Raw genomic sequence first — 133085 nt, forward strand, 5'->3', positions numbered from 1 at the left:
GGGGCGCTTTCACTATAAGGTCATTAATTAGTCATATTTCGTTGCACAATACCAGGTCTGTTATAGCCTGCTCTCTGGTTGTTAGAACAGAACGTGCTGTTCTAAGAAACTATCCTGAAAACGTTCTATGAACTCCTCATCTAGACTACTTTTGCCCATCTGATTTTTCCAATCTATATGTAGATTAAAATCCCCCATGATTATTGGCGTACCTTTCTGATGAGCACCCATTATTTCTTCCTTTATACCCCGTCCTACCCTGTGCTTGCTGTTGGTGGGCCTGTACACCACGCCCACAAGTGACATCTTGCCATTATCATTTCGCATCTCTACCCAAACCGCTTCTACATTCTTTTTTTCTTGAACTTAGGTCATCCCTCTCTATTGTGCTTATACCATCATTAATGAACAGAGCCACACCTCCACCTTTTCCTAGCTTCCTATCTTTCCTAAATGGCTATCAGATGGTACTTCCTTATTTTTATTTTCTATCAGTTCATCTGTTTTGTTTTGACTGCTGTGTGCATTCAGATACAGAGCCTTTAGTTTTGTCCTTTTTATTATTTTTGTAACCGTGAGCCTTGTCTGATGATTTACTCTTTAAATATCTAAATTGTGCAGTGATGTTGGCGTGGAAATCCTCACACCCGATGTTTATTACAACGTGCTAAATTTGAAAACAAACTAAGTCCAATTCTGATACAAGGTTATTTGTGGCATTGTCCTAATACATGGAGATTGTTCCCTAGTCTTAATTAATGGTGAATTCAGTTCTGTTACACAGACAATGCAGTATTTTTGTTTATCCCAACTGACTGCATGGAATTTTACTTTGTTTTATACATCCGTAAAATATTGATTTACTAAGCTGTTCCTAAAGATTTTTTTGTGGAGAGGATTAGCGATGTTTCTCAGCACATGCTAATTTTGAGCTTAAATTTCAGATCCTTAGTTTCAGAGTAAGATCCTACAGGTGATCACTACAGGTTTTAGCTTATGTCGTGATGGCTAAGCCAGTCATTATTATTGAGACTATAATTGATAAAATTTAGAATGACAAATACTGTATAGCCAAAAGTAATTCGGATATTCTATTCACCTTGCAACAAGAAAACTGTCTGACCCAACCTATTTTGGTAATTAGGCCCCAGCTGGAGTATTGCGTCCAGTTCTGGTCACCACACTTTAGGAAGGATGTGAGAGTTCTTGAGGGGGTGCAGAGGAGATTTACCAGATTGGTTCCAGGGATGGAAGATTTTAGTTGCAAGGTTAGGTTGGAAAATCTGGGGTTCTTCTGGAACAAAGGAGATTGAAGGGAGATTTGATAGAGGTGTACAATTTATGACAGGCTTAGATAAGTTAGACAAGGAAAAACAGTTCCCATTAACTAATAGTACAAGGACTAAGGGATACAGATTGAAGGTTTTGAGCAAAAGATGCAGAGGGAATATGAGGAAGCACTTTTTTACACAACGAGGTAATAACCTGGAACTTGCTTCCCATGAGGGCGGTGGAAGTGAAGGCGATCAATGATTTTTAAAGGAAGTTGGATGGCCACTTGAGAGAAACAGACTTTCAGGACTACGGGCATCGTACCAGGGAGTGGGACAGACTGCATAGCTCCGTGGAGAGCTGGCATGGACTCAATGGGGCGAATAGCCACCTTCTGTGCCATATATGACTCTGACCCTATTATGGTAGCTTTGTGTGATGCTTTCAGAAAATAAGTTTCCTGGAATGATATAAGTATGTGCATTTTATTGCTGGGATGCTGGAAATACTCAGCAGGTCTGGCAGCATCAGTGGAGAGAGAAACCGAGTTAATATTTCAGGTTGATGACCTTTCAGTATTTTATACCTTGTTTCAACTCTGAGAGAAAGCTGAAATCGTGGTCTGAGCAATATGATGCATTGTCTGCACTAATGAAACCACTGCACTTATACGTTGGAGTGGTTCTGTGAATCAAGCAGGAAAAATGCAGTGCCATTCCCGAGACTCCTTCCTGCCCTCACAGTGGTTTTCCTGGAATTTAACTGGGCTGTTTCCAGTGTCAAATAAAGTATTCAAGTATTGATGATTTTACCATGGGGGCCGATAGATAATCTAAAGTTTCCTCTTGCAACACTGTTGAATGTTTTTTGCCGATAACGCAATCTGTCAGACGTTCAGCATATCAGGATTGTTGTAGGCATTCTCATTTATTCACTGATTTTAACACACAGCATCCTTGTGCATATTGCAGCTTTTAGCTCTTGCCTACCTCAGTAACAACTCAAATACTTTTTAATTGTAGAAGTATACTGCTTACCCAGCGAGCAGCACTTGTAGAGTTAACATGAAATGATAAACATAGAATTATTGCCCATTGGGAGGAATATGTGCTTCTAACCGGAGAGTATATGTGCATCAGTCATTGAAGGTGGTAGGGCAAGTTGAGAGAGCATTTAATAAAACCTAGGATACTGTATGCTTTATTAACAGGAGTATAGAGTACAAGAACAAGGAGGTTATGTTGAACTTGTTGAAGACACTAGTTCGGCCTCAGCTGGAGTATTGCGTCCAGTTCTGGGTGCCGCACTTCAAGAAAGATGTGAAGGCATTGGAGAGAGAGTACAGAAAAGATTCACGAGAATGGTTCCAGGGATGAGGAACTTCAGTTATGAATATAGATTGGAGAAGTTGGGAATGTTTTCCTTGGAAAAGAGAAAGCTGTGTGGAGATTTGATAGAGGTATTCAAAATCATGAGGGGTCTGGACAGAGTGGATAGGGAAAAACTGTTCCCACTCATGAAAGGACCGAGAACGAGAGGACTCAGATTTAAGGTAATTGGCAAAAGCAACATGAGGAAAAACTTTTTCACACAGCGAGTGGTTAAGATCTGGAATGCACTGCCTGAGAGTGTGGTGGAGACAGGTTTAATCAAGACATTCAAAAGAGTGTTAGACTGTTATCTAAATAGGAAGAATGTGCAGGGTGACAGGGAAAAAGTGGGGGAATGGCATTTGGTGAATTGCTCATTTGGAGAGCTGGTGCAAACGCGATGGGCCAAATGGCCTCCTCCTGTGCTGTAACAATTCTGTGATTCAAAGGGTTGCATCTCCGAATCCTGTACGGTTAGTTCCTGATTTCAGCTGTTCCCAATATGGACAAGTAGGAGCGAATCACTTCATCAGAGGGGCACAAAGAAAGTCATAGGGCCTGTCGCTGTAGGCTACTGTCATGTAGCTGCCAGCAATAGCAACGTTGATGTGGTAGCCTTATTTTCCAGGAAAGCTACACAGAAAGGTACAATGGGTAGTTGTGTGAGGGGGGTGGGGTGCGGCACTTAGCGAAACAGCAATCCTCTTCCTGCATTCAAATTTTTACATATTGTAGATATCCGCCTCCGCTTATTACTAGCACTTCCACGTCAGAGACGGACAGTTGCGGTTCAAGCCCTATTCCAGACACTTGACCACATAATCGTGACTGGCATTGTCTTTTGGATGAAACTTTAAACTGAGGCCCTGTTTGCCAGTTTAGGTGGATGTAAAAGATCCCATTGCACTACCTGAAGAACAACAGGGGAGTTCACCCAGTACTTTGGCCAACATTTATCCCTCAACCATCACCTTAAACAGGTGTTCTAGTCATTTATTTTATTGCTGTTTGTAGGAGATTTCTGTGTGCAAATTGGCTTCATGTTTCCCACATTACAACAGTGAGTACACTTTATAAGTACATTATTGTCTGTAAAGTGCTTTGGGACGTCCTGAAGTTGAGAAGTGCTATAAGTACGAGTCTTTTTTTTTCCTTTTTTGTTTTAGTTGTGATATGCTCAGCCCACAACAGCTAAAGTATGTGGAGTGAAAACTGCTGTGACGGTGTGGAGCATTCACATTTTGCCCTATTTTTCCCTCTTTCAATTCATCATCTTCAATTTGGAGTTTGGGACATTGCCAATTTAAGTTTACCTCCTCATTTTGTCTAAATGATTTTGATGCTCTTCCTGTAAAAAGAGCAAGATGAATAGTAAATCTCCATTGGTCCTACTGTTCTGTTTTATTTTTGATGAGAAATTTATATTGCCATATTTCTACAGTTACTGTATGCTATTTGGACTTACAGAAGATTAAAATAGTTTTTATCCTTTGAAACAGAAATGTACAAAAGAAGGTGATAGACTTCACATCCCTGCATGACTGGAAAGAGAGCAAAGCTGTACTGTATACCGTATGTACATACAGTCTCGAAAGGGGGAGAGGTTTCATTGCTATTCTGTTCTATAAGTGATTCAAAAATAAAACATGAAAACTATGTTTTTATGTTTAGCTTTGTTAATAGTTTTAAAAAATCGAAGCTAACTGCAGAGATTTATAGTTTTTTTTAAAAAGTAGTATCTAGTAGTTTTCATCTAATCACTGTTGAAGTGTAATCATGTCTACATAAGGAAATATATTTCTGGATTACTTCAATTAAATTAAGGGAATCAGTTAGGCATATCTCAAAATGGTTCCCTCAGGAATAATCTAAAATTGTAAAATGGTATTAAATATCTAGTTGAATGCTAATAAGTAACATAGTGGGTGAAATTTCTCTTTTGCCTCTATTTCCATAATTAACAATCCACAAACATAATTGCATTATCAGGAAATTTCAAAGCCAGGAATTCCAGAGAATTTGTTAGTCGGGGAGATAGAATCATAGAATTTTGCAGCACATATAGAGACCGTTCATCAATCATGCCTACACTGGCTCTCAAACAGATTTCCACTTAATCCCCTTTCTCCCATGCTCTTTTTAAATGTTTATTTTTTCACATTTATCCACTTCACTTTTAAAGATCATTATGGATTCTGTTTTCCTTACTCTTTGTATTAAGGCAACTTTATGCATTTTTTAAAAAAGCTTCTGACTTCTTAGTTCGTTTATTGATCTTAATTTCCCATCCAATAATTTTTCCCTTATCAAAACCCCTCATAATTTTGAACAACTCTTTTAAATCTCCTCTAACCCTGGTCTGTTCTAATGAAAAAAGCCCTAATTTCTCTAGTCTCTCTTCATAACTAAAGAAATTTAATTTTGAAATCAACCTCCATTCTGCAATTTTTAAGAAGAATTTCACTCCATAAGTTTGACAAGAATGTATTGACTTGTAAAACAGATTTTAAAATTAGCATATTTAATTTAAATATACAACTTCCTATTTAAATATTCACCAAAGTATGGAATGTTGGAGCTGTAGCATATGATGTTGCAAAATGTTAGGATACCTTCAGGAATTCTTAATATCAACCTTGTAGAAATGGGCAAATGCCAGATGGAAACCAGGTGCTTTCCTACAACGAGACAAACTCAGATGCCAGTCACCGCAACCCACTCTTAAACACCTTTGTAGCAATCAACAGCAGGAAGGACATAGCATGGAAAAATTGAAAAGAAAAAAGCGCTATCATATATTCAGTGTGTGGGAACTGCTTTTCATTGAAAACGTCCAAGTGCTTGCAGTACCCATTACTCCTATATGTGGCGATGTGATGGGCCTTTTCAATGTTAATTGTTTCACATTGTCTGACAAACATTAGATTTGATTTATGTTGGAGCTGATCACCCTGTGGTTGTCCAAACTGGCCAGTGAATTTTCTCAAATTACTCCATGCTTTCTGAATTTTTTTGATCAGTAATGAAATTTCTAACGCTTTTGTTTAAACAAAGTATGAAACTATATTTCAGAATAACATGATTAAATTTATCCACTGAATTTTCCTTTAATGCCTTCCATAAAGTTTTTATTTGAAGACCACAGAATTTCCCAGGTGGGAGGGAGAAACCAAGTAACTTTAAACCCATCAATTTAATATCAGTTGTGGAGAAATTACTGGAATCTATCATCAGAGACAGAATGGCTGAGCATTTGGACAAGTATGAGCTGATCAGAGAGTCAGCATGGATTTGTGAAGGGTAGGTTATGTTTGATTAATCTAGTTACATTTTATGAAGAAGCCACTACCGTTGTGGATAGGGGAGTGTCTATGAATGTTGTCTGTATGGACCTCAGATTACCTTTGATAAGAATACAAAAGCCAAATACGTCGAATGCTGGAAATCTGAAATGAAAAAAAAATGCTGGAAATGCTCAGCAGATCAGGGAACAACATAGAGGGAGAAACAAAGTTAACATTTCAGGTCGATGACCTTCTGACAAAAGATCATCGGTCTGAGACATTAACTCTGTTTATGTTTTTATTTGGCATTTAATAAGGTTCTATAGAAGAAATCAGCAAAATCAAAAAAAAAATCATCAAAAATAGTGCACTGAATTGGAGGTAAGATTGTGACATGATTTGGTAATTGGTTGGGATGGTATGAGACAGAGTAAAGATAAAGGGTTTGTTCTCTGTCACGTCCTGCCAATCAATGTGACAGGGTGTTCTCCAGGGATCTGCATGAGAGCCATTTATTTTCACCATATATGGCCAAAGGAATAGAGAGTTACAGGTGAGACCAAGTTTTTTTTTAATTCATTCGTTGGATATGAGCGTCGCTGGCTAGGACAGCATATATTGCCCATCCCTAATTGTCCTCAAGAAGGTGATAGTGAGCTGCCTTCTTGAACTGCTGCAGTCCTTGGGGTGTAGGTACACCAATAGTGCTGTTAGGAAGGCAGTTCCAGGATTTTGACCCAGCAACAGTGAAGGAACGGCAATATAGTACCAGGTCAGAATGGTGGAGAGGAACTTGCAGGTGGTGGTGTTCCCATGCATCTGCTGCTTTTATCCTTCTAGATGGTAGAGGTCACAGGTTTGGAAGGTGCTGTTGAAGGAGCCTTGATGTGTCACTGTAGTGCATCTTCTGGATGGTACACACTGCTGCCACTGTGTCAGTGGTGGAGGAAGTGGATGTTTGAGGTGGTGGATGGGGTACTGTTCAAGTGGGCTGCTTTGTCGTGGATGGTGTTGAGCTTCTTGAGTGTTGTTGGAGCTGCAGTCATCCAGGCAAGGGGAAAGTATTCCATCACACTCCTGACTTGTGCCTTGTAGATGGTGGACAGGCTTTGGGGAGTCAGGAGGTGAGTTACTCGCCTCAGGATTCCTAGCCTTTGACCTGCTCTTGTCGCCACAGCATTTATGTGGCTGGTCCAGTCCAGTTTCTAGTCAATGGTGCCCCCCACCCCCTCAAATGTTGATAGTAGGGGATTCGGCGATGGCAATGCCATTGAATGTCAAGGGGAGATGGTTAGCTTCTCTCTTGTTTGAGACGGTCATCGCCTGACACTTGTGTGGCGCAAATGTTACTTGCCACTTATCAACTCAAGCCTCAATGTTGTCCAGGTCTTGCTGCATATGGATATGGGCTGCTTCAGTATCTAAGGAGATGCCAATGGTGTTGAACATTGTTCAGTCGTCAGTGATCATCCCCCACGTCCGAACTTATGAAGGAGGGAAGGTCATTGATGAAGCAGCTGAAGATGGTTGGGCCTAGGACACTACCCTGAGGAACTCCTGCAGTGATGTCCTAGGACTGAGATGATTGACCTCCAACAACCACAATCATCTTCCTTTGTGCTAAGAATGACTCTAACCAGCGGGGTGTTTTCCCCCTGATTCCCATTGACTCGAGCTTTGCTAGGGCTCCTTGATGCCATCCTCGGTTAAATGCTGTCTTGATGTCAAGGGCAGTCACTCTCACCTCACCTCTTGAGTTCAGCTCTTTTGTCCATGTTTGGACCAAGGCCAGGTCAGGAGCTGAGTGACCTTGGCGGAACCCAAACTGAGCATCAGTGAGCAGGTTATTGCTGAGCAAGTGCCGCTTGATAGCATTGTCGATGATCCCTTCCATCACATTTGCTGATGATCAGGAGTAGACTGATAGGGTGGGTTGAATTTGTCCTGCTTTTTGTGCACAGGACAAACCTGGGCAATTTTCCACATGAGGGGTTTACCGATTATGGTCAAATACAGTTCTGCTGCTGATGGCCCACAGCGCCTCATGGGCACCCAGTTTTGAGTTGCTAGATCTATTCAAAATCTATCCCATTTAGCATGTTGGTCGTGCCACTCAACATGATGGGTACCCTCAATGTGAAGACAGGACTTGGTCTCCACAAGGAGAGCTGGCCACTCCTACCAATACTGTCATGGATAGATGCATCTGCAGCAGGTCGATTGGTGAGAACGAGGTCAAGTGGGCTTTTCCCCCTTGTTGGTTCCCTCACCACCTGCCGCAAACCCAGTCTAGCAGCTATGTCCTTTAGGGCTCTGTCAGTAGTGGTGCTACCGAGCTACTATTGGTAAAGGTTTTTGACGACCCAGAGTACATTTTGTGCCCTTTTGCACACCACCTCTGCTGGGTCTGCCGTGCAGGTGGGGCATGACATACCCAGGGATGGCGATGGTGGTGTCTGGGATATTGTCTGCAAGATATGATTCTGTGAGTATGACTATGTCAGGGTGTTGCTTGACCCATCTGTGGGACAGCTCTCCCAGTTTTGGCACAAGTCCCCAGATATCAATAAGGAGGACTTTGTAGGGTCGACAGGGCTGGGGTTTGCCTTTGTCATTTCTAGTGCCTAGGTCGTTACCGGGTGGCTTGTCTGGTTTCATTCTAGTTAGGTGGTACAGTAGGTTAAGTAGATATGAGTAGTAAGTTAAAAAGTTATGTAGATGGAATTAGGTCAGCTCAAATGATTGAGCAAAACTATGGCAGTTGGAGGTCAATGTGAGGAAGTATGAGGTTATCCACTTAAGAGAGAAACAAATTGAATAATTATGGTGAATCTTTATAAAATACTGATTCGGCCTCAACTGGAGTAGTGAGTCCAATTCTGGGCACCACACTTCAGAATGGATGTGAAGGGATTAGAGAGGGTGCAGAAAAGATTTGCAAGAATGGTGTTATGGAAGTGCTTCCATTTTTAAATATTTTTTGAGGACTCATGTTTAAAAAATTGTGGAAATTGATTCTTTTGAAAGACTGAATATATTCCATGGGTGCTGGACTTTGGTTATTTTTTTTAAAAGGTCACTAGAAGGACTTGGGACATTGTGTAAAAACAAACCCTTACTGGAAGTCCTGTGTCTTCCCACGGGAGAGCTGTCCCACAGACGGGTCAAGCAACACCCTGACATAGTCATACTCACAGAATCATATCTTGCAGAGAATATCCCAGACACCACCATCGCCATCCCTGGGTATGTCATGTCTCACCTGCACGGCAGACCCAGCAGAGGTGGTGGCAGAGTGGTATAAGTAAACGGCAGGAAGCTTGATGACTTGGGGAGTTGTTTACAGAGAAGTGACATGTCCAGATTTATGGTGGTCATGAGTTGGTTTCATTTTTGGATATTGTTTTGGTTCAGTTGGGGGTAAACCTGCTTAGAGAGAAGCCACCAGCTCATCCTTTTCCACGTCTTTGAGAAACCCCAAGAATCCAGTGTGATAGCTGAAACCCCTGATGCAGTGATTCTCCTGGAAAGCCTGCCAGACTAATCCTCGACATTGCCTGAAAAGAACTGCTCTGAAAGATCCCAGTGACAGCTGTGTATACGTATTTGGACACCAGAATAAAGGGCCAGCTGGGACATCCCATATCTTATCCTTTCTTCTTCAAGAATTAACAAGTATTTGGTCACAGTATGTTTTTGTCCTTTTTGTAAAGAGATCTCTTTTGTAAAGAGAAAACTTCTTTATTTTTTCTTTAACCATTGTGTGTGTGTGTTGGGTTAATTTAGAAGGGAATTTTCATATTTCAACCTGTGTGTTAAGCTTTGCATCTTTATTGAATAAGTCTTGTTTTATAATCAATAATTTTGTTTATTAAAGAAACCTGGTTGGTGAATTTTATTCTGAAACTGAAATAAAGTATAGATTGGCCGTATCGGTAACTGGATAAAACATTTAAATATATGTTGTGACCGTGGAGAAGTGAAACTAGAGAAAGACAGTGCACTCCTCCAGCCTCGGTCGTAACAATAGTTCCAGGGTTGAGGGATTTCAGTTACAAGGATAGTTTAGAGGAGAAGGTTATGAGGAGATTTGACAGAGCAGCTCAAAATTATGAGGGGGCTGGACAGTGTAAATCAGGAGAAACTGTTGCCATTGGCAGAAGGGTTGCGATCCAGAGGTCACTGATTTTAGGGTGAATAGTAAAAAACCAAAGGCAACTGAACTAGTAATCCAGAGGCCCAGGTAATGCCCTGGGTACTGGGTTCAAATCCCACCATGGCAGCTGGTCGAATTTAAATTCAATAAATTATAAAATTCAATTAAATAAAAAAAAATCTGGAATTGAAAGTCTGCCTCAGTTTCTTGGCACCATTACTATTATCGATTGTCATTAAAAACCCATCTGGTTCACTGATTTCCTTTAGGAAATCTGCTGTCCTCACCTGGTCTGGCTTACATGTGACTCCAGACTCTCAGCAATCAACTGCCCTCTGAAATGACCTAGCAAGCCACTCAGTTGTCAAGGGCAATTAGGGATGGGCAACAACCTTGTCAGCGATGCCCACATCCTGCGAAAAAATTAAAAAAGGAAATGCTTTTTACGCAGCGAGTGGTTAGGATCTGGTATGCACTGCCTGAGTGTGTGGTGGCTTTCAAAAAGGTATTGAATAATTATCTGAAGAGAAATTTGCAGGGCTACGAGGAAAAGGCAGGGAAATGGGACTAGTTGAGTTGCTCTTGGAGACCTGGCACAGACTTCTGTGCTGTAACCATTCCCTATTCTATTCTGTTCTATAAATTTAGTTTATATCCCTTTGAGTTTAGAACATTGGGGGATGATCTAATTGAAGTATTTAAAATGATTAATGGATTCAATAGTGTAGATACAGAAAACTATTTCTTTTTGGTGGGGAAATCCAAAACAAAAGGGCAAAACCTTAAAATTAGAGCTAGGCCATTTAGGAGGAAAATCAGGCAGCAATGTTGACACAAGGGTATTGGAAATCTGGAACCCAAAAAGATGTGGGTCAATTGAAATTTTAAAGACTGAGATTGTTAGATAGGGATATTGTGGCATATGGAGCAAATGCAGGTAAATTGAGTTGCGGTACAGATGATCCGTGATCTGATTGAATGGCAAAACAGGTTTGACCTTCATGAGTGATTAGGGGATGAGGTGGGAATGGGGGTGCTGAGGACTACATTTTTTTTCACAACTGCCACCGTAACATGCAACCTTTAGCTGTTTGTGACTTCCTCTCCTTGCCATACCATTCCACGTGAAAGGAAGGAAGAAAAGGAGAGAAGGTGATAATCACAGAAAAGCAAGAGCAAAATTTAAGGGGGAGAAAAGCAGAAGAAAAATGAAAGAGAGTGAGTGAAACAGCTACACAAAGACTTGAAGCCAACAAGAGTATGACCATGTTATCTGACTTACCATGTACAATGCCGTGGGAAATTGAATGGTTACTCAAAAAGAAAACAAAGACTTTGTGGATTAGCACACAGCTTTTTTTTAACCACTTGAGTTATAAAAAAATATTTTATTTGAATCTAGGAAGTCTAATTTTGTTGACAGATTTCGTGGTGGCCGATTATAGCGTAGGCCCATTATAGGCTTGGTTTTCTCTGGTTACCTTTTTCTTTAGGTACTTTGCGTAATCACAAAGGGATTAGCAGTAAACCGGAGGAGTTCTTATGTCTGGAAGTATATTAAGAGTGGCAGCTAAAGGAAAGAGTATCAAAAGATCAGTGGTTCATGATAGCAAGAGAGGAGTGGTTGGGATCTGCAGGGAGGCTTGTTTCATGCTGAGGATTGCAATTAGAGTAATGTAGTAGAGAACAAAATGTCTCGGATCATTTTGGGATTTAAATTAGCAGGTGTAAACAAATGTTTTAGCTTTTTGGGTGGCGCAGTGGTTAGCACCGCAGACTCACAGCTCCAGCGACCCGGGTTCGATTCTGGGTACTGCCTGTGTGGAGTTTGCAAGTTCTCCCTGTGTCTGCGTGGGTTTCCTCCGGGTGCTCCGGTTTCCTCCCACCTCCAAAAGACTTGCAGGTTGATGGGTAAATTGGCCATTGTAAATTGCCCCTAGTGTAGGTAGGTGGTAGGAGAATAGTGGGGATGTGGTAGAGAATATGGGGGTTGTATAAATGGGTGGTTGTTGGTCGGCACAGACTCGGTGGGCCGAAGGGCCTGTTTCAGTGCTGTATCTCTAAATAAAATAAATAAATAAAGTACAGATTCTCCATTTACATAAGTTGGACTAAATGTTTTACATTTTTTGAAAATAATTTTGTGTTATTTTTGTTTATGACTGGTTTGTTTTTCATGCCATTAGGTGACGTGTAGGAAGCTGTGAAAAGTAGCCTCAAAAGGGATGTTAATGTACAAAAGAGCCCATTTATATCATGATTCTGGGTTAAAATCTGCAATTAAGGTCGTACAATCCTACAATAGCCAAGTAACATTTGTTTTGACGATCATACTGTGGACACTTTAAGTAATAAATGCTTACAGATGAGAGGGTTACAATAGTAAGGTTGAATTCTAAAATTATTTTTCACAGTGGTTTTCCCTGGAAGATGTTGCTAATATTCCCAATTGAGTAACAAATGGCAGTGGATACATCTGAGGTGATGGAGAATATAGTGGTCAGCGATGAAATGGTCGATGAGGTATTGGAATATTTGAAGATTCACTGGAACCAGCTATAATTTTTTTTTTATTACTTGGTGTAACAGGATATGTTAAAGGAGGTCCGTTATCTCATAAATGATGATTAAAGCCTTTAGTGTGTTCCAACAACTCTGGATTCTAAATACATTTTGTTTAAAGCAAATGTAAGGGATACTATAGTGGAAAATTACAAAGCTCAAACAATGCAACTGTGCTGAATGATTTGGAAAAACCCATTCATGCCAAAATATTCTAATTATATAGCACGAGTGTAAACCATGGATTTATGAAAGATAATTGTGCACATTGGACACTTTTTGAGGTCATTATATTACAAAATGTGTAACATGTTTGCTAGTCTATATTTTGGCATTTAGCAAACATTTGATAAAGTTGCTCAAGTCACTTAGCTGAACTGAAAGCTTTTGAGGTTTTGGGAAAAGTTGTGAATTCGATAAGCATTTAACCAGGCAAAAGGGGACAAAGAGAAGGTATTAGCAATAGATTTCTAGATATTAAAGAAATCAAGGGATATGGGGATAGTGTGGGAAAATGACGTTGAGGTAGAAGATCAGCCATGATCTAGTTGAATGGCTGACCAGGCTCGAGGGGCTGAATGGCCTACTCCTATTTCCTATGTTCCTATTAATGGTAATGAAAATCTGGTGTCCCATCCAACCATGTGCAAGTTTGTGATGTGCATGCCTAAAATGCTAGTTACTACTCAATGCAGTAATTTTCTAGCTAACCTGTCGAGTTGTATTATTGCAGTGCAGTCGAGACTAGAATTTGTAGTGTTTCTTCCTGAAATGACAGAGTCTCGTAAGAATGAGTTTGGGGCATCTGTTGCAGTTCATAATACTTATCTGAGCTTTCAGAATATTTTTAAGTTGAAAGTCTGCATTTCCAAATGATAAGTGTCTCCAAGTTAAATATTCCAAAGAAGGGAGATATTCTTCAGGACAATATGCAAAGGCTTAGTAACCGGGCAGAGAGAATTTAACGTTGGGCAATATAGGGTAGTGACAATTGGTTCTGACATGGCTGAGTATGCTAACATAAACTGTGTGTTCAGTCTGGAACCTTGGACTTTGTTCCTGCACCGCAGAAAAATGCCAATTCCTTCAGAAGCGGAGGGTTTGACCACTGGCTGCTTTTCCCCTTCTGACTGGGGGGGGAGGGCAGAGTTTTTCGGGCCATTTGTTGAATTGCATCCCTATGGTGCTCCTTTCCCAGACTGAGATGAGCTAATTCGATACAAACTAAGGATGTAACTTGGATCATTCCTGGATAAATTTGCTTTATCACCAGGGAAGCCCAGTGATTGCAGTCTAAGCCAAACAAATTTGGCTGCATTCATTCTCTGCATATATTAGGCTTAGTTATACATTAAATAGGGTGAAAATTGCATGGTAGACCCACCATTAGCATTGCTCATTGTAACCTTGTATGCTTATGTATGCAGTCTGGAACCTTGGACTTCATTCCTTTTCTCCAGTTGCACCTAGCAGCATCTCCATTGCTTTCTAATAGGAAAAGTCCTTTCACTGACTCTGCCTGATTTATCAATTCAGCTTACCAACAACAGCATATGTTCTGTCATTTACCACAGCTAACAAAGCAACAAGGCTCGATGGGCCAAATGGCTTTCTGCTGTTCCTATATGTCCTATATGTTCCATTCTGGACTTCTTTTTTTCTTATGATTTTCAGTTTTGGTCACTTTTTAATGCTAATTTCCTGCTCTTTCTCTAGTTGAGTTTCTGTGCACCATGCATGGTGTTTGACCAAAGAGGTAGGCAAGCTGGCCCCAGCTGTCTCCCTCGAACCAGTTTCGAAAGGGTGTACAATTTTAGTTCTGTTTCCTCGTGGATGAGGTTGCAGTTTTATTTTGCTGCAACTTTCTAATTACAAAATTGAGTTGGTCTTATCAGAACTTTGCCAGAATGGATATGCTGGTGCGCAAATCCATTCCAGGGAGTCTACTTGTTACTGTATGAAGTTTGACAAACAACGTTATATAGGCAATGACAATATGAAGTGTTTTGTAACAGAACTCTAATCGTTGTTCATCTAAATTTGTTTTCCATTCAGTTGTTTCAGAACTGGCAAAGAAAGGTATAGCGAAGATCACATTAGATTTATAGTTTAGAAAGTGGATTGAAAGATCAAGCAATGCGTGTTAATGAGTTATATTAATTAGATTAATTATTGTCATCAGAGGAGGGTATTCAGTGATCTGGTTGGCATGCTGATATAAGCAACAGGTGCCAGAGGGAGGTGAAAATGATCCGAAATAACAGGGTAAGTCTGAATGGCTAAGCCTTGTTTCACATTTCTATAGCTATTTAATTACTTTGTCATGAACGCAGAACAGACTATCTTGACCTGACTCCAGAAATTATACAAATGATCGGAGAACAAAATGCAAATGCTGAAATTGTGAAATACAAATAGAAAATGCTGAAAATGCATGGCAGATTCATCAGCATCTTAAAAGAGACAAGAAAAGTTAACATTTCATATGAAGGCCTTTTTAATGGAACGATTTATTAATCAATAGAATAACCATCAACATTACTTTGCAGCCATCTCTAGGTAAATTGGAGTTTCCATGTAGAACAAATCATGGAAATGAATGGAATTACAACAAAAAATTAGACTGTATGTAGAAATGGTCTGGCTTTTGTATTCCACAGCAATAAGTGGATTTTGCCTTTAAAGTGTATTAATCAGGCGTTCCACTGAGTTGAGATTTTCCCCACTTAAAACTGGACATTTCCCAAATGTGACACCCGTACTTGTGTTAATGCCTCATTTTTGAACGTATGTTTATTTCCCCAACTGTCTTATGTGGATTCCAATGTACTTGTTTCATTGTTGTACACACAAGTAATTTGTTGAAAATTACATTTTTAAATTCCTTGATTGCTCATTCGGTAACTGCCATGTAGTGTGCTACTTAACTTCACAGACCAAGAAGGTTCCAGTTTTAATCTCTCACTTAATTACCTGATCTGAGCTGGGGCAGCAGTTAATTGCTGAAATAGGCCTCTGAGCTAGGAAGGAGGGAAAACAATCAGTTTGCAATCCAGTCACCCCTTCTGGAAGTGCATGTGTATGAATATTGATTGAGTAGAGGTTTAGATTTGACTGTGATGCTCCACACACATTTGACACTTTCTGTCAAGCTTGTGCATGAATATTGGGTTCAGCCACTGCCTATAGGAAAGAAGGGTAAAAAGGGAAGGTGGAATGTATCTTTTTGTACACTGACTAGCAAAGATAATCTTCGTCATAAAAAAACTTAAAATAAGAACACTGCCGCTCCATGCAAATCTAGACACCATCTATATCCTGATTGCAAAATCCTGTTTTTTCATCATTACATTCACTTAAATTATAATTTTAACCATCAATAATTAGATGCAAAAGTATCAGGAGGCTAGTATGACCACTGAGGCTCCTAATCTGGATTGTTGTTGTCTTTTCAGCAAAGCACTGTGCCATACAGTGTTAAGCTTTGTCCCATAATTTCCAACATGGCAAATTCCCATATATGACGAATGGATGTTAAGCGCAATACTTTTTCTTCGAAAGGGGAAGAGTATTTATATCTGCGCACCCAATCATTTCATGATAATGACAAAAGTGTTGACATAAGTCACTTACCCGCCCTTTCCCATTAGGAATACTGCAGAGGGACCGAAAGATGTACAGAACAGCTTAAATGAAATTGAATACAATCAATATAATGGGAAGAAAATATAACATTTTTGTAGGTTTGGTTGATCCTCATTATGTCACAATTGAAATATATTTGGTTTTATGCTATTTTAATAATGTAATCTTATTAATGAATCTCTTAGGTTTTGGACAAGGGACAGAAAATTCAGAAGTGACCTCATCGCAGAATGATGTTGCGCAATCTTCAAGGACAAATCAAACTGAACCTCCCACAGCAGAGGAACTACGAAGACATAGACAAGCATACTTTGAGAGGCAAGCTGACCACAGATCTGCACTGCTACTACAGTTGGTTTAATCTCCATGATAGAATGTGTGATTTTGACCCTTTGAGGAACAAATTTCTTTGCACTTTCACAGTATTGATATTTGTTATTGCCAGTTTTTCTGAAGTTTTTTTTTATTCATTTTTAAAATCAACTTAGCAAATATTTTTCTTTTGATTAACTTTTGTGCTCACCGCAAGAGATATTGAAGTCAGCGGGAAGTGGAGGAGTATATATGTAGGGAAATCACAGATAGGTGTAGGAATTATAGGGTTGTAATAGTAGGTGATTTTAACTTCCCTTGACTGGGACTGCCTTAGTACTAAGGGATCAGATGGGGAAGAATTTGTTAAGTATGTCCAGGATAGTTTTCTGAAGCAGTATGTGGATGGCCCTACTAGAGAAGGGGCTACACTCGACCTCCTCTTAGGAAATGAGGATGGGCAGGTGGTTGATGTGTCAGTAAAGGAGCACTTTGGGACCAGTGACCATAACTCTATGAGCTTCAAGATAGTTATGGAAAAGGATAGGACTGGTCCTCAGCTTGAAGTCCTAAATTGGGGGAAGGCTAATTTCGATGGCATCAGACAGGAGCTCTCAAAAGTTGAATGGGAGAGGCTGTTTATAGGTAAAGGGACGTCTGGCAAGTGGGAGGCTTTTAAAAGTGAGATAGGAAGAGTTCAGGGCCGGCATGTTCCTGTTAGGTGGAAGGGCAAAGCTGGCAAGTTTAGGGAACCTTGGTTGACGAGGGATATTGAGGGTCTGGTCAGGACAAAGAAGGAGGCATATGTCAGGTATAGGCAGCTGGGATCGAGCAAGTCCCTCGAGGAGTATAGGGGATGTAGGACTACATTTAAGAAGGAAATTAGGAGGGCGAAAAGGGGCCATGAGATTTCCCTGGCAGATAAGATAAAGGAGAATCCTAGAAGATTCGATAAGTATATTAAGAGTAAAAGGGTAGCTAGGGAAAGAGTAGGTCCCCTTAAGGATCAGTGTGGCAATCTATGTGTGGAGCCACAGGAAATGGGTGAGGTCTTAAATGAATATTTCTTGTCCATATTTACTGTGGAGAAGGTCATGGAAGCTAGTGAGTTCAAGGGAGGGAACATCGATATCCTGGAGCATATCAACATTTACAAGGGAGGAGGTGTTGGAGGTTTTGAAGCACATTAAGGTGGATAAATCCCCAGGGCCTGACCAGGTGTACCCTAGGATGCTATGGGAAGCAAGGGAGGAGATTGCTGGGGCCCTGGCAGAGATTTTTGTATCATTGTTAGCCATGGGTGAGGTACGGGAAGACTGGAGGATAGCTAATGTTGTGCCTTTATTTAAGAAGGGCAGCAGGGATAAGCCAGGGAACTACAGGCTGGTGAGCCTTACATCAGTGGTGGGAAAGTTATTGGAAGGGATTCTGAGAGACAGAATTTATATGCAGCTGGAAAGGCATGGTCTGATTAGGGATAGTCAGCATGGCTTTGTATGTGGGAAATCATGTCTCACGAAGTTGATTGAGTTTTTCGAGGAGGTGACCAAGAGGATTGACGAGGGCAGGCAATGGACGTTGTCTACATGGACTGTAGCAAGGCGTTTGACAAGGTCCCACATGGTAGGCTGGTCCAAAAGGTTCGAACACATGGGATCCAGGGTGAGCTAGCAAACTGGATACAAAATTGGCTTGGTGACAGGAGGCAGAGGGTGGTAGTGGAGGGTTGTTTTTCAGATTGGAGGCCGGTGACCAGTTGTGTGCTGCAGGGATCGTTGCTGAGCCCTCTGTTGTTTGTCATGTATATTAATGACTTGGATGTGAATGTAAGGGGGCATGATTAATAAGTTTGCAGATGACACCAAAATTGGTGGTATAGTGGACAGCGAAGAAGGTTGTCTGAGGTTACAATAGGATATAGATCAACTGGGAAAGTGGGCAAGGGAGTGGCAAATGGAATTTAACGCAGACAAATGTGAAGTGATGCATTTTGGGAAGTTAAACCAGGGCAGGACATATACAGTGAATGGCAGGGCCCTGGGGAGTGTTGTTGAGCAGAGAGACCTTGGGGTGCAAGTACATAATTCCCTGAAAGTGGCAACACAGGTAGACAGGGTGGTGAAGAAGGCATATGGCATGCTTGTCTTCATCGGCCGAGGCATTGAGTACAAGATTTGGGACATCATGTTACAGTTGTACATAACGTTGGTTAGGCCACATTTGGAGTACTGTGTGCAGTTCTAGTCGCTGCATTACAGGAAAGATGTGATTAAGCTAGAGAGAGTGCAGAAAAGATTCACAAGGATGTTGCCTGGTGTGGAGGGCTTGAGTTATAAAGAGAGATTGGATAGGCTGGGTCTGTTTTCCCTCTGGAGAAGGAGGCTGAGAGGGGACGTGATAGAGGTATAGAAAATTATGAGAGGCATGGATAGGGTAGATAGCCAGAGTCTGTTTCCCATGGTAAGGATGAGTAAAACTAGAGGGCATAGATTTAAGGTGAGAAGGAGGAGGTTTAAAGGGGATCAAAGGGGTAAATTTTTCACACAAAGAATAGTGGGTATCTGGAATGAGCTGCCTGAGGAGCTGGTGGAGGCAGGAACAGTAGTGACATTTAAGAGGCATCTGGACAGGTACTTGAATGAGCAAGGCATAGAGGGATATGGAATTAATGCAGGCAGGTGGGATTAGTATAGATAGGCATTATGGTCAGCATGGACGCGGTGGGCCGAAGGGCCTGTTTCTATGCTGTACGATTCTATGACTCTATAACAGAGGCTGCTGATCTCTGCTTGTTCCAGGTCCCGTTTACCGGATTGTGGTGGCACCCCTCCACCGCCTTTGTTCGGCGGAGAGTTTCACCTGTTGACTTTTTTTTATTAAAATAAAACCACCCAGTTTGTATATTTTTGTTTGAGTCACTGCTGTTAGTACTGAGCACTTCCAAATCGGATATATGCCAGTCAGTTACAGTGTGAAGAAGCTTGCTTGCTCCCTGTCTCTCTAGTCTCAGCCATTTCTTAGCCTCAGCCTCAAAAGGATAGACCATATTTTTACAAGTTTGATTTGTTTCAATTTCCTCTACTCGTCATCTGAATGAAATTACTCATGATCCAGTGTAGGTCATTGTGCCTGTTCTGACATATTGTTAGCTGTGGTAGCTCCACCATTTCATTCCCAATTCCCTGCCCTCCATATTCCTTAATACTTCATCTTCCAATATAATTACCCACCTCCATTTTCAATTCTGAATCGATTCTGCATCTATGGCCACCTTCAGCTTCACATTCACACACTTCCTCTGTCTGAAGAAATGTTTCCTGCATTCGCTTTCAGTCAACTTAGTTTGAATTCTGAGATTATGTCTCATTACAAATTCCCTTTACTATTTTAAATTCTTCAGTTAGATAACCCCCTAGTGAACCTTATCCATTATGGGGTTTCTCATAATTAGGTCCCTTCATCCCAGTTATCATCCTGTGAATTGTTGCTGGGTTCCTTTCAAGGTCAGTTTATTGTAAGGTGGGGTGCCTAAAACTGACTCCACTATTCCAGATGAAGTCTGACGAATGCAGTAATACTTCATACCACATTTTGTACCCCTTGTGATGAAACCTGGCATTCTGTTAGTCCTTTTCATCACTTCTGCCCTTGTCAGCCTGCTTTATACCGATATCCCTAAATATCTTTATCCATCTATGTTTGCCTCCCCCCCACCCCCCCCCCCCCCCCCCCGCCCACAGCATTTCACCATTTGGATTGCATTCCTGTCTGCCATCCTTGTGTCCAAAGTTTACTGCCTCACAATTTGTTGCATTACCATCATTCAGTTTACTTGCATAAATTATCTGTCCTTTTACAATTTTCTGCTTACTTTACAATTCACTATTCTTCGTAGTCCATACGGCAAAGGCTTTGGGCCCTGACAAAATCCTGGCTGTAGTACTGCGGACTTGTGTTCCAGAACTAGCAACACCCCTAGCCAAGCTGTTCCTGTACAGCTGCAACACTGGCATATATCTAACAATGTGAAAAATTGCCCAGGTAAGACCAGTCCACAAAAAGCAGGACAAATCAAATCCGGCCTTTTACCGTCCTATCAGTCTACTTTCAATTATCAACAGAGTGATGAGGTGTCATCGACAGTGCTATCAAGCAGCACTTACTCATAAATAACAAGCTCATTAATGCTCAGTTTGGGTTCCACCAGGGCCTCTCGGCTCCAGACCTCATTACAGCCTTGGTCCAAATATGGACAGAAGAGCTGAATTCTAGAGGTGAAGTGAGAGTGACTGCCCTTGATATCAATGCAGCAGTTGAACAAGTGTGGCATCAAGGAGCCCTATCAAAATTGAAGTCAATGGGAATGGGGGGGTTGGGTGAAGGCTCACCACCACCTTCTCAAGAGCTGTACTCAAGAGGTGAGAGTGTTTACCCTTGACATCAAGGCAGCATTTAGCCGAGTATGGCATCAAGGAGCCCTAGCAAAACTGAAGTCACTGGGAATCAGGGGGAAAACTCTCTGCTGGTTGGAGTCATACCTAGCGCAAAGGAAGATGGTTGTGGTTGTTGGAGGTCAATCATCCCCGCTCCAGGACATCACTGCAGGAGTTTCTCAGGGTAGTATTCCAGACCCAACCTGCTTCAGCAATGACCTTCCTTCAATAAGAAGGTCAGAAGTGGGGTTGTTTGCTGCTGATTGTGCAATGTTCACCATTCACAACTCCTCAGATACTGAAGCAGTCCATATAGAAATGCAGTAAGACCTGGACAATATCCAGGCTTGGGTTGAGAAGCGGAAAATATCATTTGTGCCAGGCAGTGTCCATCTCCAACAAGAGAGAATCTAACCATCTCTCCTTGACATTCAATGGCATTACAATTGCTGAATCCCCCACTATCAACATCCTGGGGCTTACCATTGACCTGAAACTGAACTGGAGTCGCCATATAAATACCGTGGCGACAAGAGCAGGTCAGAGGCTTGGAGTCCTGTGGCGCATAACTCGCCTCCCGACTCCCCAAAACCTGTCCACCATCTACAAGGCACAAGTCAGGACTCTTCACTTGCAGCTCCAACAACACTCGAAGCTCGACACCATCCAGGACAAAGCAGCCCACTTGATTGGCACCCTATCCACAAACATTCACTCCCTCTACCACCGAAGCACAGTGGCAGCAGTGTGTACCATCTACAAGATGCACTGCAGCAACACACCAAGGCTCCTTAGACAGCACTTTCCAAACCCTCGACCTCTACCAACTAGAAGGACAAGGGCAGCAAATGCATGGGAACACCACCACCTGCAAGTTCCCCTCAAGGCATACACCATCGTGACTTGGAACTATATCGCAGTTCCTTCACTGTCGCTGGGCCAAAATCCTGGAACTCCCTTCCTAACAACAGGGTGTACCTGACTCACATGGACTGCAGCAGTTCAAGAAGGCAGTTCACCACCACCACCTCAAGGGCAATTAGGGATGGGCAATAAATACCTCGCCTCGTCAGCAATGCCCACATCCCATGAATGAATAAAAAAAAAAATTAGGGATGGGTATAAAATGCTAGCCTTGCCAACAACACCCTCATCCCATGAATGAATATTTTTTTTAAAAAGTAACATCTGTGAAAGTTGCCAATTAATGCCAGCTTAGGAGCATTTTTCCTCAACTGTTTGGAACAGAGATCATGACCGGCAACGGCGGGGTTAGTGGGGGGAGAGATGGCGATTTCATCAATCTGGCTTGAATAGAATCCATGCCCCATAAATAAATTGACAGTGACCATCTAATGCACCCAATAGATTAAAACCCCATGCGAAAAGAGTAAGAAGTTATTCCAGTATCTTGATCACAAGACAAAACTCTCCCAACAGCCTACTTATGCAGGGGTCTGATGTAAAAGAGATAAATATCTTCACATAATTCATGACACTCTCCAAGAGTTAAAAGTCATCATTTTAAACTTTTTTTTTGGTGTTCAACATTTCCACATACTACTTCAACAGCAGCAAATGCTGGAAATGCTCTGGTCAGGCGGCATCTGTGGAGAGTAAAACGGAGTTGACATTTCAGGTCAATGACCTTTCATCAGAACCGCATCTGCAGTATTTTGCTTTTGTACACCTACTAAAAATATTAATTGGTGTTCATAATTAATATAACCCTGTAAAGAATGCCTGGCTACATAGAGAAGCATTGAAATTTTACACTGTAAGTACTGTTAGGCATATTATATAATGCATACATTTTGTTCCCACCAGAAAGCAACAAGTACAACCAGTAAGTTCACATCAACCAGAAAAACAATGCTGTGCAGCACTGAAGACAAATTCAGGTATGTTAACTAATCTGTTAGTTAATCCTATTGAATAAACAGTACTATCGAAAATACATATTCATTTCCTTATATGCTGTCTAACTATTAAGCTTTGCTTTTTGTGATGTTTGTAATCCTCATTAATAAAATCCTGCATACAAGAATGAGATCAGCTGAACTTTATTTTTTTATTTCTTGTGAGGGTGGTGTGATTGTAGCATTATCTTCTTTCCGACGAGTTTTTCATCTGTGGAATATTGCAGTGCTTTCTGCATAAAACCTGATCACACAACCGAGAGAAATTTGCTATGGCTTTTGTTGAATTTCAGTTTGCATGCATGCAAGTGTGAAAATCTTAATATTTTCATTGAATACAGTATGCTCATAAGGAATTCTGGAGGAGCCAAGATGTAGGTTTATAATTTCCGGTTTTCTGTGAAGCACTATGGAGTTGATATTGATATGTGCCATATATAACAACAACAATTTGTATTTTTATAGTGCCTTTAACCTTAAAAAAAAAGTCTTGAAGCGCTTCACAGGAGCATAAAATAAAATTTGACACTGAGCCATATAACAAGATACTAAGGTAGAGAACCAAAAGCTTGGTCTAAGAGGCACTTTCTAAGCATCTTAAAGGAGGAAAGAGAGACAGAGAGGCTTAGACAGGGAATTCCAGAGCTTAGGATCTTGACAGTGGGCGGCACAGTGGCGCAGTGGTTAGCACCGCAGCCTCACAGCTCCAGCGACCCGGGTTCAATTCTGGGTACTGCCTGTGTGGAGTTTGCAAGTTCTCCCTGTGTCTGCGTGGGTTTCCTCCGGGTTCTCCGGTTTCCTCCCACATGCCAAAGACTTGCAGGTTGATAGGTTAATTGGCCATTATAAATTGCCCCTAGTATAGGTAGGTGGTAGGAAATATAGGGACAGGTGGGGATGTGGTAGGAATATGGGATTAATGTAGGATTAGTATAAATGGGTGGTTGATGGTCGGCACAGACTCGGTGGGCCGAAGGGCCTGTTTCAGTGCTGTATCTCTAAACTAAACAGCTGAAGGCACGACCAGCAATGGCAGAGTGATTAAAATTGGGGATGCTCAAGAGGGCAGAATTAGAAAGGAGTGCAACTATCTCTGGGTTGTGGGGCAGGAGGAGATTACAGAGATGGGGAGGGGAGAGGCCATGGAAGGATTTGAAAACATGGATGAGAATTTTAAAATCGAGGGGTTGCTTAATCGGGAACCAATGTAGATCAGCAAGCACAGGGGCTATAGGTGAATGGGATTTGATGTGTGTTAGGACACTGACAACAGATCTTTGGATGACCTCAAGTTTATGGAGTGTAGAACATGAGAGGCCAGCCAGGAGAGCCTTGGAATAGTCAAATCTAAAGGTAACGAAGGCATGAATGAGGGTTTCTGTGCCAGATGACCTGAAGCAGGGGCAAAGTCGGGTGATATTACAGAGGTGGGACTAGGCGGTCTTTGTTATGGCGTGGATATGTGGTTGGAAACTCATCTTGGGGTCAAATATGATACTAAGGTTGCAAACAGTCTGGTTCAGCCTCTTATAGTTACCAGGGAGAGCAATGGAGTCAGTAGCTATGGAATGAAGTTTGTGGTGGGGATCCAAGATGATGGTTTTGGTCTTCCCAATATTTCGTTGGAGGAAATTTTTGTTTAACCAGTCCTGGATGTCAAGCAAGTAGTCTGACAGTGACAGGGTCAAGACAGGTGGTGGTGAGCTAGAGCTGAGTGTTATCAGTGTACATATGGAAACTGATGCTGTGTTATCGGATGATGTCGCCAAAGGGCAGCATGTAGATGATAGTTTTTTCGGTACTATGACAGAGGCAAAATTCAAACGTGGAGTTTTAGGAAAGGTGGGCATTGATTTGGAAGGCAACAACACATTCAAGGACTTTGGGAAGAAAAGGGAGGTTGGAGATGGGACAGTAGTTTGCAAGGATGAAGGGAGTCGAGGTTTTTTTGAGGAGAGGGGTGATGCCGTCAGATATGAAGGAGAGGGAGCTAGTACCTGAGGAAAATGGACCGCTAACAACAGGAGATCCAGGAAGGTAAGTTGGGTGGTCAGTTTAGGGTCAAGGGTGTAGGAGGTGTATCTCATGGACTAGATAAGCTCGGAGAGGGCATGAGGGGAGAGGAGATAGGAGAGAAACTAGGGAAAGCTGCAAGTTTAGAGCTAAAGCACGGGGGAGCCTTAGAGGAATTTTGGTCTGGTGGGCTATGTGAGGGGAGGGAAGGGGGGGGTGGAGCAGCTGATCGGATGGTCTCAGTCTTTGTGACAAAAAAGTCCATGAGCTCCTTCTTCAGGTGAAGGGTTTCAGAAGTAGAGAAATAAAGTAAGGGGACATTTTTGCATTCTAGGATGATCCTGGAATAGTCAGCCGTTTTGGCAGACAAGCGCAGGACCCAGTAGTGTTTCATGTGGTGAAATCAATTGTTTGCCTTATCTGTTAATTCTGCATCCCTTGGACTTGAGAGTGGAGATGAGAGCCCTACCAGAGGGACTGGCCAGGGTGAGAGAGTAAATGTTTTAATGGGGACTAGGACATCGAAGATGGAGGTGAGGGTATGATTGAGCAGATTGGTTGCTGCAGAAATGTTGTGGTGAATGGACAGCCAAGGCTAGACAGTTGGGATTTTGAAAGTGCAGTTGTAAGTGATGGAGAGAGTTTTTTGCCGGGTGTGGACACAGAAAGAAATGGGATTGGGAAGCAGAAGGAGGATATGGATGGAGAACGATACAAGGATGTGATCATATTGGTCTTATCTGTGACGAACGTGATGAGGCCACGTGAGGTGGCAGCCATGAATATGGGTTGCAAATTCACAGAGGGCAGTGAACTCAGGAGAAACAGCACATTGAATTGAGATGGGGGTTGAAATCATTGAGGATGAGAAGTTGCTCAGCGCAGGAGTTGAGGGAGGAAAGCAGTAACAATATCCGAGAGAAACCTGGCATGGTACTTGGACTTTCCCCCACTTACCTCACCCAGACTGTCGTGGTGGCGAATCATACCTTGATCTGTTCCCTTACTCCTCTGGCACTTTCTTCTCTTTGTTGTACCCCTCACCTCTCATTTACAATCCTTTTGAGGGTAGGGATGAGGGCAACCTTTCTACATTGATTTATAAAAGTTGTGGAATTTAGAACGAATAAGCTTTCTTTTTTTCCCCCTATTTATAGCTAGTATGACTGAGCAAGAACTGCCTCAAGCAGATTTGTCGAAACTGCCAGAAGCTGCTGCCAATGATGATTCAAAAGGGGAAGGAAGTTAATATGAAAACTAATGTACCAGCAATAACTGTACTCCCATTGCTGATTTGCATGTACTGCACTCCCCTTGTACTTCAGCCATAAAGAGAAATATGATGAAAGGTCACAGACCTGAAAGGTTAACTCTGCTTCTCTCCACAGATGCTGCCAGACCTGCTGAATATTTCCAGCACTTTCTGTTTTTATTTAAGAGAAATATTGTTTTCCGAGAGATAAAGGATTATGTTCACTCTTGATGCAAAGAGCATTTGTGGCTATCTTACGGGATCATTTGTGGTATAAACCTACAAGATTTCCAGTTTCTGGTCTTCAATTGTAGCACCTTACCTTCTGAAAAGCCCTCTTCATGCACAACCTATTTGAGTAAATTACAGGGAAGCGTTGAAAGATTTTGCACCCATAAAAGCTTGTGTTTTTGGCATTTCGTGGTTTAATTGTATAACCAATGATGGGACCTAAGAAGACAAAAATACTGAAGTGTTTACTTTTTAAAAATATACTTGTTTTAAATCCCTTAACTTGTTGCCTATGTGAAAATCAGGTTAATTTTAAATTTTGGACGCGTCAATGGCGATGATATGCAACAAGCACTTGAGCTTTTTGAGGTTTTATGACACTTGAAAGTTTGCAGAACTTTTTTGACCTTGTCTTGGTATTTAAATGCTGTTTAATTGCTCTAAAACAAAGTTCCTATATGTTTAATGTGTAGTACAGAACTATGCAGATTCTGTTTTTTGAGTCATTGAATCTGCACTTTAACCTGTTAATTTCACTTTAAGTAGATCATACCAGGGAACATAAATGTATAAAATGAAATTTACATGAAATAAAGCAAACTGCATTTGAATAATCAATGTGAGGTCAGCTCTATCTTTTTTTAAAAAAATGTGGTTTCATATCGAGATTTTCACTGGGAAATAAAAAGGAGTAGATCTGTGTATTTACTGATTGCTGTATTTCTGATTGAATAATATAAACACAGTCAAAATTGCTGTGTATTGAGATTTTTGTTGCCTACACTACATATTAATGTCTGTATAAAGTTCTTGTGTTTCACTGAATGGACCAAGATAAAATAGTATAACCTGTTGCAGTCTGTATCCTTTCTTCTGCATGCTCTAAACTTAACCTTTGGCAAATGAGAGTGGCTATTTGTTCCTAGCTCACATTTAGGCTTTCTGTAGCTACAGTAGCTTAGTGGTTATAGTACTGGACCTAGAGGTCAGGAGTTCAATCCCATTATGACAGGTTTTGAAATTGAATTCAATAAATCATATAATAAGTGGGATTCTACCAGGAAGACTTGACCATGAAAGTTGTTGCATTGTCAAAAAAACCCAACTAGTTCATTTAATGCCCTTCAAGGAAGGGAGTCTACCTCCAGTGCTGGACTCTTAATGCCCTCAGGGCAACTAGAATGAGTAATAAATACTGCCTTACATTTGTTACCCATATCCCAAGAACAATTTTTTTATTTGTAAAATGCATTTTTAAAAAAAAACTTGTGTAAATTTGAGGACAGAATGAGCATTTTTATTGCATTCCCTCATTGCTCTGCCTTTTCCCAAAGGTTTTGACTTAACCTGGAAGTACAGTTTTGCCACTGCCAGCAACCCTCCACACCATAATGTAAGTGATATTCTTCACACACTGATCTAAACAGTGCATGTCAGCAGATTATTCCAACGAGGGAGGCAGGGAATTGGAATCATGGCTGAGCTGAATTATCTGCATAGAACATGGTTGTCCAACATATGGCCTGCGGGACTAGCCAAAAGTTTCCATCAGGCCCACGGATGTATTTCAGAGATGAGAAATTTTCCATTGTTGCCTTCTTTCTAATCCGCTTTTTAAAAAATCGCACTGTCGGTTTCACAGCTGACAGGTGCTGCTTGAGAATGGTAACAGCAGTTTCCCAACTTCGGACAGATTTGGGGTTTTCTGACTTTTTTTTAATAAAAAGGCTGCCGGAATCCAAATCTGCCCGAAGTTGGGAAACTGCTATTCCCAATGTCAGCATCTGTCAGCTGTGAAACCCAGCGCGTTTCTTTTTTTTAAAAAAAACTAACTAACCAACCACAAAGCTGCTGTGCTGTGCGCTCCCACTCCCTGCAACTATCAGAGGGGGACAGAGAGAAAGGGGGGGAACAAAGAGAGGGACACAGAAAAAGGGGGGGGGCAAAGAGAGTGAGGATAACATGGGGATGGGGACAACAGAGAGGGGAACACTGGGGGGGTGGGGGGGGGAAGAGGGAGAGTGATCAAGATCACTTCTGACAGATGGACATCTATCTGGAATACTCTGCAGCACTACAAGTGTGCAAACAAACGTTGACTACTTGTGCAAGCAAAAAAATCATGTTGTCCAGCATAGTGATGAGCAAGTAAGTCAATAAATTAATCTTCTCATTTCAAGCTTCTTCACAAAAATGCACATTTGTTGTTTTGATAAATTTTTAATGCCTTTATCTTTCCGAAATTGTCTCACTGGTCCCCTATGTAAGACAAAAGTAGTAATGTGCACCCCCCCCCCCCCCCCGCCCCCCACCACCAAAAAGGTTGGAAAACCCTGGCATAGAAAGAAGCGCATATCTTTGACCAGAAGCATATGATAGTGGTCAGGAGTGATGATTGATTGTTTTCACCTCCTCCCCTTTCTGCCATCATCTTTCACCGAGCCTGGGAACACTGAGGCCAATTAGAGCAGGCACTTTGCCATCCTTATTGAAATGAATCAACTGATCAAAGGCCAGGAATTGAACATGAGAGATTCCTGCAATGTGGTCTAGTGCTATACCATGCACTACATTTAATCATTGACACCAGGAAGCTTAGTCCTTCTAGCAAGAGACACAAATTTGTCAGAGAAAATTCTATAAAATAGCGTCTTGGCTAGATTCAATCCTTAGACTGGGAAAAATTAATCTGATCTCAGTTGGATTGACAGCAGTCACAATCATTGGCCTCGAAGTACCTAGAGTAACAGAAGGGAAAATTGAGCCAAGTCCTTCTTGGTAACTGTGGGGGAACTACCTGTTGGCACTCAAGTGTTCAGGTTTATGGGAACAAGCCTCTTATGCAAGGAATATGAGGGTGACTGATGCCTGTAGAATCTTACCTCAGTTCCAGTCAATGCTTTCAAGAGAGGAAGGCATTGAGTAGGAAATGAAAACCAAAACTTGTCTCTTTTTTCAACCTTCATTGTGTTCTTAATAGAGTTTCCTCCAAACTATAACATAATTTGAAACTACTATAATCTCTGACTACTTTTTTTTTTACATATAGCAACAATGTATTGCATTACTTTAAGTGTTTTCTGAACCTGTTGGCAATAATTTTATGTTGGTTGTATTTACTGAAATTTGGATTTTAATCTGTGTATAAGGAGTTGCCTGCAGAAATAAATATCACAATTTGAACTCAGCTGCTTTTAAGTTAAAAGAAAACAAAATAGTAAAGAATGTTGGAAAAAAACAAGAGTCCCTTACTATCTTTGTTTCACTTTGCCAAGGAGGCAGATGACGTAAAGTATGATTAATTGTGTTTTGCAATGCATTTTGTGTGTGCACACTGAGATAAGATATGTTGGTCTCTAAAATAGTATCCATGTCCATATGTATCAAATAAAGTTGCATATTTGGAGTTGAACGTATGTGTTTTATTTGATACTACAGGGTGAACTACTGAATGAGTCATTTTCTGTTCAGTCAGGAGATGAGATGACTTTGTGAGCTGATAAGCACTTCCAGCATGTGTACATGCTTTTACTGGTTAACATGCAGTTCTGTCTCGTAGAGATAAAGTCGTCTGAAACGGAACTGTCTGGCGTACTGAGACAGTTTTCAGATTAGCTGTAAAAAGAATTTGGTCACAGAAAACCGGGAAATCCAGATTTTTAAAAAAATCATTGAAACACAAGATGCTGTATGTGCTGCAAACCAGCTAATTATTTCAACCAATAAGCAAGCCAAAAAATATTGAGTTAAGATGGAAGTGTTTGAAAAACATTTTCTCACATTAACAACTTTCTTCTAATGAACCATGGTAATCAAATCCAAAAGTTTACTAGACATTCTTAATCTAAACATTTTAGTGTTTTATTAACACTTAATATTTTAGTGCTGAGCTCACAATCATGGCCTTCGTGATGGTCTCACTTTGTACAGATATTGTGTTTCTACATGTTTGTACATGGCATATGTTTGTCTTATATCCTCCTGTTGCATGATAAATCATACAACTAAGATGATCTTTTAGAATCTCTTGCTGCCTTTTCCTTGTCCAACTGCTGTTTTCACACTCCTAAACCTTCTATTTGTGCCAGTGAAGTAACTGACATTCTAGTTAGCATGCTAGGTTACTTACCTGCTTTTCTACTTCTGTTGGATCTGGTCACTGCATTTGGTTCATCATGTTTGTTTTGTCTGCCTTAAAAATTCTGCCTGTTGCATAGAATCATTGAACGATACAGCACAGAGGGAGGCCATGCGGCCTATTGTGCCTGTGCCAGCTCTTTGGTAGAGTTAACCAATTAATCCCATCCTCCTCCTCTTTCCCCATAGCCATGTACATTTTTCCCTTCAAGCAATTATCCAATTCTCTTTTGGATGTTTCTGTTGAATCTGCTTCCACAACCCTTTCAGACAATGCATTCCAGATCACAACTTGCTGCTTTTTTTAAAAAATTAGTTCTTCCCTCATGTTGTCTTTGGTTCTTTTGCTAATTGACATAAATCTATATTTTCCAGTTCTGATGAAGGGTCACAGACCTGACACATTAACTCTGTTTCTCTCTCCACAGATGCTGACTGGTCGTAATATTTCTAGCATTTTCTTTTTATGTATACCATTATGGACAGATGGTGTAGGTGGCTTCCACTTTTCACCTCCCAACTGACCACAGAGTGCTTTGTTAAAAAATGATATGCCAGTCCCCGAGTTCTTTTAGGGTCAAATAAACAGACAAATTATAGGTTCTCCTCATAGGTTTTTAAAAAAGGAAGGTTAATTTTTTTTTATTTGAACAGCATAATTTGAACAGAATTGTTTGCAACCTTCACGGACTCGCGCATTCACACACAAAGATAGATAGAAGGGAAAGTGTAAGATGCAATTAAAGCTCCAAATGATGTAAGAGTTCATGGTTCACAGAAACCTGTTGAATCTTCTCAGGAGGAAAGTCCTTTCAAAGGTGCAGGCCTAGATTTTTGCAGTCATGAATCTGCTGACATGTTGTCGATTTCTGTGGGTAAAACTTCAGTCCGAAGACGGTGGTCACATTTTAAGTTCTGTGCTGCAGCAAGTTGAAGTATAGCATCAGCAGCAGGGCTTCTTCCTTAACTGGACCAATCTCGCAGCCTTTGGCAGGAACTAGCTTTCTGTGATCTTTGCTTGATTTCCCCTCTCCGCAGAGGGCTACCTTTTGAGGTAAAAATCCATCACATTTGAGTCCGTCAGGTGACACAGCGCCCTCTCCCCTGGTGTGACCACACATTGGCCCAGGATATGGAATCCATTGCTATCTGTTGGTGTCTGAATAGGCACAATTCTGTTACAATGGTGCTATTTCACATCTATTCATCTTGGTTTGGGCTGTGAAGGCAGTCTCTTTACAGAACCTTTGTTAGTTCATTCCTGTAGATAGGAATCATCAACATGTAATGGGCTCCTTTCAATTGCAATGGGTTTCCCCCAGAGTTAGTTCAGCTGCAGATAATAAGTTTAACCTTTGCAGATAGGCTTGTTTATTGACAGTACAGTAGGGCTCACCTGACCTCTAATATATTTTGTCTGTGGTACAAATGTGCCCATTTTCTTGTAGTTAAGTTTAACAGTTGATTTTTTTTTTTTATAATTTCTCCAGTTCATTGTTCATTTCAACACGGGTCCTTCCGAGCATGACAATACCTTAAATCAGTCCTTTGGTTCCCAACCTTTCTGCCACTGGAAAGTTTCTCTTTATTTACCCTATCAAAACCACTCATGATTTTGAACATCTCTATTAAACCTCCTCTTAACCTTCCCTGTTCTAAGAACAGCCCCAGCTTCTCCCGTGTCTCTACATTACTGAGGTTTGTCATCCCTGGGTACCATTCTCTTCTGCACTGTCTCCTAGGCCATGACATCCTTTCTAAAGTGTAGAACCCAGAATTGAATACAATACTCCACCTAAGACCTAACCAGTGTTTCAGAAAGGTTTAGCATAACTACCTTACTTTTTTACACTCTTCTCTATTACTAACGCCTAGCATCCCACATGCTTATTTAACAGTCTTTTCAACCTGTCCAACCACCTTCAAAGATTTGTGTATATACATCCACAGATCTCTGTTCCTGCATCCCCTTTAAAATGGTACCATTCAGTTCATGTTGCATCTCATCATTCTTCCTACCAAAATGAATCACTTCCCATTTTCTGCATTAAATTTCAAATGCCATGTGTCCATTTTACCAGACTATCTCCTCCTGAAGTCTGTTACTAGCCTCCTCAACATTTATTACATTACAGTTTTGTATCATCTGCAAACTTAAAGTCCAGAGCATAACTGCAAAAAGAGCGGTGGTCTTGATACCAACCTGTGGGAAACACCATTATATATTTCCTTCCAGTCTGAATAACAACCATTCACTACTACTTCATGCTTTCTAGCCCTTAGCCAATTTTATATCTATGCTGTCATTGTCCCTTTAATCCCATGGGCTTCAATTTTGCTAACAAATCTATTATGTGGTACTCTCTCAAATGCTTTTTGAAAGACACTACCCTCATCAACTTCTGTTACTTCATCAAAGAACTCAATCAAGTTGGTCAAACACAATTTTGCCTTTAACAAATTTGTGCTGACTTTCATTTATTAGCCCATATTTATCCCAATGCCAATTAATTTATCCCGGATTATTGTCTCTAAACGTTGCCTCACATTGGGCTGACTGGACTAGAGTAGCCAGCTTTATCCCTTTCCCTTTTTTAAATGCATGTAACATTTGCAATCTCTCAGTCCTCTAGCCCCACCCCAATGTCCAGGGATGCTTGGAAGTTTGTGGCCAGAGTTTATGCAATTTCCGCCCTTAGTTCCTTCAGTAACCTCGGGTGCATCCTATCCAGATTGGGTGACTTTTCTACTTTGAGAACTGCCAAATTTGCATCTGGTATATCAACAACAACAACTTGTATAGCACCTTTAACGTAATAAAATGTCCCAAGGTGCTTCACGGGAACATTATAAAACAAAATATGCTACCGAGCCACATGAGATATTAGGTCAGATGACCAAAGGCGTGGCCAAAGAGGTAGGTTTTAACAAGTGTCTTGAATGAGGAAAGTGAGATAGAGAAGCGCAGAGGTGTAGGGAAGGAATTCCAGAGCATAGGTCCAAGGCAACTGAAGGTGAAGCCACCAATGGTGAACCATTTAAATTTGGGATATTCAAGAGGCCAGAATTAGATGAATGCAAATATCTTGGAGTGTTCTGGGGCTGCAGGAGATTACAGAGATAGGGAGGGGTGACGCCATGGAGGGATTTGAAAACAAGAATAAGAATTCTAAAATCAAGACATTGCTTGATTGGGAGCCAATGTAGATCAGTGTGCACAGGGGTGATGGGCGAATGGGACTTGGTGCAATCAACCAGTCTAAAACATCTCCAGACACTTTATCTCTGCTTGGAACTTTGCAAAAGCACCATTAAGCTTGCTAAATACAACTTTATTTGAGAAAAAATCTTGACTGCTGTGCTCCTGCTCTTGGTTCCTTCTGGTCCCTTGCCAAAGGAAATTTTAGTGAATCCTCTTTTCTACCTAATCATGCATAAAAGTGAATTTCCTTTGTCTCAAGTTTTTCTCCTCCAATATTACTTTCCATGATCTTTGTAAAGAATCCCCCCCCCCACCACTGCCCCCATTGCTCCATTCAGTTCAACCAATGCACATTTTTTATCTCCATCAAATCTGTCATCGAATAACAGACCCATCAAATAAGAACTTTGATTCTGATGGTATTTATCAACCGCAAGATATATGCCTTTGTATCAATATGACTGCTGTACCTTCAATCTCTCTTACTCCCAATCCACCTTTACTTTTCATTGGAAATTTGTTAGTGTTCATCCTATCATTCTTGCTCTTCATTCATTGGCCTGTTATCGTCTTTCTATGCTTACTTTCTATGGAGCTTTTAACTCTTAATATTTCAAAATATATGGCCTAATCCATAATTGCCACTATCATTTTTGGTATAGCCTTTCCACTGGTGATCTTGTTTGTTAATCAACTTAAGCATTTTCATAAATTGTGTGTTATGGCCTTTGTCATCTCTAATGAGCCTTTGACAGAGTTCTGAAAATGTTCACTTTTCAGGAACCAAACTTTGACTCTTTTCAATCCTTATTTATTCAAGGCTTCTTCAAGGATCTGTACCTTCTTCCATTCTATTTCCACTTCATCTGACTCCCATCTGCTCTTTTTTTTGATGACTTGATGGTTGATAGCTAAATTGGCCATTGTAAATTGCTCCTAGGGTAGGTGGTAGGAGAATGGTGGGGATGTGGTAGGGAATATGGGATTAAATTAGGATTAGTATAAATGGGTAGTTGTTGGTCGGCACAGACTCGGTGGACCGAAGGGCCTGTTTCAGTGCTGTATCACTCTGACTTCCCATGTTCATGAATTTCCTTCAGATCATATGCCCTTCTGTTCATGACCTTCAGACCTCCTGCAGCACAATGGCTAAATCACTATACCTTGATCTATTTCATATCCTGCAATAGTGCCCTTAAATGCTTGTTTATTTCAGTTGTTCAAAGACACTTTTATCATATTTCTTGTGATTCAAACCAACAGTTACACCTGCTATCTTTGCTCCATCCTTAATCTTTCTTCATATATGTAAATTTTTGCTGTCTCTAACTTCTGTAAGATACACCAATCTCTTCCAAACTTCATTTGTGTCCTCTTTCATGTCAAAAATTATTTTCTCTTAACTCCCTGTAACAGCCCAAATACTACTCAAATATGTAGCACTTGTTTAACACTTTTGGACATGATATAAAGAACATCTCGCCATCTAATAAGTAATCCAACCCCCCTTGCCTCCATCGCCTCTCATCCTTGCCTATGTATCTTATAAACACTACTATGGTCAGTATTCCTCTGAACGCGTCCTCTTTAAGCTCCAAATATGCCATTGTTTTACTTCCTATGCCATCAATGCGCTGAATTAAATTTATGACCGTCTTCTACAGTGATTAATTATTTTCCAAAGCCTCAAAATTAAAATTACTTAAAACATTGGAGGTGAAGAATCTATCTTGGAGCAGGATTGGTGTGTGTGAGGGCTGGGGGTGAGAGATAATCCAGCTCCCCTCTGCAGCATGAGGGCTGGCAGTATTTATTTTCCTGGGTTCATTTAAATGGCATTTGTTGGACTTCTGCCCAAATCTGGTCAGATCCATTACCTGGCAGGCAAGTGGGTGAGCGTAAGAAGCTGTCGCCACTCAAGATCCAAAGGGAAAGATCCCTGGCATTAAGGTAAGTCCTTTTGAGGGTGCTCTGATGGGGATCACAGTGAGGGGGTGGAGAAAAGGGGAGGCCTAAAGCTTCCTTGTGGGGTTGAGAGCAGTACTTCAGCTTCTCCTGGCTCACAAGGAATCTTTTTTTTTAAAAAAAGGTAAATTACCTCATTGGGTCTCTTCTGGCGCTCTATGCAACTTCCAGTAGGTTTGGCCGAGCAGGTAAGGACTACTGCTCACCTGTCAGGCCTCAGATTAAAATTGCAGTTGGGTCCCGATGGCGTCGATTTTGTGGAGTTAAAATTTCCCACATTTTCTTTCTCTCTCCACACATCCAATAATCTTCAAGCTTTTAAAACCTCAAGCTTAGTTCATCAGTCATTACTTCCTAATTTACCCCGGTTCTCTTTTATTCTTTTCAAACTTGATGTCCTGCATTATGGAACTTGTCCAACTCCGAGAGGAATTTTACTGCTGAGTTGAATACCAGAAATGGTGGTAACTTTATTCAAGAGTTCCAGGTATCTAATTGCTGCTTTGCTTCCATTTGTTTACATTCTTTTTTTAAAAAAAAATAACATTTATTTTTAATATTAAAATAAGTTATAAATTGAATATGTTGGCAGAATTTGACCAAAATAGTTTGTGAGTCTGCAGCCATTTTATATGTGGTATTCTATATGTGTCACTTTCAGAATTGGATCTTTATCATTAATGCAAGTTACTCGACTACTATAATGTCTGACCACTTTTTTCATTTTTTCTCATATAACAGCAATGCATTGCAATACTTAAGAGTTTTCTGAAATTGTTGGGAATAATTTTATGTTGGTCGTATTTACTGAAGTTTGGATTTTAATTTCTCTATATTAGAAGTTGCCTACAGAACTGAATATCACAATTTGAACTCAGCTTCTTTGAAGTTTAAAAAATAAAGTAAAGAATGTTGGAAGAAACAAGATTCCCTTACTATCTTTGTTTCACTTTGCCAAGGAGGCAGATGACGTAAAGTATGATTAATTGTGCTTTGCAATGCTTTTTGTGTATGCACACTGGTGATAAGACGTGTTGGTCTCTAAAATAGTATCCATGTCCTTATGTTGCGTATTTGGAGTTGAATGTATGTGTTTTCTTTGACACTGCAGAGTGAGCTCATGAATGAGTGATTTCTGTTCAGTCAGGAGGTGAGATGACGTAGTGAGCTGATAAACACTTCTGGTATGTGTACATGCTTTTACTGGTTAAATGTGCAATCCTGTCTTTTAGAGATTGTCTGAAACTGTCAGGCTTACTGAGACAGTTTTCAGTGCAGCTGCAAATAGGATAGGTAACAGAAAATTGGGAAATACATATTTAAAAAAAATACTTATTGGCAACACAAATGCTCAATATACAGCAAACCAACTAGTTATTTCAAGCAGTAAGCAGGCCAAAGAAATATAAATTTTCTCACACAAATGTCTTTAAAAAAAAAAAAGATTAGCAATCTTTCAATAAATGCCAATATTTTTCAGATCTTAAATCCTAGTATAATGTTTAATTTCATTATCAGTACATTATTCAAAACCAATATAGTTTGTGAATTCAGTTACTTAACACCTGGTTGCAGTTGACCTCTGCTTATTTCTTGTGTAATGCTGATGATTTTGCAATTATAGAAAACACTGAAGGCTATGGTAATTTGCTTTTGCAAGGCCTTATTTTTATAATACTCCATATTGTCATTTTTTCTCTTTCCATGCCTGTGGAAACTTTCTGCTAATCATCGTAATCCAATCCAATGGTTTACTAGAAGTTAACACCAAACATTTTTAATATTTTAGTAACACTTAAAATATTTAGTGCTGAGCTCCCAATCATACAGAATACCCTGCAGGAAATGACACACTCTAAGTCAGTTTGGCACAATAGATCATACAACTAAGATGTTTTTTAGAATTTCTTGCTTCCTTTTCCTGATCTAATTGTTTCACACTCTTGAATCTTCTATTTATGCCAAATGAAGTAACTGATATTACAGCTGTCATTCAAGGTTTCTTACCTGCTCTTCCACTTCTGTCTGATTTTTAAACTACATTTTGGTTCAACCATACCTGTTTTGTCTGTCAGAGAATTTTTTGGTATGGCCACTCCACCGGTGATCTTGTTGCCTGTTATCCAACTTTACAGTTCCAGTCTTGAGCATTTTCATGAATTATATGTCATTGCCCTTGTTATGTCTAAAGCCTTTGACAGAGTTCCAGTTGAAATGATTGGGATAGCTGGCATTAATAGAACTGCAAACTGTTCTTCATGATTCACCTGGAAATAATTGATTAGTTTCACAGGAAGCAAAGAAAAAAATGAATTCACATTGCTTCCCATTTTAACGTGAAGACAAAGGATTTTAGAAAAAGACCAGAAATAAAGGAGGACAAGCAGAGAAACAAACAATCTAGTTTTCAACACCCCGTAGCAATGATGCATAAGCATCCATGCATGTTCTCCAACCACTTGGTGGCACCATTTGTTTATACACCAATGAACTGTACCATCATGCTATCCAACAGTCTTCCCTTTTAGTGATTATTGTCTTCATTGCATCAGTGAAGATTGCAAATGAAATGTAATCCAACATTAAATGTTTTTTTTACAAACCTGTGTTAATTCAACTGCATCGTGAATTTTGCAGCCCTCTTAATAAATCTGCAAGCAGCTGGCATCATAAATCTCTTTCTTTAATCCAATAAGGAGAGGAACACTAACTGATGTGAAATGGGATCTGGCAAATTGAAATGAGTTTCAATTCAACATTAATGTTTCCTTAAATATGCCTGAGAAGCATTCTGAGCCCAGGCAGCTGTTCCTACTGTCTGTGTATACATGTGTTCTTGTCCATCTCTGACAACTGATCCTCCAAGTTAGATTTAACTGAAAGAGTCCAATATCATATGTCTTTGTAAAGGGATCTAATATTGATACAAGATATTCTTTTCCTCCAAGGTAAAAAAAAACGTTGCTTTTTTACAACTTTTGTACAATGTTGTAGGACAGGATTTTCTCTGAAACTTGGTTTGTGACAATAGAGAGGTATTGATGCGGCAGCTGATACAACATGGTCTAAGTTTGGACGGGACTGAGAACTTAACATTTCTAGTTATCACATTTTCAAAAGAGATAAAGATAAACAGGGTTGTTAGGGTGAGTTACTGTAATTCCGAGAGATATGTAACAACAGGGCAATAATATTGAGTGATTTTAATTATCACAAGATAGACTGAAGTAAAGATATTGTATCCGGTCATAATGGAGAATGCTTTTGAGAATGTATCTAACTCTGCTTCCTGTAGCAGACTGGAGCTCATCCGACAAGGAAAGAAGTATTTCTTCATTCGGTCCTGGGAAATGAAGTGGGACAAATAACTGACACGACAGTAGCAGACCAATTGGGTAATAGTGAGAACAAGTAATTAAGCTCAATGTGAAAATAGAAAAGGATAATGAGGAGTCAAAGGTACAGAAAGTAGACTGCCAAAGATCAAAATTCAGTGAGATAAGGATCTGGCCCAAATTAACTGCTTAGAATCGTAGTAAACATTTGGATTAACAGTGGAAAATCCTCAAATATGAGATGGATAGACTACAAAGTAGATAGTATTTTTATTTGTTCTCAGGATAGGGACAAGCCTGGCAAGACTTCATTTATTGCCCTGCCCTGAGATGGTAATGGTTATTCCTTCCTCTAGTGATTCTTTTTTGTTAGTCTATGTCAGAGGACATTAAGACTCAACCATGTAGTGGGACTGGAGTCATGTGTAGGCCAGACTAGCTACAGACATTAATAAACCACTTGGGTTTACTAATAACAATCTGGCAACTTTCATGGTCATAATCATATTTTACCAGGCCACAAATTACCTAATTTATTGAAATCGGTTTCTCAACTTATGAAGGAATAGTGAACTTATGACCAGTACCACTGCAAAAATTCCTATATAGTGAAAAAGGAGTGCATCAAAGGATAGAGTTCAATGGATAAATAGAGAGATGAAAACTAAACTGAAAATTAAAAGACAGACATATTTTAGACTAATTTTAGGGCAAGGAACACTAAAGTGTAGAGAACTAGGTGGTATATTAACATGGTGAAAGGGAATATAGGGAAATGGTGGGGGGAAGCCATCAGATAAAATAAGGGGAAATAGTAAGCGTTTTTATAAGCATATTAAAAGGAGTAATTAAAGAAGTAGGAATCTAATTGTAGAACATGAAAGAATGGCAAAGATGTTTGTATCAGTTTTTACATTGATGTTTGAAGTGAAAAGGTAAGTGTACCAGAGGAAGACAAAGAATAATTGTTAAAAGGTAACTGTACAAAAAGGAATTGGTTCTGAAAAAAATAGTAGTACTTAAAGTGATTGTTACTAGATCCCGACATGCACGCTACGATTCTGATTTGCATCTATGATTCAAAGGTACTGAGATTCAGACCTCTGTTGGACTGTCAATTGGAGGTAAGTTACTCGCTGACAATCCAGTTTATATTCATCTGTCAGCATTTTAAGATGCATGAGTTTTCATCACATTTCCATGTCCATGGAATCTTTGTTGAATATAATTAATGTTCATTGTTTGCAAAACATTTATTTAAAAATCTCCAGGCCTTCATAAAGGCAGAATTGGCCAATTAACTAACTTGCTGATTACATTTATATGGGATCTGTGCTTCAAGAATTTTCACCACATAAACAAAATGCAGAGAAATAATTTTCACAATTTTGCATGAAGTACTTCTACAGAGTCATTAGGAGTAGCATTTTGATGCCAATGGCATAAAGGTATCCAATGACAAAGGTGCAACGATCTGCCAGGAAAATCCTCAGCTAGAAAAATAAATGTTGTATGCTATTTACATAATTCTGTTGCCGCTTTCCCGCCCCTTTACCCTGTATAACCCTTAACCCCCCCCCACCCAGTAGCCTCTAGTGGTGCCAGCTTTGGCTCCAGCATTGTTCAGTAAAGTTCATCATGTTTTTACTTAAATTATAGAGGGAGCGTGGAACATTAACAACAAAAAAAGGTGCTATTATTTGAGACTATCTAAATAATTCTGCTAACTCCTTTGTATGTTTTTAATTTTTCTTTTAGCAACAGTATATATGTTTACCTGAGACAGATGAGTTCAGAAGCACAAGGTCAAAACACAGGGCAAGAAACAAGGAGCACAACATGAGATCTGGGTTTGTACACCCCTGCAACCCATGCAAAATAAATTTGTACAGCATAATAAATGTGGGATATCCCTAGTTATGTCCAGGGACAGTGTCAATCAGTGCCTTCAAGAAGCATCAACCCAATCATAACTCACTGGGTGTTCTTTCATAACAGTTTGGATTTAAATTTGAAGTAGTCATCACATGCCCCTATTTTTCATATTGGTATACCTGATTGTGTCAAGTTTTCTCTATTTTTCAGCAGAGACAATGGCCTGGATTTTATTGTAGCAGGACATCTAACAGCATATATTGTTAGTTAGACTTGCTTTTCCACCTTTAGGTTCTTCCAATTTTTTGTGTGTGAAGGTGGTGAAAATGAGAGCTGAAAACATCGCAGTTAGAGAAACTGGACATCTGGAACCTGAATCAACAAGCAAGTATTAGTGTATCTCCATAACTAATCAAATTGAAAGACTTGATTTCATAGAAGCACAAGGACTGAGAAGGAAATGTAAATTACAGTGGGTGAATTAAATGTCAAATCAGGTACAGAAAAAGAAATAAAGATTCGGAAAGTAAGATTGGATTGAGAGAGGGGAAAAAAAGATGGAAAGGAAAGGTATTACAAAATTACATTTTAAATTTGACATTTTTAAAATTGCCAACAACTGAACCTGAAGGAATGAGAATGCACACTTGCAGTAGTAAATTTTCAGTGGCAGAGAGATTGATTGAGGATAATTAACACTTACCACATTGTTAAAAGAGTAATTAGACTTGAAATGACAAGACTTAACTTTCAGTAGCAAGTTTAGTTCATACCTACCACACAAGTATGGGAACTTCACACTGTTGAATGCATTTCAATGGTAAGGCAGACAACAAGATGCCCTTTTCATGAAGCCAATGGCAAAGCGGCACAACTCGGACAGCAACGTTTGGGTATTGATATTTAACTATACATGGCTCCCTTGCCTGAAGTTGCTGTATCATTTGCGTGTAAATAATAGAAAATATGATTGGCCTGGCTGTAATTTTGAGAACAATGCTTAGCCCAATGCCCTATTTAATTTAAAAGTTGACAAGTCCTAAAAGGAAGAACATGGGAAAGGAAGGAAACAATGACAGTTACAGACATCTTTCATTGTACTCATCCATGCCTTTTGCACTGAAAGCAGCATTTAAGAGTCTAGTCAGTCTCAGTGTATGCTGCCAAAGTTCATCACAGACACTGCTCAATGCCACTTCTACCCAAGTCCTATCACCAATGAAAGTGATTGCACCTACTGCATACTATAGGTGGGAATTCTTGCAAGAACAGTTTCCACCTACACTATGCAGAGGTCAAGTTACCTTCTGTTACATTAGAACTTAGGAGCAGGAGTAGGCTATTCAGCCCCTCAAGCCCCGGTTCTGTCATTCAATTAGATCATGGCTGATCTGTATCTAAGCTCCATCTACCCCTCTAAGTTCCATAACCCTTAATAGACTTAGCTAACAAAAATAGATTAGCAGTAACAGTCAGGTAGAAGTGCGAATGCAGGGAGAGTGCAGAAGGAAAGGATAGCCAGGAGCAGTACCAGGCATACCTCAAAATGAGGTGTCAAGCTGGTGAAGCTACAACACAGGACTACTTGCATGCCAAACTGCGTAAGCAGCATGCAATAGACAAAGCTAAGCGATCCCATAACCAACGGATCAGATCTAAGCTCTGCAGTCCTGCCACATCCAGCCGTGAATAGTGGTGGACAATTAAACAACTAACTGGATAAGGTGGCTCCACAAATATCCCCATGCTCAATAATGGGGGAGCCCAGCACGTCAGTGCAAAAGATAAGGCTGAAGTAGTTGCAAAACCTTCAGCCAGAAGTGCCGAGTTGCTGATCCATCTCGGCCTCCTCCTGAAGTTCCCAGTATCGCAGATGCCAGACTTCAAACAATTCGATTTACTCCATGTGATATCAAGAAACGACTGAAGTCACTGGGTACTGCAAAGGTTATGGGCCCTGCCAATATGCCAGCAATAGTACTGAAGACCTGTGCTGCAGAACTTGCGGCGCCCCTAGCCAAGCTGTTCCAGTACAGCTACAACACTGGCATCTACCCGACAATGTGGAAAATTGCCTAGGTATGTCCTGTACACAAAATTCAGGTCAAGTCCAACCCGGCCAATTACTGCCCCATCAGGCTACTCTCAATCATCAGTAAAGTGATGGACAGTGTCATCGACAGTGCTATCAAGCGGCACTTGCTCAGTGACGCTCAGTTTGGGTTCCGCCAGGGCCACTCAGCTCCTGACAGCATCACAGCCTTGGTTCAAACATGGAGAGAACAGCTGAACTCAATAAGTGAGGTGAGAGTGACTGCCCTTGACATCAAGGCAGCATTTGACAGAATATGGCATCAAGGAGCCCTAGCAAAACTGGAATCAGGGGGAAAACTCTCCGCTGGTTGGAGTCATACCTAGCACAAAGGAAGATGGCTGTGATTGTTGGACGTCAAACATCTGAGCTCCAGGACATCGCTGCAGGAGCTCCTTAGGGTAGTGTCCTAGGCCCAACCAGCTTCAGCTGCTTTGTCAATGACCTTCCTTCAATCATAAGGTCAGAAGTAGGGATGTTTGCTGATGATTGCACAATGTTCAGCACTATTCGCGACTCCTTAGTTACTGAAGCAGTCCGTGTAGAAATGCAGCATGACTTGGACAACATCCAGGTTTGGGCTGATAAATGGCAAGTAACATTCACGCCACACAAGTGCCAGGCAATGACCATCTCCAACAAGAGGGAATCTAACCATCTCCCCTTGACATTCAATGCATTATAATCGCTGAATCCCCGACTATCAACATCTTGGGGGTTACCATTGACCAGAAACTGAACTGGAGTAGCCATATAAATACCATGGCTACAAGAGCAGGTCAAAGGCTAGGAATCCTGTGGCGAATAACTCACCTCCTGACTCCCCAAAGCCGTCCACCATCTAAAAGGCACAAGTCAGGAGTGTGATGGAATACTCTCTACTTGCCTGAATGGTACAGCTCCAACAACACTCAAGAAGCTCAACACCATCCAGGACAAAACAGCCCGCTTGATTGGCACACCATCTACAAACATTCACTCCCTCCACCGCCGAAGCACAGTGACAGCAGTGTGTACCACCTACAAGATACACTGCAGCAACGCACCAAGGCTCCTTAGGCAGTACCTTCTAAACTCGTAACCTCTACCAACCAGGAGGAAAGGGCAGCAAATGCATGGGAACACCACCACCTGCAAGTTCCCTTCGGGTCACACATCATCCTGACTTGGAACTATATCGCCATTCCTTCACTGTCGCTGGGTCAAATTCCTGGAACTCCCTTCCTCACAGCACTGTGCATGTACCTACCTCACATGGACTGCAGCGGTTCAAGAAGGCAGCTCACCACCACCTTCTCAAGGGCAATTAGGGATGGGCAATAAATGCTGGCCTAGTCAGCGACACCCAAATCCAATGAATGAATTTTTTTTTAAATGAAAGGGAGAGGAAGAAGGGAAAATGGATAACAATGAACAGGAGAGGGAGGAGGAGCAACAAATGGCAGTGAAGGGGAAAATGGATGGGAATGAGGATAGAGGGAAGACAGAAAATTGAGAAGCAAGGAGACTTAGATCTCCCTACACACAAATCACTAAAAGCTATGCACATGCACAAAAAGTAGTCACAAAAAGCTAGTGGAATGTTGACCTTTATCTCAAGGGGGCTGAAATACAAAACTGAAGAAGTGATGCTTCAGTTGTACAAAGCCTTGGTCAGATCCCATCTGGAATTCAATTTTTGGCACTGCAACTCGGGAAGAATATATTGGCCTTAGAGGGGGTGCAAACCAGATTGAAGAAATGATACCAAGGTTAAAAGGGTTAAATTAAGAGGACATGTTGCATAGACTTGGCTTGTATTCCCTTGTGTATAGAAGATTAAGGGGTGATCTAAGAGATGTTTTAGATGAATAAAGGATTTGACAGGGGCCATAGAGAAACTATATCACCTGGTGGGGGAGTCCAGAACAAGGAGGTATAACTTTAAAATTAGAGCTTGGCTGTTCAGGGGTGATATTAGGAGACATTTCTTCACACAAATGACTGAAATCTGGAACTCTCTGTCCCCAAAAAAGCTGTTGAGGTGAGATCAATTGGAAATTTCAAAACTGAAACTGATAGATTTTTGTCAGATAGGGATATTAAGGAATATGGAACCAAGCCAGGTAGATGTTGAGATATGGATCTGCCATGATCTAATTGAATGGTTTAATGGTTAAATTAGGAGGACATGTTGCATAGACTTAGTTCGTATTCCTTTGTGTATAGAAGATTAAGGGGTGATCTAATTGAGATGACAGGCTTAGGGGCTGACTGGCCTACTCCTGTTGTGATGTTCCTGAGGTTGAGCAGTGAACTAATCAGGGTCTTTAAAATAATAAAGGGATTTGATAGGATAAATACAGAGAAACTATTACCTCTTATGTGGGAATTCAGAACAAGAGGGCATAATCTTCAAAGTAGATGTCGGAAAGTTAGAAGTAAAATTAAGCATCTCTTTTTCACATAAAGGATAGTGGAAATCTGGAACACTCTCCCAAACAGCTGTGGGTGCTGAGTTAATTCACATTTTGCAGATGGAGATTGATAGATTTGTGGAGCAATGGCACAGTTGAGGTACAGATCAGCCATGATCTAATTGAACATGCTCAAGAGGATGAATGGACTACTTCTGTTCTTATGCCAGTGAAGGAGAGGGTAAAGATTTGAAATGGATGGCAATGAATGGGAGAGAGAATGGGGAAATGGATGAAAATGAAGTGGAGAATATGAGGAAATGCATAACAATAGAAGAGAAGATGAAAGAGGCAGGACCTGAGAACAGTGCTTTGGGGTGGGAAGAAAGAAAAGTGCCCATATTACTGAAAGGGAGCAGAGAGGGAAAGTTCCAACATTGACTGAGGGAAGGAACACATGGACTCTAGGAAAAGAGTGCCAGATTGAAGGGGGTAGCATGAAAGAAGAGTGCTATTATAAAATGGATTGAGGGAGAAGTACCTGATTGATTAAGTGGGCAGATAGAAAAGGGCTGGTATGAACTGGGCTGGTTGGAGGCAAACATTCCTTGTGAAAAGGTTGGGCTCGTATCTTTGTGAATTGAGGGTGATAGTTAACTCAGGTTTTTCTCTCAACAGATGCTGCCTGACCCGCTGAGGATTTCCAGCGTTTTCTGTTTTTGTTCCAGATTTCTAGCATCCACAGTATTTAGCTTTTGTGTTGTTGTAATGATACTTAAGTAAGCATTTCGGGAAGTAATTGACAAGACTGTTGAAAATTCAAGCGTCACTGAGTTTTAATCTAAAAAATGGAAAAACAATCAATTGTGAAGTGTAAGTGTTTAAAATTAACCAGAATGCATCAATTTAAGCTGAAGATCCAACATTTACCAGCAGAGGGATTCCCTTAAAATGTTCCATCAATTTTCTGCCCTCAATAATTGAGTTCCACTTTCCGGTTTTCATACACCTATGTTTTCTGCCCTCTAATGCAAATATAGCAATGTTGAGCATGCTGGCTGTTTATTTTACTACCTGTAATTGTTTTCATTTGCCAGCTTTATTTATCCCTCAATCAATATCACGAAGACAGATTATCTGGTCATTATCACATTGCTGTCTGTGGGTGTTTGCAGTTTGCAAAGTGACTGCTGTATTTCCTATATTACAACAGTGACTACATTTCTACAATACTTCATTGGCTGGGAAGCACTTTGACACATCCGCCGGTCGTGAAAAGCCCTATATAAATGCAAGCCTTTCTTTTCTCTTGGCTGCTTTTCGGCTAATAGTTTAATCAGCCGCTTTGTATCATTCAAACAATAAAGTTATTAATTCCTCAAGCCCCGCAAGACTTGTGTCACAGCTGGCAATGACCTGTGCGCGCTCCACCGGGCGACAAAGAGGGGAGGGAGGGGGTGCGCCAGCGGACGCGCGCTGTTGCCCGTTATGTGCGCGCCCCCGGAGGCGGCGTGGGCGCCGCCGAGAGCAGCGCGGGAACGGTCGACGCGGGCACGTTGAAGTTTCGTCCCTCTCTCCCCGCCCCTCTTCCCTCAAACGCACATCATTCCTCAGCTCGGATGGAGTCAGGGGAGAAGTAGACGGAGAAGGAAAGGCGAGCGGCAGCTGAAGCGATAATAAATCAAAGAGCTTTCCAGAACCACTAGCTGGGAGAAAGCGGCCCTCTCTGGACACTGAACGAGCGAGCGACGGTTAAAATGGGGTTGAAAGCGGGCGGCTGGCGGCAGCTCATCCGCTACCTCAACCACCCCGAACAAGTGGCCCGATTTCAGCAGCTCTGCGGTGTGGTTGCCGTCGGCTCCACCCAGCAACTCGCTAACGGTGACTGCCGCCATCCCAACGGTGGCGGGGAGGAGGAGGAGGAGGGGGGGGCCGGGCTCAAGCGTCGGGGAGATGCGCCTCCCGTCCCGGACACCGACTGTGGGAAACACCTCGGCAAGAACGGCATCGCCTGCGAGCTGGCAGCCCCGGCCCGGCCCAACGGCGACTTCCCCGCTGATCCCAAGAAGAAACCCAGGCGCAAGAACTCGCTGAACAAGGAGGCGGGGGCCACCGAGTTCATCATCCGCAACCGGCTGCTCTACTACCTGTTCAGCTTCGGCACCGAGCTGGGCAACGAGCTCTTCTACATCACCTTCTTCCCCTTCTGGCTCTGGAACATCGACCCGTATGTCGGCCGCCGGCTCATCGTCATCTGGGTGTGGGTCATGTACCTGGGCCAGTGTACCAAGGACATCATCCGCTGGCCCCGGCCCCGCTCCCCGCCTGTCGTCAAGGTGGAGGTCTTCTACGACTCCGAGTATGGGATGCCCTCCACACACGCTATGTCGGGCACCGCCATCCCCTTCTCGCTTTTCTTCTTAACCTTCGGCCGCTGGCAGGTAATTTTCATTTTGTAGAAATCGCATGAGCGTTCTCTTTTTGGAGGTCGACTTTTTTTTTATAGTATTCTTTGGGTGTTGCTGCAAGTTTAAGGGACTAGAACTGTATTCAACGGCCCCTTGGTTTGAATAGGATTTTTCTTTTTGCTGCACTGTGTTGGTACCTGTGCTGGCCGCAGGGCTGCCAGTCGTCTTTCAATATTTGATTGTGGAGATCAGTGTTGGGTGGCTTCGCGATCCGTTTTCCCTTGTTCATTTCTTCAAGGTGGTATGTCACCTGAAATGAAAGATTTAGGCAGTGCTAAAGCATATTTTTAAAACACAGATGGTTGGACTCGGGGTGAAGCAGGATTCTTTTCAAATACAGCCTTTGTGCCAAACTTTAGATAAATTTGCAACTTTGTTCAATGCATTTTTAAAAAGAATTAGAACAAAAGCAGTCATACTTTTCGACTAATGTTCGTGAACCATTTGGTTTCATAGGCATGGCGCTAAATGAAATTCTTGAGGCCAACAAAGTTAATTAGAGCAGTTTTAAACAGTTCATACAACTGTGATCCTTTTCAACGATAAGTACTCGTTGCTTTCACCTTGAAGGCATAGTTATACTACAAGTAGTGGGTTGAGATCAGAGCCAACAGACCCAAGTTGTAACAGCCGTTTTGTCAGTGCTTGGGGAACGGAGCTTCTGCATACATCCATGCAAGCAACTTTACATAGTCCTCTACTGATGAACAGCATTTAAATGCTTGTCAGATTTTAATAACGAAAACTGGTGCTACTGCCAAGCTTTAGAACATTCAAAGCAGAGCATAGAAATATGCGCTGTATGTTGTTTGTCATGAGCAATGTTCAATTGGATTTTTAAAATTTTGTTATTTGATTATAACGTACTATAGGAGTGTTCTGTAAGAATTAATTAAGAAATATGCGTTATGGGCTTACCAATAGAAAGAATAGTATACAAAATGATATTTGCCAGGGGTTGCTGTCTTAACCTAAATGCTTTTTACATCTCAAACATAATTTTGTACATATTAGTGGTGTGGTTGGTACAAGTCTAGTTTATTTTAGCTAAACCACCCTGATTTGGTAATCTTCATCCATCCATGGTTTTAATTGCATCAGCCTTGTCTCGATATTCTTGCCTCTGAGTCAGAAGGTCCTACTCTAGAACTCCATAGAAAAGAAATTTGGATCTGTGGTGCTGCAAGCAGATGATTACCCTCCTGGGGGTGTAAACTGTGCCAGCAACCTCTTCCAACGCAGTGCACCATCTTGTGAGAAGCTCACCCAGGCATCCCGTGAGTGCTGGAACTGAATGTGTCCTATCATGACGTCACACAACCCAACTGGTTGATGTGACACCCATTTTCCAAAATTGGACCATGCAGGTGCATTCAGTGAATTCGCACATCAGTCTCGAAAGACCAAATGTTCAGCTGTAAGATGGGCTTTGCACTGGTGCTAGTCAAAGGACCGAACACCCAACTTGCAGGTAAGGTGATTTTGAAGAACTTCTATTGCAAAGTGTTTAAAAATACTTCTGGAGTGTTTCCATTGTCGTGGTGAGTTCCTGGATTTGGTAGGGAGCATTGCTGTATCCTTACAGAGAGGGCAGAGGAGTAGGCGACTTGTGTGCACACAGGCTGCAACAGTTAGGGGAGTGACAACAGTGGCAGTACCTCTGGGCTTGCAGCATGACTGAGAGTTGAATGGACCAGAGGCTGTGGAGAGGGCAAGCTCTGTACGATGCCTTCTGCCAACTTGAAGCTGGACTTCTTGACAGTGACGGGACTGTCTGGCAGGCCAGCACATGCGCCCAGCATCTTAGTCTGTATGCTGCCCCATCAAGGTCCTCATCTGAGACCCCGTAGTTGAACTAGTCTGTGACTTCACCCTCCGATGTGCTGGCGCATAAACTAGCCATTATCCCTGGCCTGGATGCAGCGCACTTGCGTCCGATGACTCACCATGTGCTGATCCCAAGTCTTTAAAGTATGTGCAGTTGGCTACGAGTGTCAGAACAAATGGTGGGGCCTCTTCATTAGTGGTGTGCTGTTGTGCTCTCTCTCTCCCTCCTTGGACTTCTGTGGCTGACAAGTGGCTGCTTTTAGGTGTCTAAAAGTGGAAAATTAGAAGGGGAAGGTTGGGTTGAGGGCAGGGGGTGGGATGGAAAGCAAGCAGTCCATGGTCACACCAGCAACAGCTTATTCATCATGCTAGATAGTAGTTTGAGGGTGAGTTGGGAGTTGAGAAGGAGCATAAGGCAGGTACCTAGTCATCCTGAAGGTACTCAGCGATGCCAGATGCTACGGACTCTATTGCAGCCGGCCTCATGATGCAGAGAGCCATCTCTTCAGAAGATGCAGGTGTTCTTATGTGACACATTGTCTTGTAAAAAGAGAGGGAAGAATTTGGGTGATGTGCCTTCCATAGCTGAATAGCTGGAGGTATGTGGGTGAGGCTGGCAGCATTAGGTTATGAGCATGAGGTGGAGTGTTGTACTTGAATCCTGAGTGTCAAGTGCTGCATTGAGCAGTGTGAGGGGCTAGTTGAGCAGTGTATAGGAGATGTCATGTGAAGATACATTTCACTGACCTTGACTACCCGCATGAAATCATTAGCCATTGTAACACTACTGTGAGGTTCTTGGTCCTGACACTGGGAATTGACCTCCCTGGTCACCTGTCCCCAATCCCTTCTGATAGTTGTCCTTTCTTTAGCCCGCACCCCCCCCCCCCATCCCTAGAACCATGGTATCTCTTCTCCCATCCACTTTCATCATTAAGGTTTCCAGTGCTGCATCCATGACCCTGAAGACCCCTCCCTGCCTCAGTGTTCCAATTTCCTTGTTTAGCATTGCAGCAATACTACTCTGCAGCAGCCTCCTGTCATTCAATGCAGCGTCTCTTTAAGAGGGACAGACTGCCTTTAAGAACAGAAGGCTGGCTACACCATGTGCTATCAGCAAACACTGCTCATCTCCCTACTGTGTGGTGTGGTGGCCAGAATTATGGCAAATGCTTGGCCTTATGCTACAATCTGGTAAATTAGATGGTAGCACCAAATTTACCTGCTGCTTACCTGAACAACGACAACAACTTGTATTTCCATCCTCCGCTGGAATTGGTGCAGGCGAATCGTGATCCCTGTGCCCGAATAATGGTGCAAACCAATTTTTAGCTCTTTGTATGCTTGGCTGCTACCCCATTGTAGTACTGATGATGTTGCATAACATTAAACCAGCAAAGCCATCAGTTCTGATGAAGGGTCACTGACCTGAAATGTTAACTCTGCTTCTCTCTCCACAGATGCTGCCAGACCTGCTGAGTATTTCCAGCATTTCTTGTTTTTATTTGCTGTTACCGTATCAGGTGGACTTTGAATATCCCATGGCATTATTTGAATATTGGGAGCTTTCCATCTGTCCAGACCAATATTTATCCCTTATACAACAGCGCTAAAACAGTTTAATTGGTCACTTATCTCGTTGCTGTTTGTGTGACATTGCTGTGTGCAGATTGGCCGTTGCACTGCCCTATATTGCTGTCTCTATGCAAGGTGAAATGGATCTGCATAGATCTGACAACTATATTGTCAATGCAGTCTTTGTGGGCAAGATAGCCTAAGTATAGCAAAATGATAGGCTCTTTTCTGTTTTTATCCTGCGCCCCCATCCTCCATGTTGGGCAGGATATATGTATAGATGCACTTGCTGAGAAAGAACTTGCAGTTGCCACATGTTGTTAATCAAAGCAGATATATGCCCAGGAACTAATGCTTTGATTCCAGCATTTCTCGTTTTTGTTTCAGATTTCCAGCATCCGAAGTATTTTGCTTTTATTTTAGTGTTTAATTCACTGCCACTTCTCTTCCAGGAATGCCTACCTTGAAGAAGTTCTGCTCTTCTCTCCGACGGGATTTTCGTTTGTCTCTTTTACCTTGTTCACCTTCATTGCTTTCTATTTCCCTCCTGGTGTTTGATAAGGTATCTACCAAAACTCGTTTTCACAGCCACATCTCCTTCCTCAGTGACTGTCTCCGGCTCCAACTTATTCCACGTGGATTCCAACTGCAGTTTCACCCATCATGCTTTGAAACCACCCAGGATCACAGGTATCTCCGAGAAATACAACGTTCCTCGGACTGCTACTCTCGCCGCATCCTGAGATCCACACTCAGTGCTATGCGCCGCCACATGCACACACTGGATCTCTCTCTCCAGCAGCACCGTCTCACCTTATCTCAAAGCTGTTCTACTCCGCAGTTTCATCTCATCTTATGTCTCATCCGACGCATTAACAAAAAACTTTTTTTCTTCCTTTCAGGTGTTAAGGAACGCAAGCTCCAGCAGCTGATGGGGACTAATGCCCCTCCAGATCCTCCTTCCGCTTCACTTCCCTCTGACCCCACCCCTTCTGATCTGACCCCTTGCCGTGTATTCACTATACCCTCTGACCTCCCCCTCTCTGATGGTGAGCGTTCTGTACTCAGCAAAGGTCTCCAGTTTTATCCCCTTACGCCCCCACCTCAATGAATTTCGCGCTCGGCATGACGTTGAGCTCTTCTTCCGTCGCCTCCGCCTCCGGGCTCACTTCTTTGACCAGGAGTCCTCCCCCCGACCAGCAGACCCATTCACCCGCCTCCAGCATTCTCCCTGTACCTGGACCCCTCCCCCTGGCCTCTTACCCGCTCTTGATCTCTTCATTGAAAACTGTCGGCGAGACATTGGTCGTCTCAATTTCTCTGCCCCCCTCACTCACTCTAACCTGTCCCCCTCTGAACTTGAGGCACTCCGTTCTCTCAGGTTTAACCCCGACATGGTCATCAAACCTGCAGACAAGGGTGGTGCTGTTGTTGTATGGCGTACCGACCTCTACCTTGCAGAAGCTCAACGCCAACTCACAGACACTTCTTCCTACCTCCCTCTGGACCATGACCCCACCACCGAACATCAAGCCACCATCCAAAGGACTGTCACTGACCTCATCTCCTCTGGAGATATTCCCTCTACGGCTTCCAACATCATAGTCCCACAACCCCGGACAGCCCGCTTCTACCTCCTTCCCAAAATCCACAAACGGGACTGTCCCGGCAGACCCATTGTGTCAGCCTGCTCCTGCCCCACTGAACTTATTTCTTCCTATCTAGACTCTATCTTTTCTCCGCTGGTCCAGTCTCTTCCCACCTACATCCGTGACTCTTCTGACGTCCTACGTCATTTTGACAATTTCCAGTTTCCTGGTCCCAACCGCCGCCTCTTCACTATGGACGTCCAATCGCTGTACACCTCCATCCCCCACCAGGATGGTTTGAGGGCTCTCCGCTTCTTCCTGGAACAGAGGCCCAACCAGTCCCCATCCACCACCACCCTCCTCCGCCTGGCTGAACTTGTTCTCACATTGAACAACTTCTCCTTCAACTCCACGCACTTCCTTCAAGTAAAAGGTGTCGCTATGGGTACCCACATGGGTCCTAGTTATGCCTGTCTTTTTGTGGGATATGTCGAGCATTCTTTGTTCCAGTCCTACTCAGGCCCCCTCCCCCAACTCTTTTTCCGGTACATTGATGAGTGTATCGGTGCCGTTTCCTGCTCCCGCCCCGAACTAGAAAACTTTATCAACTTTGCTTCCAATTTCCACCCTTCTCTCACCTTTACATGGTCCATCTCTGACACTTCCCTTCCCTTCCTCGACTTCTCTGTCTCCATCTCTGGGGATAGGTTGTCTACCAATATCCATTATAAGCCCACCGACTCCCACAGCTACCTCGACTACACTTCTTCACACCCTACCTCCTGTAAGGACTCCATTCCATTCTCCCAGTTTCTCCGTCTCCGACGCATCTGCTCTGATGATGCTACCTTCCATGACGGTGCTTCTGATATGACCTCCTTTTTCCTCAACTGAGGATTTCCCGCCACTGTGGTTGACAGGGCCCTCAACCGTGTCCGACCCATTCCCCGCACCTCTACCCTCACCCCTTCCTCTCTCTCCCAGAACCGTGACAGGGTTCCCCTTGTCCTCACTTTTCATCCCACCAGCCTCCATATCCAAAGCATCATCCTCCGCCATTTTCGCCACCTCCAGCGTGATGCCACTACCAGTCGCATCTTCCCCTCCCTTCCCCTGTCAGCATTCCGAAGGGATCGTTCCCTCCGCGACACCCTGGTCCACTCCTCCATTACCCCCACCATCTCGTCCCCGTCCCAGGGCACCTTCCCCTGCAATCGCAGGAGGTGTAATACCTGCCCATTTACCTCCTCTCTCCTCACTATCCCAGGCCCCAAACACTCCTTTCAGGTGAAGCAGCGATTTACTTGTACTTCTTTCAATGTAGTATACTGTATTCGCTGCTCACAGTGTGGTCTCCTCTACATTGGGGAGACCAAGCGCAGACTGGGTGACCGCTTTGCGGAACATCTCCGCTCAGTCCGCAAGCAGGACCCTGAGCTTCCGGTTGCTTGCCATTTCAACACTCCCCCCTGCTCTCATGCTCACATCTCTGTCCTGGGATTGCTGCAGTGTTCCAGTGAACATCAACGCAAGCTCGAGGAACAGCATCTCATCTACCGATTAGGCATACTACAGCCTGCCGGACTGAACATTGAGTTCAATAATTTCAGAGCATGACAGCCCCCCATTTTACTTTCATTTTTATTTATTTTTTCTTCCTTTCTTTTCTTTTTACATTTTTACATTTTTTACAGTCTTTTTTTGCATTTATTTCATTTCATCTTAGTTTGTTCAGTTTGCTTACCCACTGTTTTTTTTTTCAGTTTTTTTTCAGGTTTGCACTTGCTGCTGTTCAATATTCAGTGTATTTATACCTAATCTGTACTAATGCTTTGTCTTTCAACACACCATTAACATATTGTTTGCCTTTGCTCCGTGACCTTTTGGTCAGCTATGTGGCCTGGTCCAATCTGCACCTTCTCCTTTGTTATCTCTTGCCCCACCCCCACCTCACTTGCTTATAATCTGTGACTTTTCTAATATTTGTCAGTTCCGAAGAAGGGTCACTGACCCGAAACGTTAACTCTGCTTCTCTTTCCACAGATGCTGCCAGACCTGCTGAGTGATTCCAGCATTTCTTGTTTTTGTTGCTTTGATTCCCCCCTTGGGTTGTGTAAGGTGTGTGTAGGGTTATGAAAAATAGTTTACTTACAGCTATGCAATCTGCAAAGTACTCCTTTTTGAAGTAGGCAGGAAAGTGAGTTGTGTTTTTCTTCAAATAGAAATACACTTAAAATGGGAAGTGATTCCTCTCTGACACAATTCCTTCTATAACTGTTGATTGTGTAATGTAATAATGGATGCATCAGCAGTCCAAACTAAAAATGTATGAAAATGTCTTCATTGAGCTGCAGCAACTAGGCTTAATTCTCATTTATTATTACATGCTTGCTTCAGACAGTATTCCTATCATTTTGTAGATCTTCTGAAGTCCAAAAAGCAGTAATAAATTATTCTTCAAAGAAATGAATAAAAGCAGAAGACCCACAACTTTCCCCTCACAGGTGGAATAATGATATAACCAATGAAAAATATCACTGCATGCACTTCCAAAGCAATCTGGATATTGAATGACTTCAGTAATCTTCTGCGAAAACATTGAAGAGGAAACTATAGTAATCAGACAAATGGTATAGCCAGTATCTGCCTCCTTTGGGGGAAGAATGTTGTAAAAGAGGTGGAAATCTTTTTTTACCTCCTTTTTTTAAAGTTAAAATTCATGTATGGTTTACATTTCTGATAAAACCCATGAATAAAGCATTGCTTATTTTATCCTTTTATTTGTGTTTCATGGAATATGACAGATGGAAGAATAAACTGCTGGTCCATCTGGTTAGTGATGACATCATATCTGGTGCTGTGACTGGAAATATTGTTTCTCAGCTGGAAGAAGGCATTAGCACTACATGCATTGTGAGCACATGCAGAGACATCTTCAACTGAGAGCTTGTGCAATCCAGAAATGTGGATTCATTCATTAACAGATACAGCTAGTTTAATGCATTGACAGGACAAGTGAAATACATGAAGCCAAAGCTACCTATACTAACCTATTTAAGTCTTCTGTAACTTACTGGATTTTAATGAAGTTTCATAAGAGGATATTGGTGTGCGTCTACTAATACTGGGATAATGACTTGAAGCTAAATTTGAATCTTACAAAGTATATTTGCTTTTGTGCTGCTGGCTATATATGTGCTAGATTGTTGACTGATGTTCAAAACTGTTCATGAATTATAGCTGGCATATGATACTAGTTAGATTTCTGACATCATTTAAGTATTGAAAGTATATTAACTTTGGGGAAACGTCACTGTTAGTTTTTGAATTTCACTTAAGATCTGAAATAACACATGTAAATTTTAACTTAAGGGATTTATTACTCTTGGTGTAGATTAAAATTTCATACCTGAGAGCATTTGCCACAATTGTTTCATGGTTTCTATCTCTGTTCCCTGTCCTGAATGAACAGTACTCATACTGAGGTATGGCACCTATCCCAATTAGCCATTTTTCGTGAGGCTAGATAATAAGTGTTGGCAGGTAGCTTGACTGTGATCAATCCTATACTCGCCTGTCATTGTCCATTTGTATGTATTTTTCAATGTCATTGAATTGTGATAGGAAGAGTAACACTGCTTTCCCTTCCCTAACCTATGGATGCTGATGTCAAATGTAGAATTCCTGGTTCTACTATAACTGTTCCATTTCACCTGCCCTTGGTCGCCCCACCTAATAAAGTTCTGTCAATCTCAGTCTTAAATTTTAATGGACTCGGCATCCACAGCCTGATTCTGCAAACTTAGTTACAGCTGTGGAGATATATATATCCTGAGTACAGATCCCTGGGGAACACCACTTTTACATCCTGCCAATCGGAGTTCTTTCACATTGTCATCACTCTGACTCTTGCCTCCCAGCCAGTTACCAAATACACCATGTAGCTGTCAATATATAGAAAACAAACTGTTTAGTTTTTAGTGTAGATTCTTTGTCATACCCTGAAGCATTAACCTGTCTCATCTTGCCCAATGCAGATGGAGCCACTATGTATTTTCAGCACCCTTTTTTCAGATTACCAGCGTTTGCAGTTTTGTCTTTTTTTATTTGCTTAAAATTAAGTAACATTAGGTTTGGTGTTGATATCTGGGAAGAGCAGGAAATTGATAGAGAATTGTTTGAACAAAATAATAAATATGGTAGACTTTAATTGCCATAAATTAAAATGGTGCCGCCTCGGATGTAATTATGGCCCTAATGCAGGATAATGCATATCTTGACAGTGAATTTTACAACAGCGCCAGAGCAAGTGGCCAGACAGGCTCTTTTATCTAGCATTGAGCCTTGGATGGTAATGGAGAGGTAAAGGAGGATTTGAGCAGCTGTGATCAGATTGTCGTAGATGTGATATTGTGATGCGAGTTGGAGATTGAATTAGTATTTTGGATAATTTTATAGCCACAGACTTGAGATTTCTTTATGTTCTTAAATCATGCTTAATATGAATGCTACTTCCTGTAGTTAGAAATAACAGCAAGTAAGAGGAAGTAACCTTGTTGCCACTTGGAAACTGGGTGCCAATTGCTATCAAATATGTTTTGCCAGGATTAGAATAAGAGTAAATAGTTGTTAGGCATTGAAAAATTGTGTTTTTTTCTTACTGGCAATTTTTTTTTCCCCTTTCCCCTCTCCAGAACTAGTGACTTACTGCCGCACATTTCACAATAGAATAATATTCACAGAATAATACAGTGCAGAAGAGGCCCATCGAGTCTGCACCAATGCATTAAAGACACCTGACCTGTCTACCTAATCCCATTTGCCAGCACTTGGCCCATAGCCTTGAATGTTATGACGTGCCAAGTGCTCATCCAGTTACTGATGACCATTCAGTAGTTTGTCCTAGTTATCATTATTCATGCGTGAATATTGGTAGGTGGGTACAGAAATTGTGTGAGATCACTAAGAACTCACCTGACACCCTTCCATGCAGACTTCCAGCAGGGGTAATTGGTTAATGATTAGAAGAGAAACCATGGCTCACTTGTTTCTCTCTTCCTGTCTTGCTCTGTACTCCAGAGGCACTGAGGCAAATTTTTGTACCTATATCATTGTCCCAATTGAGATCAGCTAACTCAGCACAGATTACAAATCAAGGCTTGAATTTTCCTAGAATGTATGCTCTAGCTGTTCATTGGATACACTCACTGACAGCCATCAGGAGAACCCTGACCCCAAATTTGAATGCTGAGTATCACATATCTGTAAAATTTTCTACATGCTGTTGGCATCCCAGTGTAAAAGATCATTTTAAACAAGAAATTGCATGTCTAAAACCCAGGTTATTAATGTCAGTGCCTAGGTTCTCCTAGTTGGCACCTAGTTTAAATAAAGGAAATTTACTTTGAGGACTAAAATTGAAGTAGTTAATTTCTTTGATCCAGTATTTGTCATAGAACATGTGCTGTCTTGTGCGTTGCATGTTTGTGGCGTGCTGCTAAAGAACATCACCCTGGGAGTGGTACTTTGAGTTGGCAGTTTGGCCTGCTTCCACTCTGAAAGAATATGTCTCCTCTTTTTTTTATTAATTTGTGGGATGTGAGCATCGCTGGCAAGGCCAGCATTTATTGCCTTGCCTTAATTGCCCTTGAGAAGTGGTGGTGAGCAGTCTTCTTGAACCCCTGCAGTCCTTATTGTGTAGGTACACCTGCAGTGTCCTTGGAGGGAGTTCTAGGATTTTGACTCAGTGACAGTGAAGGAATGGTGATTATAGTACCAAGTCAGGATGGTATGTGACTTGGAGGGGAACTTGCAGGTGATCGTGTTTCCCTGAGTCTGCTGCCCTTGTTCTTCTAGGTGGTAGATGTTGAGAGTTTGGAAGATGCTGTAGAAAGAGCCTTGGTGAGTTGCTGCAGTGCATTTTGTAGATGGTATGCACCAGCAACTGTATGCCGGTGGTAGAGGGAGTGAATGCTTAAGGTGGCGGATGGGGTGCTGATCAAGCAGGCTTCTTCGTCCTGGATTTTGTTGAGCCTCTGAGTGTTGTTGGAACTGCATTCACCAGGCAGGTGAGAGTATTCCATCACACTCCTGACTTGTGCCTTGTAGAGGGTGGACAGGCTTTGGGGCGTCAGGAGATGAGTTATTTGCTGCAGAATTCCCAGCCTCTGACCTCCTCTAGTAGCCACAGTGTTAATATGCCTGGTCCGATTAAGTTTCTGGTAAATGGTAACCCTCAGGATGTTGATGATGAGGGATTTAGCTATGGTAATGATGTTGAACATCAATCAGAGATGGTTAGATTCACTCTTGTTGGAGATGGTCATTGCCTGGCACTTGTGTGACATGAATGTTATTTGCTGCTTATCAGCCCAAGCCTGAATGTTCAGGTATTGCTGCATGGGGGCACAGACTGCTTCAGTACCTAAGGAGTAGGTAACATCCCCACCACTGACCTTGCGTTGGAAGGAAGGTTATTGATGAAGCAGCTGATGATGGTTGGGACACTACCCTGAGGAACTCTACTGTGATGACCTGGAGCTGAGATGATTGGCCTGCAACAACCACAACCATCTTCCTTTATGCTAGGTATGATTCCAACCAGTGGAGAGTTTTCCCCCAATTCCCATTGACTCCAGTTTTGCTAGGGCTCCTTGATGTCATCATAAAAGCAAAATACTGCAGATACTGGAAATCTGAAATAAAAACAAATGCTGGAAATACTCAGCAGATCTGGTAACTCTGCTTCTCTCTCCACAGATGCTAACGTTTCAGGTCAGTGACCCTTCATCAGAACCCAGCATTTCTTGTTTTTTACTCCTTGAGGTCATCATACTTGGTTAAATGCTGCCTTGATGTCAAGGACAGTCACACTCACTTCACCTCTGGAATTCAGCTCTTTGGTCCATGTTTGAACCCAGGCTTTAATGAGGTCCTGAACCGAGTGACCCTTGCAGAACAAAAACTGAGCATTGATGAGCAGGTTATTATTGTTGAGTGGGTGCCGTTTGATGATAACACCTTCCATCACTTTGCTGATTGAGAGTAGACTGGGGCGGGAATTAGATTAGATTAGATTAGAGATACTGCACTGAAACAGGCCCTTCGGCCCACCGAGTCTGTGCCGAACATCAACCACCCATTTATACTAATCCTATTACTAATCCCATATTCCTACCAAACATCCCCACCTGTCCCTACCACCTACCTATACTAGTGACAATTTATAATGGCCAATTTACCTATCAACCTGCAAGTCTTTTGGCTTGTGGGAGGAAACCGGAGCACCCGGAGAAAACCCACGCAGACACAGGGAGAACTTGCAAACTCCACACAGGCAGTACCCGGAATCGAACCCGGGTCCCTGGAGCTGTGAGGCTGCAGTGCTAACCACTGTGCCACTGTGCCGCCCTGTGGCAGGTTTGGATATGACAAGCTGTGAGGTTACAGGTTGCGGTTGAATACAATTCGGCTGCTGGTGCACAGTGCCTCATGGATGCCCAGTTTTGAGCTGTTGTAGCTGTTCTGAATCTAACCTGTTTAGTGCAATGGTAGTGTCACACAAGTAGGACTTTGTCTCCACAAGAACTTGCGGTGGTCACTCCTACTAGTACTGTTATGGACAGATGCATTTGTGACAAGTAGGTTTGGTGAGGCAGAGATCAAGTAGGTTTTCCCTCTTGTCAGTTCTCCCACCACCTGTCACACCCCCAGTCTGGCCAATATGTCCTTCAGGACTCTGCTAGCTTGGTTAGTAGTGGCGCTACCAAGCCTCTCTTGTTGATGGACATTGTGCACTCTGTCACTTTGCTATCCTCAGTACTACTCCCAAGTGGTGGTCAACATGGAGGAGTACTGATTCATCAGCTGAGAGAGGGCAGTTGGTGGTACTCAGCAGGAGGTTTCCTTGCCCATGTTTGACCTGATGCCATGAGATTTCAGGGGGTCCAGAGTCAATTTTGAAGACTCCCAGGGCTAATCCCTCCCAACTGTATACCACTGTGCTGCCACCTCAAGTAGGTTTGTCCTGCTAGTGGAGCAGGACATATACCCACTGATGGCAATGGAGGAGTCTGGGACAATGGCTGTAAGGTATGATTCAGTGCATCTGACTGGCTGTGGGTCAGCTCCCCCAATTTTGGTACAAGTCTCCAGATGTTAGTCAGGAGGACTTTGCAGGGTCGACTGGGCAGGGTGTGCCATTGTTGTTTCCAATGCCTAGGTCGTTGCCAGGTGGTCAGTCTGATTTTATTAATTTTTTCTGTAGTGGTTTGATACAGCTCTGTGGCTTGATAGTTAAGAGTCAACCACATTGCTGTTGGTCTGGAGTCACGTAGACCAGATAAGTGAACCAGATGGGTGTTTCGAACAATCTGGTAGTTTCATGATCATTATTGAGACTAGCTCTTCTGGATTTATTAATTAAACTTAAATTCACCCAGCTGCTGTGGTATTCCCAGAGCATAAGTACAGGCCAGTCACATTACCACTATGCTACTGTCCCCCATTGACCTGGAGCCTGAATTAATAAGCACCTACCAATCTGCAAATAAACTCTGATCTCACTGTGTTTTCTTAACAGTGATTAGACTTTGTGGCATATCTCTCATTGTTAGAGGCAGCATAATGCATTGTCTATTATGTGGTAATCATGCTGTACACAAACCTGTGCCATCCAGCTTGCTAAAACCTAAAGTAAAAGTGAAACTCGTTCAAAATATTTCAGCAATGAATGTGTTTTTTAATTTGATTCAAGAGACTGGTTGTAGAAGTTAATCCGATCTCTTTGGAATTGGCTGTGCCTTCGTATCAAGCCTGAATTGAAATTATTTCATCCCAGATGGTTTGCTAAGTGCTGTGTTTCCATTAACAGCGATAACTTGTGTCATTGCAAACTGGCCTCTGCATTATGAATGATTTTAGTGATGACTGCTTATATTCCTCTCTGCAACAGTGGTCTATAATAAGTAAATATTGGACCTATTCACCCTCCTTCCCCAAATCTGTTTTTAGCAGTTGAGTTTGTGTAACTTTGTTTCACAGCAGTCAAACCTTTTGCCATTTTTTTTGTTTCGTCACTTCTGTTTGCAAAAGTCTTGGTGGTTAGAGTTCTTACGAGATCTTGAGTTTGTTTTCTTCCTATTCCCCTTTTGTAAATGCCAATCCATCTCTCTTCTGTGATCTCTAGTCTTTTTTTCTCTTTTGCAATCTTTCTCTTTTTCAGCCTCTGAAATGTCCCCTCTTGTTTTTCCACAGCTTCAGCTGCACCATCCTACATTCTCTGCCTTGATCTTCATCCTTGCTGTTGAACTCACAACTTACTACTGGGTGCCTTAGCATAATTCATTATTTCCCTACTTCTTTCAAGACTTTCCTTCTTGTTCCAATATCTAGGTTTTTTAAGACCAGTTTTCTTCATTTAACTTCTCTCTCTTACTCCTTGCTGCCTTTGAGGGTCGATAAGTTCCTGCAGGCAGAAGCTTTGCAATAAATCGGGTGTGTGCGCTATGTATTACTTAACAATGTATTGCGGCAAATGTGATCTTCTGATTCAACTAAGGGGGTTAGGCAAAAATAACTTCCAAATGCTTCTGTTGATGTAGATATCATTACTTGCACACATGTTGTGAAAGCTTTAATGCTAATATAATTCAGCACAGTCTCTTGGGTGCTGCTTAATTGCAATTCCCAGTTACAGAACTAACGCTCACTTTTCCTTGTACCTCCACAACAGCATGATCAGTTTGTCTCCGTCTCTACCCAAATCTGTCAGAAGCAGCTGCATCCATTCCTACTGGCCACTAATTGGCTGGAAAGAAAGAAATGGAATTATATTCTAAGGTTTGTTGTAGATCTGCAATTATGTGTTTAGTTAATGATGTGTGGGCAGAAGCTGAGTGAGTAAAAATTGGCTGCTTAAGGGCTACAAAGTAACATTGCAGCCAATTGGTTTTAAGTGAAAGCACATCTATTTCCAGTGATTAAGAGCTTCAAAGCTGGATGACAACGACTGTCACATAAATTGCTGTGCAAAATGGAACACCAATGACTATCTCAAATTGTTGTGTTGTGCATTTTAGTAATTATTATATGTAACTTTGTGGCTGCTAAAGTTGAAGTTTCAGTGTAGGGATTTTTAGGGAGATTTAGTTCACTAGAATATCTGTGAATTTTCTGTTGCCCTCCTTTCGTTTTTCCCGCTTGAATAACCAGCATGCACCATTCCATGAAGAAAAGGCAACATACTTGTAAATTTCTAGCTATTGCCATTGATGGGCTGACTATAATAACATTGTCACTTCATTTTATTGTCTGAGCAGGGAACTGTCTTCCATAGCTACAAAATAATTTTTTTTAAAAATTCTCATCCTAACTGCTGTGAACTTTTTTGACCCATCCCTCACTAAACTGTTACTGTCTTCCACTTTTTTATCCCCCTTTCTTTTCCTTTGTGTTTATTATCCAGAAAAGTGTACTGAGCCATTTCCTCTGTTATAGAATTACCACTATTCAATCATGTGAACATAATAGGAGCAGGCCATACAGCCACTTGAGCCTGCTCCATCTTTTAATCTCTTCATTCCCTTTACAGTCCAAAAATTATCGCCGTTAGCCTTGAATATACTCAACAACTGAGCATCCACAGCCCTCTGGGGTAAATAATTCCAAAGATTCACAACCCTCTAAGTGAAGAAATTTCTTCGCATCTCAGTGTGAAATGGCCGACCCTTTATCCTAGGACTAATCACCTCCCCCGCCCCATTCTAGACACTCCACCTAGGGGAAACAACATCTACCCTGTCAAACCCCTTCAGAATCTTGTATGTTGCAGTGAGATCACCTTTTGTTCTTGAATACTGCAGAGAATATATATTCGACTCAATCTTTCTTCATAGTACAACCATCTCATCCAAGGAACAATCTAGCGAGCGCATTATTGCAATATAATGGGGCTGCAATACTGTTACGTTGTCCTAAACCTAGGCAGTAGATAAGACTGACCCACAATTCAATTTTATGGATGTTTGAGAATGGCTATTTCCAATTTTTGTATTATAAATATATATCCATTTTCATTAGTTTTAAAATCCAAAACATAGTTAGAAAGATTCACATTGTACCTTTCATCAAAGTGCCGGTAAAAATTGAGATTAAAAAATTGTTGAATTTTTTTACAACTTGCTTGATGTCAGAGGTGCTGGAGATGTAATTTCAATCCCATGCAAAGCAGACACCTGCTTACTATTTGCAACAAAGCTGCTCTGATCTATTTTAATTTGCATATCTATTACAGTAACTCACATTTAGGGTAACCATTTTGAAGATAGAATTGCGACTTGAACTGCAGTAGTGTTTTCTGTCATGAGGTGCATACACAATGCATTGCTGTAGATTTCTAATACATAATATTGTACATTTTTAGAACACAGGCTTTTAGGTGCAATAAGTCTATCCGTTTTATTCATTCGTGGGATGTGGGCATCACTGGCTAGGCTAGCATTTATTGTCCACCCCTAATTGCCCTTGAGAAGGTGGTGGTGAGCTGCCTTCTTGAAGCGTTGCAGTCCATGTGAGGTAGGTACAGCCACATTGCTGTTAGGAAGGGAGTCCATTGATTCATGTATTGGAATATTGGTAATGCTGAGTTGGATAATGTGGCTTTTTACACCACTGAGCCATTGTGTGGAAATAGATTCTTCCATGGTTGGAATCATCTCTACATTACACTGCATTTCTAATTTGGTAGGCAATTTGGGAGCATGTAAATCATCTCCCTCAGCCATGGACAGAGATCTAATTGGGGAAAGAAAATGAACTAATTACCATGAAATTAGTTATTGCATTAAAATATAGTCAAATCATTGAATGAGATTACTAAATTCTAGGTAAGGTCCTGTTGTGTTTCTGATACCACAACAGTGACGATACTTTTAAAGTATATCATTGGCTATAAAGTGCTTTGGGATGTCCTGAGGTCATGATAGGTCCTGCATAAATTCCTGTCCTTTTTTCCAAGAATATTATCAAAAATAGTTTTCAGCTTTAAATGCACTGTATATTAATTTGTTTTCATTATATTCAAGGTTTTTGGAGTCGAGAGATAATGACTGCAATATGAGATTATAGAAAAAAAATTCTAGGTAAAGGGAGAAGGCTTGGGTTGTGGAAAGTGCAGACAGTTGACATGAGTTCCTCATTTCATTCTTCAAAGGCAGGGCACAATGTTGGGAGCATTTCTTATGATTCTCGAGCTGAAAGTGAAAGGGATTCCAACAAAGAAATCATCCTCTAATTTCTCTTGATTTCCAAAATCAAATCAGGCATAAGACCAATCAATGGAGTTTAGAAAGAAAGACCTGCATTTATATAGCACTTTTCACAGCCACTTTGTCTCAAAGTGCTTTACAGCCAATGAAGTACTTTTGAAGTGTTATCACGTTGCAGTGTAGGGAACACGGCAGCCAATTTGCACACAGCAAAGTCCCACAAACAACATTGTGATGATGACTAGATAATTTGTTTTTGTGATGTTGATAGATAAATATTGTCCAGGACACCAGGGCTGACTTCCCTGCTCTTCGAAATAGTGCTGTGGGATCAATTACATCCACACCAGCAGGCAGATGGGACCTTGGTTTAACATCTTATCCGAAAGATGGCACCTCCGACAGTGCAACACTCCCTCTACTGCACTGGAGTGTGAGCCTTGTTTTTTTTTGTGTGTGCTCTCAAGCCCTGGAGTGGGACTTGAGCCTTGTGATTCAGAGGTGAGAGTGTTGCCAACTGAGCCATGGCTGATGCTACAAAAACAATTATGGCTTAACATGTCGCTGCCAAGGCACAAGAGCCCTCTTTTCCTGTCTGAAAACAGCCTGCACATCACTCTTTCAATTATGCAGTTGCATCTGCTATCCAGCACGGAGTTCCTTTGAGCAGCAATGCATCTAAATGCTCAGCACTGTCTTAGGCAAAATTTGTTGGCTTCAATCTCATAAATATTGATTTCTCCCCCCACCCCACCCGTGCCCCAAAACAGGATATTAGATATTGTCATAGAATGGTTAGAGCACAGAAGGAGGCCATTTGGCCCTTCATGCCAGTGCCAGCTCTCTGCAATGAGCGACTCGCCTAGTCCCGCTCTCCTGCCTTTTCCCCGCAGCCCTGCAATTTTTTTCTCCTCTGAGAATTATCCAATTCTCTCTTTAAGGCCTCAATTAAATTTGCCTCCACCAAACTCTCAAGCATAGTCAGAGTTATACAGCACAGAAACAGGCCTTTTGGCCCATCGTGTCTGTGCCGGCCATCAAGCACCTAACTATTCTAAACCCATTTTCCAACACTTGGCCCATAGCCTTGTATGCTATGGCGTTTCAAGTGCTCATCTAAATACTACTAAAATGTTGTCAGGGTTCCTGCCTCTACCACCCCTTCAGGCATTGTGTTCCAGATACCAACCACCCTCTGGGTGAAAATGTTTTTCCTCTAAACATCCCGCCCCTTACCTTAAATCTATGCCACCTGGTTATTGACGCCTCCGCTAAGGGAAAAAGTTTCTTCCTATCTAACATGTCAATGCCCCTCATAATTTTGTATACCTCAATCATGTTCCCCCTCAGCCTTCTCTGCTCTAAGGAAAACCCCAGCCTTTTCATTCTCTCTTCATAACTGAAATACTCCAGCCCAGACAACATCCTGGTGAGTCTCTTCTGCACCCTCTCCAGTGCAATCACATCCTTCCTATAGTGTGGTGCCCAGAACTGGACATGATACTCCAGTTGAGGTAGAACCAGTGTTTTATACAGGTTTATTATAACTTCTGATGATGCTGCGCTGATAGCTCGCACAAAAACTCAACTACAAAGTCTCATGGACTGTCTCTCCTCTTCCTGTAACTTCTCCTTGACTATCGGTGTCAAGATAACCGAGGTCATGGGACAAGGTGTTGCATCTCCGCCCCTGATCTCACTAAATAACGCCCCACTGGAAGTGGTTAGCAAATTCTGCTGCTTTGGGTCCACGATGACAATCTGTCCCTTGATGCAGAGCTCGCTACCCGCACAGGGAAAGCAACTACCACCTTTGGCCAACCTGCGAAACGCGCATAGAATAACACCAAACTTGCCCTTAGGACCAAACTGATGTTTATAAGGCCTGTGTTCTCAGCACCTTGCTGTATGGCTGTAAAACATGGGTGACTTGCAACTGTCAGGAAAAGAAGCTTAATAATTTCCATCTTCGTTATCTGCAATGCATTATGGGTATATCCTGGCAGGACAAAATCACAAATGTGGCAGTCCTCTCAAAGGCAGAGCTCCCAAGTGTGTTGGCACTAATCTAACAGAGGTGGCTTTGGTGGATTGGACACATATGCAGGATGGAAGACAGTCGCATACCCAAAGACCTTCTTTATGGTGAGGTAGCTGGGGCCAGGCAACCAGTGGGGTGCCTAAAGCTCAGCTTCAAGGATGCTTGCAAGCGTGACATGAAGGCCCTAAATGCCCCCTATTGCACTTGGGAGTCACTGGCTGGCGGAAGATGGAAATGGCGACTGGTTTGCACTACCACGATGACCAGTTGCTACAGTAGCTTGGCAATAGGCACCAATGTCAAAAACAACTCTCAGCATCACTTGACAGCGTCACGTGCAGCACTTATGGCAGAACTGCCCCTCAAGGATTGGCCTTCACAGCCATCAACAAAGGTGCGCCAAGAGAAGACACCCCACTTAAATGGATTGTTTGCTGCGTGTCCATCTTTTGTAGATGGAAGGATGTCAACCAACCTATCATAACTTCCTTGCTTTTGTACTCTGTGCCCTTATTTATGAAGCCCAGGATCATGTATGCCTTATTAATCGCTTTCTCAACCTGTCCTGCCACCTTCAATGATTTGTGCACATATATCCCCAGGTCCCTCTCCTCCTGCTTCTTCCCGCCCCCCCCCCCCCCCCCCCCCGCCTTAGAATTGTATCGTTTACTTTATATTGCCTCTCCTTGTTCGTCCCATAAATTGAATCACTTCACACTTCTCACCATTAAATTTCCTCTGCCACTCGTCTGCTCATTTCCTCTTGAAGTTTATCGCTATCTTTACCGCTCAAAATACTTTCAGGTTTTGTGTCTTCCACAAATTTTGAAATTGTGCCCAGTGCTCCCAAGCATAGGTCATTAATATATCAAAAAAAAGCAGGGGACCCCCAGTATATATCTTTCTCCAGTCTGAAAAACAGCCGTTTACCACTACTGCTTCCTGTCACTCATCCAATTTCACATCCATGCTGCCACTGTCCCTTTTATTCCATGGTCTCTAACTTTGCTGTCAAGCCTGTTATGTGGCACTTTATCAAATGCCTTTTGGAAACCTATGTACACTACATCAACCCTCTGTTATCGCATCAAAAAAACTCAAGCAAGTTAGTTGTCACAATTTGCCCTCAAAAATCTGTGCTGGCTTTCCTTAATTAAATCCACATTTGTCAGTTTGTCCTGAATTATTGTTTAAAAGCTTTCCCACCACTGAGGTAAACTGACTGGCCTGTAGTTGCTGGGCTTATTTTTACACCCTTTTGAACAAGGGTGTAACATTTGCAATTCTCCATGATATGAACAGGATAGTAAAATACAAATTAATTTCAGGTATTGAAAAGTTTGGTCAGACCCCATCTGGAGCACTGCATGCAATTCTGGTCAATCTGCTTTAAAATAAAACAAATATACCTGCAAAGATTCCATTGTTTTGATGTGCACATTTTCGGAATATAATTTTATTGTGATCAAAGTTGAGAATGTTAGTACTGTGCAAAACAACTTTTTTTAAAATTCATTATGGTATGTGGGCATCACTGGCAAGGGAAGCATTTGTTGTCTATCCCTAATTGTTGAGTTGGTGTTGAACTGCCTTGAACCACTGCAGTGTGAGATATGCAGGTACATGCACAGTACTGTTAGGAAGGGAGTTTGAGGTTTTTGACCCAGTGGCAGTGAAGGAACAATGATATACTTCTGAGTCACGATGGTGTGTCACCTGGAGGGGAACATGTAGGTGGTGGTGTTCCCATGCATCTGCTGCCCTTGTCCTTCCAGGTGGTAAATCTTGTGGATTTGGGAGGTGCTCTGCAAGTTGCTGCAGTGCATCTGCTTCCACTGTGCACTGGTGGTGGAGGAAGTGAATATTTAAGGTGGTGAAATGGGGGTGCCGATCAAGCAGCTGCTTTGTCCTGGATGGTATTGAGCTTCTTGAGTGTTGTTGGAGCTGCATTCATCCAGGCAAGTGGAGAGTATTCCATCACACTCCTGACTTGTGCTTGTAGATGGTGGACAGGCTTTAGAGAGTCAGCAAAGCTTAGAAGCAGGATAAAGCTCCTTCAACGCTTAACCAGTGTGCTGCACCACCAATTTCAGGACAGCACACTTACTGCACAATGCAGCAAGTGTTAAATTCTGGGCAAATTTGTGTTGTAGCTCTACCAAAGAGTTCCCAAGGCATGATCAGACTTCTGTTATAAATTGCACTATCTTGTGTTTTTTTTTGTTTTTCATTTATGTGGAAGAAATCATTTCTTTCTCATCAAGAGTCAGCTGCATAAAAATGAAATTACATTCCAATAGCTACAATTGGCTAAAACTGGTGCACAATATTAATCAATAATCATTAGTCCTCAATTGTGGTTCATTCCACTTTCATGTAGTGCGTAATCGGAGTTTTAAAGTCACTGAGACTCATCAATAGGGTACCAAGGTACCCTTTTTCCTTTGCTCATGCCCATGAAATTTACCAGTTTCTGCCAAGTGTGATTTCTCAAGTATAAAGGAATACTAAAGTGAATTAAGATTGATTCACACACTGTAGAATATCCTGAAAGTGTTGAATCTTAAACTACCTTCAGAGTCCTAAGTGCATTTAGGCCAATTCCGTCACCTTACTTACCCTCATCATATCACTGAGAGCAGTGGGATCCACAGTAAGTTCCCACTATGTAGATCAGTTAATATGTCTGAGTCTGGGTAGTAATGGAAGCTGACAAAAAGTTATGACTATTACATTAACTACAACTTGGTAGACAGTGCTTCAGAGTTTGAGAGTTGTACATTGCAAGGTTATGAATTGTTAAGAGAAGCAAAATACTGAAGATGCTGGAAATCTGAAATAAAAACAGAGAAGGCTGGAAGTACTCAGCAGGTCTGGTAGCTTCAGTGGAGAGAGAAACAGTGTTAATATTTCAAGTCGATGAACATTAATGTTTCAGATTGATAACCTTTTTGTTTTACTCTCCACAGATGCTGCCAGGCCTGCTGAGTATTTCCAGCATTTTCTGTTTTTTATTGATGAATTAGTAGGGTTGTTTGGTCAGCCTGAATGGTCTGCCAGTTTTAAACAAAGTAAAATGACCACAAAAGCAAAAATATGCACTTCAGCATGTTCATTTTATGTATACATATATAGACGCACGCACATTTAAAGATGTTTAATTCTTGACAAAAAAAAGAACTCCTCAGTGTTTGGGTAGAAAAGCAAAGCCTCAGATTCTACACAGGATATTTGAAACAGGATATTTGAAGAAATTATAGTATTGGATGAAGATGATCAAAAGAAATACAAAACTAGCTATTTCTTTATAACTATATAGTTATAATAGTTATCACAACTGGATAGGTAATTTAAATTTAGTATTTCTGCAGTCGCTAAACTTCAAGGGAAAACAGAAACCTCCTCAGTCAGGGACACTGTGATACTGATAAACATTTGCATGTTTAAACTTTGGTTGACCCAACACAAGGGATTATACCATTTAGTTTAGTTTAGTTTAGAGATACAGCACTGAAACAGGCCCTTCGGCCCACCGAGTCTGTGCCGACCATCAACCACCCATTTATACTAATCCTACACTAATTCCATATTCCTACCACATCCCCACCTGTCCCTATATTTCCCTACCACCTACCTATACTAGGGGCAATTTATAATGGCCAATTAACCTATCAACCTGCAAGTCTTTGGCATGTGGGAGGAAACCGGAGCACCCGGAGGAAACCCACGCAGACACAGGGAGAACTTGCAAACTCCACACAGGCAGTACCCAGAATTGAACCCGGGTCGCTGGAGCTGTGAGGCTGCGGTGCTAACCACTGCGCCACTGTGCCGCCCCATGGATTCTTTGGGCTAATACAGGTACAATATATCATATTTGCATCAAAACCTCAATAATCTGATTTGTAAAAAGCCATCCTCCATTCAGTGAGTTTTCAAAACAGTGTACTTTGAAAATTGAGTTTGCACATTTAGCATATTGGTGGATAAGAGCTATAGGAATTATCTTCCATTTAAAAAAAAAAATGGTAGGCAGAGATCAGATTTCTCAAAGCATCAGATGGACACTGGGAAATCGTGTGAGCAAGCATGAGTGCGTAGCTAGGGAGAAAGAGAAAGGGAAGAAACATCAACCAAATTAGACAGCCCTTCATTCTGTGGTGGTATGCAGTGATCCGAAAAGGGTGAGATGGTGGCACACCTTTTGTCCCAATTAAAAGTTACTTCTAGTTCAAACACAAACTAATGCTATTTAATTGTCATATTGGATATTACTTGTTTTAAACCCCCCAAAATAATAAGGATCTTATGTCAATAAATATGTTAAAGACTACCACAAAAACATGTTGCACCACAAAAAATAATAGGGTAATAATCGTAGGGAATTTCAACTTCCCCAATATCAACTGGGATAGTCTTAGTGCAGAAGGCTTAAAGGGGGCGGAATTCTTAAAGTGCACATGGGAGAGCTTTTTGAGCCAGCATGTAGAAAGTCCTACAAGAGAAGGGGCGGTACTGGACCTAATCCTAGGGAATGAAGCCGGTCAAGCGGTAGAAGTGTCAGTGGGGGAGCATTTCGGGGATAGTGACCAGAACTCCGTAAGATTTATGGTAGTTATGGAAAAGGGCAAAGAGGGACCGGAAATAAAAGTACTGAATTGGGGGAAGGCCGATTTCAATATGATAAAACAGGATCTGGCCAAAGTGGACTGGGAGCAGCTACTTACAGGAAAGTCTACATCAGACCAGTGGGAGTCATTCAAAAAGGAAATAGTGAGAGTTCAGGGCCAACATGTTCCCGTAAAGGTGAATGGTAGGACCAACAAGTCCAGGAAACCCTGGATGTCAAGGGATATAGTGGATTGGATAAGGAAGGTAAAGGAGCATTTATACCTGATTGAGCTATACAAAATTGAGGGGCATTGATAGGATAGATAGGAAGAAACTTTTTCCCTTAGCAGAGGTATCAATAACTAGGGGAGCATAGATTTAAGGTAAGGGGCAGGAGGTTTAGAAGGGATTTGAGGAAAAAAAATTTCACCCAGAGGGTGGTTGGAATCTGGAACACACTACCTGAAGGGGTGGTAGAGGCAGGAACCCTCAGAACATTTAAGAAGTATTTAGATGAGCACTTGAAACGCCATAGCATACAAGGCTACGGGCCAAGTGCTGGAAAATGGGATTAGAATAGATAGGTGCTTGATGGCCGGCACAAACCACGAAGGGCCAAAAGGCCTGTTTCTGTGCTGTAGGGCATAAGTTTGTACCTTGATTCTTCCACATTGAGTCTGTCCTCCCTGGTGGGGAATATTACATAGAACATAGAACATACAGCACAGAACAGGCCCTTCGGCCCACAATGTTGTGCCGATCCTTTGTCCTCTGTCAAGGACAATTTAATCTATACCCCATCATTCTCCTATATTATCACTGGAGATGAGAGTAGGATGAAAACACAGACGGGCCGACAGGGACGGACACAGAAACTGGATTTATGCCCAACATGTGCTGTTATGGCTCAGTTGGTAGCATTCTGTTTCTAACTCTAGGTTCAAGTCCCACTCCAGAAACATGAATGCAAAAATCTAGACTGTCACTCCTCTGCGGTACCGAGGCAATGCGGCACTTTAGGCGGTCAAGGCACCATCTGCGCGCTCAGATTTTCAAAGAAAAGCAGGGAAATTAACACCTGGTGTCCTGGTCAATATTTATCTCAATCAGCATTTAAAAAAAAAGATCTGATCATTATCACTGTTTGTGGGCACTTGCTGTGTGCAAATTGGCTGCTGTTTCCTACATTACAAGAGTGACTACACCACCGAAGTTGGCTGTAAAACTCTTGAGGTTGTGCAAAATGATATATAAATGCAAAATATTTTTTTCCTTCTAGGCACGTTGGTTCATGTATCAACCAACTCTTAAGATACTAAAGTTAGATTTTCTGGAATTCAACACAAATACATGATCTGTTAGCCTCAGTATGAGTAATGTGCAGCTGACTGCATGTAAATAGTTTGTGTAATCCTGTGAAGACTGTATGTATTTAAAGCTGTAATGAACGCTGGACAACAGTTTTTCTGTTGAACCTTACAGGAACCTTTTCTGAGCTCCATTGTTGATGCTGGGTTTCAGAAGTTCTATTGTTGTTTCTCATTATTTGACTTTGGCGCACAATCACTTTAAATATTGAGTTTGTTCAGTTCAGATGATTTTTTTCCCTCTTTCCCTGCCCACAGTGCAATCTGTGGGTCTAACTAGTGGCAGCAAATGTGAAAAAAGAAAATGCTAATTCCTGGAATTCAGCCATGTGGCTTTTAAAGTTTTTTTTTTAAAATTGCAACAGCTTCAGAAATCAAACACAAACCTTTTCTGCTTTCTATGGTTAATTGATTCAGGGAGACAAATAGTGTGAAGTCATAGTCATTACAGCACAGAAGGCGGCCATTCAGCCGATTGAGTCTGTGCCAGCTCTCTGTAGAGTAATCCAGTCAATCCCATTCCCACTAAATTTATTTTCCTCAAGTGCCTATCCAATTTTCTTTTGAAATCGTCTCTGCTTCCACCACCCTTGTAGGCAGTTAGTCATTACCACAGGCTGCGTAAAAATAAAAATTTCTTCCTCACGTCTCCCTTGCATTACTTGTCCAAAACCATAAATCTGTGTCCCCTATCCTTGTACCATCAGCTAATGGGAACAGCTTTTCTCTATCTTACCTAAACCAGTCATAAACTTTTACACATCTATCATATCTCTCTTGAATCTCCTTTGCTCCAAGAAGAACAACCCCAACTTCTCCAACCTAACCTTGCAGCTAAAATCCCTCATCCCTGCAACCCTGCTGGTAAATTTCCTCTGCACCCTCTCAAGGACCCTCATATCCACCCAGAATTGGGTGCAATAGTCTAGTTGTGGCCACAACTCGAGCTTTACAAAGGTTCAGTATAACTTCTCTGCTTTGGTACTCAATGCCGCTATGAAGCCCAAGATCCCATATGCTTTAATAATAATAAAAGCAAAATACTGTGGATGCTGGAAATCTGAAATAAAAACCAGAAATGCTGGAACCACTCAGCAGGTCTGGCAGAATCTGTGGAAAGAGAAGCAGAGTTAACGTTTCCGGTCAGTGACCCTTCGGAACTGACAAATATTAAAAATGTGACAGGTTATAAGCAAGTGAGGTGGGGGTGGAGCAAGGGATAACAAAGGAGAAGGTGCAGATTGGACAAGGCCACATAGCTGACCAAAAGGTCATGGAGCAAAGGCAAACAATATGTTAATGGTGTGTTGAAAGACAAGGCATTAGTACAGAATAGGTGTTAACGGACTGAATTTTGAACGGCAGCAAGTGCAAACATGAACAAAAAAAACAATGGGTAAGCAAACTGAACAAACTAAGATGAAATGAAGTAAATGCAAAAAAAAGGTTGTAAAAAAGAAGAAAAAACAACTGTAAATGAAAGTAAAATGGGGGGCTGTCATGCTCTGAAATTATTGAACTCAATGTTCATCCGGCAGGCATTAGTGTGCCTAATCGGTAGATGAGATGCTGTTTCTTGAGCTTGCATTGATGTTCACTGGAACACTGCAGCAATCCCAGGACAGAGATGTGAGCATGAGAGCAGGGGGGAGTGTTGAAATGGCAAGCAACCGGAAGCTTAGGGTCCTGCTTGCTGACCGAGCGGAGGTGTTCCGCAAAACGATCACCCAGTCTGCGCTTGGTCTCCCCAATGTAGAGGAGACCACATTGTGAGCAGCGAATACAGTATACTACATTGAAAGAAGTACAAGTAAATCGCTGCTTCACCTGAAAGGAGTGTTTGGGGCCTGGGATAGTGAGGAGAGAGGAGGTAAATGGGCAGGTATTACACCTCCTGCGATTGCAGGGGAAGGTGCCATGGGATGGGGATGAGGTGGTAATGGAGGCGTGGACGAGGGTGTCGCGGAGGGAACAATCCCTTCGGAATGCTGACAGGGGAAGGGAGGGGAAGATGCATTTGGTAGTGGCATCACGCTGGAGGTGGCGGAGGATGATCCTTTGGATATGGAGGCTGATGGGGTGGAAAGTGAGGACAAGGGGAACCCTGTCACGGTTCTGGGAGGGAGGGGAAGGGTTGAGGGCAGAGGTATGGGAAATGGGCTGGACATGGTTGAGGGCCCTGTCAACAACAGTGGGGGGGAATCCTTGGTTGAGGAAAAAGGTCATACCAGAAGCACCGTCATGGAAGGTAGCATCATCAGAGCAGATGCGTCGAAGACGGCGAAACTGGGAGAATGGAATGGAGTCCTTACAGGAGATAGGGTGTGAAGAAGTGCAGTCGAGTTAGCTGTGGGAGTCGGTGGGCTTATAATGGATATTAGTAGACAGCCTATCCCCAGAGATGCAGCCAGAGAAGTCGAGGAAGGGAAGGGAAGTGTCCGAGATGGACCATGTAAAGGTGAGAGAAGGGTGGAAATTGGAAGCAAAGTTGATAAAGTTTTCCAGTTCGGGGCGGGAGCAGGAAACGGTACCGATACAGTCATCAATGTACCGGAAAAAGAGTTGGGGGAGGGGGCCTGAGTAGGACTGGAACAAAGAATGCTCGACATACCCCACAAAAGGACAGGCATAACTAGGACCCATGTGGGTACCCATAGCGACACCTTTTACTTGAAGGAAGTGCGTGGAGTTGAAGGAGAAGTTGTTCAATGTGAGAACAAGTTCAGCCAGGCGGAGGAGGGTGGTGGTGGATGGGGACTGGTTGGGCCTCTGTTCCAGGAAGAAGCGGAGAGCCCTCAAACCATCCTGGTGGGGGATGGAGGTGTAGAGCGATTGGACGTCCATAGTGAAGAGGAGGCGGTTGGGACCAGGAAACTGGAAATTGTCAAAATGACGTAGGGCATCAGAAGAGTCACGGATGTAGGTGGGAAGAGACTGGACCAGCGGAGAAAAGATAGAGTCTAGATAGGAAGAAATAAGTTCAGTGGGGCAGGAGCAGGCTGACACAATGGGTCTGCCGGGACAGACCCGTTTGTGGATTTTGGGAAGGAGGTAGAAGCGGGCTGTCCGGGGTTGCGGGACTATGAGGTTGGAAGCTGTAGGGGGAAGATCTCCAGAGGAGATGAGGTCAGTGACAGTCCTTTGGACGGTGGCTTGATGTTCGGTGGTGGGGTCATGGTCCAGAGGGAGGTAGGAAGAAGTGTCTGTGAGTTGGCGTTGAGCTTCTGCAAGGTAGAGGTCGGTACGCCATACAACAACAGCACCACCCTTGTCTACAGGTTTGATGACCATGTCGGGGTTAGACCTGAGAGAACGGAGTGCCTCAAGTTCAGAGGGGGACAGGTTAGAGTGAGTGAGGGGGAGAGATGACCAATGTCTCGCCGACAGTTTTCAATGAAGAGATCAAGAGCGGGTAAGTGGCCAGGGGGGGGGGGCGGGGGTCCAGGTAGAGGGAGAATGCTGGAGGCGGATGAATGGGTCTGCTGGTCGGGAGGAGGATGCCTGGTCAAAGAAGTGAGCCCAGAGGCGGAGGCGACGGAAGAAGAGCTCAACGTCATGCCGAGCGCGAAATTCATTGAGGTGGGGGCGTAAGGGGATAAAACTGGAGACCTTTGCTGAGTACAGAATGTTCAGTGTCAGAGAGGGGGAGGTCCCATATGCTTTGCTAATTACACTCTCAATATGTCCTGCCACCTTCAAAGATCTGTACATGTGAACCCCCAGGTCCTTCTGTCTCTGCACACTCTTTAGAACTGTCATTAAGCCTCTATTCCTTCTGCCAAAATGCATCAGCTATTAACCGCCATCTGGTACTTGTTTGCCCATTCTGCTAGTGATACATTTTTGTAGGGAGAATGAGGAAAGGCAGTATAAACTAAAGGATACAGTTCTAAAAGGGGTGCAGGAGCAGAGGGACCTGGGGGTATGTATAGATGCACAAATCATTGAAGATAGCAGGGTAGTTTGAGAAAGTTAGTAAGACATATAGGATCCTGGGCTTTATAAATGGGGACATGCAGTACAAAAGCAAGGAAGGTATGGTGAACCTTTATAAAACACTAGTTCAGCCTCAACTGGAGTATTGTTCAATTCTGGGCACCGCACTTCAGGAAGGATGTGAAGGCATTGGACAGGGTGCAGAAAAGATTTATGGGAATGAGAGACTTCAGTTACGTCAATAGATTGATGAAGCTGGGGCCGTTCTCTTTTAACAAAAGAAGGTTGAGAGAGCATTTGATAGAGGTGTCAAAATCATCAGGGGTCTGTACCAAGTAGATAGGGAGAAACGGTTCCCATTGGCGCAAGGGGTGAGCAGAGGATACAGAAAAAGAACCAGAAATGACGTGGAAAAACTTTATTAAGCTATGAGTGGTTAGGATCTGGAATGCACTCCTGAGTGTGGGGTAGAGGCAGATTAATTTATGGCTTTCAAAGGGGAATTGGATAATTATCTGAAGGGGAAAAAAGATTAGAGCTACGGGGAAAAGCCAGGGGAGTGGAACTAGCTGAGTAGCTCTTAGAGTCAGCATGGACACGACAGGTCGAATAACTGCTTTCTGTGCTGTAACCAGTCTGCTATTCTATAAAATTCATTACTTTTGTAACTAATATTTTGTATCCCTGTCAGATAATAAATGATTAACATTTTAATTTTTTTGTGTATCTTTCCCAAGAATTAAGTCATAGTTTTGTTCGTTTTTTTTGTTGTAATTGAGCATTATATAAAAGAAAAAATCCTGGAATAGGAGGTCACTCATTTTATTGTAAATTAGTGCAACAGGATCAGGGTCCAATGGATTGCCAATATCATCATCGTTCCACGCACAAAGTTCATTTGTAAGCAATCTAGCATCGTGTATTGTTTGTGTCTAGCAAGACAGTAATTAAACACTAATTATTAACCTTATACAGTGCTTTGTTCCTTCAGTTGTGCTCTTTCAAGTATTTTAGATAGGACTTTTGACAGGTTATAGTTTGGAGTTCTTAAAGGCTAAGCTAAATGCCAGAAACTTTGAGATATCACAGGAGATGTCACCCAAAGTTGGAGGGTGGGATTCTTGGTAAAATCCTGTACAGATCTTGTGAATGTTTTTAAAAAACCCCACTGCAAATGGAGCACCTTTTCTGGTTGAGACTGGGTCTCTTGGACACGAGATGAGCAGTGTGTCCCCTACCAACTTCAGACTTGGTCTGTCTGGGGGGGAAAAATACAACGGATCATTTTTTCTCTCCAAAGTGCTATCAATGCAGTTTGTTAATAAGATGAAGAACTTGCATATCTATTGTCTCTCCTTATTCTCCGGTAATCCTAAAGGACTTCAGAACCAATTAGTTATTTTTGAAATGTAGCCGCTATTATTTTGCAGGCAAGTGTGGGAGCTCATTTTCACGCAGCCATGTCTCAAACAAGAAAGGGAGTAAATTACTAGGTGATCTAATTTTTGTGGTTTTAGTTGTAGGAATGATGTTGACCAATATATTGAGTAAACACTGCTCCTCCTTGAGTGGTGCTATGGGATCTATTTGTACCCATTTTAAATGGTTATTCAGTATCTCAGATCATGTTTCATCCAAACAGCACCTTTGACAATCCTAAACTCCATTACTGTGCTGAAATGTCAGCCAATATTGCATGCTCATTTTTGTAGAAGTATACTAATACTTTTGCTTTCCTTCAATGAGACATAGCAAATTAATATTGTCTTGTATGTATTGCTCAATTGCCAGACATTTGGTTTACTAGAATATCAAGTCACTGCTTTTCCATCCTTGTCCCCATAAATCATTGTCGTGCCACTTCCCCCCAACCACCCCCCCCATTTCAAAAGCCTTTACCTTCTGTAAAGCACATTAAGATGTATGAAAGGCATTAGACAAATATAAGCTCTTGTCATTTTAATAGTCCTTTTTGGTAGCACTTATTTGGACTTCCTTAATTTGGGTTTTGCCCTTGCTCTGGCAACATGCCTTTTGTTTCATTGTTAAATTGCTCTTATAAAATCGGAGAATACAAGATATTATCGCAAGAAAATGTGTTTATTGAAGGGCCAGCTACTGTCTAATGCCTACATAGCTCATTCACCAGCTACTGTCCATTTCTTGTATAGCCCATTCACCAAAGGCCACCTTTCACTATGCTTGTAGGTTCCCGTCCCTGATTTAATATAAGAAAACTTCAAGGAAATAACCCACTTTGTATAATGTATACCTTTCGCTCTGAAGTTCAGAGGGCAATATTCCAACAATGTGAATGAAATGTAACCAGTGTAGTGATGTTCCAAGACTGATGGAATGACTTGTGTGCACTGCACCTCTCTAATGGAAATGTCTCCTCTTGCTGGATAACTTTTACTTGCACAAACTCATTCAGTCAGGGTTCCCACTAAGAGATGCTCATTAATAAACATCGTACTTGTATGTTAATTTAGGAAGCATGGCTACTTTATTGGGAGGAAAATATCTTCTACCGTTTATAGCTTCTAGTTTAAGCGAACATGGGACCTTGCTGTCAAGACAAGTCATTAAACATCATAAAAATAAGCGTCAATAAATAAAATATTTAAAATATTAATCAGAAATGGCCAAAATGGATCTTCAGAGATTCCCCCTTTGAAGTCTTAATTGGGGAAGTGAGAATCTCAACATTTTGGTGTTAAGGGAAGGGAGTTGTAAAACATATTGCCTGTTCATGCTTCATAACGTTCTTGGCTGGCTTTATGACTAAGCACCAATCCAAATATGGGAAAATCTGGTATTTATTCAACTAACTTTCAAAACTTTAAGGGATAGGTGATTATGATGAGAGCTGTGGCTTAAAATGTTATCCAGTAGAAATTATTGATTAGCCAGTCATTTCAGCTAAACGCACAAACTTTGGTAGAAAACATTTTGCACACAGTACAAGTAATTGTATTTCACATGTATATTTGAATGCTGATAGATGTTAGTGAGAACTATGCAATCTTGATCTTGCCTCAAAGTTTGAATTCTAGCATGAATTTATCAGACACAGCACACCTTTATGCAGCTTCTAGGTTTTTGTCCAACATTTACAAGCAATGATTTGATTCAGAGTGATTGCTGGGAATGTTGACTTGGAAAATGAGACATGTCAGACTCAGCCCTGCTCTTTATCCAGAATATGGTTTTGCCATGGCGTGCTCTTTTGGAGCGTCTGGTTGTTTTGAGTTTGTTTTCTTCATGTCTGGAGTGGTTATTTTGATTGATGGATCTGACTGTTGACAGTTCCCTTCCCCATACCATATTGCTAGTGTTTCTGGAGTACTGAAGTGAGATATTTTCACTCATATTGCACACCATTTTAGATAACCAGTGAGCAATAACCAAGGAAGTAAAGCACAGGCAACAATTATAAAACACTTGCACACTGTGCTTTTCGTCTTAAAATTTTACCACAAACACACAGATGCCTGTTCTGTGAGAATGAGTAATAGCATAACTCATCTTTGTTTACTATCCAAAAATTTAATTATCTAGTTCAGGGTTTCCAATTCGCTACGTTTGGCTAATGGCTGATGTATTGGATGACACTGGCCTAGAGAAGCTCTAATGCTGTATTATTTCCCAATGTTCCCATTGACCTCTCTCCAATATTTGGGCGGCGCAGTGGTTAGCACCGCAGCCTCACAGCTCCAGGGACCCGGGTTCAATTCTGGGTACTGTCTGTGTGGAGTTTGCAGGTTCTCCCTGTGTCTGGGTGCTCCGGTTTCCTCCCACCGCCAAAGACTTGCAGGTGATGGGTAAATTGGCTGTTATAAATTGCCCCTAGTGTAGGTAGGTGGTAGGGCATATGGGATTACTGTAGGGTTAGTATGAATGGGTGGTTGTTGGTCGGCACAGACTCGGTGGGCCGAAGGGCCTGTTTCAGTGCTGTATCTCTAAATAAAATAAAAAATAAATAAAATGTGGTAAAATGTATGCAGAACATATTGGAACTTTGTGTATTTTGGTTGGGAAGAATCTGGGACTGAACTCTTCTCCTCTGGAGATTTCTCCTCTACAGCTTTCCACCTCAAAGTCCCGCAGCCCCAAACAGCCCACTTCTGCCTCCTTCCCAGAATCCACAAACAGGACTGTCCAGCTAGACCCATCGTTTCAGCCTGTTCCTGCGCTATTGAACTTATTTCTTCCTCTCTTGATTTTATATATTTTTTCCCCTTGTCCAGTGTCTTCCCACCTACATCCATGATTCTTCTGACGCCCTATGTCATTTCAACAATTTCCAGTTTTGTGGCCCTAACCGTCACCTCTTTGCTGTGGACGTCCAAGCTCTCAACACCTCCATCCCCCACCAGAATGGTCTGAGAGCTCTGTTGTTTTTCCTCGAACAGAGGCCCAACCAGTCCCCATCCACCATCGCCCTCCTCTGCCTGGCTGAACTCACTTTAAACAACTTCTCTCCAACTCCACTTCCTCCAAGTAAAAGGTGTTACTATGGGTACCCACATGGGTCCTAGTTATGCCTGTCTTTTTGTGGGGTATATCGAACATTCCTTGTTTCAGTCCTACTTAGGCCCGTTCCTCCACCTCTTTCTGGTACGTTGATGACTGTATCAGTGCCTTTTCCCGCTCTTGCCTGGAACTGGAAAACTTCTTCAACTTTGCTTCCAGTTCCCACCCTTCTCTTATCTTCACGTGGTTGATTTCCGACACTTGCCTTCCCTTCCTCAACGTCCGTCTCCATTTCTGGGGATAGGCTGTCTACTGATACTCATTATATTCCCACAGCTAACTCGATTACACGTTCTTATACCCTCTCTCCTGTAAGGACTCCATTCCATTCTCCCACTTTCTCCATCGCATCTGTTCGGCATCCTTCCACAACAGTGCTTCTGATGTGTCTTTTGTCCTCGACTGAGGATTCCTGCCCCCCACCCATGGTTGACAGGGCCCTCGACCTTGTCTGAATCATTTCCCGCACTTCTGCTCCCACCCCTTCCCCTCCCTCCCAGAACTGCGATAGGGTTCGCCTTGTCCTCACTTTCCACCCCACCACTCTCCACATTCAGAGGATCATGCTCTGTCATTCCACCATCTCTAGTATGATGCCACCACCAAACACATCTTCCCCCTCGCCTCCCCTGTCAGCATTCCAAAGGGACCGTTCCCTCCACGACAGCTTGGTCCACACTTCCATCATCCTGACACCTTGTCCCCATCGGCCAGCAGCTTCCCATGCGATCGCAGGAGATGTAACATGTGCCCTTTTACCTCCCCTCTCTCCTCACCATCCAAGGCCCCAAACACTCCTTCCAGGTGAAGCAGCAATTTACTTGTACTACTTTCAATTTAGTATACTGTATTTGCTTACAATGCGGTCTCATTGGGGAGACCAAACGCAGATTGGGTGACTGCTTTGCAGGAGCATCTGCGCTTAGTCCGCAAGCATGACCCCGAGCTTCTGGTTGCTTGCCATTTTAATTCACCACCTTGCTTTCATGCCCTCATTTCTGTCCTCAGCCTGCTGCAATGTTCCGGTGAAGCTCAACATAAGCTTGAGGAACAGCACCTCATCTTCCAGTTAGGCACTTTCCAGCCTTCTGGACTCAACATTGACTTCAACAATTTCAGAGCATGACTGCTTTTTTTAAATGTGTTTTTTATTTTTTAACCATGTGCCTGTTTTTCATGTGGTACTTTGGGACAGAGCTGCTCATTACTCTGCCATTAACGCTCTCTCTACACTAATGCTTTGTCTTTTATCACAACATGTCCCATGACATCTTTGTTATTTAATCTTTCCTGCCCTATCACCCACCTTCCCTTTTGTTCTCTTTCCTGTCAACTCGCACCCACCTTCACTTGCTTAAAACCTAATTCTTTTCTAACCTTTGCCTGTTCTGACGAAAGGTCACAGACCTGAAACATTGGCCGGAATTTTACGCCGCCTCAGCGGGTCGAATGGTGACGTGGGGCCCCGATTCCGCCTCCGACCAAGTTTACGGAGGTCTGGCGGGGGGGGGTGTGGGTGAGAAGCGGCCCACCCGCCCAAGGCCAATCACGATCCCGTGGCAAGCGGGTGTGCCGGGGACGTGAAAGGCCACCCAGCTATAGCCGTCGGCCTTTCCGCACCCTGGGGGGGGGGGTGCCTGGCAATCAGACACAGGATGCCCGATTGAGGGCCGCCGCTGCCTCCTAACCCAACTCTGGGATCCAAGACTCCCCCCTCCCCCCAAACGACCAGAAAGAGAGAGTTTGATTGGATTTCCATTCTTTTGCTACTAAATTTCTTTGTGTCTTATCACAAAATTCCCGCATTAGTGTTAGGACTGTCAATGCATTGCAGCTGAAGTAGGACAAATTAGCCCTCAATATAGAACAATAAAAAACCAGTGGAAGTAATTATTTAAATGTTTTATAAGCAGCTTTTTTCACTGGGATTCAAATGCAGCTAACAAGCCTTTGGAGACCAGGTTTGCATGTCTAGGACTTTACATGTTCCTGTTTATTCAGAGTCAGGTTGCAGTAACACGGTGGTTATGCCACTGGACTAGTAATCCAGAAGTCTGGCCTAATGATCTGCAGACGTGAGTTCACATTCCACCATGGCAGCTGGGGAATTTAAGTTCAGCTAAACAAAATCCAGAATAAAAAAACTATCTGTCATGGTGACCATGGAACTACCTTTTTGTCGTAAAACCCATCTGGTTCTCTAATGTCCTTTAGGGAAAGAAATCTGCCGTCCTTACCCCGTCTGGCCTATGTGACTCCAGACCCACAACAATGTGGTTGACTCTTAACTGCCCTCTGACATGGCCTGAAAGCTTTGAGTTGAGAATAGATAATACACTGATGCCGCTACAATGATTCAGTAACTATCGAAAGTTGATAGGTTAATAGCTAACCATGCAATACATCAATTAGCAGTAGTGTAGTCTCTTAGAATGGAAAAATGAAGGAAAACTGGTGAAGCAGCCTTCATGGCTTTGTTGAATAAATGCACTGCCTAATGTGAAACGGAATCATACTGTGGTGGGTTTATCTGCTGCACGGCAATACCAATAATGCCAAGGTTAGCCATTGCACAGTGGTGCTGCTGCTGTGGTATCTCCAGGTTTTGGAACCAAATCATAAACTGCTTGTACAGTGCTGACAAAATGCATTTGTGGTTTTAGCAGACCTTTCTGATCTGAAGAGATAGTCTGGTGGTTTAGTTACTTGACCTATGGTTGTAAGTGTTGAATTGTTCCCTGGTGCTCCTGGAAGATAATGATGTTGGCTATAAAAAGCAGCTGAATTGCACTTAAATGGAGATTGGATGGTAGTGCTTCATTTTACATCATGCCATATAGTGAAATGTGTTTTCAAGTGTAAAAACAAATCAGCATGAACACTAAAATAAAAGCAAAATACTGCGGATGCTGGAAATCTGAAATAAAAACAAGAAATGCTGGAAATACTCAGCAGGTCTGGCAGCATCTGTGCAGAGAGGAGCAGAGTTAACGTTTCAGATCAGAGACCCTTCTTCAGAACTGGCAAATATTAGAAATGTAAAAAGTTTTAAGCAAGTAAAGCGGGGGTGGAACAAGAGATAACAAAGGTGAAGGTGTTGATAGGACAAGGTCACAGAGAATAACTGTCCGGAAGGCCATGGAACAAAGGCGAATGGTGTGTTCCCCTGTCAGCATTCCGAAGGGATCGTTCCCTCCGCGACACCCTCGCCCACTCCTCCATTACCCCCACCATCTCGTCCCATTCCCACGGCACCTTCCCCTGCAATCGCAGGAGATGCAATACCTGTCCATTTACCTCCTCCTCACTATCCCAGGCCCCAAACACTCCTTTCAGGTGAAGCAGCAATTTACTTGTACTTCTTTCAATTTAGTATACTGTATTCGCTGTTCACAATGTGGTCTCCTCTACATTGGGGAGACCAAGTGCAGATTGGGTGACCACTTTGCGGAACACCTTCGTTCAGTCCTTAAGCATGACCCTGAGCTTTGGTTGCTGGCCATTTCAACACCCTGCCCCCCCCCCCCCCCCCTTGCTCCCGGCTCTTATGCTCACATCTCTATCCTGGGATTGCTGCAGTATTCCAATGAACATCAACGCAAGCTCGAGGAACAGCATCTCATTTACTGATTGGGCACACTACAGCCTGCCGGACTGAACACTGAGTTCAATCATTTCAGAGCATGACTGGCCCCCCATTTTATGCTTAGTTATTTTTTTCGTTTTCGTTTTTTATTTGGTTAATTTATTTTAGGTTTTTCAGTTTGTTTAGCTTGTTTCCTCTGTGCTTACCCACTGTTTTTTTTTAATGTGTTTTTTGTGTTCTGTGCTTTACAGTCATTCACACCCTATCTGTACTAACACTTTGTCTTTCAGCACGCCATTAACATAACATTGACCTGAAACGTTAATTCTACTTCTCTCTGCACAGATGCTGTCAGATCTGCTGAGTATTTCCAGCATTTCTTGTTTTTATTTCATCATGAACACTAATGTGGCAAAAATAAAATCTTGGCTACAAATATGCAATTGTAGATTATTAATTTGGATATCTCTTAGGCATGCGTAGACGCAACCATTTAATGTGAAAAAAACCTCAAACACCTTTTAAACTTGATCACAGCAATCCTCTGGCCTAGAGTGCTTTTGTAAGAAATGCTTGATCTGAGTTTGTTTGACTTGTTTTTTCTATATGTAGATTTCACCTATCCTGAAAATACTGATTCATGTTGAGCTGCAGCTTCTTTATTGTTGAGAAAAATAGTAGAGGACATGGTTCACGTGAGTCTTAGCAGTGATTGTCACGTTATTCAACTTTGGAGGGCATCACAACCAATCTTGATTTTGGTCCTTGCTCAATGTTTACACTGGTTTAAAAAGGACCCTTTTTTGCCCCTACCCCATTAAATTGATGAAAGCAGCTAACTCAGCATTGACCAAGAATGAACCTGGGATATTTTCTGGTTTGTGGTTCGTTTCCAAACCAAATGAAGCATTTAGCAATTTTGCTTCACTGTTGGCTTGTTTATTCATTTCTAAGGCCGGTTAATATTGATAGGTTGTCCTAGGAACTGGTCTTCCATCATCACGAGCTAATTTGTGCAAAATCTGATTTTAGATCTAGAATTCCTTCGGTGCTCCTGAAAGTAGTCCTATCTGCTAGTGCACTTCTCTACAAGTGTTTCTTTTTAAATCTGCTGTTTCAAAAATGTGTGGGGTTACCTGTGACTACTCTGTTACCGCTACAAAGAATGGTTTGTCATTCACGATTCCATAACTGTTCCTAATATAAAGAAGCATGTCTATTTAGACAATACAGTTAAAAGCCAATGGAAACCTTTACAGCAACAGAACAGTGAAGGGAAAATTGACACTTTACACAAAGCTCTCACTGGCACATTTTCATTGGAAGTGCAGAAACAAAGTTGGAGTTGATGCAACTTCATCAGTTAATCTTAACTAGTTTTACAAACAACTGCCTGCACTGACATTTCCCCATGACTGGATTTCACTAGTTCTAGATAAGAACAACATAATTTACCAGGCAAGAGAGTATTCTGATCCACCCTTATTTGTATAAACACAAGCTTTAAAATCAGTAGAACGTTTCCACATCACAATGTGTTTATATATAGACTAAATAAGTGCCAGGCACACTGGAAAAATAGAGTTCCAGTCACGTAACTACTCAAATTCTGATGTCCCAACATTTTATTTATCTCTTTCTACTACCCTCCTACTTCCATTAGGATGATATGTTGCTTCCAGCGAAACAGTGCTGCGGTATTAGGACACATACTGGCACTGCTCTAGCAGGTGCACATATCCCGTTCTAGTCTCTGGCAGAAACTTTCACTGAACCTAGGCTGGAATTGTATGACTGCTTTTGCAGTTTGAGATGCAATACCATCACATGCAACAGACTGACTAAAGAATATAAAATAAAATTAAATTAATTGGGAATCAGAATTCAGAACAAATATGCACAGTAAATAGAATAGATTGCTATCTCGGCTGCAAAACAGAAATCGGAGTAAGGATACAGGATAAAGGCCTGCTCAGGTCTGAAAAAACAAAAACCCAACAGAACCACATCCGACCCAAGCCTGACACGGCCCGAGTCCTTCCATTTTTTTTTCCTGCACCTGACCTGACCATCAGTTAACTTGCCTTCTGTTTTTTCACTTTGCTGATCTGCGCAAGCTTAAAATAACTGTAACAAAGCCACCTTTCTAGTCAAAAAATTACATTAACAGTGGAGCCACTTACCTGTGATAGAGCGTGTCCGACCCGAGCCCGTATGCCGGACCCGGAAGTGCTACCCGACCCAAAACACGTCGTCTGGTTCGGGTCGGGTAGCAGGCCTTTAATACAGGATAATAAAAACAAGAAATGCTGGAACCACTCAGCAGGTCTGGCAGCATCTGTGGAAAGAGAAGCAGAGTTAACGTTTCGGGTCAGTCCGATGAAGGGTCACTGACCCGAAACGTTAACTCTGCTTCTCTTTCCACAGATGCTGCCAGACCTGCTGAGTGGTTCCAGCATTTCTTGTTTTTATTTCAGATTTCCAGCATCCGCAGTATTTTGCTTTTATTTTAATACAGGATAGTTATTAAGAGTGGCAGAAGGTGGAATGTGGTGTCCCATGAGGATCAGTGCTGGGACCACTGCTCTCAATTTATAGTAACAATTTAGACTTTGGAGTCAAAAAATGCAATTACTAAATTTACATATGACACCAAATTGTGGTGTGGGGGTTGGCAATACTGAGGAAGACTGCAACAAATTAGAAAACATTAATAAACTTGCAGAATGATCATATAATTGGCGAATGAATTTCAACAAATTTTGGTAATAAAAACAAGGAAGTCACTTATTGGAAAGACTGCATTTGTTGACAACGCTATCGGTAGGTGGTGCTGTTGTGGCACATGCGCAGATACAGCATGTGCCACTAAAACGTCACAGCTTGCGACTGTAGCAGCTGCCAGGACTAAAGATGGCGCTGCTCAAAGAATCACAGAGGCAACCTAACAAACACGTGGCAGCATACAATGGCCGGGGAGGGGGGAGGGGGGGGGAGAGCAGCATTGGGGGGGTAGGGGGGAAGAGCAGCGTGGGGGGGGGGGGGAGGGGGGATAGCAGCGCGGGGTGGGGTGGGGGGGGGTGGTGGAGGAGCAAAAGCAATAACCAGCAAAAGACTTACCGGCCGGTCCCCACACCCGGCGACACCAAGGTCTTCGGCCGCTCGCTCCCCACGGCTCTCTACAGCCTCTCGCTTCCGGCCCTGTCCATCCAGCCGTTCCCTCCAGCTGCGGATCCCCAATCCAGTTGCTTTCTCCCCTACTTCTCAACAGTTCTTCAGGCATTGCAACTGTCTGGTCCCTGCCTTTTGCATGCTCCCTCTCCCCACCCCTCCCCCTCCCCCCAGTTGAATATCTGAAGTGCAGTTGCAAAGTCGGGGAAATAGCATGCAAAACAAAACCTCAACAATTCTGGGTTTAATTTTTGAGAAGTTTTATTAAGTTCATTAAGCGTCCAAGGAACTGCTGTACATGAGTGTTGTGTCCAGCATTCCCGTGAGACAGACAGGCCGAGTCTCTGCTATGCACAGCTAAAGAGATTGTTCTTGGAGTGCCTTGTGGTGAATGAACGCTTCGCTCTCTATTCCACTACTGTATTGTCCATGTGAAAAAGGCAAAGTCACAAGAGTCTGAGCTCAGTCTATTCTTGGTGAATGTTCCCCAAGCGCATCCCAATGTGCGCTCACTTCATCCATAAATGCAATGTTCCTTTCCACATCGTGACAAGCTCCGCAGCATGATCCAGTTGCCTTCGTTGCTTGAATGCTGACCTTCAGTCTCAAGGATTGTTTTCTTGATGGCATGTTTTACATGAAATGAAATAGAGCAAATCAGTGTCAGAGCTTGCCTCCCTCCATCCACTGAAATTACTGTTGTGCACACCTTTTTAAGTTCTGCAGTGACGGCACCAATTGATAACGTCGCCAATGAAGCACTTATTACCCACCTCAGATGCAGGAATCAGCACATCCTTGCGTCCTCTCCTGCACTGCCTCCTTTGCTTGAATGCCATCCTTAAGTCTCAAGGATTGTTTTCTCAAGGGCACGTTTTACATGAAAGGAAATAAGGAAAGAACATGAGTGTCAGAGCTTCCCTCCCTCCAATGAAATTACCGTTGAGCATGCTTTATGTTCTGTAGTATAGGCATGTACTAATAACACCGCCAATGAATCACTTAGTACCCACCTCAGCTGTAGGAGTCAGGATGATGTAACTGCCCCTATCTCGTGATGGTTCAGTGCTGCTCTCAGAGAAAACATGAATGATGTGAGGATGCTGGAAAAAGAAGCACATTTCTTTTGGACTATGAACATAAAGCAGGCCATTTAGCCCAGCTGTTCCCTGCTAGTGGTTATGCTACTCCTGCGCCTTTCCATACGCTCCCATTTAAGCCTGCCTACTACTATCAGCATCACCTTCCATTTCTTTCACTCTTACCTACCTTTGCCTTAAAGCAACATTGAGGATGGAGAACGGTGTGGCTGCACTCCCACCTCACCAGTTGTGTATGCAGCAAGAGCATTCACATTCGTGCTACCACTGGACACGGCATGCTTGTTTCTTTTAGTGCTCAGTCTCTTGCTGAATGTTCCCCAAGTGCTTGACCCCTTTGGACGCCCTCTCTGCTTGACAGGCAGCAGCTGGCAATTGCGGAGTCTCACAAGGCTCTGCATGGTTGTTTCAAGGGTGGATGGGGAAACAGGTGGCTGAGTGTCCATGTGCACTGCTCGAATGGGTGCAGGAACAGGTGGCTGTGTAACTGAACGGCAAGGAGAGGGTACCGCAGGTGGGGGAAGTGGAGCTTTGAACAGGCAGGCATATGTATGGTCCATCAGATCATTAGGCCAGGGGGTGAAACGCTCAGGATCCATGGATTGTGGCACGCGACTGATGTCCAGCGCGTGGCCACCTCCATCCGAAGGTCCCTCCAGGCAATTGTTGTGCAAATTAATTGGCTCCATCTAATCAGCCAGTCCTTGCTGCCAGCGGAGAGTCTGTCGCCGCAGCCAGTCCAGTTTCCGCATGAATGATGCCGTTCCACTCTGCAGAACGGCCTGTTGTAGCTGGTATAATTGATCTGAAAGCAAGCAGTATTTTTCATTGTAGCTGAGGGGCCTTGGCTGTTCCTCTGTAATCACAATGGCAGCAGCCATGCCTGTCGTCGTCGGTGTCTGAGATGCACGCCAGCGGCAGTTGGGGGCAAGCCTCTCCTCTCCAAAGGCAGACCCAGATGCCTCTGCACAACAATAGCATGTTTGCAGGTCAACAAAGTCTGAATGGAGAAGATGCAGCTACAGGTGGCCTGGCCATCATGTATCTGCAATGTGTACTGTTTGGCACCAGAAATCACAGACACTGTGCCTTCATCCTGCTGCTTGACATGTACTCGATGAATGTGGCTATGATCCTGATGCATCAGCTTCACAGCATGACTGGTGAATCCTGTGTAAAATGATTGTAGATCTGCTGGTGCCTCTGCGATGCGCTTGAAAGAGGCTCCCTACAGGAATGTGGAATAGGAGCACTCCTGATCCAGGACGCTATTGTGGAAGATCAGCGCTGTGATGCATTCCTTCATGGATGAGGAGGAGTGGAGCAGGTGCTTTATCTTGCCATTCTCTGACTCAATGCGATTGTTGGTGTTGTTCCCAAATGTTAGGACTTTACCGCGTGAACATGCTGCCCACATCTCCTCCTGTGGAATCCAGCTTGTAAGCAGGTAGTCCGCAGGGGTGGGTAGAGATGTCCAATCCTTTCTACGCAACTTGTGATCTTCTCCTCCAAAGGTGCATGAACCATTTCCTTGCAGATCATAAACAACTGATCCCTCAGTTCACCATTCAATGGGTAGCTGCTGCTCTGCATCACATGGAACTGACAAAGGAGAACAGTTGCAGCTGGGAGATGTTTCCTGATCGCATTGATCTCTTTGATGTCTTTATCCACAATGGCTGATCTCACGCGGCAGGCGCTGGATCCCATGAAATCGACAAAAACACCCACAATCTCGTCCAGCATCTGAGCCGTCTCATTCCTCACCATGGCATAGAACACAGCCCTGCCCCTACCAACATTGTCCTGCACCATCACCTGGTACAGAGGGTAGCCACATTTGTTCACTTTGTACGTTCCGTCCATGAACAGCAGTTCAGGAAAGGCCTGCATGTGAGCCTTCATGGCTGGTGTCATGAAGGCAATATAGAGGATGTTGCTTCCCTACAGGCCAACCCGCACTGCAGCCCCGTCCTGCTGAATCTTCTCCAGTGTATCACACAGCGCATCCATGCTGTCATCCCCTGTTTTGAGCCGGGATTTTACATTTCTAATGTCACTAAGGTCTTATTGAATGAACGCTCGATATAATACTTCAGCTGTTTGTTCCCAGCCTGCAGCTTGACCAACTCTTCTACCTTCTGCCTTTCATTGTGATTCAGTTGTCGTCTCCTTGCATAGAAGCGTAAACATTCTGGATGCAAAACATGACCGGTATGTACAAGATGGTAGGAGCTGACACACAGTTTGTTCTTGCTCGTATTGAATTTCACACTGATGAAGACCTCACAGCCCAGGGCAAGATACCTGAAAAGTTACACAGACATTCAATGAGCACGCCCCAAGTTCCTCGTGCCCTCACCAAAACATCAGCCATCCCCAGGTGTGTTGTTGGCAGCAGTTTACATGTGCACCATGACAAGGTCCCAAAATCTGGTGCGCACCTGTTTCGCAGTGCAGAGGAGCTGCTCTGTGGAATCTACTGAAGTTGTCATCATTGACGTTTGCAGTTCAGGAAGGCTATTAAGGGACCACACGGGAAACATGAGATGAGATAAGAAATACAGAATGCACTCCATTGAAACGTTACAAAAACGAAAGTGACCGTTTAGATGGAAAGCTGTTCGCTGGACTGCAGCACATGTACTGCCTGCACACAGCCCCAGACAATGGAAATGTTTTCAGAGCAGCTTACAACAGGGACTGGAGCACATGCAGTGCCCCAGACAATGGAAATGTTTTCACAGCAGCTTACAACAGGGACTGGAGCACATGCAGTGCCCCAGACAATGGAAATGTTTTCAGAGCAGCTTACCTTGGAGCAATCTCCTCTGTCTAATAAAAATGAAGCAGACTGAAATCTCCAAAACGACTAAATTATTGCGAGAAAATGCCCGATGAAACCTCTCCTCCTTTCACTTTCAGAAACCCGTGCCGAAGCTTTGACGCATGCGTGAATATCGGAAGATCGACGCATGCGTGAATACCCGTTGGCATTGCATAAAGCGCATGCACAGAGGCCGACCAGGCGCGTTTCCTGAGGAAGTCCACGTCACGTGATGACGTCATCCGCGCATGCGCTAACCAGCCGGAACACAGCGCATGCGCAGAGAGCAGGAGACAGTCTGCTCATGTGCACACCGCGGCGCAGCCTGATGACGTCAGTGGAAGTGCGTTGTTAGGAATCACTTTGTATTGGAAAATAACAATCTAAATGGAGTGGAAGAGCAAAGGGATCTGGCAGTACAAATGCACAAATCACTAAATACAATAACATAGGTTAATAAGGCCATTTAACAAAAAAAGTAAGCGAAGAAGTACTAGTGTTTATTTCTGGAGAGATAGAATTGAAAAGTAAAGTTATGCTAAACTTGTATTGAATATTAATTAGACCACACTTGGCATATAGTTCTGGTCACCATATTACAAAAAGGACATAGAGGCACTGGAGCAGCTGCCAAAAAATTTACAAGAATGATACCAGAAATGAGAGGTAATATCTGTCAGAAAATATTGAGGTCTTTACAGTTGAAAGGTTTTGACAGAATAGGCACAGAGAGTGTTTCTCCTTGTGGGGAAGAGCAAATCTAGAGGCCATCAATATAAAATAGTCACCAAGAAATCAAATCGGGAATTCAGAAGAAACTTTTTTTTTTATCTGGAGTGTGGAGTGAATGTGGAACTTGCTGCCATGGGGAGTGGTTGAGGCAAATATTATAGATGCATTTAAGGGGAGGCTAAATAAACATATAGTGGAGTAGTGAATGGAAGGTTATGCTGATAAGTGGGGAAGAATGGGAGGAGGCTCAAGTGAAGCATAAACACTGGACTGGTTGGAGCGAATTGCCTGCTTCTATGCTATATATTCTATGTATAATGTAAAAAAAACTTTTTCAATATGTAAATCTTCATTTGTGTAGCATTGCTGCCATTTCAGTGCTAGAATGCAAAGGAAGTATGCACATTTCATTGGTAATTTGAAGATTTATGCACTCTTCTTTCCCACAGCCTCTTGGGATGGAAGGCAAAGTTGTAAACCTTTTAGTAACTGACTGTAAAATACTTGACAGTGGAGGACAGAAAAAGATCTAGGGATGCAAGTAGTAAGAGCCATAAGACGACCAGTATATTCTAGACTTTATACACTGCATTTAGTACAAATTCAAGGAAATTATGTTGAATTTGTACTGATTGGGGAACCAGTTGATGGTTGATGAATTGGTAGTAAGGGGGCATAGATTCAGAATTATTGCCAGAACAACAAAGTGGAAAATTCATTATTTTTGCATGGAGATTTATTGGAATGTGGAATGCTTTAGCTAGAATTTTTGGGGGCCATGGTAGTGAAATGGGATTTGAATTGATGGGGGCTATTGAGCTTGCAGCAGCACAGATGTGATGGCTACATAGCCTCCTGTGCTTTAATTTCTATGATAGCATGTTTCTCCAAACAAATATAAGAAAAAATGTCCAGGCAAACCAAAGCACAAATTTGTTTAACTGTTAAGTGACTTAGCAGTGTGGAGTCCTAAATCTGTCGTTTACTATACTTTCTCAACATGATCCAAAGTAGGCGCAGATTAATGGTACACTATAACCACAAACTGAGATTGGTTTTAACTTTACAAATTTAAAAATAATTGTACTACAGTGTAACTCAGGAACTTGTATATGTGCAACCAACTTTCTTTGTGAATATCTAGTTGTATTTATGTTTGGTTGAAGCATACAAATTGCAAAGGTGTTTTTGTCACCAGATGAAAGGCACCCTTGTAATCCACATTGTAACGAGTGAGTTGAGAAGTGTATTGTGATTTTGTGGGAGATGGGTGCAGATGGGCAGATGCACCCTATATTTGAAGGACTGGAAAAGCACTATCAAGACGTTTCATCTGTCAGTGATGGTGTTGCACTATTACTAAAGTAGTAAATAACATACCACTAACACTTTTCAACATCACCTTTTCTCTTCCAATTTCCCACCCTTTTGTTAAGAGGACAGTAGCAGGATGGGTTACCTTTCAATAAAGCTAATGAGAAACTCTGCCTTTAAAAAAAAAAGCGTATTCGTTATAGTCCTTGTCAGTTGGAAACAACTGAATCAATTCTGTACTTCATATGTGTGGAGGTTTGTGTGCTAATGTTCACAACTTGTAAAATAATATATTTAATCAAGCCACAGCAACCCTATCATTTAGCTATTAGTTTGTTCATTGCTTTTTTTAAAATTTCTTTTTCAGTATCCATATGCATTTGGACTACTCCTGGCTTCGAGCTGGTGTATCCTTGTTTGCCTCAGTAGACTGTACATGGGGATGCATTCTATTCTGGTGAGTGAATTGCAGGATTTCTGACTACACTGCTTTTGGTTAGGATTGGTTGCTAGTTTAACAGGCTTGAAGTATAATGTATTGATTATTAAGCACACACTCATTGCTGGTTCTACCAACTCCCACTTGCTTGAATCTGCAACTGCCGATGAGGTTCTGGACAAACTGCGCCCCTCTCACATGCAACCTAAGGGATGTCCAATAAGATGAATTTTATTTCCTTTAGTATTAATTCTATTTAATAGTGGGGGTTAATTGTTTCCTCTCCTCTACTGTAGTGGTGTCTCAGTTATTCCATGCCAGATGCTATGGGATAAGTAGTGTCAGGGACATTCCCATAAATTTATTACCACATGTGATGCCTGTGCCCAATTCTAAATGGCACTGGATCTCTGATCAGCACTGTAGATATGGATGCTTTGACATTGCAATCGCATTTAAAATAACAATTTACAGGACAGTCAGGAATTGTGGGCGTCATAGAGTTATACAGCACAGAAACAGGCCCTGTGGCCCATCATGTCTGTGCAGGCCATCAAGCACCTATCTATTCTAATCCCATTTTCCAGCACTTGGCCCGTAGCCTTGTATGCTATGGCATTTCAAGTGCTCATTTAAATACTTCTTAAATGTTGTAAGGGATCCTGCCTCTACCACCCCTTCAGGCAGTGTGTTCCAGATTCCAGCCACCCTCTGGGTGAAAATTTTTTTCCTCTAAACCTCCTGCCCCTTACCTTAAATCGCTGCCCCCTGGTTATTGATCCCTCTGCTAAGGAAAATGTTTCTTCCTATCTATCTTATCAATGCCCCTCATACTTTTGTGTACCTCAATCAGGTCCCCCCCACCTCAGCCTTTTCTGATCTAAGGAAAACAACCCCAGCCTAGGCAACATCCTGGTGAATCTCCTCTGCACCCTCTCCAGTGCAGTCACATCCTTCCTAAAGTGTGGTGCCCAGAACTGTACACAGTACTCCAGCTGTGGCCTAACTAGCGTTTTATACAGCTCCATCATAAGCTCCCTGCTCTTATATTCTATGCCTCGGCTAATAAAGGCAAGTATCCCATATGCCTTCCTAACCACCTTATCTACCTGTGCTGCTGCCTTCAGTGATCTATGGACAAGTACACCAAGGTCCCTGTGACCCTCTGTACTTCCTAGGGTCCTACCATCCATTGTATATTCCCTTGCCTTGTTAATCTTCCCAAAATACATCACCTCACACTTCTCAGGATTAAAATCCACTTGCCACTGCTCCATCCATCTAACCAGCCCATCTATATCGTCCTGTAATCTAAGGCTTTCCTCCTGACTATTTACGACACCACCAATTTTCATGTCATCTGTGAACTTACTGATCATGCCTCCTATATTCACGTCTAAATCATTAATGTACACTACAAACAGCAAGGGTCCCAGTGCTGATCCCTGCGGTACACTACTGGTCACAGGCTTCCTCTCGCAAAAACAGCCCTTGACCATCACCCTCTGCCTCCTGCCACTAAAATTTGCCCTGGATACCATGAGCTCTTACCACCTGAACCAATCTCCCATGCGGGACCTTATCAAAAGCCTTACTGAAGTCCATGTCAACCTCATCAACTGCTTTACCCTCATCTACACATCTCGTCGTCACCTCGAAAAATTCAGTCAGGTTTGTTGGACACGATCGCCCCCTGACAAAGCCATGCTGACTATCCCTGATTAATCCCTGCCTATTCAAGTGGAGATTAATCCTGTCCCTCAATGTTTTTCCAATAGTTTCCTTACCACTGATGTTAGACTCATTGGCCTGTAATTACCTGGTTAATCCCTGCTACCCTTCTTGAATAATGGTACCTCATTCGCTGTCCTCCAGTCCTCTGGTACCTCTCCTGTGGCCAGAGAGGATTTGAAAATTTGTGTCGGAGCACCTGCTATCTCCTCCCTTGCCTCACATAACAGCCTAGGATACATCTCATCTGGGCCTGGGGATTTATCCATTTTTAAGCCTGCTAAAACAGCTAATACTTCCTCCCTTTCAATGCTAATTTGTTCAAGTATATCGCAATCCCCCTCCCTGATCTCTACACCTATATCGTCTTTCTCCATAGAGATCACAGATGAAAAGTAATCATTTAAAACCTAACCTATGTCCTCTAACTCCACACACAGTTTGCCACTTTGGTCCATAATGAGCCCGACTCTTTCCCTGGTTATCCTCTTGCCCTGTTGGTTATTTTCAAGCAAATACTTGATATTCCTGAAAATCTCTTGATCATTAATACCTAGCACAAGTGGATACCTAGCACTGAAACAGCTGTCCAAAAGTATGCCGGAAACTTGTCGGTATAACTTTGTTTGTAGTTGCTCACTTAGGCTGAGATCTTCTTTGCCCTTGGAAATGCACATAATGAACACTGCCTGCTATTTGTCAGCAAGGCTGTAATGTTGGGACTCTAATGCACTTTTATCATTCATATCATGTCTGCTGTAAAAAAAAATTTCCAGATGAATGCCTGTAACAAAAATTTAGTGCTCTAATTTTACAAAATGCTTCTCTTCCTGCCCTCGACTTTCTGTCCTCTTAAGTGCTGATTCTTGGAAAATCACAACTGAGACTAATCCTGTCCTTGCCTCTGTGTGTGTGTGTGTGTGTGTGTGTGTGTATACGTACTTCTAGCTGAAAGGCACTGAAGCTAGTTACAACATGGTTCTTCTATTGCTGCTTCTCGTGGGCTGGAAAGCTCAGCATTGGCTGGGGTTTGAGTCTGGGCAACCTCATGGCCGATAAGGTGTAGTATTGTTGCATGTAATCAATGAGCCATCAAGGAATTAGCATACTTTTGCACTAACTGTCCAAGAGATATTCATCATGTCACTGTTGGTAGTGTCTTAGCAATGCAGCTGTGATTGCATTCTGTTGCTGTTATAGTGGAGAGCAGTCCCATTTAAAAAAGAAATAAGTGCCCAAAAATGCTTTTCAACTAAAACCTTTACAATCAGAACTAGGAATAACTAAGAACTTTAAATGTGCCATCTTTGCTTGCCTGGGCAGGTAATGGATCTATTTGTGGGTTTGGTTGCTGGCATTCTGACATTTTCACCCACAGGAAGTCTTTATTCCTCCAGCTGGCACACAGCTTGGACATGCATAGTTCTATGTGTAATTGAATGGTAATTGTCCCATTCATGTAAAAACTAGAATGTGCAACAAAGAAGGCTTCCTGCTCATTTTCTTACCTGGATAATGATGTAGGACTTGGCGATGAGGTAGGGAGTGTGGGAGGCTGAGGCAAATAAAGCTAGCTTTATACAACCAATACATTTTACATTGGGGGAAAATGGACTAACTGGTTGTCGGGCTAGAAAAGGTTACGTTGATACCATGAAAGGATTTAAACATGAGGATGACTTTTTTTAATTTGAGGCGTTGGGGGAATTGGGAGCCAATGTAGGCAAGCAAGCAGAGATTTGATTGGTGAACAAGGCCTGATGCAGGATAAAATGCAGGCATCTGAGCTTTGGATGAGCTGAAGCTTACAAAGGATAGAAGTTGACCAGGAGGGTATTGGAATTTGATAGTTTGACCGTGATGAAAGCGTTTTACTGGCGGATGGGCTGAGGCAGGGGCAGAGCTGGGCAACAGTGAAGATGGAAGTAGGTGGTCTTTGTGAGGAGAATATATGGAGTCAAATGCTCAGCGTTGAGTAGGACATTGAGATTGCAGTCTGATTCAGCCTGAGATGATGCTTGGGAAGGGAATCTGCAATAGGGTACAAAGTTTGTAGTGGGTGCTGAAGCTGATGGTTTCAGTCTTCCCAATGTATAACTGGCAGAAATTGCAGGTCATCCAAGAACGTATATCAGACAAGCAACTTGACAATATAAGAGGGAATGGAGCGAGCTCAAGATTAATTTTCACATGTATGCTGATGACACTCAACTCTACCTTACCACCACTTCTCTCCACTCCTCCACTGTTGTTAAATTATCAGACTGCTTATCCGACATCCAGTACGAGATGAGCAGAAATTTCCTCCAATTAAATATTGGGAATACTGAAGCCATGGTTTTGGGTCCCCGTTTCAAACTCCATTCCCCAGCTACTGACTCCATTCTGTCCCTGGCAACAGTATGGGATTAAGCCAGTCTGTTCGCAACCTTGGTGTATTGCTTTAAAAAAAATGCTGTTGAAGCTTTTTGTCTTGCACTCAAAAGAACAGACGCGAGAATGCCAAATTTCTATTGGGAGCTACAAATTATACTGCATGAGAAAAGGGGTGCTGATTGGTTGGAAAGCCAACTCTGGTCAAGGCGCTGCCATGGAGAATGCACCATGGAGCTATTGTCCACCATGCTTTTGTTGAATTCAAAAGAGGCTCAAAGCCTGGATAGGTTCCTTTTGCCTGTTGAAGACAGGTCCCTTCATATGAATATAAATATATAGCTTCCAACGAGGGTAAGTAAGCCACATTGCAAGCCCGACTGATCGTAATCTTAAGTTGGTTGGTGTAATTCGTGGCACACTCGGGATTGTTCAGCAAGTGCTGTCCAATTGGGGAATCCCATCTAACGTTTGACATTATGTTCTGAGTTTTGCAACCCTGGCTGGTTGAGTACGGTCAGTATTCTGCCAAGTGCGAACAGCCAAAGGGATATGCTGTTTAATATAACCTGCCAGTCGTTGGAACATAAGGCCTATATATCTGGCATCGTACTGGCATTGAAATTCATATACCACGTTACTCATTTGTCTTTTTGGGTTGACAACAGCATCCTGTTAGTGGAAAATACCACTCTGATTGCTACTGAAAAGTAGCAGCATGAAATGGCTAGCTTCACCTGTTGCTCAAATTTTTGAGATACCTTGCCCTTCCAGGTTAGTTTGAGGTAGACTGGGCACTATTCAGATCTGAAAGTGGCAGCCTTAGGTCAAATCATGAGTGTGCGTGATACACAGACAGCAGTGATCTAATCTGGGTAGCCTATCCCACAGGATAGCTTTAATGCACCCTGTTTTTCAGTGTCACATTTAACCCCAAGATGAGCTTCCGATCTCTTATTAGTGCCATCACTAAGACTGCCTATTTCCACCTCCCGTAACATCGCCCATCTTTGCCCCGTTTCAGCTCATCTGTTGCTGAAACCCTCATCATGCCTTTGTTACCTCTAGACTTGAATATTCCAACGCACTCCAGGCTGGGCTCCCGCATTCTACTCTTAGTAAACTTGAGGTCATCCAAAACTCTGCTGCCCATATCTTAACTCGCACCAAGTCCAGTTCCCCTATCGCCCTATACTTGCTGACCTAAGTTGACTCCTGATCAAGCAACGTCTTGATTTTAAAATTCTCATCTTTGTTTTCAAATCCCTTCCTGGCCTCACCCCTCCCAATCTCTGTAATCTCCTCCAACCCCACATACCTGCACTCCTCTAATTTTAATCACTCCACTATTGGTGGCCATGCCTTCAGTTGCTTAGGCCCCAAGATCTGGAATACCTTCCCTACACCTCTGCCTCTCCACCTCGCTTTCTTCCTTTAAGGCACTCCTTAAAACCTACCCACTTGACCAAACTTTTTGTCATCTGACCTTATTTGTTTTATAGTGCTCCTGTAAAACGTCCCAAGGCGCTATATTACATTAAAGGTGCTGTATAAATATAAGTTGTTGGTTCTCATGGTAATGATGCAGAAGCGGGAAGAGAATCCACTGCTGAAGGTGCACACCTAATTCTGTGATTTGGAGTATGTGAATTTTGGTATTTCTTGCTTGATGAATTTTCTTTGGAGCACAGTAGACAGGCAAGTGAAAGGATGGAACTGAGCTTGTGCAATACACAGGATCAAACACACTCCTTTTTCTCCCTTCTCTTTCTCCTTTCTATTCTATCATTTTCTCATGCTTTTTCTCTTTTTCTCACTATCTCTTTTCACCTCCCATCTCTCTCTCCCTTTATCTCTATCTTTCTTTATCTCTCTTTATCTACCTTGCTGTATCTTGCTTCTCTTTATCCGGATTGCAGTACAAAGTGAGGCATGAGCTTTCCGAAGGGTTGAAGGGAATGCAGGGGACTATAATGCAGCAGTGAGTAATACCGGGTATTTCAATTTAGTGCTTTCAGTATAGGGACTTGAAATTATTTTGTAAAAGACTTGGTTTTGTTTACAAAAATATCTTCACCTTCCAAAATGCATGGACAAAATACAAGCAAAATACTGTGGATGCTGGAAATCTGAAATAAAAACAAGAAATGCTGGAACCACTCAGCAGGTCCGGCAGCATCTGTGGAAAGATGAGCAGAGTTAACGTTTCGGGTCAGTGACCCTTCTTCGGAACTTCCAATAAGTTGTTTCTAAATGATGTATTTTGAGCAAACTATAAAGCAAGCATTGTAATTTGGAACTGGCCATAGATGGAACTTTCCTTGATGTAGTGGACAAGATGATGGCCCTTTTTGTGGAAAGGTTACTTTAGTAAAACTGTTTGCCCCCACTCCATGGCATAGCACATTAATGCAGCCATTTTGTCATTTCTTCTGCACCTTGTCCCCCCACCTCCCACCCCTGCCCTGGTTCCTTGAATTCCACTTTTTTCTTTTACCCTTGTTTGATCTGTTGCCTTTTCTTTGTGGGATTATATGTATTTCAGGAAGGCTTTTCTCCTTTATTCTTAACAGTTTTAGGAAAAATCTAGTTCCAGATCTTCTAACTTAAATGGATTTATGAATAGCTGTCATCATGTTTTGCATACGTAACTCATTCGTTTACTGGTATGTTTAATATTTGATCTTAATAAGTGAGGAGTTGGTGATGGACTAGCTGTTGGCAAGCCTAAATCAGCCTCAGTAAATTTGATTGCATTAAGTTTGAGTTTTCAGCCTTGTGGTTTTTCTCAGATTGGAAACTTTGCAGTTGGCAGATGTAGAATATTGTAGAGCACTTGGGACCTCATTTTAAAAGTTGTAGTTTTAAACTGCTAGTAATGAGAGGATGAACCCATCCATCGCTAACTAAATAAGTTAAGGATGATATCAAATTGAAAGAAAAGGCAGTCATTAGAAAGATTAGTGGTAGGCCAGAAGATTGGGAAAATTTTAGAACCCAGCAAAGGATGAATTAAATAAGAGTATGAAAATAGATTGAGAGTAAACTAGCAAGAAATATAAAAACAGACAGTAAGAGTTTCTAGGAGTATATTTAAAAGGAAGAGATTAGATAAAGTAAATATTGGTCCCTTAGAGGATGAGGCTAGGGAATTAATAATGGGTAGCAAGGAAATAGAGACTTCGAATGTTTGTTTAGTTTATGTTTATGTTTAGAGATACAGCACTGAAACAGGCCCTTCAGCCCACCGAGTCTGTGCCGACCATCAGCCACCCATTTATACTAATCCTACACTAATCCCATATTCCTACCACATCCCCACCTGTCCCTATATTTCCCTACCACCTACCTATACTAGGGGCAATTTATAATGGCCAATTTACCTACCAACCTGCAAGTCTTTTTGGCTTGTGGGAGGAAACTGGAGCACCTGGAGGAAACCCACGCAGACACAGAGAGAACTTGCAAACTCCACACAGGCAGTACCTGGAATTGAACCCGGGTCGCTGGAGCTGTGAGGCTGCAGTGCTAACCACTGTGCCGCCATATTTTGTATTTGTCTTTATGGTAGAAGACAGCAAAAGCATCCCAATGATAGTAGAAAATTGAGGCAAAAGGGAGGGATAAACTTAAAACAATCGCTATCACTAAAGAAAAAGTACCTGCCAAACTAATGGGACTAAAGGCTGACAAGTCCCCTGCTCCTGATGGGCTGCATCCTAGGGTCTTATAAGGAGTGGCTCCAGAGACCGTGGATGCATTGGTTATAATCTCCAGAATTTAGGCAACTTTGGAAAAGGTCCCAGCGGATTGGAAAAGCGTTAATGTAACACCTCTATTCAAGAAAGGAGGGAGACAGAAAGCAGGAAACTTTAGGCCAGTAGCCCGTCATTGGGATTTGTATTATAAAAAGGAAATCACGTTTGACCATTTTATCAGAGGATGTAATGAGCAGGGTGGATAAAGGGGAACTAGTAGATGTAGTGTATTTGGATTTCCAAAAGGTATTTGGTCAGGTGCCACAGAAAAAGGTTACTGCACAAGGTAAGAGCCCTTAGTGTTGGGGGTAACATATTGGCATGGATAGTGGATTGGCTAACTAACAGAAAAGCAAGTCGGGATAAATGAGTCATTTTCAGGTTGTCAAACTAACTAGTGGGGTGCCACAGGAATCACTGCTGGGGCGTCAACTATTTACAATCTATATTAATGGCTTGGATGAAGGGACCAAGTGTACTGTAACCAAATTTTCTGACGATACTAAGATAGGTAGGAAAGCAAGTTGAGAGGACACAGTCTGCAAATGGACATGGATAAGTTAAGTGAGTGGGTAAAAATTGACAGATGGAGTTTCATGTGGGAAAATGTGAGGCTTTCCACTTTAGTAGGAAGAATAGGAAAGCAAAATATTTAAATGTAGTACAGAGGGTTCTGGGTGTCATTGTACATGAAATACAAAATTAGCATGCAGGTACAGCAAATAATTAGGAAGACAAATAGAGTGTTTGCCTTTATTGCAAGTGGGATGGAGTATTAAAGTAGAGAAGTCTTGCTACAGCTCTACAGGGCATTGGTGAGACCATACCTGTGCTGTTTACAGTTTTGATCTGATTTAAGTAGGGATATACTTGCACTGGAGGCAGTTCAGAGAAGGTTCACTAGGTTGATTCCTGGGATGAAGGGGTTGGCATATGAGGAAAGTCTGAACAGGTTGGGTCTATACCCATGAGCATTTAGACATAGAAACATAGAAAATAGGAGCAGGAGTAGGCCATTTGGCCCTTCAAGCCTGCTCCGCCATTCATTAAAATCATTGCTGATCATCCAACTCTGTAATTTGTTCCCGCTTTCGCCCCATGTCCTTTGGTCCATTTCGCCCCAAGAGCTTTATCTAATTCCTTCTTGAAAACATACCATGTTTTGGCCTCAACTGCTTTCTGTGGTAGTGAATTCCACAGGCTCACCACTCTCTGGTTGAAGAAATTTCTCCTGATCTCAGTCCTGAAAGGTTTACCCTGTATCCTTAGACTATGACCCATGGTTCTGGACTCCCCCACCCCCACCATCGGGAACATCCTTCCTGCATCTACCCTGTCAAGTCCTGTTAAAATTTTATAGGTTTTTTTTTAGTTGAGATCCCCTCTCACTCTTCTGAATTCCAGCGAATATAATCCTAACCGACTCAATCTCTCCTCATATGTCAGTCCCACTATCCCAGGAATCAGTCTGGTAAACTTTCGCTGCACTCCCTCTATAGCAAGAACATCCTTCCTGAGATAAGGAGACCAAAACTGCACACAATATTCCAGGTGTGGCCTCACCAAGGCCCTGTACAATTGCAGCAAGACATCCCTGCTCCTGTACTCTAATCCTCTCGCTATGAAGGCCAGCATACCATTTGCCTTTTTTACCGCCTGTTGCACCTGCATGCTTACCTTCAGCGACTGGTGTACGAGAACACCCAGGTCTTGTTGCATATTCCCCTCTCTCACTTTATAGCCGTTCAGATAATATGCTTTCCTGATTTTGCTACCGAAGTGGATAACCTCACATTTATTCACGTTATACTGCATTTGCCATGCATTTGCCCACTCACTCAACTTGTCCAAATCACCCTGAAGCCTCTCTGCATCCTCCTCACAACTCACCCTCCCACCCAGTATTGTGCCATCTGCAAATTTGGAGATATTACATTTAGTTCCCTCATCTCAATCATTAATATATATTGTGAATAGCTGGGGTACTAGCACCAATCCCTGCGGTACCCCAGTAGTCACTGCCTGCCATTCGGAAAAAGACCCATTTATCCCTACTCTTTGTTTCCTGTCCGCCAACCAATTTTCTATCCATCGCAATACACTACCCCCAATCCCATGCGCTTTAATTTTACATGCTAACCTCTTATATGGGACTTTGTCGAAAGCCTTCTGAAAGTCCAAATAAACCACATCCACTGGCTCCCCTCATCAACTCTACTAATTACATCCTCGAAGAATTCTAGTAGATTTGTCAAGCATGATTTCCCTTTCGTAAATCCATGCTGACTCTGTCCGATTCTACCACTGTTCTCCAAGTGCTCTGCAATAGAATCTTTGATAATGGACTAGAATTTTCCCCACTACCGATGTCTGGCTGACTGGTCTATAATTCCCCGTTTTCTCTCTACCTCCCTTTTTAAATAGTGGGTTTACATTAGCAACCCTCCAATCTGTAAGAACTGTTCCAGAGTCTGTAGAATCTTGAAAGATGACCATCAATGCATCCACTATTTCTAGGGCAACTTCCTTAAGTACTCTGGGATGTAAATTATCAGGCTCTGGGGATTTATCAGCCTTCAATCCCAACAATTTCCCCAACACCATTTCTTTACTAATACTGATTTCCTTCAGTTCCTCTCTCTCACTAAACCCTGTGTTCCCCAGCATTTCTGGTATGATATTTGTGTCCTCCTTTGTGAAGACAAAACCAAAGTATGCATTTAGTTAGTCAGCCATTTCTTTGTTCCCCATAATAGATTCCCCTGTTTCTGACTGTAAGGGACCTACATTTGTCTTCACCAATCTTTTTCTCTTCACATATCTATAGAAACTTTTACAATCAGTTTTTATGTTCACATAAGCTTACTCTCGTACTCTATATTCCCCTTCTTAATCAATCCCTTTTTCCTCCTTTGCTGAATTCTAAACTGCTGCCAATCCTCAGGTCTGTATTTTCTGGTGAATTTGTATGCCTCTTCCTTGGATCTAATGCTATCTCTAATTTCCCTTGTGAGCCATGGTTTGGCTACCTTTCCCATTTTACTTTTGCGCCAGACAGGAATAAACAATTGTTGCTGTTCATCCATGTGCTCTTTGAATGTTTGCAGTTGCCTATTCACCGTCATCCCTTTAAGTAATGTTTCCCAATCCATCATAGCCAACTCACGCCTCATACCTTCGTAGTTTCCTTTATTAAGATTCAGGACCCTAGTCTGAGAATCAACTACGTCACTCTCCATCTTGATGAATTCTGTCATATTATGGTCGCTCATCCCCAAGGGGCCTCTCGCAACTAGATTGTCAATTATTCCCCCCTCATTACACAGTACCCAGTCTAGGATGGCCTGTTCTGTAGTTGGTTCCTCAACGTATTGGTCCAGAAAACCATCCCGTATGCACTCCATGAATTCCTCCTCTACGGTATTGTGACTAATTTGATTTGCCCAATCTATATGCAGATTAATGTCACCCATAATTACTGATGTTCTTTTATCGCATGCGTCTCTAATTTTCTGTTCAGTGTCATTCAAAACATCACCACTACAGTTTGGGGGTCTATATACAACGCACAAGCCACTGACCACCTCCAGGCGCTTACCCATTGTCTCCCGAGACGAGGAGGCCAAAAAAGAAGATACAACCCCCACTAATGTTTTTTGCCCCTTTAGAAGAATGCGAGGTGATCTTATTGAAACAAACATGTTTTTGAGGGGTAGATGCTGAGAGGATGTTTCCCCTCTTGGGGAAATCTATAACTGGGGGCATAGTTTCAGAGTAAGGGGTCTCCCATTTAAGACAGAGAAGAGGATGAACCTCTCTTCTGAGGGATGTAAATCTTTGGAATTCTCTACCCCAGAGAGGTGTGATGGTCATTGAATATATTTAAGACTGAGATAGATATATTCTTGAACTGTAGGGGAGTCAATGATTACAGGGAACAGGCAGGAAAGTGGAGTTGAGGCCAAGATCAGATTAGCCATTATCTTATTGAGTGGCAGAGCAGGCTCGAGGGGCTGTATGGCAAGAAATATCTTGTGCTCTTGTTGATCTTGAGGGCTTCATTTATTAATGTCCCTGTGGGTTCATGCAAAGTATTTTTAAAACCTGTTTGCCAATTAACTAGAATCTAAAGGATTTTCCCGTTGGGGTAAGACTAGCTGAAGTACATTGAGGGGACAGTTTGAAAACTGAGTTTCCAGAGGTTCTGGGACTTCCATTGGAACTGTTTCAAATTATCCACTGCATACCACTTGGCCTTGTGCTGACGAAGTGGGATCCAGTTACAGTGACAACCTGTATCTTACATAACATCTTCAATGTAATAAAACATCCAAGGCGCTTCACAGGAGTGTTAGAAAGCAAATTTACACCAAGCCATGTACGGAGATAATGGGGCAAATGACCAAAAGCTTGATCAGAGGTAGGTTTTAAGGAGTGTCCTAAAGGAAGAAAGGGGTAGAGAGACAGAGAAGTTTAGGGCTGGAACTCCAGAGCCTAGAGCCTTGGCAGCTTGAAGGCATAGCCACTAATAGTGTAGCAATTATTGGTATACCTTACTAACAAAGCATGTTAGGCCATAGGTTGATATCATCATCTAATTTTTGGACTATATTCTGATGCATTATTCTAATTCATAATGACTCTGTTTCTTCTCTGACAGGATATCATCGCTGGTGTACTTTACAGCATCTTAATCCTAGTCATCTTCCACCCAGCAATGGACCTAATTGACAACTTCAACTTAACCTATAAGTATGCCCCTTTGTTCATCATCAGCCTTCACCTAGGAATGGGTCTCTTCTCATTTACCCTTGACACATGGAGCACATCTCGTGGTGACACTGCTGAGATTCTAGGCACAGGTGCGGGTATCGCTTGCGCATCGCATTTCAATCACATGTTTGGCATATTGCCAGACCCTCCTCTTGATGCTCTGCCATTTTCTCCCCCAGCAATTACATTTAATCTTATTACAAGAGCTTTTCTGCGTTTTGCAGTTGGGGTGGTGGTCCTGTTACTGACCAGAGCAGTGCTGAAAGCATGCACTATCCCTCTGGCCTGTAAGATATTCTCTATTCCATGCACTGACATCCGTCAGGCACGGCAGAGGATGGAGGTGGAACTTCCCTATCGTTACATGACATATGGAATGGTAGGATTTGTGGCCCTGTTTCTGGTTCCCTCCTTATTTAATTACCTGAATCTCTCTTGATGGGAGGGCAAGGTCTTTTTGACAGAGCTATTAATTGGAAGCAGGAATGCAAAGTTTTAAATGGGAGTGTTCTAAATCGGTTACCTGTTCTGCCCATGCCCTTAAGCAGACATCTGTTTGGCCACATACAAAGCCTGTAGTTGCCTGAAGAGATTGCTGAGGTATGACCACAAATTGAAGAAGTTGGCTTTTCCTGTGTCCAGATGGAAGATTTCTGAGAGGAACCTTCTGAAAAGTAAATGAGGAGAAGGAACTCCTAACGGTTATGAAAATTCTTATTAAATTCCTGCAAAAGCTGATTAAATCTGTGCAGAGTGAGTACAAGTCTAATATAGTAATAACAAAGACTCAAGTTTCAGGTATCTAACAGCTTATTCAATTGTGCCTTTTAGTTTATTGCATAAGAATTGCTGTAATTTCAGCAATGATATCATAAATTTTAACTGCTTCAGATGAGTGTGCAACTTTTTTCTGACATTCCTTTCTACACCTATTGGTGGTTTAGAGTCCGATTAATTGTTTAGGTTTGGGCCACACTCTTAATTTGCAACTGAAATGTACTTTCCAAGTACTGCAATTGTAAAAGTGTTTTATCTGGGCACTGAATTTTTTTTAAATACTTATTTTTTTAGTTTTGGTTAGTCCGATCTGTTTTTAAATGCAAGGCCTGGCGTATTAGGATACAAGATGCCATTAACTTTGAGATTCTGGAATTGGTAACATTGGATTCAGTGCTGTTGATATACAAGCGTGTCCCTTGTGTTCAAATTTTCAGCCTGAGACCTTCTTGTTAAACAGGTATTGCTTATGTCCCATATTTTAGAGTCCACATAGGATTTGAGACTCTCTTCCCATTATAAAGAGAGGATAAAGTACTGGCCACTATGAAACCAAAATTATAGTTCCCATGTTGAAAGTTGGACCTAGTTCTAGTAAACTGTCCTCTAATGGCACAGCTCAATGTAACATGAGTTACAATAAAAGATTCTCCAGTATGTGAAGCCTGTATCGAGCTCTGAGCTCAGTTATAAGGCAGTGGTTTATCTTTTGGATGTCTTAAGACATTGATAAAGAAAACCTGTGATTTTTCCATTGATTCACTGCCATATCTCGTTCAATGTAGCTGCTGCAGGTTGAACGATGGGAGACGCTTAAATAATGAGGGTGCAGCAAGAGTTGATCCAGATTTGGGGACTAGGCATTGCTGCATGGCTACAAAAAAAAAGCTGGTGATATCCCTCACTGAAATAAACCATGGTGATGGCTTGTTTTTCTGCATGGCTTTGCAGCTTTGCCCAATGTAATACAGGATATGGTGAATCTGCCACCGTATGTGGGGAAACTGTTAATCTAAAAATCTCTTCTAATGGGTGAAGTCCTTGGCATCCCTATTATGTGGCTTATGTTATCATGAAGGGTGTGAAAGCTACCTTCATTTGAATGTTATTCGATAGAAACTATACAATCTATCTTTCTAGGAGGGTGAATATATTAGTTGAATTTTATATTTTCTGTATTGGGTGCTGCAGTTTGAACCTTTCCCAGTAGGAATAACATGCTCCCACAAAAAGGTACTTTTGCAATGTATCTGTTCTCAGCCCCAGTGTTTCATACCATTTTTCCTCCCGAGACAAAGGCAGCATTTTTTTTAAAAAGTGCTTTGTGAAAGTGGCTTGGACGACTTGCATAACTACTGATTATTCTTAAGTGACAGGAACTCAAGCTGTGCATGTCAGCAATGCAGTATTAATCACAACCACGCTATCACTAAATTTAAACAAAAATTGTTTTCATCTGCAGTATGAAAATTCCTTTCCAGTTTTCACCACACCCTGTAGCATTCGTCCCCATAGCAGAAAGCCCAATAGGAAGAATGCTGTGCCTGTTCCCTTCAAATATTTACCATTCTCTAATGTGTGGAGGAGTTGCTGGTTGTATTTGATTTATAAGTGTGTTAGTTCGTCTGCAGTAATAGCATGTCACTCTTAAGACTGGCTGTATCACAACACTGCATTTGAACTGGCCATAAATTCTCATTTCAATCTCACCTTAAAATCAGGTATTCTAGTCTTGCCTCAACATAGGCTTCTCTACCACTGTACCTGCTGATGTGATGTGTGCTGCAGATAATTGTTGTCTTGTTGCAGACTCGCTGCAAAAACTCACGAGAATTTTTTAAATCCTAGATTTTAAGGATAGCCAGAGTTTTGTTGGTGCTGCAAATTTCCCTTCTAGTTTCAGTGTTGGGTTCAAGTTTATTAGTTATAAAAATCTGTTTCTCAAGGCTGTGAAACATTGAATCTGTTACCAACCTCCCCTCTACCATACTCCTTTGCCTTTTTCTGAAATGACAGTCAGCCCTATTTTCACTGATTTCAGTTGATATAGAGCTGCATTATGTCCTGTAGGTGAGTTTAGGTCATGCTAGAGAGGAAGCATTCTGTGTATCTTATGAGTGACCATGAAGGGTTCTAGTGGAAAATGCATTAAAAGTCACTGAATACTTCTCGCATTGGACTTCCTGTTGACTGGATCACATTGGTTTCCAGATTGAAGATATTTTACCTCACTTGTGTGTTGAGCTTCTAGAGTGTTGGTTACAAAAAGTGTAGTTGCTGCACTTGATAAGTGTTTTTGCATTTATGTAATTTGTCTTGGGGCAGTGCATCTTACTCATACTGTGTAATTGTTACAATCACAGACATGAAAAAGATTCTGCTGACCCTGTTTACATAAAGTCTAACTTGGGATTTGTTATTTTGACATGAAACTAATTTGACCTTATTAGAACCAGTGAGGTTTGCTTACTTTCATAGATCAGCAGTATTCCATATTATTGTATAGGAGCCCATTCTTTCTCCTGTACAATTCCATTACACTCTGTAAGTATAGCTAAGGGGCTCGTAGTCATTGGTATTACTGTACTCCTGAGGTAAATTGAAGGGCGTAACATAGAGAAGAGATGGGAAGGAATAATTAAAGCAGTTCTCTAATACCTTTTCCTGTGAAAACCAAACAACCCCTTTGATTTTGATACCTGGCTAAAACCATGAAGAAATCTTTGTTTGGATATGACTGATATAGATTGCTACACCGTACATTGCGACTGTACTCACCAACTATGCTGCAATATTTTTGGATCGTGTAGGACATTTGGTGAATTGGGAAGTATTTGAACATATGTACATTTAGGTTCCAGTTTAAACGTTTTTACTTTTATGAATTAGCATATTGGTTTATTTCCCCTCTTTCCACCCCGTACCCTGCCCTCCCCGCCTCCCCCAGCCAAGAATGTATCTTATTTTGAAAGCTGTAAAGCCACTTTGTCCTTAGTGGCTTTTCATCTTTAAAAATGTAAACCTGGTTTTAATTGATCATGTGTCCTCTTTTAAGCTTTTCCTTCCCTGGACAACTTGCATTGTTTGCTGCCTGAGAGGAAAGAGTTATGAGACAGCATATTTATTTAGAAGCTTCTATCCTACTACAGTGACATTGATCATTAATCACAAATTAATTTTGTCTTCCTGTATTAATATTAAATAGACATCTGCAAATTGCAAGAAGACATTGAATTGTCTTTAGAGAAAAGCACCTGAGCTTCCCTAGATTTTAACAAAGTATTTTTCTCCTTTCCCAGTGGCAGCTCAATGGTTAAACATGCCATGTACTGTCATTTTGCCATTGGAACTAGAAAGGTCTCTGGTTCCATCCCTGCATTGTGACGAGTTAATTATTTGAGTTGGAATGGCAACAAGGACGTTGCCATTGGTCGTCTTGTCATTGGAGTTAAAGAAAGGAAAGTTGGCTTAAATCCAGTTTATTGATCTTGGCCATCCAGTGAGCTCCAGTGGAATGAATGCATGGAACTTGGACAAGATCAGACCTGACTGATGGAGCCCACTGTACTGTGGAGTAATGTGCTGACACACTGTCTAGGCCCAAATATTACATCTTTCCCCCATTACCCTAATGCTAATAAAGCTTACAGGGCAAACTCTGTAATGTCAGTTGCTCTTTTAAAAGTGCGCACACATGATCTCTTTGATCAGTGCTGTTAGGGCTAAGTCTTTTTAAGCAAGGATCCTCCAAAAGGACATATGCTGATTCTGTTGAGTGTTGAGCATTTTTGTCCACTCATAACATTAAATGGTGTTTTGGTTATGATATATAAAATACCCACAAGTAGTTCTTTAAGCAAGGATTGATTGCTTTATATAACAGCATGGTGTGTCTCCCTTCATAGGATTGTGCTTTTTTTTTGTTTGTGTTTATAGTGATTGGGTCATGGAAAACATGTTTAAATGTGCATTATTGGTTTAATGCAGTGAGATCCATGGATATGTCATAAACTATATTTGAGACTATATGAACAATCCATCCTAAGCCTGGAACTCATCAGATTATTGTAGTCCAATACTCCTATTGGTGCTTATGCACAATGAATCTATTGGAATATGCCCTCCCTATTCATCGCACACATCTGTACATGAGGCTCATAGGAATTTGGGGAACACAAAAGTGTTTGAATTTTTTTTTTTAATTTTTGAATGTTATAACCAAAGTAGATTGCCTGCATCATTTTACAAAATGGAATTGTGGAACTTAATGAATTCAGAAGCAGCATAGAATTCTCCTGCTTGCACATTAACAACAAACACACTTTTTGACTATTGAAAGATCTGACCTGCTTTTAACACGTCTCTATTTGGACACGAAGGAAGGGTTTCGTTTCGCTTTTCGATGATGCATGTTGTAAAGTAGAATTAGAGAACTGATTGAAACCAAAGAGTGTTTCTTAACTCATTCTGGGAATTTAAAAAAAAAAATAGGAACTGTATTTGAAATTTTATTTTGAAGTATTACAGTCCTTAGTTAAAAGAATATTTTGGGTGAAACATGTCATTTATTAAAGCACTAAATGCAATTCCTTTGCTTATTAACTAACTGATTTAAGATTCAGCATGATGTACAGTTTTCTAAAGTTAAATCTAAGGTCAGTGCAAGATCAGTGTTCTTACACCAGAGCTTGCTGAATGCTCATCCAATAATGGAGCCTCCCTCGACCTAATTCCGCCCACCCCACCTCCCACGCGCGCGTGCACACACACACACACGAGAATTGCCTACCAGTTGAAACTGCACGGGCATTGTGCTTCCAAAGGATTTGGTTTGCTGGGATAAATCTCCTTGCAAATTGCGTAAAGGTGGTGGTGGCAGACACAGGAGATCTGGAAAGTGAAAGCCACACATAGGAGTGGCCTGTGGGGAAGTTTCGTACTAAGGTGGGATCACACTGGCAAACAGTGAATTCCTGCAAAAAGTTCTGTTTCTAAAGAATATGTTCACACCTGCAGACTGTCCATGTAACTCATTCATAAGAGCCCTTGTCATTTCAGCTGACTGATTAAAACGCAGTGAGAGGGATTACACAGTTGTGGAATTATTTGTGGACTCTTGGTACAATAATAAAGCCTTTTAATGCCTTGAATTGGAGTGGTTGTAGGAATTGTCTGTTTTCAGAATATACAATTGTCCTTTTAATCTTTGTTTGAACAATTCACAAAGTTTGTGGACTTTTAAATAAATGCATTCATTGTGACATATGTTTCAGATTGTAATGTATTCATATGGATGTTATTGAACGTAAATGGATTTGTGAATTCATGAGACCACTCAGAACTCAGCAAAAATGCATGATAAAATCCTTGTGTTCACTATGCCAGAACATCTGAGGTTCTTTTGAACAAGACCCATGAAGGGATTAATATTAACCATTTGCTTCCTTTACTTTTTCATCATTGTTTGCTATTTACTCTTTGATCAATGTTAAACTTCTCAACCTCTAATTTTTCTATCAAGCAAGTTAAAGCTTTTCACATGATGACAGTTCCTCTCTCTGACACAACTTTTGTGCTAATGTTCTTGGCTGTTAACCTTTAAAGTAATTCAGTTGTAAACTGTTAATAAATAGGGAGATGTTTTGTTTTTTCTAAAGTCTGGTTTCTAGATTTTTTTTTAAAATTCAGGCTGTTGGAAGTGCTAGCATTGCAATTTAAGAGATGGTCCATTCTAGCCCAACTACTGTGTGACAAAGTCCTTTAGCCCAGCTGAGCATAACCTATACTAGCATAACCTATACATAGAGGAAGTCGTCGTGTGTGGTATGACCTGATTGTGGTCTTCTAAGTAATTTACATTGCAGTAAACTATCTGTTCAAAGAATATTTCTTAGGAGCAGAGTGGGGAAGAAAGGTACTTAGAAAGACCATATCTTAAAAACATGGTACGGATTCTTGGTTGGCATATATCCATAGCAGAGTTTGAAAAACAGAAAGACAAACAATTGTCACAGGTATATGAAGTGACTGAAGAGTAAATGTACTGGTAATTAAATATGTTTAATGATTGTTGCTATTTGAATGTTTAACAGTTACAAATAAAGGTGCATTGCATTCTTTTACTTTAAAAAAAAAAGTCAAACAAAAGGATGTTTTAAGAAGCTATATTAGTAGCAGTAAAACAGTATTAATTTTTTTTTGGTCACAAGCATGTGTTTGTTTTTTCCTTAAACTCTTCAGATTTTTTAAATGTTGGTTTTCAGATCATAATCTTCTACCTTGAACCCTGTGGCTTTAAATATTGTAACAGTTTGTGTGTTAATCATTGATTTTTTTCCCATCCTCAAACAGTGTTAGCTCTGCTGGTCAGCAATGTCTTGTATGTGACGCAGCTCACAATTCATTTAAAAATTGCAGTTTGCACTGAGCTTAAAATAAAAATTAAAATAACAATGACTCTGTGAACTTTTTCAATATTTTCAATGTTTTTTTTGAACATTAAAGTGCTGCCAAAAGTACTCCTTGGGTAAAATGATAATAGAATGGGCGGCGCAGTGGTTAGCACTGCAGCCTCACAGTTCCAGGGACCCGGGTTCAATTCTGGGTACTGCCTGTGCGGAGTTTGCAAGTTCTCCCTGTGACCGCGTGGGTTTTCGCCGGGTGCTCCGGTTTCCTCCCAACGCCAAAGACTTACAGGTGATGGGTAAATTGGCCATTGTAAATTGCCCCTAGTGTAGGTAGGTGGTAGGGAATATGGGATTACTGTAGGGTTAGTATAAATGGGTGGTTGTTGGTCGGCACAGACTCAGTGGGCCGAAGGGCCTGTTTCAGTGCTGTATCTCTAAATAAATAAATAGAACTTTTCAGCTGGTTACGTTTTTATCTTTGATCAGCTCTCAGCAGAAGTGCCCAATAGTATAGGCAAACAAGTAGTCATCAATAGTGACTTTATTATGGAGCCAGCGTGCATAGTAAATTAAATTTCTCACTCACACTGAAGGTACAAGTAATTAGCAATATACTTCAACATTCTACTGGTTTTGTTGACTGCTGCTCTACGTTGGCTGGATGTGTTAAGTCTGGGTCTCCTTCAGCTTCTTTCTTGTTCATTACAATGGACAGTATATTCTCACTGTCCTGTTCTTGAAGGAATTTCTGGAAAAAATAAATTGAAAGTCCACACAGGCGGAAGACTTTTTTTCAAAGTTGCCAAAGTGTGATCATTGGGCGGAGTACTATAAACACTACTTATCCTTTTGGAGCAGCAATGACTACCTCTGCTTTAACTAGAAACTGTGTAACAGTGGGTTAGAATGGGGTTCGATGAGTGTGCATCTGCTTGTGGGATTTTGAAAATTTGAAATGACCAATGTTCTCCAGTCGCTTCTGACCATCGATTTTTAAAATGCTTGAGGTTTTAATTTCTCAACATAACACCACAAACTTTGCAACATTAAGGCATTCTACCTCCTGCATTTGATCAGAACCAAGTTCTGAACACGCGTAGATATTTCTAACCTTTTTATTCATTCCTGGAACGTGAGCATCGCTGGCAAGGCCAGTATTTATTGCCCATCCCAAATCGTCCTGGAGAAGGTGGCAGTGAGCTGCAGTCCATGTCGTGTAAGTACACTCACAGTGCTATTAAAAAGGATATCCTAGAGGGGTCAAGGACAGAATCTATTTGTCTAGAGCTAAGGAACAAAAAAATTACATTGCTCAGTGTAGTCTATAAGGCCGCAAACTAGTGGAAAAGATGTAGAGGAACAAATTTGCAAGGAAATTACAGAAAGGTACAAGAATTAGAGTAGTTGTAATAGGGAACTTTAATTATCCAAATATAGACTGGGATAGTAGTACGTAAAGGGTAGGTAAGGGTCAAGAGTTCCGAGAGCGTGTTCAGGAAAATTTTCTACTGCAGTATGTTTCTAATCCAATGTGAAAGGAGGCACTGTTGGACATGGTTCTGGGGAATGAGGTGGGCTAAGTGGATCAAATATTGGTAGGAGAACATTTAGGGGGCAGTGATCATTGTATCATAAGGTTTAGCTTGGCTATGGAAAAGGACAAAGAACAATCTAGAGTGAGAATTAACTGGGGGAAAGCCAACTTCAATGGGGTAAGAATGGATCTGGGGCAAATGAATTGGAATCAAAGGTTGGCGGGAAAAAGGTAGCTCAACAGTGGGCCTTCAAAGAGGAGATAGTTCAGGCACAGTCAAGGTATATTCCCTCGAAGGAGAAAAGTAGGGCAAATAAAGCCAGAGCTCCCCGAATGACGAAAGAAATGAGATGCACATGAAGAAAAAGTGTACTTATGACTGATGTCAGGCGGATAATAGAGTGGCGAACCAGGCTGATAAGAGGTTCAGAGGGGAAATGAAGCAGCAAAGAGAGAGTATGGAGAGACTGCCAGCTAACATAAAAGGGAATCCCAAAGTCTTCTATAGGCATATAAATAGTAAATGGGTGCTAAAAGGTGGAGTAGGGCTTATTAGAGACCAAAAGGGGGATTTACACATGGAGGCGAGGGAATAGCTGAGGTACTAAAAGAATACTTTGCGTTTATCTTTACCAAGGAAGATGATGCTATCCAGGCTACGGTGAAAGAAAAGGTAATTAATACACCAGAAGGATTTAAAATTGATAATGTATTAGATAGGCTATCTACACAAAGTTGATGAGAGCAGAAGGTGACAGTGGCGTAGTCGTATTATCACTGGACTAGTAACCCAAAGACCCAGGGTATTGATCTGGGGACATGGGTACGAATCCCACCACAGAAGGTGGAATTTGAATTTAATTAATAAATCTGGAATTAAAAGTTAGTCTAATGATGGCCATGAAAGCATTGTCGATTGTTGTAAAAACCCATCTGGTTCACTAATGTCCTTACCTGGTCTGGCCTACATGTGACTCTAGACCCACAGCAATGTGGCTAACTCTGCCATGCCCTCTTCAATGGCCTAGCAAGCCACTCAGTTGTACCTAACCGCTACAAAGTCAATAAAAAGGAATGAAACTGGACGGACCATCCGGCATTGACCTAGGCACTGGAAACCACTGGCAAACCCAGCCCTGTCGACCCTGCAAAGTCCTCCTTACTAACATCTGGGGGCTTGTGCCAAAGTATCGAGAGCTGTCCCACAGACTAGTCAAGCAACAGCCTGACATAGTCATACTCACAGAATCATACCTTATAATGTCCCAGTCACTGCAATCACTATCCCTGGGTATATCCTGTCCCAGCAGAGGTGGTGGCACAGTGGTCTACAGTAGGGAGGGAGTTGCCCTGGGAGTACTCAACATCGACTCCGGACCCCATGACGTCTCATGGCATCAGGTCAAACATGGGCAAGGTAACTTACTGACTACCACCTACCGCTCCCTTAGCTGATGAGTCAGTACTCCTCCATGTTGAACACCACTTGGAGGAAGCACTGAGCGTGGCAAGGGCACAGAATGTACTCTGGGTGGGGGACTTCAATGTCCATCACCAAGAGTGGCTTGGTAGCACCACTACTGACCGAGCTGGCCGAGTACTAAAGGACATATCTGCTAGACTGGGTCTGCGGCAGGTGGTGGGGGAACCAACACGAGGGAAAAACCTACTTGACCTCATCCTCACCAATCTGCCTGCCGCAGATGCATCTGTCCATGACTGTATTGGTAGGAGTGACCACCGCTCAGTCCTTGTGGAGACGAAGTCCCGCCTTCACATAGAGGATACCCTCCATCGTCTTGTGTGGCACTATCTGTGCTAAATGGGATAGATTTTGAACAGATCGAGCAATGCAAAACTGGGCATCCATGAGGCGCTGTGGGCCATCAGCAGCAGCAGAATTGTACTCGACCACAATCTGTAACCTCATGGCCTGGTGTATCCCCCACTGTACCATTACCGTCAAGCCAGGAGACCAACCCTGGTTCAATGAAGAGTGCAGGAGGGCATGCCAGAAGTAGCAAGAGGCATACCTCAAAATGCGGTGTCAACCTGGTGAAGCCACAACCCAGGACTACGTGAATGCCAAACTACATAAGCAGCATGCAATAGACAGAGCTAAGTGATCCCATAACCAACGGATCAGATCTGAGCTCTGCAGTCCTGCCACATCCAGCTGTGAATGGTGGTGGACAATTGGAGGAGGTGGCTCCACAAATATCCCCATCCTCAATGATGGGGGAGCCCAGCACATCAGTGCAAAAGATAAGGCTGAAGCATTTGCAACAATCTTCAGGCAGAAGTGCCGAGTTGATGATCCATCTCGGCCCCCTCCTGAAGTCCCCAGCATCACAAATGCCAGTCTTCAGCCAATTCGATTCACTCCGCGTGATATCAAGAAACGACTGAAGGTACTGGATACTGCAAAGGCTATGAGACCTGACAATATTCCTGCAATAGTACTGAAGACCTGTTCTCCAGAACTCGCCGCACCCCTAGCCAAGCTGTTCCAGTATAACTACAACACTGGCATCTACCCGGCAATGTGGAAAATTGCCCAGGTCTGTCCTGTACACAAAAAGCAGGACAAGTCCAACCCGGCCAATTACCGCCCCATCCGTCTACTCTCAATCATCAGCAAAGTGATGGAAGGTGTCATCAACAGTGCCATCAAGCAGCACTTGCTTAGCAATAACCTGCTCAGTGATACCCAGTTTGGGTTCCGACAGAGCCACTCAGCACCTGACCTCATTACAGCCTTGGTTCAAACATGGACAAAAGAGCTGAACTCAAGAGGTGAGCTGAGAGTGACTGCCCTTGACATCAAGGCAGCATTTGACCGAGTATGGCATCAAGGAGCCCCAGCAAAACTGGAGTCAATGGGAATCGGGGAAAACTCTGCTGGTTGGAGTCATACCTAGTGCAAAGGAAGATGGCTATGGTTGTTGGAGGTCAATCATCTGAGTTCCAGGACATCACTGCAGGAGTTCTTCAGGGTAGTGTCCTAGGCCCAACCATCTTCAGCTGCTTCATCAATGACCTTCCCTTCAATCATAAGGTCAGAAGTGGGGATGTTCGCTGATGATTGCACAATGTTCAACATCATTCACGACTCCTCACATACTGAAGCAGTCCGTGTAGAAATGCAGCAAGACCTGGACAATATCCAGGCTTATGCTGATAAGTGGCAAGTAACATTTGTGCCACACAAGTGCCAGGCAATGACCATCTCCAACAAGAGAGAATCTAACCATCTCCCCTTGACATTCAATGGCATTACCATCGCTGAATCCCCCACTATCAACATCCTGGGGGCTACCATTGACCAGAAACTGAACTGGAGTAGCTATATAAATACCGTGGCTACAAGAGCAGGTCAGAGGCTAGGAATCCTGCGGCGAGTAACTCACCTCCTGACTCCCCAAAGCCTGTGCACCATCTACAAGGCACAAGTCAGGAGTGTGATGGAATACTCTCCACATGCCTGGATGGGTACAGCTCCAACAACACTCAAGAAGCTCGACACCATCCAGGACAAAGCAGCCCGCTTGATTGGCACCCCATCCACAAACATTCACTCCCTCCACCACTGATGCACAGTGGCAGCAGTGTGTACCATCTACAAAATGCACTGCAGCAACGCACCAAGGCTCCTTAGACAGCACCTTCCAAACCTGCGACCTCTACCACCTCGAAGGACAAGAGCAGCAGATGCATGGGAATATCACCACCTGCAAGGTCCCATCCAAGTCACACACCATCCTGACTTGGAACTATATTGCCGTTCCTTCACTGTCGCTGGGTCAAAATCCTGGAACTCCCTAACAGCACTGTGGGTGTACCCACCTCACATGGACTGCAGCGGTTCAAGAAGGCAACTCACCACCACCTTCTCAAGGGCAATTAGGGATGGGCAATAAATGCTGGTCTGGCCAGTGATGCCCACATCCCATGAATGAATAAAAAAAAAGAAATTGTGGAGGCACTGCCCATAAATTTCCAGTTGTCTTTAGAGTCTGGTGGTGCCAGAGGACTGAAAAATTGCAAATGTTACACCCTTGTTCAAAAAAGGATGTAAAGATAAGCCTAGCAACTACAGCCCAGTCAGTTTAACTTTGGTGGTGTGGAAACTTCTAGAAACCATAACTTGGGACAAAACTAATAGTCACATGGACAAATGCAGGTTAATTAAGGAAAACAGCATAGATTTGTTATGGGAAAATAGTGTTTAACTAACTTGCTGGAATTTTTTGAAGGGGTAACTGAGAGAGTTGATGATGGCAATGCTGTTGATGTGATGAACATGGACTTCCAAAAGGCATTTGATACAGTGCCACACAACAGACTTGTGAGCAACGTTATAGCTCATGGAATAAAAGGGATGGTAGCAACTTGGATACAAAATTGGCTGTGTGATAGGAAACAGTAGTGGTTAATGGATGTTCTTTGGGCTGGAGGAAGATTTGTACTGGAGTTCCATTGCTCTTCCCGATATATATTAATGACTTAGACCTTGGTGCACAGAGCACAATTTCAAAATTTGCGGATGATATGAAACATGGAAGCATTGTGAACTGTGAGGAGAATAGTGTTGAACTTCAAAAGGACATAGACAAGCTGATGGAATAGGCGGACGAGTGGCAGATGAAGTTCAATGCGGAGAAATGTGAAGCAATTCATTTTGGTAGGAAGAACATGGATAGACAATATAAAATGAAGTGTACTACTCTAAAGGGGGTGCAGGAACTGAGAGACCTGGGATTATATGTGCATAAGTCATTGAAGGTGGCAGGTCAGGTTGAGAGCGTGGTCAATAAAACATACAATATCCTAGGCTTTATTAATAGGAGTGTGGAGTACAAGAGCAAGGAGGTTATGTTGAACTTGTTTAAGACACTAGTTGGGCCTCAGCTGGAGTATTGCGTTCAGTTCTGGGCACCACATTGAAGGAAAGATGTGAAGGCATTGGAGAGAGTGCAGAAAAGATTCATGAGAATGCTTCCAGGGATGAGGAACTTCATTTACGAAGATAGATTGGAGAAATAGGCACTGTTTTCCTTGGCGGAGAAGGCTGAAGGAGATTTAATAGAGGTATTCAAAATCATGAGGGGTCTGGACAGAGTAGACGGTGAAACTGTTCCCATTCATGAAAGGATCAAGAACAAGAGGGCACAGAGTTAAGGTAATTGGCAAAAGAAGCAATGGCAACGTGAGGAAAAACTTTTTCATGCAGCAAGTGGTTAAGATCTTGAATTCATTGCCAGAAAGTGAGGTGGAGGCAGTTCAATCAAGGCATTCAAAAGAGAATTAGATGGCTATCTGAAAAGGAAGAATGTACAGGGTGGTGGGGAGAAGATGGGGGAATGGCACCAAGTGAATTGCTTACTCGGAGAGCCAAATGGTCTCCTTCTGTGCTGTAACAATTCTGTGATTAGGGAGTGAGTTCCAGGATTTTAACCCAGTGACAATGAAGATGTGATGATATAGTTCAAATCAGGTTGGCGTGTGGCTTTTAGCGGAACTTGCAGGTGATGGTTATAGACTTATACAGCACAGAAAAAGGCCCTTCGGCCCATTGTGTTTATACCGGCCATCAAGCACCTGTCTATTCTAATCCCATTTTCCAGCACTTGGCCCGTAGCCTTGTATGCTATGGCGTTTCAAGTGCTCATCTAAATACTTCAAATATTGTGAGGGTTCCTGCCTCTACCACCCCTTCAGGTAGTGTGTTCCAGATTCCAGTCATCCTCTGGGTGAAAATTTTTTTCCTTCAATCCCCTCTAAACCTCCTGCCCCTTACCTTAAACCTATGCCCCCCTGGTTATTGACCCCTCCGCAAAATGAAAATGTTTCTTCCTATCTATCCTATCAATGCCCCTCATAATTTTGTATACCTCAATCAGGTCCCCCCTCAGCCTTCTCTGCTCTCAGGGAAACAACCCTAGCCTATCCAGCCTCTCTTCAAAGCTGAAATGCTCCAGCCCAGGCAACATCCTGGTGAATCTCCTCTGCGCCCTCTCCAGTGCAATCACATCCTTCCTATAGTGCAGTGACCAGAACTGTACAAAGTACTCCAGTTGTGGCCTAACTAGCATGGTGTTCCCATGCATCTGCTGCCCTTCTTGTTCTCGGTGGTAGAGGTCGTGGGTTTGGCAGGTGCTGTCGAAAGAGACTTTGTGAGTTGTAGCAGTGCATCTTGTAGTGTGTGCCAGTGGTGGGGGGAGTGAATGTTTGTGATTGATGGGGTATCGATCAAGTGGGCTGGATGCTGTCCTGAGTGGTGTTGGAGTTGCACTCATAGAATTGCAAGCAGAGAGTAATTCATCACACTCCTGTCATGTCTTCTAGATGGTGGACAGGCTTTGGGGAGTCAGGAGATGGGTTAATTCCCTCTGATCTGCTCTTGAAGCCACAGTATTTATATGGCTGGGCCAGTTAAGTTTCTGGTCATTGGTGACCCCCAGGCTGTTGATAGTGGGGAATTCAGCATTGGTAATGCTGTTGAATGTCATGGGGAGATGGATAGATTTTCTCTTGTTGGAGATGGTACTGGCACTTGTATGGCTCAAATGTTATTTACTACTTATCAGCCTACGCCTGAATGTTGTCCAGGTCTTGCTGCATGCGGGTATGGACGGTGTCTCCATCTCAGTGTCTGAGGTGTTGTGAATGGTGCTGAACATTGTGCAATCATCAGCAAACATCCCCACTTCTGACCTTATGTTGGATGGAAGGTCATTGATGAAGCAGCTGAAGCTGGTTGGGCCTAGAACATTACCCGGGGGAATTCCAGCAGCAATGTCCTGGGGCTGAGATACAACCAGCTTCCTTTGTGTTAGTTATGACTCCAACCAGTGGAGAGTTTTCCCTCTGATTCCCATTGACTTCAATTTTGCTAGGGCTCCTTGATGCCACATGCAATGTTCTCGGATCTGGAATGAGGTTTAGCTGAGTTTAGTATAAGGTATGAAGCAAACACAAAGATTGCAGCAGCTGAACATAAAGGCTTCTCCTTTTATTCTGTCTTAGTTTCACTTTCTCTTTGTATGTCTTCTACAGCATCCTTGAGTACACAATGCACAATGCAATTGTAATTTCAAAACCTTACAACATGACACCTCTTGGTCAAATGCTGCCTTGATGACAAGCACACTCACTCTCACCACCTCTGGAATTCAGCTCTTTTGTCCATGGTTAGACCAAGGCTTTAATGAGATCTGGAGCTAAGAGTCCCTGTTGGAAACCAAACTGAGCATCAGTGAGCAGCTTATTGCTGAGTAAGTGCCGCTTGATAGCACTGTTGACGATACCTACCGTCAATTTGCTGATGATTGGGAATAGACTGATAAGGCTGTAATTGGCTGGATTGGATTTGTCATGCTTTTTGTGGACAGGGTGTACCTGGACAATTTTTCACATTGTCGGGTAGATGCCAGTGTTGTAGCTGTACTGGAACAGCTTGGCTAGGGTGTGGCTAGTTCTGGAGCATGTGTCTTCAGCACTACAGCCTGGATATTGTCAGGGCCCATGACCTTTGCTGTATCCAGTGCCTTCAGCCATTTTTTGATATCACATGGAGTGAAACTGGTTCTACTTGATCTTCCTACCAAAATGTATCACTTCACTCTTCTCTGCATTAAATTCCATCTGCCTTATACTTTGTCAAACACTTTCTTAAAATCCATGTAGACAACATCCACTGTTTTGCCTTCATCAACCTCTGTTACTTCATCAAAAACCTCCATTAAGTTGTTCAAACACAATCTGCCTTTTACAAAACCTTTCCAAGTGCCTGTTAATTGATCATTGTATCTAAAGCCTTACCCACCACTGATGTTAAACTGACTGGCCTGTAGTTACTACGAATGTCCTTACACGCTTGTTTTGTTACATCATATTCTCTTTCAAAGCCCTAGCTTTGGTTCCCCTGCCTTTCCCTCGTTGGAATATACCTAGCCTGTACCTGAAACATCTCTTCCTTAAAGATTACCCATTGTTCTGTTGTAGATTTTCCTGTCAAATCTTTGGTTCCATTTTACCCTAGCTAGATCATCTCTCATCCTTTCATTTTATTCATTCTCGGGATGTGTCACTGGCAAGGCCAGGATTTATTGCCCATTCCTAATTGCCCTTGAGCATACAGTGGTGAGCTGTCAACAACTGAGTGGCCTTCTAGGTGTCAGGCAACACCACCCCCCCCCCCCCCCCCCCCCTCCCCCCCAACATCTGCCAAGATTGGGGCACACAGGATTTCACCACATGAACATTAAAACTTTCCTGACTGGAAAGACATTTGCATAGTAACAGACGGTGTTGAAACAATGTGGACCTAATCGTTGCTTCCCCAATACACAGAAGTGGTCAGACCAGTTTTAGTCACATGACTAACTGGCTGTTGCAGAGGTTTGAACTGAGAGTTTTAAATTGGAGAGAACAGTGCTTGACATCAGAAAGCTCCTGGCTCCTGGTCTGTGAAGACTTCTCCTCTCTTGCCTGCTCATCTCTCATGGAACTGAAACTACTGAAGACACGTAAACTAAGAGAGATAAAAATCTCCTATGTGAACAAGGTTTATGAAGAATACTGGGCCTCAACGAAATGCAAGACCATATCTTCAATCAAGGACTACAGAAAGCTCGAGAAACAATAACAAGATATTGCCTCAAACTGTTCTACTTATCTTTTCTTCTGCTCTTTTCTGTCCCTGTTTGCATGTGTGTACTACGTATGCATGCTAGCGTGGGTGCGTCATATATCCGTAGGCGTAAATCGTATTAGAGTTTAAGGTTTAATAAATTTCATCTTCTTTAAACCAAAGAAAGCCTGTTTGTGCTCATTTCTTTGCCTTATAATTGGAAAGTTGTGAAGAAGGATTCACAAAGGGGGAGTTCAAAACACATTGTGTTTAAACCGTGTTACAATAAGACCACGTGAAGATGGTAACAGACCCATAGACACCTTTCTCACCTGGTCATAACATAGGCCATTTCAGAGGGCTGTTACGAGTCAACCATATTGCTGTGAGTCTGGAGTCACATGTAGGCCAGACTGAGTAAGGATGGCAGATTTCCCTCCCAGAAGGACATTAGTGAACCAGATGGGTTTTTATGACAATCTGATGGTTTCATGGTCATTATTAATGAAACTATAATTTTATTCCAGTTTTATTGATTAATTGAATTTAAAGTCCCTGTCAGGCAAGCTCCCACCTGCCAAGAATGAGGAAAATTTTGCCACATGAACATTGATTTTAAACGGTTGATGGTGAAGAAAGAACTTACTTTAAAAAACAATTAGAGACTTTGGCTGGAGAGAGACATTAGCAAATCAACACACAATATTTCCTGCTCCAATTTAATCCACAATGGACTTTTGATTACCAGATGTTGAAGGTGGAAAGGCTAGCATTCCAGGTTAACTGAATGGCCGAATACACAGAAGTGGTCAGACCAGTTTGGTCAAATGACTAGCTGACTGTTGGAGTTTTTTGATTTTGAGCTTCCAACAGGGAATTTTAAACTCAGAAGGCTGTTTTCTCCTGGACTGAGAACACCTCTCTCCTGTCTGCTTTCAGCTCACTCTCGCCAGCTTCGGAAACCATTGAAGACATAGGAACCCCATGAGAGAAAAGTCTCATATAGTGAACAAGGTTTAAGAAGAAAACTGGGCCCCAACGAAAAGCAAGACTACCTACAATCAAGGACTCCACAGCGAGTTGGAAACACAGAAACAGTAACCAGAAACCCCCTTCAGAGATGGCCTCAAACCTCTCTATTTTATTTCTCTTCTGCTCTTTTCTGTCCCTATTTGCATGTGTGTATCATGAGTGCATGCTAGCGTGGGCGCTTTGTATATCCTTTGGTGTTAACCATATTAGAGTTTAAGTTTAAGGTTTAATAAATTTCACTTTTCTTCTTTAAACCTAAAGAAAACCTGGTGTGCTCATTCCTTTGCCTTATAATTGGAAAGCTGTGAACAAGGATTCACAAAGGAGGAGCTCAAAACACAGTGTGTTTAAAATTAAACCCTGTTACAATAAGACCAGGTGAAGACAGTAAAAGATCCCTAAAAACCTTTCTCACCTGGTCATAACAGTCCCCCAGGTGTCATGGTGGGATTTGAACTCATGTCTCCGTAGCATTAGTCCAGTAAAATTACCGATATGCTACAGTCCCACTGAAGTTAGCCCTCTTCCAATTTAGAAGTTCTACTTTAGGTTGTTCCTTGCCCATCTCCATTACTAATCTAAACCTTATGATACAATCATTCTCTTACCCAAGTGTTTCCCCACAGACACTTGGTCCTCCTCATTCCCCAGCACCACCTCCTTCCTAGTTGGACTGGGAACATACTGGTCAAGGAAGTCCTCCTGAACACATTTCAGAAATTGTTCCCTCTCCTTTCCCTTCAACATTATCCCAATTGATAATTGGGTAATTAAAGTCCCCCAATATCACCACTCTATAGTTCTTGCACATCTCTATGATTTCCCTGCAGATTTGCTCTATCTCACTATTTGAAGGCCTATAGAATATCCCCAGTCACATGATCAAACCCTTTTTGCTCCTCAATGCTAACCATATGGATTCTGTCCTTGTCCCTTCAAGGACATCCCCTTTATCCAACATTACAATGTCTTCCCTAATCATTAGGCCACACTTAGAATATTGTGTGCAATTCTGGTCGCCACACTACCAGAAGGATGTGGAGGCTTTGGAGAGGGTACAGAAGAGGTTTACCAGGATGTTGCCTGGTCTGGAGGGCATTAACTATGAGGAGAGGTTGGATGAACTCAGATTGTTTTCACTGGAACAACGGAGGTGGAGGGGCGACATGATAGAGGTTTACAAAGTTATGAGCGGCATGGACAGAGTGGATAGTCAGAAGTTTTTTCCCAGGGTGGAAGAGTCAGTTACTAGGGGACATAGGTTTAAGGTGTGAGGGGCAAAGTTTAGAGGGGATGTGTGAGGCAAGTTCTTTACACAGAGGTGGTGAGTGCCTGGAACTTGCTGCCAGGGGAGGTGGTGGAAGCAGGTACGATAGCGACGTTTAAGAGGCATCTTGACAAATACATGAGTAGGATGGGAATAGTGGGATACGGTCCCCGGAATTGCAGTAGGTTTTAGTTTAGGCAGGCATCAAGATCGGCGCAGGCTTGGAGGGCTGAATGGCCTGTTCCTGTGCTGTACTGTTCTTTGTTCTTTGTTCTTTTATTCAGTACTACCACCCCACCTCCCTATCTTTTCTGAACACTTAGGGCTGGATTTTAAAGCCCCTCTGCCGTCGGGAACTTTGGCGGGGGGCGGCAATGAAGATCGGTGCAGCGGAGGCCCACCGCCGACCCCGACGGCGACAGGCCACTTGCCGATCTCGACGGCAGCGGCGGCGAGGCTTCGTGGCTGCCGCCCTGCCGCTCGGCAGCCGGACCCCCATTTAAATATGTAAACTAATTTACATACCTGATTTAATGAGGGTCCCATCGCCTCCTTAATCACCGCACTGATCTTCATTTGGACAGTCGACAATGCTGCACCTTCGAATCCCCGTTCGGGGAAACGTGGCACAACTCCTGTGGGGATGGGGGAAGGAGGATTTTTTTCTCTGTGCATGAGGGGGGGAGCGGGGTTAAAACGCTGTGGATTGGTCTGGGTGGGGGGGTGATGGGAAGGGGTAAAGGGCAAAGGTGCCAAACTTTGGGGGCAGGGGGAAGGTCAAATTTTAAATATTTGTATTCCGGGAGGGAAAAGGGCAGGAATGTTGTGATTTACAGTTGGGGGGTGGGAGAGTGCATGGTACATTTATTTTGTTTATTTTTAGGAAATTTAAACTTACCTGTCCCTTTAAATTTTAAATATGCATTGAGGGCTGTAAGCCCTTTAAAAATGACTCCGGACACCATTGCCTGCGGCGGCTCGCCCACCCCTTCCACTTCATCGCGGGGGGCAGGCACCATGGCCATGCAAAGGAGCCACCACGTTTGATATCACGGCGACTCCATGACATGGCGCCTGTGCGGGCGGGCCGAATTCTTTTACGTCCGCCGCCTACTTCGGCGGCAGACTCTTACAATGCAGCCCTTAATATCCGTGAATGTTAAGCACCCAGTCCCCACCATTTATAAACCATGTTTCTGTTATTGCCACTACATCATATTCCCACAAGGCTCTTTGCGCTTGTAGCTCACCAACCTAATTCATACATTTTGTGCATTTACATACATGCATTCTCAACCTACTATTTCTGTAGTCCTTCTTTGTCTGCTCCAATCTAATACTTCCTTCTCTAGTACTATCCAACACGCTCACTCCTTTATGCACCTTATTCCTCTTTTCTACTTGTATGCCCATCCAATTTAGTTTAAACCCTCCCAACCACACTAGTGAATCTCCCCATGAGGGCATTGGTCCTAGTCCTGTTGAGGTGCAATCCATCCCTTTTGAATAGGTGCTTCCTGCCCCAGAACTAGCCCCAATGCCCCAATTATCTGAAGTCCTTCCTCCTGCACCATGCCTCAAGCCAAGCATTGATCCTCCCTAGCTTCCTATTTCTCCTGTTGCTGGCGTGTGGCACTGGGAGTAATCTCTACTTTCGAGGTCCTACTTTTTAAACTTCCTCTCTAGCTCCTGGAAGTCTGATTATAGGCCCTCAATACCTGGCCTCTGTATGTCATTGGTACTGATGTGTACCACAACTTCTGGCTCACTCCCTTCCCCCTGCAGAATATTTTGTACCTCTCCGTGATGTCCACTGGTGCTATGGTCTGTACTACACTCCTTCAAGATACTGTCACTCCCAGCAGTTTCCAATGCTGAGTACCAGTTTGAGAGTGGCACACACCCCGAAGACTCCTGCCTCTTCCTATCCTTCCAGATGGTCACCCATCTACTGCCCTGAACTCTCTGCCTGTGGAATGGCTACCACCTGCACCATAGAATCCAGGAAACACTCAGCCTCCCTGATGCTCTGCAGACTCCAGCTGCTCCTCAAGCTGAGCTTGAGCTCAAGCTGTTGGAGATGCTTGCTACACATCTGGTCCCCCAACACACATGCAGTGTCCTGAAGCTCCCATATACTGCAAGCATTGCAAACAACAGGTCTCAGCTGCCTATCCATGATCTGAAAAACAAACTCTATTCCCTCTTTTAAAATCTGGTTTGTACCTTGTTTCAGCTATTAATTTTAATTAATGCCTCTAAATCTCCGGTCTCGCTATCTCCTGTTCCCTCTCTCGGACTGCTCCTTGTTTGTTTTTAAACACCTCTTTCCTCACTCACAAAATATCCTGAGCTTAGTACTCCGTGGAAGAAGTACTCCATAGAACTAGACTCTGCTACTTACAGTTCACATTTCTTCCATGTTTTGTGTCATCTGAAAATTTGAAATTGTGCCCTGTACATCCAAATCTAGGTCCTTAATATATATCAAGAAAAGCAGTGATGCTAGAATTGACTGCTGGGGAACCTCACTCTATACCTTTCTCCAGTCCAAAAAAAAAACGTTTACCACTACTGTCTTTCCTGTCACTCAGCCAACTTTGTATCCATGCTGCCATTTTCCCTTCTATTCCATGGGCTTCAGCTTTGCTGACAAGCCTATTATGTGGCACTTTATCAAGCGCCTTTTGGAAGTCCATATACAAAACATCAACATTACCCTCATCAAAAAAACTCCATTAAGGATAGACTTTATATTGCACCTTTTGGAAACTTGACATCCCAAAGCACATTATGACCAATTAAATACTTTTGAAGTATAGTCAGTGTTGCAGAAAACATGGCAGCCAATTTGCACACAGGAAGTTCCCACAAGCAGCAACAAAATAAACAATAATCATCTGTTTCAGGTCTTGGTTGAGGGATAAATGTTGGTCAGGACACCAGGGGAACTTACTGGAATTTCTTGTGTCTACCTGAGAGGGAAGACGAGGTCTTAGTTTAATGTTTAATCTGAAACATGGCACCTCTGACAATGCAGCACTCTCTCACTACTACACTGAAGTGTCAGCCAAGATTATATACTGAAGCACCTGGAGTGGGACTTGAAACCATAAACTTCTGACTTGAAAGTAAGAGTGCTACCAGTGAGCCACAACTGACACAATTGCTTCATTAATGACTCATTAGCTCTGCAAACAATTGCCTTTTTAAAATATTTCTAAATTCTTGAATTTTATACAAAATTTTTGTGTGTAATGGCAAATGAACTTTGTTTTAGGAAAACACAGGTTTCAAAAAAATTATTTTCCTTTGCCTACACTTTGCAACTTATTGATACTTTTCAGTAGTTATTAGGTGAATGGATAAGGGTATCTTCACAAGGAAGAAACCTTTTCCCTTAGCGGACGTGCCAATAACCAGGGGGCATAGATTTAAGGTAAGGAGCAGGAGCTTTAGAGGGAATTTGAGGAAAAGTTTTTTCACCCAGAGGGTGGTTGGAATCTGGAAAGCACTGCCTGAAGGGGTGGTAGAGGCAGGAACCCTCACAACATTTAACAAGTATTTAGATGAGCACTTTAGATAGTATACAAGGCTACGGGCCAAGTGCTGGAAAATGGGATTAGAATAGATAGGTGCTTGATAGCCGGCACAAACACAATGGGCTGAAGGGTCTGTTTCTGTGCTGTATAACTCTATGACTCTATGACATGTACACTGATGACACCCAGCTCTACCTCACCACCAACTCTCTTGACCCCTCCACTGTCTCTAAATGATCAGCCTGTGTGTCCAACATCCAGTACTGTTTGAGCAGAAATTTCCTCCAACAAAATATTGGGAATACCAAAGGCACTTTATTTGGTCCCTGCCACAAACCCATTCCCTTGCCGCCAATGGCATCCCTCTCCTGGCAATTTTCTGAGGCTGAACCAAACTGTTGGCAACCTTGGTGTCATATTGGATCCCAAGATAAGCTTCACGCTATCACTAAGACCATCTATTTCTACTGGTGTAACCGCCTGATTCCACCTTTGCCTCAGCTCACCTGCTGCTGAAACCCGCATGCCATGCTTTTCTTACCTCTAGACCTGACTATTCAAACATACTCCTGGCTGGCCAACCATCATCGACCCTCCATAAACTTAAACCAATCCAAAACTCTGCTTCCCATATCCTAACTCACATCAAGTCCCATTCTACTTGTGCTTGCTGACCTGCATTGGCTCCCAGTAAGCACACCTCGATTTTACAATTTTCAACCTTGTTTTCGAATTCCTCCATGGCCTTGCCCTTTCCTATCTCTGTAGCCTGTTCCAGTCCTACAACTCTCTGAGATATCAGTGCTCTTCCAATTCTGGCCTCTTGAGCATCCCCTATTTTAATTGCTCCATTATTGGTGACTGAACCTTCTGCTGCCAAGACACTAAATTATGGAACTCCTTCCCTAAACCGCTCCATCTCTTTACCATCCTTTTCTCCTTTAAGACACTCCTTAAAGCCTACCACTTTGACCAATATTTTGGTTATCTGCCCTAATATCTCCTTACGTGGCTCGGTGTCAAATTTTGTTTGATAATGCTTCTGTGAAGCGCCTTGGGAATATTTTACAACATGATGGGTGCGATATAAGTGCAAGTTGTTTTTGTTATCCCAGTAGATAATAGACCAGAGTTTGGTGATTGTTAGACTTGTCCCTGAACCCTTCAGCTGGGGCAAAATAGAAACAATGAAGCAGTGAGATACCACACTCGTGATCATCAATTTTCAGTGCCAGAGAGATTGATTAGCAGATACTAACATTTATCATAAAAGCAAAATACTGCGGATGCTGGAAATCTGAAACAAAAACAAGAAATGCTGGAATCACTCAGCAGGTCTGGCAGCATCTGTGGAAAGAGAAGCAGAGTTAACGTTTCGGGTCAGTGACCCTTCTTCGGAAATGACATTTATCATGTTGTTTAAAGGATACTTACACTTGTAATGACAGATTTAACTTGTCTGGTGAGTTTAATGAGCAAATACAGCAAGATCCAATAAAAAGCAGGGAGGTGAAGGGTAAGTTGGTGCATTCGCAAAGCTAATAGTGGCAACTCGGACTGCAACTTTTGGATATTCGCATCTAAGCATCCATCTGCTCACCTGAAGTTGCCATACCATTTACCCATAAATAACAGCGAGCACCATTGGCCTTGCTGTTAATTTGACAGCAGGTTCTGTCCCATTATCTGCTTGAATTTTCAGAAAGCCTTTAATAAGGTGTTGCACAACAGGTGCTCCACCGGACAGAATCCTGTCAAATTGGTGGAAAGTTGCTGAAATGGATTAAGAATTGGCTACATTCCCACTGGCAGAAAATTATTATTGATGGCTGTGGATTTGTTTGGAGGCTGGTTATCAATGGGCTTCCGCAGGAATGGTGTGGCAGGGAGGAGGGGGTCACTGCTTTTTATTGTTTTCATAAATAACTGATTATCAGTTTTGGAATTGTTGTGGGTGACACAAAAATATTGAGAGTGCGTATTCAGACTCTGGAGAAGAACAAATTTCTGCAAGCAGATTTAGATGTATTGGGCAAATGGGCATATATTTAACCTAGATAGGTGTCGTGTTATGCATTTGTCAATAGCAACACCAAGTACACTTGAACTTTACATGGAATCACAACAGAACACAGCTGAAGTCGGTTGAGAGAGGAAAGGATATTAGTGTTATTGTGCATAATTCTGTTGTTATCTATTATTTACTATGGAATGAATTCCCATTGGGCCACATAATACATTGGTAGCACTTCCTCACCAGAACAAATGAACTTGAAGCTTTCACATCCTCAGCATGTGCCAAAGTACTTCACAATCGTTGAAGTACTTTTTGAAGTGTATCTACTATTATGTAAGCAAATGCAGCATCTATTTGAACAACAACAAAGTCCTACAAACACCAAAGAGAACTCCACAGCTCT

General features: G+C 42.5%; 2 protein-coding genes across 6 annotated transcripts in view; both read left to right on the forward strand.

The window, feature by feature from the left end:
• The window catches only part of atxn3 (ataxin 3), a 59746-nt gene extending 31380 nt beyond the window's left edge, over nucleotides 1-28366 (forward strand). For 4 of the 5 annotated variants that reach the window (XM_068038763.1, XM_068038762.1, XM_068038766.1 and 1 more), the window contains 3 exons: nucleotides 16475-16607; nucleotides 22862-22935; nucleotides 26124-28366. In XM_068038763.1, the coding sequence (XP_067894864.1) occupies nucleotides 16475-16607; nucleotides 22862-22935; nucleotides 26124-26215 (299 nt within the window). In that variant the 3' untranslated portion in view covers nucleotides 26216-28366. Of the gene's footprint in view, nucleotides 1-12496; nucleotides 12606-16474; nucleotides 16608-22861; nucleotides 22936-26123 lie in introns of those variants that run through there. The other variant, XR_010975659.1, reaches the window with a different exon arrangement.
• Nucleotides 28367-46955: 18589 nt separating this feature from the next.
• sgpp1b (sphingosine-1-phosphate phosphatase 1b) lies at nucleotides 46956-109555 on the forward strand. The gene is made up of 3 exons (XM_068038768.1): nucleotides 46956-47892; nucleotides 94765-94854; nucleotides 107359-109555. The coding sequence occupies exons 1-3, from the start codon at nucleotides 47209-47211 to the stop codon at nucleotides 107908-107910; spliced, it is 1326 nt and encodes a 441-aa protein (XP_067894869.1). The 5' UTR covers nucleotides 46956-47208; the 3' UTR covers nucleotides 107911-109555.
• Nucleotides 109556-133085: the final 23530 nt, after the last annotated feature.

The sequence above is a fragment of the Heterodontus francisci genome, chromosome 9, assembly GCF_036365525.1.
Source record: "Heterodontus francisci isolate sHetFra1 chromosome 9, sHetFra1.hap1, whole genome shotgun sequence".
Taxonomy (NCBI): Eukaryota; Metazoa; Chordata; class Chondrichthyes; order Heterodontiformes; family Heterodontidae; genus Heterodontus; species Heterodontus francisci.

What these genes read in the sequence shown, in the direction of transcription:
- sgpp1b (XM_068038768.1), top strand. Translation starts at nt 47,209, where the DNA reads ATGGGGTTGAAAGCGGGCGGCTGGCGGCAGCTCATCCGCTACCTCAAC. An exon ending in TAACCTTCGGCCGCTGGCAG is followed by an intron (nt 47,893 to 94,764) that starts GTAATTTTCATT and finishes TTTCTTTTTCAG; the next exon opens with TATCCATATGCATTTGGACT. An exon ending in TGGGGATGCATTCTATTCTG is followed by an intron (nt 94,855 to 107,358) that starts GTGAGTGAATTG and finishes CTTCTCTGACAG; the next exon opens with GATATCATCGCTGGTGTACT.